The sequence below is a fragment of the Raphanus sativus genome, chromosome 6 (assembly GCF_000801105.2).
Source record: "Raphanus sativus cultivar WK10039 chromosome 6, ASM80110v3, whole genome shotgun sequence".
NCBI classification, from domain to species: Eukaryota; Viridiplantae; Streptophyta; class Magnoliopsida; order Brassicales; family Brassicaceae; genus Raphanus; species Raphanus sativus.
The window spans coordinates 27369424-27513602 of NC_079516.1; the positions used below are offsets into that span (position 1 = coordinate 27369424).

The following is a 144179-nucleotide window of genomic DNA, read 5'->3' on the forward strand; positions in this document are numbered from 1 at the left end:
GTTCCTAGCTCAATGAGTATATACAACCATAAATCATGGAATAAACTCTGTTTTTTTTTCATTTAGGCGCTAGGCTTAACTGTTAAACATAATTTTAACATGAACCGGCCCTAAGATCTTTAACATCTAAAATAATCATCTAATAGAATTATAAGAAAGGTTATAGGAATACCTCCATTCATTGTTGTGGAAATCTTTCTTGAATGGCTTTGATGTGGAAGATGCGTTCTTGTTTTCACAAGAAGAAGATAAGTTCTTGATTTCACAAGAACTTTGAAGGTTTTCTTATTAGAATTCTTTGTGCCTTCTCTCCCCTTGCCTAAACCCCTCTTTATGTGTTGTAGAGAATTTTCTTGATGTGTCTTTGTGATGGTCCAAAGACCACTATTTATAGGTGGGGAGAGGGACCAAAAGCTTGCTTACCAAGTCTTGATAACTTTATTGGCAAGTTTCTTCTTTAATCTCAATCATCCATCAAGGTTGAGTAATGACAAGTGTTTAGTCTTCTAGAACCACTCATATATACAATGAACTTGTTCTCCTTTGATGCATTGAACTTACTTCAAATGCTTTCCTACAATGACACATGTTTCATGAGTCATCTAATGAGAAAACTTCTAGAAGACATCACTTGTCCATTAGTTAATCATCATCATTAGAAGCTTAACTCCTCTTTTAAACCATTTTTATTGGTTACCAAGTTTCTTTAGAGTTTAACAATCCCAATAATAATATGTTAACCATAAGACCTCATAATGGTATAGAAATGTTTTTCTTCCTTATGAAAATATTTCTAACATTCTCCCACTTGGTCGTTGATATAACTTATTAACTTAAGTATTGAGAAACATAAGACCGGCATCATTTGTTAAACCTTCCTTTTATTTGGTCATCATTATTGTCTTAGTTAATCTAATAATCAATGAGAGTCATGGCGGGCACATATTATTTTGCAACACGATTCCTTCCATGCACTACTACACTGATTACTATCGAAGTTAGACCATAAGTAGGAGTTATCATAAGGGTCCCTTTTTATGTCTTATTGAAAGGCTTATTCTGTTATCATTACTCCAATAACGATAATGTGTACACTTTGGAAACATAATATAAGATGCAAACGACATTAAGAGCTCATATTGTCAAAATACTAGGTGAAACATAAGCAAACAACTTTAATTACTTATATCCTCTAGACCCATACTTTCAGTATTCTTCATGAATGTCTTTGGAATTGGAGGTAAAGCTTTCGTAAATATGTCTGCGACCATAAGTTCAGTGCCTATGTGTTCAATGACAATATCAGGTCTTGTACAGACTTGTGCATACATCAAACTTCCCACAAGAGAGGCATAAGGATACTTTTCCGTTCCTTTACGTTCCATTTCATTCTGCTGACATTGATTAAGATCAAGCTTATCACCTTTCTGCATAGGAACGATACTAGAAGAACATGATATCATGCCATATCTCTCAAGAACTTTGTCAATATATGCTTTCTGAGATAACCCTAAAATTCCAAGTGGTCTATTACGGAAAATTTCAATCCCAATCACATAAGTTGCCTCGTCCATATCTTTCATTGAAATTTTTTTAGAGAGATAATTCTTGGTCTCATTTAAAAGACCAAGATCACTGCTGGCCAATAAGACATCATCAGCATACAGAACCAAAAATATGAACTTACTCCCACTGATCTTGAGGTATATACATGGATCTACAATATTCTCTTTGAAACCGAATTTTCGTAATGGTTTCATCAAATTTGAGATACCATTGCTTCGAAGCTTGTTTCAGTCCATAAATTGATTTCTTTAGTTTGCAGACCATGTCTTCCTGACCTTCGATTATGAAGCCTTCAGGTTGCCGCATATAGACTTCTTCTTGTAAGTCTCCATTAAGAAGGGCAGTTTTCACATCCATTTGGTGCAACTCAAGATCATACTGAGCTACCAAAGCCATGATAATTCTGAGAGAGTCTTTTTTTGGACACAGGAGAAAAAGTCTCAGTATAATTGATGCCTTCCTTTTGATTAAAACCTTTGGCTACAAGTCGGGCTTTATGTCGTTCAATATTTCCATTACGATCGAGTTTGGTCTTAAAGATCCACTTACACCCAACTGGCTTATTTCCATACTTCATTTTCAGCCATCGATTTTATTTCATCCTTCATGACATCGATCCATTTATCAGAATTAACATCTTTTATGGCTTGTAAATAAGAAACCGGATCTTTAATATTTATTTCTTCAGATTCTACTTGATAAAGTACATAATCATTGGAAATAGCAGATTTCCTCTCACGAGTAGATCTTCTTAATGCTGGTTCCTCTTGTGCTTCATGTACTTGATCATTGTTGGCGATATTTTCATCATGGAGTATATGGTCATTCACTGGATTCTCCTCATTGTTTAACGGTTCAACAAAAGGAGAATTACCAACATTCGAAATTGAGGACAAAGGAATATTTACCCTAATTTCTTGAATGACCACTTCTTTTACTTTATGACTCCCACTAATTTCCGCCATTCTCATAGAATCTTACATTATTGGTTTCTACTATTCTCGTACTATGGTTTGGACAATAAATCATATATCCTTTAGATTTCTCAGGGTAACCAATAAATAAACCACTGATCGTTTTGAAATCTATTTTTTTTTCATGTGGATTATATATTCTTGCTTCAGCTGGACATCCCCAAACTTGGAGGTGTGTCAGACTAGGTTTCCAGCCTTTCCACAGTTCAAAAGGAGTCTTCGGAACTGCTTTGCTTGGAACCCTATTCAAGATATAGATTGTGGTATGTAATGCATCCATCCACAAGGATATAGGTAAGTTAGCATGACTCATCATTGATCTTACCATTTCCATATAAGTACGATTACGCCTTTCAGCTACACCATTCTGCCGTGGAGAACCAGGCGTTGTGTACTGGGCAACGATTCCTAAATTTTGGAGAAGTTTGGCAAAAGGCCCGGGATGTTGTCCCGTTTCATCATACCTGCCATAAAATTCACCACCTCTATCTGACCTAATGATTTTCACTTTTCTATCTAATTGCCTCTCTACTTCAGTTATGAATACTTGTATAGCATTCACAGATTGAGATTTTTCATGCAATAGATAGATATAACAATAACGTGAATAATCATCGATAAAGGTAATGAAATACTTTTCACCTCCAAAAGTTGGAATGTCAAAAGGTCCACAAATATCTGTATGTATGATTTCAAGAAGCTGTGTACTTCTTGTGGCTCCTTTCTTAGTGTGTTTAGTTTGCTTACCCTTGATGCAATCTATACACATTTTATTGTTGGTAAAATAAATATTTGGAATGATTCCGTCTTTTACCAACCTTTTCATTCTTTCATTGGAAATATGTCCCAACCTTTTATGCCACAAGAAATATAAATCACTTGTACATGTTTTATTCTTAAGTTTTCCTTCAGTATGCAGGGTGAGATGTGTTTTATTAGGTTGATCAGTCAATATTAACTTGTTAGACCATCACTAATATTGCTGAACCAATACGAGTAGAGTTCAGAAAGAAATTAAAACAACCATCTCCTTTAGTCGATTTAAAACCATCTAAACCAAGTTTACTTAATGAAACTAAATTACGGGAAATAGATGGAACATAAAGAGTTTGAAATAAATCCAAAAAAAAATCCACTATCCATAATAAGACGATAAGTGCCAATAGCTTCAACCGGCACCTTGTCTCGATTTCCCATAAGTAAGTAGTTTTCACTTGAGTTTATGTTCTGGATCATAAGGAATCCCTGCATGAAATTAGTTACATGTACATTAGCACCACTATCTATCCACCAAGTATTAGAAGAAACATTAGTAAAGTTTGATTCGAAAAAACTTACTGAACCTAAAAGGTTACCTTTCTTTTTGAACCATTCGTTTCTTTTAGGGAAATCTTTCTGAAAGTGTCCAATCTTTATGCAAAAATGGCATTTTTCATCTTTCTTTGCCTTTTTCTTCTCATTCACTTGATTGTCGTTCATTCTGGATGGTGCTCTTTTATGACTCATTTGATGCCTTTTCCCAGCTTTAGGTCCAGCTTCTTGAATATAATGGGCAACCTTAATACCTTCGCGACCAAGCCTAGCCTCCTCTTGGACCTATTTATTAGCCAATTCATTAGACGTCCATCTTTCATCTATGGCGTTATAATTAATTTGAAATAGTCCATACCGAGGAGGTAAAGAATTTAGGATAAATTGGACAAGAAATGAATCGTCCACACTCATTCCTAAATTCTTTAACTTTGCCGCAAGGTTGGTCATTTCAATGCAATGTTCATGCATAGACCTTGTGCCATCATACTTTATGGTTGTAAGATCTGCCATAAGTTTTCCTGCTAGGGATTTGTCTGCAGTGCTAACGATTTTAATAACTATCTTTGTAGCTCCAGAATGTTTCAGTTTATACTCCTTAAACCGTTCTTCTATAGCTGCCAGATAAGCTTTTGCTTTATCTGCAGGTGGAAGGGAAGATTTGATGTTGCTTGCTATTGTCATCTTTAAGAACATAATGCTCAGTCTGTTCGCTTTTTCCCAGTTCTTATAGAATTCTTTCTTTTCTTCGGTACTTTCCTCTGTTAGTGGATTTGGCTCGTCCTCTCTTAATGCCAAATCCAAGTCTAGTTCTCCTAATGTGAACTCAACCTTCTCTTTCCATTCTGAGAAGTTGGTTCCAGTAAGAATTGGAACAGACGAGACCATGGATAAAAAACTAGCAGGAAAAGAAGCTGCGGTGTTTGAGATACACAAGATTTAATTTAGACTTCAAAACATTAATCAACACATATATACAATTCATGAAAACATATGATAAGAAATCATGGAGCTCCTGTGGGTAGCAACCATATTTCATTAATAATCATAGAATTCGAAAACATTTATGAGTTATGTATCGAATTACTCATACTAAATTATCTGTGAATATATTTAGTCTACACAATAGAAATACTCTATAAGCTAGTTGATCATACATTGAGTACTTAGTCTACCTGTGGGTAACTAATTACTACTCAAAATATCAAATACTTATTTGAACAATAATTTCATTTCGCAAATAATTTTAGAGTAAAGTCACTGTGGTGATATATTTAACTCTAATTTTGCCCTTTATATGAAATATTGTTTTATAAAATTATGCATAAATTACTTAATTTAATTTTATTTCCATACGATTTATGTATAGAAAAATGCATGTATCAATTATTTCTCATTTCAGAGATCGAAATAGAATACATACATATAATGTATTCAAAATTTTCAAAAACTCTCATACAACCTTAAACATTAATTTAGATCAAAAATTTATTACCTAAGAATCGATCTACTTTCATTCTCTAAAACATAAATCTATTATACTTTCCGGATTAGTCTAGATGTTTATAACCATTAGCTCTGATACCACATGTTAAACATAATTTTAACATGAACCCTAAGATCTTTAACATCTAAAATAATCACCTAATAGAATTATAAGAAAGGTTATAGGAATACCTCCATTCATTGTTGTGGAAATCTTTCTTGAATGGCTTTGATGTGGAAGATGAGTTCTTGTTTTCACAAGAAGAAGATAAGTTCTTGATTTCACAAGAACTTTGAAGGTTTTCTTACTAGAATTCTTTGTGCCTTCTCTCCCCTTGCCTAAACCCTTCTTTATGTGTTGTAGAGAATTTTCTTGATGTGTCTTTGTAATGGTCCAAAGACCACTATTTATAGGTGGGGAGAGGGACCAAAAGCCTGCTTACCAAGTCTTGATAAATTTATTGGCAAGTTTCTTCTTTAATCTCAACCATCCATCAAGGTTGAGTAATGACAAGTGTTTAGTCTTCTAGAACCATTCATATATACAATAAACTTGTTCTCCTTTGATGCATTGAACTTACTTCAAATGCTTTCCTACAATGACACATGTTTCATGAGTCATCTAATGAGAAAACTTCTAGAAGAAATCACTTGTCCATTAGTTAATCATCATCATTAGAAGCTTAACTCTTCTTTTAAACCATTTTTATTGGTTACCAAGTTTCTTTAGAGTTTAACAATCTCAATAATAATATGTTAACCATAAGACCACATAATGGTATAGAAATATTTTCCTTCCTTATGAAAATATTTCTAACATTAACATGAGTGTACAAGCAACTCTTAGAAAGTTTCCAAAAAGGCTTAAAATAATGGTTGTAATTGTGTAAAGTGTAAACAATACAAAACATGATATGAAAAGAGATTCTAAATTATGATAAAAAATTTGTATTGAAAGTTATGTTACTTTTTAGTTTGAAATTTCCTTGATATTTTAATTATTATTTAAAAGTCTTAATAATGGATTGTTCTCAGTTGCAAGTTATGTGGAGAACATCAAGATTCTAAAGTGTAGTTTCAACTATTCAGAATTCATTCGTATATCTGTTTACGTGTCTAGAAAATTGTTTAGTATTTTAGTCGACCGCAAAATACAAGAATGGACAGTCTTGTATGAAGTTAGTGCCGGTTCAACACTTTCAATTTTTTTTTGATGTCCCAAGTTCATTTAAAAATTTATGTCCTTATTATTTATGTAAAAGTTTATAATGCCTTATATACAACTAAACCTATCATTGAAATTATGATGTCCTAAGCTGTTGCTTACCTTGGCTATGCTCCGGACAGGTCATGCACGTAGTGCCAGGAAACAATCATCTTTTGTCGTTTGTATGGATGCAGAATTACTAGTTTGCTTTATAAAGTCTTAGTTGATTTTGTTTATATTGATGGCGAAAAAGTCTTTATATTGTAAGTATTACCCAAGAACTTTTTCAGTTTATTGCATACATCACAAAAAAAATAAAAACATGAATAATGCCTAAACAAATATATGTTTAAATAGAATTACTGATTATAATCTATATGTTTAAATAAAGAAAAAATAATAGAAATATAAAAATTACATTTTAGGAGTTGATTGTTTCTAATTTTTGAAATAGCTTCTTGTTTTTATTTTTCCAAAACTATTTTCTACCCAATCAATATTTTTAGATTTTAGTTTTTTGTTTTTGTAAAACCATTCTCTTTGCCAATCAAGGGTCCGATTGGTAACAGCTGTAACTTCGAAATTATTGCTGTAGAAAATAATCTGTAGATTTTTTGCTGTAGCTTTATATTTTGTTGCTGTAGAATTTTATGAAAGCACTAAAAATTGCTTTGGATATTTGGCTCTACGGAGCACTTCTACAGCTGTAGGTTATTTCAAGAGCTATAGTTTTAAAAAATAAATTAAAGCATGATTGCTTTGATTTTGGTGCTTTAAAAATAAATGGGGCTGTGGAGAGCACTCACAGCCACTACCAATCACACCCCAAGATTTTTTAAGAAATAAATTTCCTAAAATTTAGGAAAATTAATAAATATTTTAATCTAAAAAAACAAAACCAAAATTTGTAGGATTTTAATAAAATGAATTTTCTTTTCATTTCGTAGAGTGCTAAATTTTAATTAACTAATAATTTTTTTTATGTAAAATCCTCATACAAGATTTTAAAGAATATTTTTTATAAATATAAAATCCTCATACAAGTTTTTTATGTAAAAGAACATTTTATCAATAACGTACAATGATTAACTTGTAATTCATATCTGTAAAATAAAATTAGATATTATATATAATATTAATTATTATAAACTATTAGTTACTGATTTTACAAATAAATTTATTTAATAATTTTAATTATTATTAGACATATTAAAAATAGGGAATTTGCAAAAATGACTGAACAATTGATATCAAATGCAAAACTAATCTCATTTTTTGTCAACACTATTTTGTCATAAATCAAATGCAAAACTAATTTCATTGTAAAAATAGTTTCTTTTTGCTCGTATCTGGGGTGTGGAAAAGGTTGGAAACAAACCTACACCAGAAAAAATATTACTATTTACATTGTTTTTGTCACTATTCAGATATTTGTCGCGATAGTACACAATTTTTTATGTCTACGGTTATATGTAGATTTAATATGCAGTCTACTTGTCAATGCACATGTTAGTTTTGCAACTGACCAAACTTATATTCTTGCAACGCATACTTCAATAGGAATCTATGTTTTCACCTTTGAAAACAAAAACAAATCGGTAAACTTACGAAGAAATCTACATAAAAATATTAGTTTTTCATTTGACTGATTTTTTGACATTTCATAACAGATTTCATCTGAATTTTGCATCAAGCAAACTACACTGGAAATCTACAAAAACTCACTTTTGCATTTGACCAAAATTTTGAATTTTTAGTAGATTCGTATGAACCCTACTATAAAATATATACTAAATTAAAGCTTTATTGACCAATATGACTATGAGCATTAGGTTACCGGTAGGACTGCGCATTTTATTCGTTAAATTTGATTCGATTCGTTATTCGTTTCTATTTGATTCGAAAATTCAGGATATCTGTAAGCTTTCGAAGCAAAGGAAATAATAAAATTCGATATCCGTTAAAATCAAAGCAAATCACAAATATTAAAATTTTGGAAAGCGAATATCCAATCCGATCCGTCAATATATAAATATATGTATTTTTTATTATATTTAAAGTTTCAAATGTATGAAACTATATAATTATTACTCTAACATATGATTTGAGAGATGATATTCACATTATTACTTTTATAAAAGTATTATATAAAAGGAAGAGAAAACATTAATGAAAATTATAGATTTTTTCTTAAGTTTTGTATTATTATAATTGTTAACTAAGTTTAAAAATTTACAAAATATGTAGATTCACTATTTATTTTAATTTTTATCTTTTATATCATGCAAAAAAACATTTTACAAAAAAATTTGGGTTGAATTTTTAAGATTATTTATATAAATCAAAAAATGAGATATCCGTAAGTATCCGCAAATATCCACAAATATCTATTTATTTTTCGGGTATCCGTTTTTCCGAATATCCATATTTTTCCGAAGCAAAACAAATAGGAAAATTAGATATCCATAACATTCGAAGCAAATCACAAATACCTAACCCGGATATCTGATCCGTGCCCAGAACTAGTAACCGGCGACCATCATGTTGCAACTTGCAATAGAAGGTTGCTTTGCCAAGTTTATATAAACAAGTCTTGCAACTAGTTACTTTAATTTACATTACAAATTTACAATGGCAAATACAATGTTAACACCTGTCTAAATATCTTTATGATGTTCGAGGTCAAGACTCAAAACCAAAGAATGTATATATTATATATATGCAAAGAAACTATATAAACATGTATAAGTTTGTGTTCTTCATCATTCTTAACAAAATATAAAATCAATCCACGCAAAATAACAGACGAAAATTCCCCTTTTCACAGAAAAAAATTAATAATATCATATATTCAAGTCAAACACAATTAAAATAGTAGTTTACAAAAAAATATTTTACAATGATAATTTATTACAAAATCTTTTTTGTAAGATTTTTCTAGAGTTTGTTTGTTTATTTATAATCGTGATGGTTCAAATGAAGTTGCTAATAAGATCTGCGAAAAGATAAAATAATTGTAATAAATATTTAAATTATAATAAGATATGAGATAAAAAGTCTAGAATCATATTTTAGTAGACTCTACATAAAATTTATGTTTTAGTTACTAGCCTTAACTTGTAACATATCCATTTAAAATCTATATATCCAAATCATACATTTTTAGAGGGAGAGATGAAAGCCATGGAATAGAGTATCTGTAAAATCATATTTTAGTTTTTAAACTTCATTTGAAGTTTATTAGCCTTTACTTTTAAAGGGATGAAGTCTACTATATCGGATAGTTTTCAGATTAAAATGTAAATCTACATTTTTGGGAGGAGGATTTGAAAACCATGGAAGTGAATACCTGAAAAATTAGGTAATATTATGAGTAAAACACACAAAAAAAATTCAAAAACATATTTAGTAGATTTATAATGAAGTCTGCTTATGGACCATCTTTTTTGGAGAGTTGTTCCGCAGATGGACGATCATCAGTATGCCTGGATCTTATGGTATATATGGAAAAGTAGGAATAATAAAGTGTTTAGTAATCTGGAGGTTGAACCCAAGGATATACTTAAATTCGCTGTTACAGAATCGACATTTTGGGCAGACGCATAAGTTGCAATCCCAACAAAGACGACTCCATATAATATAGAGACAGCCCCAGTACAAAATCAAGGACGGTGGTGTTTTACGGATGTCTCATGGAAAGATAAAGCTTTTTCTCAAGACAAGGTTGGTATAGTACCTTACAAGATTTTGATGCTCTAATGGGGGCAAGGAATGTTAGGGCCAGTGTTTCTCCTCTTCACGCAGAGGTGGAAGCACTAGTATGGACAATGGAATGTATGAAGAATTTACGTCAATCTCAGGTCACGTTTGCAACGGATTGTTCTCAATTGGTGAAGATGGCTTCGAAACTAGAAGAATGGCCAGCTTTTGCAAGTTATTTGGAAGATATCAAGACCCTGAAGGAGAGCTTCTTAAGCTCAGAGATCGTTGATGTACCCCGGACGAAGAACTTAAAGGCGGATAGTCTAGCACGTAGTGTGAGGAATCAACCGTCATTTGTCGTTCACATGGACGCAGATCTTTCTGTTTGGTTCACAGAGTCAGTTTGAGTCTGTTATTTCGATGATGACAAAAAAAAAATGAAGTCTGCTTAAAATTTATATGTAGTAAACTTCAAATAAAGTCTTTAACTTCTAAGCAGACTTCATTTTAAGCCTAATTTGTCAAATACTTTTCTAAATCTTACATTTTTAGAGGAGGAGATAAAATCATGAATGATGAAACCTGCAAAACAAGATAATATTGTGAGAAATACATGAGAATCAATAAATTAAACTAATGTTTTTCCTTCAAATTCAAAGAGGTTAGAGAGAAAAGAGAGAGTTTAGAATGAAATGAGATAGTCTTAGAGAGAAGAGAGAGAGTTTTAGAAAGAAGGGAGAGACTTTCAAAGAGAAGTGTGAGGATTTTAGAAATGTATGCAGTCATTTTAGAGAGAGAGAATGTGTGTAATTTTTTTTACATAAGGAGACAAAAGTTGTAACTAAGTTAAAACCTCCGACTCAATAGATTACTAAACTTAAAATTATAGAGTCGATATATTTTTTAAATTAAATTTTATATTAGTTAATCAAAGAATGAATGGACATTTACAATGAGAAAAATTAGTAGCTAGAGTGAAGAACTAACTGCACAAAGAATAAAAACTGGAGCTTATGCGCAAAACATGTCATCTCGAGAAAGTTTCAAACCACCTGCGAAGTAACCCTGCTAGTTTATGGCTTCCAGCTTACTTCAATGACACAATCCTATTACAGATGGATTTGTCAATATGCCTGACCAGTGTCTCCGTATTCAAACATGCTCCTTGATGCCTACGAGATTTGCGCTCCTTCCAAATGAGGTAGACTGAAGAGTGAAAAACCAAACGTAGCAGAAAAGCATCAAGCTTGTTCCGAGTTGGCTTTAGGAGAGAGGTAATCACAATAAACCAGTCTGGGTTTGCAAAGGATTCCAACAGATTGCTTGTGAGGGTAGTCCATATAGTATAGGTCACAGGACATGCAAAGAATAGATGGTCACTGCTTTCATCTCTTTGGCCACAAAACACACACCCCTGAGTAATTCCCCAGTTCCTCATACACACTCCAGTAGGTAGTCTATCTTGAATCGCCAGTCATACAATAAAAGCTTGACGAGGTTCGCCTTGAGTGTACCAAACTAAACGATACTAAGGCACCTCCTGACCCCTGATTCTTATCTGATCCCATGTTCTGGTATAAGAGAAATGATCTTCAAAATCACTCTCATTGTGACGCCACAAAACAACATCTCTGCCTATATTTGCATCCCGCCTCTGTGCACTCTCAATTTTGTCGTAAATATTGGTAAACACTCTTCTGCCTCGCCCTCTCATTCTCCATTCTCCATTCTCCATTCTCCATTCTCCATTCTCCATTCTCAATTTAATCGAGGACCTATATCTCCTGTTTCATCAATAAGTCTCCCTGTTCCTAGCCAATCATCGAACCAGAGGTAGCTAGATTCACCATTTCTGACATCTTGCCGCAGAAAAGTAGAAGCCAGTGGTCAGAGCTTTAGTAGTTTCCGCCACAGCCAAGAGCCTTTAGAAGACTCCTTTACATCCCAAAATAATCCTGACTTCATCAACTCAGTATGAGCCCAAACAACCCATAGAGAACCAGACATAGAAAAGACGCGCCACACCAGACCCAAAACAAACAACTTGGAGTCGATTTCATTGAAAGTCATGTCTTGAAGACTTTTTGGAAGTCTATCTTGTAGACTTTTTGGAAGTACTATTTTGTAAATTATTTTTGGAAGTCTACTACGATAGTTTCATTATTGTTAATTTTTTATTTATTTTAATAATGTTAATATATGATGTAACAATTTTCTTTCTTCATTGTTTTGGTAGTTTTAATATATGATTTTAATTTCTGTAATATTCAATATTAGTGGACTGAAAAGAAGTGTTCTATCCACTAAAATCAAGTCTACTAAACTCTAAACCACAAACCCCAAACTTTGAATGTCTACTTGATAACCAAAAACTCTTAATTAATCATTTATCAAAAATAAAATATAAGACCACAAACCCCAAACTCTGAATGTCTACTTGATAACCAAACATTCTTAATTAATCATGTATCAAAAATAAAAATATTGTAAAACATAAATTACTAGATATTTATGCATAAATTTAAGTTGATAAATAAGAAATCTGACCTAAAGATACATACATCTTTGAACATTTTGTTATTAAAATTTAATCTATATACCTCATATTTCTTCTTATATTGGTAATTTATAAAAAAACATTCACAAAAATTATTTTTATACATTGATAAAATAAAATTATTAGATCAAATTACTACGTATATTTCAAAATAAGTCTACTGTGTTTTCTTTTCTTTTGACACCAGTCTACTATGTAGACTTCGGATAATCTGCTATGTAGACTTCTTAGGAAACCCTACACCTTGTATACTTTTTTTGTTAAATGTAGACTTCCAAATGATAGAATCTTAAAATAACTTCAACGTTTTTGTTTGGTCATAAGTGATAAATATTAATTTGTCATCCCCTTAGTTTTTTTTTTAAGTTTTCATATTAGTTTTTTGGGGCTTTTTTGAAACAAGCAAGTGTATTAGGAAAGCTAAAAATAAAACTAAAAACAGAAAATAGAACTGAACAATTCGCTAGATCTGCTTAACTAAAACCGGGATTCAACCTAGAAAACCCTAAATCGCCATAGAGAGAGCAAAAGAGGTGTCGACCGCCACAAAACATATCCACCGGAAGCTTCCTCATTTTTATTGGTTGGTTCACTCTATGGCGTAAACCCAAAAAAAAATCATCATTAGCCTCATCGTTTGAACCTCTAATTATTATATTACCTTATATTTCCAAGTCTACTAACTAATCTCGTAATACAGTATTTAGATATGGGCTACATGAAGTGATGGGCTTCCTTAAGATGGGCCTGGGAGGGGATTTTTCTTCGAAGTTGAATAAACAAGTTATCACTAGACGTACTTCTAGTTTGTTTAGGTATTCTTAGGGGTTTTTTTTAATTGGAAATGTTGTTTAAAATCTGATTGATAATTGTGTAGTTGTGTAATTTTGTATATGTTCGACAACAAATGATCAAATATGGTAGGCAAATAATTCTGTAGTGTTTTGTGTAAACAGAACTCTATAATTGTCATAATTTCTTGTTATTTTTTTCCTTAGAATGGTGTGTGTGTGTCCTATGAATGTTCACAATTTCAGAGTGAATGGAAATATCCATCTCCAGATGATTCCCGGTCTAATAATTGAACATTCTTGATTGAACAAAATAGATGATTGGTGCTCTTAAACACATCGCTTTCATAAATTTACAAGGAAATGTAGGAACATGACAACTTCTATAGACATAGATAATACATGTTATAAATCTAGATATGCATACACATCATCACCAAATGGGAGATCTCAAAATAGTATATCGGAGTATCACCATGGAACAAAACGGTCCATGAGAAGACATACAGTGAGTTCAGACATGGTTGCAGCTTCATCTTTCTCGCTTGTCTTTTGTTTAAGTCCTCTTTCTTCTTCTCCTTGCTGTTGTTTAGACACAAAAGAAGATGTACTCTTCTTCTTTTGCATCAATGGGTTTCTAGGTTTATCTTCTCACCCATCTTTTTCATCTCTCCCACCCAGACCTCCATAGCTTTTGCCATTCTTTTTTTTTTTCTTGTTGATCCTAATTTGAAAATATGAATGAGAGAGAAAGGAGAGGGTTGTTTAGTCATTTTGACTTAGAAAACCATGGTAAGTTCGATGGGTTTTCATATGCTTGTGTCATTGATGGAGAAAGGAGAAAACGTGGACACCTTGGTGGTATGGAGACCAATCCAATAATACAAGTCAAGAAGAATTGTCTTTTTGAGATATGTATAAAGTTTTTCATCTAATTGCCGGTCAGATCATCAAAAAGAATCTTGCGCGTTGCGCCTTCTTGAATTTTACAAGTTATACAAATAAATGACACGCTTGACGACCAGAAAAGAAAAACAAAACCAACGGCTAATTTCAACTATGATTTACTACAAATACGTTACGGGTTAAAATTGTTCCAACAACCGACCTTAGCTCAGTTGGTAGAGCGGAAGACTGTAGTCTGTGACAGAAAATCTTTAGGTCGCTGGTTCGATTCCGGCAGGTCGGAATTTTAGTATTATTTTTTTCTTCGCAAGAGCAAATAGGATTGAGTCATGACGTGTCATATAGTTCAATGTAGGGGTGGGCGTTCGGGTATCCATTCGGGTTTCGGGTTTTCGGGGTCAAAGATTTTAGTCTCATTTGGGTATTTATAAATGTCGGTTCGAATCTTTGCGGGTTCGGCTCGGGTTCACATAACCTATTCAAATTATTTTAAAAATTTTAAAATTCATTATATACTTTAAATTTTCAAAATCTATAAAAAGATAATATATTACATATAAATTTTAATAACAAATATGTTAAAATACCTAAATTTAACATATATATTGGTTTTCTTTGAATATTTGGATAGAGAATCAATATATATTTAACTATTTTGGTGTTTTTAGTATACTTTAGCTATTTTAAACATTTACTTTTTACTATTTTTATATATTTTTCGAGTATTTTTGAAAACTTAAAGGTATCTTATATATTTTGATTGTTTTTAATATACATTATGTCTAAAAATAATTTATATATTTAAGTATATAAATCTATTTTGGATACATTCGGGTACCCGAAATACTTCGGTTCGGATCGGTTTCAGTTTCGATTTTTTAAATACCAAAATTTTGAACCCGTTCGGATATTTAATCAATTTTGGTTCGGATTCGGTGCTACTTTTTCGGATCGGATTCGGTTTGGTTTTTCGGGTTCGGATTTTTTGCCCAGCCCTAGTCCAATGGTCTGGCCCAATCCACACTTCTTCTTATCTCATTCCATTGTTAATTATTTTCAAACCCCAAATGGCACTGGTTTTGATGAATATCTTTGAATGATTGTAATCCGAATTAGATTGATATATCCATTTCGTAGCGATTCCTTTCGTGTCTTAGTTGTCGAAGTTATGCTTTTGTTTTCCAAAAGTAGTTTTGATAAGTTTTGAAACAGAAAATGCAAAATACTAGTTTCTGGTCTAACCATCATTGAGAGTGTTCATACGTTATTTTCTTAAATACACAAACTTATTTGAATAGTGTACACACCAGATGAGATTGGAGTCTTACAGCGTGCTGCTGCATCTGGAAGGTTAAAAGCAACAGTATATCTGAGCTCTGTCCAAAGAACTCCAAAAGTTTAAAACGCAGTCTCCTATGAGATGTCTTTCACCCTGTTCTGCTGATGATTCCAAGACCCTTTTCGCCGCATTTAGTGCGCTGAAAGTGGTAGCAACAGATGAAGATAAGTGAGAAATTCAAACCCCAAAATGGAACTGAAGTAAACTTTCTTTGTTACAAAATGGAATGGATCTGTCTCTCTTGAGTTTTCAAATAGCTTACCTCGATAACACAGCCACAACGTTCAAGCTTAACACCCATTTGTAGACATGCCCTGTTCCAATCACAAAGATAGATCCGCTTTCTAATACCAATGACCGGTTGAGTGCACCATCATGAGATACTAAATGCATCGGCAATAACAACATGATGTGGCATCTCTCGGAGACTTCGAGGCGACCCGTTGGTCAAACTTCTGTCTGATTCAAATCATTTTGTCTAAATCCAGGGAGTCCAACCTTCATACATGTTGCAGAGATTATCAACACTTGTGGCTTGCTTGATTAGATAATCCACCTGCTCTGGAATACTAACCTCCCTATGGAAATGGTTAACAACACTTGCTGATGTAAGTTCTTTTTTTTTTTAAGTTTACATCCTAAATAATAAGAGTTTATTGGCAGCAAGTTGGATATTTGAAATGTACCTGTTATCAGCAATATTTCGGCCATCTATCTTCATCTCCATGGACTTGAGAACTGACAGTGCATAAGCATTTTTACCTGCATTTATCATTGCAAGAAGCCGCCTTAGGTTCTCAATTTGCTTGGGGAATCATTGTAAGCACTTGGATTGATAGACTAACCTCTTGTGGTTCGAGTATGTGTCCGTGTTGGAGGAGAAGCAACATCACTTTGAACCTCAGATTGTTCACTTGCAATTTGTGCGAGCCTAGTTAACATTGGATATAGACCCTTCACCGAAGATGCAATAGATGGTACCAAAGGTCTAAGGTTCTGATAGATCTCTCCAATTTTTTCACCATAAGATTGATATATAGCTTGCCCATGAATGGACGAAACTTCAATGTCTGTCTCGCTTTCCTTGGCCAGTGCTTCAGCAATAAGAGCATTATCCTTTGACAAAGTTGAGTTTAGAGGAACAAGGATCGCATTTGCCTGTTTATATATTCAAGAACTAAAGTCATTGACTAGAAAGAAAAATCAAAACAACAAAACCATAAGCACCGACGTGCAAGACGTAAACACCTTTGAAAGATCATCCACAAGAGAATGGTGTAAAGTGGCTGCCTCCTTTCCCAAGCTATGAACATCATGCAGATCCCCTGTTGTTGCGAGAACCTACAATTAATCACACACAATATATCACATACCTAGCATTTATGTCAGCGTATTCTTGAGATCCAAATTTGTTAGACCATCATAGATTCTTGCAATCAATCAAAATTTCGACGCAAATCAAGACCTAACCAGTAACCATTAAATCCTCTAGTTCTAGAGGCTCACATATAGCATCAAAGATCTGATACCACATTTGGCTCAAAACCAAAAGAATTGCAGACTATATATAATCACACTGAATTTGAGTTTTCCAGAGATAGAATGTAAGAGTTCACTTCATAAGTAAGAGAACTTGGACAGATGGTTCTAATCTCCGACAAGTAGAACTAAGATTCAAGTAAAAACTATAGTATCCTAGCAACAATATAATAAGATAAACCAGGAAGTCAGAAAAACAAAAGCTAATAGGAATACCTCTTTGAGCAGTGCACCAGTTTCAGTGGTCAAAGCAGTGTGGCCTCTTGATGCCCGGAGAAAAGAAGCTAATGCAACACTAACTTCATGTGTGCAATCCATCACTGACAGAAGACCACTTTGCAGATCACCTATAACATTAAATATATAGATTTGGGATCATATTTGTTATATGCAGCAATATTTCCTAACAACGATCAACAAAATAACGAATATGGCAAGAAATTTTAGTAAACGAAATGCAATTTCTAGAAAGTGGGAATTCTAGGCTAAGAAGAGGATAAAAAATCTAACCTGACGCAGACTTAGCTTTCACAGAAGCAATCGAAAGATCATTTGTTGCAGAATATAGACCAGTAGAAGCAGCTTCCAAGGTGCTTTGAGCAAGTTTCCATTCTTGTTCAACATCTAAAATAGTACCAACCAAACAATACAATTATCGATTTCAAAATATGTACGGACATTTATTTTTCCTATCAAAATGATTCAGTCACTTACGTGTGAAGGATTGATAAGTAACCTCCAGTCGCGTAACTAAGTTCTTATAAGTTTTCTGCCATGCCCTGGAGTCCCCTCTGATTCTTGGATCACCCTCAAGAGCCTCACACGGATTTCGGAAAATTCCATCTCTTGATGCTTCAAACTCCAGAAGAGACATGCAGATTTTGGCAATGTTTGATGCTTTCTCTCTAGCATCCCAGAGCAACTGCCGGCGTCTCGACAAATGGTCATGAAACTCAGTAGGAATACCAGACATCTTGGCAGAAGAAGTTCCAGCTGCAGCAGAACTAGATCCACCACAAGCCCACCCAATCGCTCTCTCTAGTTGTCCTTCAGCTATGATTGAGTTTTTCTCGCAAGCTTGTAGTCTTTCTATCGACCTAGTGATTTGGGGAATAGCGGAACGTATAGTTTCTAGTAGCTTAGCTCTGTTGAGATCTAAGAAACTAGAATATAATTTATCATCACTGACAAATACTTGTTGCAATGAAGTCCTAATGTTCTGTGAAGGGGTCAATGTAGTGTCGTTCATCCATTCCATTTGGACAATATCAAGGCTTGTCCGACGAAGAGCATCAGTTATGTCCTTAACTTGTTTCTTCATACGAGACGCTGCTGATTTTGCTGCGATAGTAGTTTCATGAGCATTGCAAAATTCCTCGAGCATTGTATGGACTTGTTTCCGATGATGACTATATTCTGGCTTCACTTGATCTCCTCTAACACCTTTTTCCTCTGAGAAGTGTTTCAAACGCTCGTGTTCTTTATCCATCTGAGATAAAAACGCAGGAGCAACGCTTCCTGCTAGGTAACAATCTACTCGTTCTTGAAGTTGGAACTCAAACTTCTTCTTTATAAATAGAATTAGCTGCTCAAGTCCTAATGTCTGATCCACTGACAGGGTAGCATCATGTATGCATGAATCAAGGAATGAATATATGATGCCTACTTTCCAGATGAAGAAGGAATGATCATTAAGTACACTTCTGAACCGCCATACACTCTCAGATAGTGATTGCTCACAGCTCAGGAGACCCCCAAAAGCAGGGAGCAAATCTGACATAGAATCCGCTGAGCAACTTAAGGAGGATAACGTTTTATCTAGCTGTTCCATTTCACTGAAAGGCTTAACCAATTCAACCAATATCGTAGAACTTCTGAGATTATTAAGCTTCTTGCATTCATCTGCATTAGTGAGCAGCCGAAACTGTTTCTCAGCTGAGACAAGAGCATTTTTAACTTGCGCTTCTTTCTTTACGAGCAATGATAGCCTCTGGCCCCATGATTGATTAAGTTGGTCAAGCTGTGTCCGGCAAGCCTCTCCTTGAGAAGCAAATTCCTCAACCTCTTCCCATGATAGATGTTCCCTGCTTTTCAAAGCTGCTATTTCAAGAGCTCGTTGCCCCTCAGTAATATGGCCAATCTTTTTCAAGTAGTCTTGCTCAAGTTCAACCAAGGAATCTCTTTCCACCTTTATCTCTACGAGTTGCTCCAGTGCAGTATCTATGGTTCCACGGACCTGAGATATCAATCCAAAGGCATCCATGAGATCTGAATTACTTAACAAGTACGTTTTAAGAACATCAGGTACAACAACGTCTGTCATTTGTGCAATTAAAGTCTTCGATGAAAGCAAGCTTCTGTGGAAGATCGAAGCCCAGTTGTCTTCAACACGGTGAGCAGACCCAGTCAAACTTTCTCCCACATTAGAAATCTGCTGACCAGCGTAATGTTTTACCTCGTTAAGAAAGTCCACTACTATCATGCACATCTCTATCTGCGCCTCTAAATTAGTGCTCAGACTCCTAGATTCGAATGCAAGGCTTTCGTTTAAATCATTTCTTTCTGTCGAAGCATTCAAAATATAGTGTACTTTTTCCTTTGACCGATCATAGAGTGAACTGATGGATGTGTGCAACAAATCTAATGCCTTCGACGTTCTTTCTCCAGAATCTTCAAACGTTCTCTTTCCAGAGTCCTGAAGATTCACTCTTTTGGTAGCCACATATTTATCAGATAAACCAGTATTGGTGCTTTCCACAAGTCCTCGAGACTGCATATAATTAATCAAACCATAGAAAAGACGATCCTTAGCCTTCGATTCAGGTCCCATTCCAATTGCGGCTGCCAGTTCTGCATACTCTTCCTCCAACTTCTTTACATCATCTTCATACTTTTCAACTTTACGACACAGATCATCGTAGCAGCTCCTGACAGATTGAGAGTCATCCCCATGTATTTTTGCAAACTGTTCACCAGCCTGTCTTTTGGCAAGGGAGAAGATTTCCGTAGACAGAGCATGCGCAGCTAACTGCAAGATTTGAGACCAATCATATACCTGACTTGTTGTATGGTAGTTCAAAGGTAAAATTCTTTGCAAAGCCAAAGAATATGTTTGAAGTGCAGCCAAAGCAGAGGAGACGCCGTCATTGAGATCGTTAACTAGAAGAGAAATTTCTTTGTCAATATTGTTGCATTGTGCTTGTGTTGGCTCCGGAACTATAGTCAGTCGAACTCCAGCAACAAGAACAGCAGATGTCAAGGACAAAGAACCCAATATGTCCGTAAACACTGTGGGGGTAGTAATTTCAGGAATCATATCTCTTCGTAAGGCACCAAGGATCTTTCCACGCTGCTCCATCCAAACCGCTGTTTCTTGAGCTTTTTCAGAGGCCAAGGCTTTTGCTCGAGAAAATTCTTGAGCTTGAATCTCAAAAGAAGCACGAATGTTTTCTGAATTGCAAGCTGCTTCTGCAACTGTAGTCTTTGCAGACGTCTCGCGAAGAATAAGTTTTGACCTTTCTTGATCAGCTTGAAGAAAAACAGATGATGCGATCTCATAATGATTCAGCACCTTGGAAAACCGCTGAAACACAAAATTTTACCATCATTAAGCTATCAAACGGGTCCAATGTCAATTCAGAGACACAGAAAGAAACCATCTTACCTCCAGAGACAATCCAACAGCTGGTAATGCGGCGAGTAAGAGATCATGATGCTCCTGTAAGGAACAGGGAAAAACCAGTATAGTTAAGAGTATGCAAGTAAACCAAGCTTACTATGTCATAGTGTGTGGCACGTAATGCTAATTCTACCAGAATTTAATTTTCTAGGAGAAGGCATGTACTGTGAAATAAAAGACAAATGAACATAAACGAGAACGGAACAATTATGATGTATTATGTCTACTTTGGTGCAACGAATGCTTACCTGCAACCGAACACGGATTTCATGCACTCTTGATGAAAACAAACTCAAGCTAACGGCGACCTCCATATCTTTTCTTTCCTCACCACCAATGGCAGCATCATCATGGGAATTTCCTCGGGTCCACTCAACAAGTGGGTCCCAAACAAAAACCTCCATCAACATCAAGAGTGTGTCCTTGTTTTGCCTCAGAACACCAAGAACAGCTTCACAATTTGCTCTAAATGTGCCTTCAACACCTGTCAACCCCAACGCAGCTTCCATTGTCTGGGTTAGCCGAAATGGTACTATCTCAGGAACTTCAAGCCGTTGCCCTTTATCAAAACAGACATTGTAATCTATATGTACCACATCCCCGCTACAAAAGTCCATGAGGATGTTATCCAAATGTCTGTCCCCAAGGCCGAGCATGTGACCAACTATACTCATAGCTGCGACACTACCAGAGTACCTGTAAATCAGAAATTTCTCATCTTTATTTTCAAGTTCACAAAATAACCCAAGTAAATGTGTGATGATGTCTAATATCACAGCAGCATAAGAAATCATGGGACCAAAACAGCAGGTCTGATCTATTTATCCACTTTTAAAGCAATCAGATAACGTTCCCAAATCCCAATTAACAATCTCCCAAGGTTTCTCAAACCGATAATGCCTTATAAAAAATAGTGATCACTTCGTACTCCTCTAAGTGAATAGAAACCTTTTTATTTGTTATTCAATTTGTCAGGAAAGGGAATGCTGTTTTGTTCGCTAGAGCTTCCTAGGGGTATTGTTAAAACAGTTGAGTGTTATATATTATATTTGCTAAGTACCTTTTTAACTTTGTTTCGAAGGCTTTGAACCCTTCACTAGCACACCAAAGTTCCCGGTGCAGTAGTTGTTTTGGCACCTCCTTCATAAGATCCAATTGTACTTGACGCTTAACATCATGAGGCCAGTCTCTTCGTGAAATCACTCTTCTTATGCCTTTCTCCTTGAGGGCCGGGATCATTTTCCCATAAAACATATCACTCGGTCGAGGAACAGGTGGTAGATCTGGACTTTTTGCACTACCCGGAGCTGATGGCGGCATTTGGGAAAGCTTGGCACGTGTCTGCCAAGACCTGAAAATGCTATATACGCTTATAACATTGTCTACCCACTGGATTAGACCAGCTCTACCACTAATAGGAGTGACAGAATAATAGCGAATGCCAATAGTACCACCATCTGTTGCTCGAGAGGAGCAGAAGAAAGTGTTAATTGCCTGAAGCAATTGCATAATTCTAGCGTCAAGGCGCAAGTCTTCCCTGCCTTTTAAGAGATAAATATATTTCTTTCCATCTGAGCCAATCATAATAAGCTTTTTAGGTCGTGTCTTGGTTGGAAGGATCGTCACATGATCTGAGAGAGAAGAAACAGTGACTATTCCCTGGAGTGAAGTGTCAGATTCAGACAAGGTGGGCTGCTTCTCCAGGCCAGGCATTGGAATGTTACAGGAAGATAACAAAGACAAACTAGGAGCAACTTCCTTTAGAGATATTGATGACTTCTTTTGATGAGAAGCCAGAGACGTGGCAATACTATCAAAAGGACGCCAAACTTCCCCCAGAGCAGCCGGCGTGGGAGGAGCTTTAAATGTCAATATTGCTGAATTTAAACGTTCTATGTACTCCTCATAGAACCAAACCTCATGAGGTGTTACAGGCTTCCTAGAGGTTGAAGCCAAGCGACGTTCCAATGCAACAACAATAGGGGCCATCATTGCAGAATATCTTGCAGCATTTATATCATTCTTTTCACTCTGGCTCAGAGTAACATTTTCTGAAACACGAGCAGCCTCTTCTTTCAACAGGTTTATCCGCCTTATTACATCTGGAAAAAGAAGTGAAAATTAAATTTACTTTCCTCCGCTGATCCGAAAAAGTGATTGCGAAACAACATAGGCAACTGAATGAAACACAACATCTGACGTTCAAATAATCCAAGAAAAATCTCTAGCAAAATAACACCTTCAGAACTCTATATATTTACGTTCACCAAAAATTCTACACATTATGTTGCTTCCCTATTGCAACCCTGAAACTCTAACCGACTTACAGCAAGTTGATAAGCTGGCACTACAGTCACGATCAAGTTTATTCAACCTATTCTTTAGATATAATTGGCATATGTTGCACGTGAAGAAGTCAGTTTTGGTTGGATATCGAAGGTCACTTAAGTACGAGCTGGTTGAGAATTATAAGCTAGAAATTTAAGGTTACCCATGTGGAGATCTTGCAGTGTGCTGAGCCACAGTTCCTCCCAAAGGACAGTCACATTCCCAAGCTCATTAAGCATAAGCTGCACATCTTGGATCAATCTTGGATATAGTTCAGCCTGCAGAGGAACATCACAAAGCACATATCAGTTGGTGCAGCCCTACGAAACAACTCTCACAAAGAACGAAAAGTTAGACAGAGTTTATGCAGTCAGCTTAGAGGAAAATTATACAAACAAACATGTAGATATTAAAAATTTCCATGACATCAGCAAAGTGCTCAGGATTTGGGAGGTTGACATTCCTTTTTAGGGGAAGACATTAACCAGGTTTGATATGTGGGTGATCATGAAATTTGAATATTTGATGCATATATGGTCGCTTTAGCTTGGAATATATGCACCGTTCTGACAGAAAAGTAAGAACAAATTTAAATCAGATTGAAGTTTAAGGTATAAATAATACCAGACAGGCCTTTACGTGCAACAGCTCTTCAGACGGCTTCTCGTCACATGCATTCACGTCTACAAGTGTTGGATACACTATGGACCAAGGACACAACTTCGCCAGCATTATTAGCAAGCCTTCTATTTCTTTTCGCACCACCTCCTCGGGGTGAGAACTCAACCGAGCAAAAAGCTGAGGTGTTACTTCCTGTGAATATTGTTATCGGAGAGATTAGAAATTCGATTTTATCCCAGAGACATAGAAACAAGAGAGAGAGAGAGAGAGAGAGAGAGCTTCTCACCTGCCAAGGCTCCAAGGGAAGTATCGAAAGAGCATGTATCAGTGTATCTTTTAACTCCACTCCGTAGTTCAGAAGGATGTGCAAAATATACAGTGTTGATCTTAATGTATGGCTACCAGCTTTTTTGTTCAGTGGATCATAGTCTACCCCTGTAAACTCACTAGTGCGTAGATTTTTTGATGAATAACGAAGGTACTGTGCGAAGCCAAGTGCTGAATGCCCAAAGAGAGATACCCGTCTTTTCCTCAGCGACCACCAAACTTCAATCAGCCTTTTAACAATAGGTGCTATATCAGTATCTTCCCCATTTTCCTTTGCGCAGAGCAGTATATCAGTTAATTGGGAAGCTAGATGAGCAGAGAGACTATCCCAGTCACAATCTTCTCCACCAGGAGCTGCAGCTGCATTTTCTATCGTTTCAATGACTTGCTTCTGCAATGCTTTCATTCTTACTTCGGAGTGGTCTGCCGTACTTGTATGATGGTTTCCATCTTGCTCAATGTTTGTGAGATCCTTCGAATCATCGTTCTGAAGAAACTGCATAACAATAGACTCCACCGATTGAGTCTCATCCTCAGTCAAGCGAAACTTTCCAGGTTGGATCTCTTGAGCAAGAATTCTTGTAGAGAAGGATGTCTGGATGATGGACTCATTAGATTTGCTTAAAGACTCTGTTGCCTGACGAAAACACCAAGAAGCATATGAAATCCAAGATTTTCCCATCGCAGAACAAAGTTGGGTGGACACTTTTGTAACCGTGCCAATCATCTCCTCACTGATAGCCTTTATGCTTGGCTTTGAGCTCTCGTATAACAAAGGCTCGCTACTTACAGATGAAGGAATTTCAGTTCTGTTAAAATCTGCTGATATCTTAAAGACGACCTTTTCCAAATCCACAGAACTAGCATCCCCTTTGAGCCAAGTTGCAAGTTTTAAGCATGCTTTTGCCTTTAAGAAGGCCACACCAGTATCCAAACATACTGGATGTAACGCAGTTACCTCAGGCTGTACAAACGACCAAAGATCCACAACAGCATCTTGAACTTTGTTTTCCTTATACATCAGCAAGGCTCCCTGGTACTGCAGATCTGATATAAGAAAGTCCCGCAGCTTAACCTCATCACAACTGGATACATGATCATTCAAATAGACTTTAAGGTGATTTGCAAGCAAGAAATTTCCTTGTTTGCGAGCAAATCCAAACAAGTCCATGCAAAGCTTTAGGGTAACCCAGGCAGTCGGCGATATTGTCCTATAAGTTCGTAGAACTTTTAACCAAGGGCTGCAGTCACGATGAATTCTATTGATCATAGACTGCATTGACCAGACGCAGGAGCTTAACATCAAATTATTGTGTTTCTGCTTAGGTTCGCTGTCTCTCATCTGATGACTCTCTTCAAAAGCATAGAGGCAATGCAACTGTGTGGCATATGGCGCTGTCTCAGATAATCCATCAAATGAAAGAGCTATTGAGGTTTCATCCAGCATTGATCGGGCCTTCTGTAAAGTATGTGAAACCTTTTGAGTATTTCCTTCAGCTTGGAAAAGCATTGCCTGCAAAAGCATCTGTTCACTTCTTTGCAAGGCCAGCTTTGGGTTAAGTGACGGCTCAGCACTAGTTTTAGGCGTTAAATCAAGACACGCCCATGCCCCCTGAATATCTCCTTCATCAAAGCGTGCCAAGGCCCGTATTGCATTCATTTCATTTCCAGCTGCAGTCAAAGAACCTGAAAAGCTTTTGCCCGCATGCCTTGCACGAAGAGCCTGTAACTCTGAAAGCCAGGAATCTAGAGATTTCCAATCAGATAAAGCAGCATAACTCTCAATTATCCGTTCAATTACAAAATGGATGTCATCAGAACCCATAGAGCTGAGACAGTCTTCTTCCTCTAATAAGTGAGCAAAATATGCAGCCGCTTTCTCATATCGTCCATCTGACTGATAAATCAACCCTGTGATCCATGGAAACAACGCTAATTCACCACTGAGCTTCTGACTGTCACTTTCTTCTGCGACCAAAGGAGATAAATTCATTGATACCCATTTGCTAACGCCAAGCAGAGCATGTGTATCATGATTCTGACTCAAAGCCAATGACAATTTCCGCAAAATTCCTGAGATGTCCGAAGTTATCTGAGCTCCAGTATTGTGAAGATTGTCAGAAGCCTGTACTTTATACTTTTCTTTCTTCACTAATGTTGCACGACCTTTTAGCTCTTCAAGCCGCAATGTGCAATACTCAACCGTGGCATTGTGAGACTGGAGTGATACACCAGCGTTCATCATTGGTTCGGATATACGAGAAAACCATTCTTCGCAAACTTTCCGGTTGGCTCGGAAAAACAGGACACTTTGTTGAGGTGCTGAGGATAAAACAGCAGTCCCCTCATACGCATTGTACACGTTTTTTTTCAACGCCTCTACAAAATCCAACAGTAACCTCATGGGTAAGAGATGGGCACCAGAAGAGCCAACAACATTTTGCTCGCTATCAACCTGCAGCACAGTTGTGATGTCTAATAGCATTCGCTCTAGGACTGCAAAAGTTTGAGTAGGGCCACCAAAGTTAGTACGGAGACGTGTGCTAACACAAAACCTAGCAGCTTCATGCACAGCCCACCAAGCGCCTGCCAGGTTATTCGCCAAGCAGATTCTCTCAATCGAGCCTTTCTCAGCTTTTATCGCCAACCACCCACTCTTGATAAGGTTTTGATCAGTATGCCCATCATCCGTATCCTTTGTTCCCTGAAAAGTATTAATAAGCCCTTGGATCCAAGAAGAAAAAGAAACTTTCCATCTCTGGGAAACATAATTCAAGACAGAGACAAGTTGCTGCGACTGAAAATGATGGTCAAGTTGCTTAAGTGCAAAGACTTGCTTCCAATGCAAGTGACCGTTTCCTAGCACAAGAACTTCGGCCCTAAGAGCCATATGTTCGACCTCACTGTGCATGCCACAAACATACTGGGTAGCTGGCAAGAGATGAGATAACAACTTAATGAATGCATTATTTATACTCATATCTGGATCTCCAAGCTTTTCAAGGAGGATCTCAGCAACGGAGTAAAATGAAATTGGGTGTATCAGCTTTACCACTAGAAGCAGCTCTAAAACCTTTGCAGATAGACTCCTCACTTTCGGTTCACTATCAAATGCAGCATCTAAAACCGCCATTATTATATCTCTAACTGCACCAGCATACGGAAATGTTTCATAGAAGTAAGCATCCATATTCAGATTCTTCGATATTGCAATTAGGTTCTCACAGAATTTCTGAATCCATTCAAGCGCCACTAGCTTTACATCAAGAGGGGATGAAAAGCGAAGAGCTTTAACCATCGTTAAGCTGTATTTCCTTAGATGCTCAACTACCATGGTAAAAAATGTATACTTTACTGGCGTCTTCCCATGATTCGTTTCTTTAACAAGCTTGCTGCCCGGCTGAATTAGCACGGAGCAGTTGCTAAGGAGCTCAACTGCAGCTAAACACTCCAACATCCTCATAATGCTGACTTGCAACTCCGAACAAGCATCAACATCTGACTCAAAAGGATTCAGCTTTTCAAAAACAAAGGAAATTAACTTCTCTGACCTCTTATGATACAAGACAGCAAGTTTTGGTACGTCACTCAAACTTTTTCTCCCTCCAAGAGAAACACAGGAAAGGAGAACCTTCATATCAAAGTTAATCATCGCCATAAGTTCGTTTTTTGAGAAGGCTTCATAGGCTGTAACATCAAAAGTCTTGTTTTCGCTTCCTGATGAGTCCACAAGTACAGTCTTCAACAACTCAAGTTCATTCGTCAATAACTCCATCGCCTGTTGAATAATTTCTTCACTCTCATGTTGAAGCAAGAATATGTATGTGTCAGAAGAGCCTGCAGTAAGTAAACGATTTGGGTGCAATCGCAACCGAGATATTGGAGATTCGAAGCAGAGCAACTTCGTCACACATGAAGAGAGGAGGCCTTGCTTCTGTAGAGACAGTAACTGAAGATTAGTTTTTAAGGTCCCATGGATCTGAGAAGTTGACATCTTGCCATGAACAGCAGCATTCACATTATCATTCTGCTCTAAGCTCTTGAATAACATCTCAAGAGAAGGGAAATAGTATGTCGAATACTTGTCGCGCAATATTTCTGCCAGAAGAGTCAAACACTTCCATAGATCTTCAATCCATTTAGCCCATCCAAACCTCAGCCCCATAGTAGACAAGAAACCCAATAGCCGAGGAATCATTTCGCTCAGAGGTTGGTCCATCTTATGAAGCAGATTGTTCTCTAGTAACCCAGAAGCAGTGGACCGCAAGATGGCTAAGAAACAAGAAAGCAAAGCAAGGAGCCTGTAAAACTGTTCCGGGGTTCCTTCACTACCATCACTAAGCAACGCATCCATGTCACCGAGAAACTTCGATAACAACCCAACCGAGAAGTCTAAATTATCTACCCAATGTTTCTGAAACTGCAAGAAGCTATCGAGAACAATCTGCCTATCAGAGGCGGCTTGGTCTTGTAATAATGCCCAACCAAGCAACATATCAACAATATCAAGAAAGTGAGGATGGAACAAAACATAAAACTTGGAAGAGATCAAGAAAAGAACACCGAGAGCCTGAGTCAACAAAGGTATAGAAGTCCTCTCATCTTCAAGAAGAGATTTGCAGGCGTCAAGAATTGGCAAAGCGTACCTATCAATGACATGAACATCCCCAACAGAAAGAAACTCCCGGACACTTTCAAGGGCAAGAAGAGTGGTCCCATCTGGAACACTAACATCCCTAATCAAAGGAAGAGCCCAATCAATGAAGCTATCAACGAGCATCAAAAGGTTGTGTCTTCCAATGAATTCGAGAGGAATAGAGCAGAGAATAGCACAAAGAGCTCCATATGCAGAAACACTAGCTTGCCTCACATCATAAGACCTGCAGAGAAGAGATTCAAAAGATTCAGACTTTAACCGAAAGAGTGATTGGGTATATATATAATCAGATAGAGAAGGGAATGATTTTTACTTGTCAGAGAGAAGTTGCCAGAGACCAGAGCAAAGATAGGAAGCAGAATTGGCGATGAGGATGGAGTTGGGAGGGTAAGTAATAGCTCTGTGGAGAGACTTCAAGGCAGCGAGACGACCCGAATCGAGGTTCCTCTCCGATTTGACCAAAGGAGCTGAAGCAATCTTCTTTTTGGGCTTTTTAGGTTTCTTGGTGGTTTTGAAGGGAGAGGAAGCATTGCTACTACTAGCAGAAGAGGTTGTTGATACGGGTTCCGAAGAGGAAGAGGAAGAAGAAGAGGGATTATTATTAGTTGGTAAAGCTGCAGAGAGAAGAGAAATCAGCTGCTGTTGCTGTTGCTGCTGATGGTGGAAGCCTTGCATCATCTCAACTCAATTGAAGAAGGTGGCGATTGCTACGGCGAAGACGATGGCGCTGCTCCTTCCGATTTTGCATCTCTTTTTTTCTTCTCCTCTTTGAAAAATTATTGGGTTTTGTTTTTCTTTTTTTATTTCTCAAGTTTAAGGAGGAAGAAAAACACAAAACTATACGGACAAAAGTTATGTATATGTAAAGGTTAGGGTTAATATTTAGATTTAAAAGTTTATTAATGTTTAATGTTTTTTTTTTAACTCTGGATAATTATACTATTACAAACTATGAGAATGTTATAGACGATTTTACAGCCGACAATTCTACCCGTCACTGACTGCATCACCTCACCTGAACCACCCTATCGTATCCTCACCTGAATGTTTAATGTTTAATAAACGAAATTGGAAGAAGAAGGAGCGGATGCAGCCAGCTTGTCTAACGAAATTGAAACCCTAAAGTATTTGCCATTGTTCCTTATCCCTTGTATATTATTTTAGGAGCACTAAAAAAAAAAATTTTGTCTTCATGTGTGATTTACATGAGTGCCATTTACATTTGGCAACTCCACATGCACTCTCACCACTTAAATCTAAAGACCATTTATTAACTAGAATAATTACAGGATTTGCCATCACCCGTCACATTATAATATTAACTATATTATATGATTCGTTGAGATTTTCTAACCAAACAAAAAAAACGTTGATAGTCAATGCTATATGATTGTCGATATTTTAGTGATGGCAATGATATTTATATAATGCGTGCATACATATATAGTTTTATATAACACATGTGACCACCGCTAATGTTATATACTTTTATAGTTCCATTTACATTTTCGTCATACATTTACATTTACATATATATCATATATCATATTTTATAAAGATTTCTTAATATTAATAAAAAATATAATGCATTACTATGAAAATGATGAAACGATAATGCATTCTTTTTGTATGAATACATCTTTTTGATCTGTGATTATAATGTTATCTCGAAATCAAGATTAGGTTGATAATTCTATGATCTTTAAACTATGAAAGTATAAAAAAAATAATGCATTACAATGAACATGTTAAAAAAATATGAGTCCAACTTTTTGATCTGTAAATATAATATCGTCTCTATATCAGTTCAAAATATAGTTTTTTCCTTTTTACTATGAAAGTGTTAAAATATCCAATGGTTATAACAATTATAATGCATTCGTTTTGTATGAGTCTAACTTTTTAAAAAAAAGTTGATGTAATGTCGTCTCTATAAATAAATGTTATATACGTTCACACATCCATAGTTAATGTAGGCTTTAATTTCATTCGTATCTCAATCAAATCCCTTATTAAAGTTCTTTGTGTTAGTATTGGCATTAAAAACGTATCAATCAAGGTCATATGATATCGTGATTGATAAAACCTTAATGTTTACTGACTTTTATATATTTTATTAAACACGATTTTAGTAACCAAAGGCAATCAACATTAATTGCCTGATGATATGCGGTTTGAATATTTGAATTAATTTAGGCACATTTGTACACGATTTTAGTAACCAAAGACAATCAACATTAATTGCCTAATGATACTAATTTATGCACATTTTCAATAAGAAGATTATGGTTAGTAATCTTTATCAAATATTTTGATTGTTTTACGTAAGAAGTTTTGATTTCATAATCAATATTAACATATCATTTATTATCAATGCATAGTCCATTTACAAAATATAATTAAGAAAAAATTTAGGAAATTTCTATCAGAATACCGAGTTTAGGTAAGTCTTATGATACACAGGTTTATATGAACCCAATAATGTTCCAGAAGTCGACGCTCTCAGACTGAGGTAATACATTTTTCACATATTTTGTTAACTAATGTTTTAAATTTCGCAATGTGATATTTTATTTAATTCCTCATTATAGGATTGCGAACGAAGGCTTCAACTGGTGACACTATTAACGGCATTATTCACGTCCTTTTCTAAGAACTTGCTGATCAGCATGATCATTTCTTATATTTTTATGCATGGTTTTATTTTTCTATTTCATATGTTTCTTTTTAACTTATATTATGAAAACAAATTTGGACTTATATTATATTAACATCATAAGAAATTATATTAGTATTTGTTTATTTTTATTAATTCAATTATATGATATATGATCGAAATAAATAATTAAACGAAACCACAATGTACGTAAAAAAATACATGTAGTTTTAATTTTTTATGCATTTTAAATCATATTTCTTTTAATAAAATGTGATTATCTTTTAAAATAGTCTCACTCCGCGCAGGGCGCGGGTCATCACCTAGTCTATAAGTATTGGCATTGTTTTTTGACAAAAAAAAAGTATTGGCATTGTTCTGTTGAGAAAAAAAAGTATTGGCATTGTTCTGTTGAGAAAAAAATGTATACAAGGCTTTTGCTTATGAGAATTTGTGCTCCATATACATCATCTTTCGTCTATTTAGGAAAATAACTATATGTATTGTTTATTACTATTTATTCATAATTCGTATTACCACTTCGATCCCTAAGTCTATTACCTACTTTCTATCTGACAATTTGATTTATATAGATTTGATGTCGCTTGCATGCGTAAGCTAAAGTAAAACCTATGCTAACAATATATATTTTCGCGAATTTATTTTCCATGGGAGTAAAGAAATTTCTTAACTGAATTATTGTAACCGTTTTAGTGACCAATCGACGCCATTAATTGAAGCTTTTTGAAATATATTTGTAAATTTTCTGCAATTTCAATTTTCCATCTCTAAATTTTAGTTTTCCTTACTCAAGAATCATGGTTCGTGTTCGCCTGGTTGACTCACCCATTTCTTTCGAGTCAGAAGAAAATATGGAGATGATCGACCTTCCCTACTGCATGTTTGCCGATGGTGAAGAACCAGTCGGCGTACGAGTTCTTGCTTATCATCCTTCGAGTGGAATCCGGTCAATCCTAAAAAATTTATCCGATGGAGAAATCCAGATTATCAAAACTTCTACCTTTGGAAGATTTATCGAGCTCGCAGATAAACCAGCATTTTCGGAGAGATTTGCTCGATATATGCTTTCAAGACAACTAAAGGTAAACAAGAAGCATGAAATTTGGTTTCGTTTTGCTGGAAACCCAATTAGATTTTCTTTAAGAGAATTTGGTATTGTGAGTGGTTTACCATGTGGGAATTTCCCAAAAAATCCCGGAAGAATAAGAAAGAGTTGTTGGCATAAACTCCGTATTGGCCTACTCTGTTTAGGAGTTCTGATGTTGTTAGCGTTTCATTGGTGATTAGGATGTTACGAAAGAAAACGGTAATGGACCAGGAGATTTATATAGATTTGATGTCGCTTGCATGCGTAAGCTAAAGGAAAACTTATGCTAACAATATATATTTTCGCGAATTTATTTTCCATGGGAGTAAAGAAATTTCTTAACTGAATTATTGTAACCGTTTTAGTGACCAATCGACGCCATTAATTGCAGCTTTTTGAAATATATTTGTAAATTTTCTGCAATCTCAATTTTCCATCTCTAAATTTTAGTTTTCCTTACTCAAGAATCATGGTTCGTGTTCGCCTGGTTGACTCACCCATTTCTTCCGAGTCAGAAGAAAATGTGGAGATGATCGACCTTCCCTACCGCATGTTTGCCGATGGTGAAGAACCAGTCGGCGTACGAGTTCTTGCTTATCACCCTTCGAGTGGAATCCGGTCAATCCTAAAAAATTTATCCGATGGAGAAATCCAGATTATCAAAGCTTCTACCTTTGGAAGATTTATCGAGCTCGCATATAAACCAGCATTTTCGGGGAGATTTGCTCGATATATGCTTTCAAGACAACTAAAGGTAAACAAGAAGCATGAAATTGTTTCGTTTTGCTGGAAACCCAATTAGATTTTCTTTAAGAGAATTTGGTATTGTGAGTGGTTTACCATGTGGGAATTTCCCAAAAAATCATGGAAGAATAAGAAAGAGTTGTTGGCAGAAACTCCGTATTGGCCTACTCTGTTTAGGAGTTCTGATGTTGTTAGCGTTTCATTGGTGATTAGGATGTTACGAAAGAAAACAGTAATGGACCAGGAGATTAGAATTAAGTATGCTCTTCTTGCTCTGGTTTCGTCTGTTTTGATGCCGACAAATATGAAGACAAAAATTCCAAAAGAGTATGTAGAGATGATTAGAGATTTGAACGAATTATATTTGTTACCTTGGGGAAGGCTTACATTTGATATGCTAATGACCAGCATCGAGGAAAGAGATGAAGTAGCGGTTTGTCAGAACACATTTGCCCTTAAAGGTTTTGTGCATGTTATTCAGTTAGTAATGGTTGAGGCTGTACCGGCTCTAACGGAGGTTGTGCAAGAGGCTGGTTCTTCTTCCGAGACAGACTCAGGTGGGGAAGACGATGATCTTCATGAAAAGCCTAGTAAGCGATTGACATTGAGCCCAGGACATGCTAGGGATGTTGATCAGAAATGCGAGGTAAAAACAAATTCCAACCGGTTATATATAATTTTAACATTTTAGTAAGGTTTATTTTTTAAAAAAATGTATGTTTACTATGGTTATAGGTTCCTGTCAAATGTATCATCGAAGACAAGTCTTCTGATCCGGTGGATGATGAAGCTGAGTATTACTTCGATGAAGACACCGATCTAAAAGTGGAAAATGTTAGGCGTTTACACTCTGAAAAGCATTGTTTCAACAATTACATGTTCAAGAGGGGATTAACTATGACCGATGTGGAGCGTATGGGTGGTAAGGGGAAGGTTAAAAAGAGAGAAACAAAAGCTCGAAAGAAAGCAGTGGTTCCTGAGATTGACTCCGACTCGAAGTTTGCTACGCTTCTCTATGACAAAATGAAGCCATAAATTTCTAAATTCGTGAAATGACAAAAAATCTAAATGCCACAGTCAAGGATGCAAGCCAGGAATTCGCTTCAATTGAGTCTCGGGTAGGAACGCTTGTAGAGAATAAGATCAAGGTCATGATAGAGTCGGTCATGCTTCCAACGTTAGAGCAAAAACGGTTTCAGATGAAAGGAGATATCATCGAAGGTATTGAAGCCATACTTAAGAATCAACATCAGTAACCCGCAATCAATTCAAAGTCACAGCCATCGTTTGCGGAAGACCTGAACAACTCTTTTCCGACGTCCAACTATACCGAGAATGTGAGTTCTCTATAAATAATTTTTAAACCAAATTGATTAATGTTCATACATTGTGTTATATTGATATTTTCAGTTTCACGACTAGACTCTACAATTTTTTTTCAACTAAGTTATCAATAAGAATATAGTTGTTATCCGAAATGTCAATATATAACCCATAATAGTTGGTCGTTTTGGTTACTATATATGTTATCTAGATATTTTTAATTAATTCTGATTTTTGAGAACAAATTATGGTGTGAACTATAGGATCAATCGGGAGAGGAAACATATGTTCAGGATGAACGAGCACATTTTTTAGATGGTGATATACATGTAAGTATCCAATCTTTTTCGTATGTATAACTACATATTCCAAATATGATGTCAAAGTTTATATTAACTGAACATGATTGAGTAACAGGATTTTGAGCCCAGAGGTTTGTCGTCTGATATATCTGGTTTAACTCCTCCTCCCAATGTAACATCTATGGAAAATCAAATGGATGATCATCAAGCTTCAAACACGGATAAAGTGCCGGCTCCACTTAATGTTAGTAAATGTTACAATTCGGTTTTGGAATTCTAACTTTGGATATTAATATACTTGACTATTTTCAGGTATCTACTCAATGTAACCAACCCGGAAGAGAAGAGGTTAATTTCTTCCTTTCTTTGTTGTTAACTGTTCTTTGTTCTAAGCGATATGTTTTTTCTTGACATTAAGATATAATATTGTTTAGATGTCCCTGAAGGAACCGTTCCAATTTTTTGAGAGTCCATCGTTCTCGCTTGGTTTGACACAGGAAGAAAACAGGATTACATAAACGGTAGACCTGCTAAACAGCCAGAAACGGTAGCAAATGACAATCAGGTTAAGCTCCCACAGCGTCGAAAGAGTTTGCGACTAAACCCCTTACTTAATTCATATTTGCTTCCTTCTGCTTCATTAGAGAAGGTACAAAATGTAAATCCAATGTGTTTTTAAAGTTTTCTTATTTTGGCGGTTCCTAAAAGTTATAACATTAGGACTTATTGTTTTAGATGTTTGAGATGGAATTGTTCCCTGTTTCTGAGATTCCGTCGTTCTCCCTTGGTTTGTCTCAGGAAGATAACCATGATGACCTGGTTACCGGGTTCACTGCTGAACAAATCGCAGTAGTAAAAGATAGTGATTTAGATCTACAAGAATGCAAGAGAAGCAAAAGACCAAAAACAGTTACACATGGTCTCGTCGATGTTTTCCAGTGTAGTCCAGATATATTAAATAGAGCAAGGGATGCCCAAATGGTTGTCTATGGGAAAGCTGATTCTTGGGAATATACACAGAAGTATACTAAACTTGCACAGAAGCTTAAATCACAGTTGTAAGTTATCCGGCTATCTTGTGTATATCCAGATATATTGAGATTGATTTGTGTCTAGTGATATTTTTTTTCCTTTCTAGTGTTATCAATCTTGGAGGGTGTCAAGTTTCAAACAAAGACATAATGGACATTGTCGCAAGGGCCAGGCCGTACTCTTCAAAGGTAGTAGAAGTTTCTTCATTTATAATTAATCAGATTGCTCCACTGATTAATATACTTCTTTGTAGGTGATGGATGTACTCATGAAGCATCTTACCTTGTCCTATGGTAAACAGTCTCGTTCAGTACAAGGCAAAAGATCGGTATTTTTTTATACCAAGTTCGTTGCTTCAATGTCTAGTAACTACTCCAAATTCTCCAAAATACCATACAAGGAAACACATATGTTTAAGAAGGGTCTGGTAGAAGTTTTTGGTGAGATGACGGACCATCATCCAGATGAATATCGTTTCTACTTCCCGTTTAATCTGGAAGAAACACTCGGTGGGCTTGTGTGTGGATACTTCCTCTTGGATCATTACAGTTTTGGATTGCAACAGCTCGCTAAGGAGTGACGCTTCCATGAGTTCTGAACTCAAACCAATATCTGAGATGTTTCCTTACCTGATGAGGCAAGCTGGTCTGCGAATTTCAAATTCTCAACTGAAACCGATTGGTGTTGAAAGACCAAAAACCATTCCGCAGAACATCATTTTAGCAGATACTTCATTAATGTCGGTTCTGCTAATGCAAAGACATTCTCTTTCTGAGATCGATACATGCCGTTGTATAGCACCACACATCTTAGCTTCTGAAGCGCAAAGGGTCGTTGTTCTGCTCTACGAATATCACATGAAACTTTAGTTTATTGTTTATGATTTGGATTTGTCTAATTTGTTAAATTTGACTCTGTATTTTAAGAATGAATTCAGTTGAATGTGGTGTTTGAGAACCGGTTATATTTTGTTCGTAGAGTATAAATATTGATATTAGTATGTCATGTACGCATCCTTATTTATGATTTTGGAATAACTATATACGAAATTATAGGTATGAACCACTGAATCCGAATTTAAAAGAGAACAAGTTTGATTTTTAAGCTTCTAAGCTGGCGGTGATTCAAAATTTCCGATAAAACTGATATTAACCGGATATATTTTCATTATGAACAATATCTCATTAGAGGCAACATAATTGGTCATTCGTGTAATAAATATAGAGGTAATTACTGGTGGTGAAATATGAATTAGTAGATAAAGATTGTATTATAGAATCATAACACACAGCTTTGTTAATAAAATTTGATGTTTACTTGGCTATACGTAAGAGTTAGTTTAACCCAATTGTTTGTTTAATAGTTTTTGCTAATAGGCCAATATTTTGTGTTCATTTTTGTTAACCGAATGACACAAACTTCTCAATTATTCTTGTTGTTACACTAATAGGTTTACCATGTTAGTAACCGATATGAATAACTTTCTCAGAAATTCAATATAAATTTACTTTTTTCGCATCGACTAGTCCACCATTTAATAGATTATGTGATAAAGAGATTATCAAATATGCATCTTATTTAATCAAAAGGACTATCCAGCTATAACCAAGATAATCATATATCTTGAAGTAAATTTCCAAATCTTTACTCAGTGTAACTCTAAATGTTTATGTTTCTTTCTACCTCCTAACAATCGACTCCATGTGTTTCATAGCTACATGCTAGTTGATTAACCCTTACTTGCTTTCATAATAATAGAACAAGAACAAACGATTATATTACACAGGCAGTAGATAGTTTTTTGGACATTAAGGACATAGAGACACAAAACCATAAAAATACAACAAACATAAAACTAGATAAAACATAGATGATCCTTGGATTGAGGAAAACACTACCTTTGAACAGTAGTTCTTAAGATTTAAGCGACAACATGGACTCTTTTATTCTTGGGTACCTTGATGACCAACATAACCACCGAGTGTTTCATTCTTCCGCACCAGACGAAGCAGATCCAGCTCCTAAAAAATAGAACAAATACCGTATAAATTAGCATTAACACATTAAACATATTTCATCAAAAAAGTGTCTAAATTTCATTATTGTTCTTGCTAGACGAAACACCTGACACACCAGCCTTGTCATTGATGTCTTGTTTAGCTTTCTGAATTTCAAGATGTGCCCTGTAGATTCCAACCATTTCCTCCTCGTTGAATATCTCCTCGAGAATTTTCTTGCTTGCAACGAGTTCACCATCATTATAACCTAAGGAACAAGTGATTCAGTGAAATTATTATTTATCAAGAAGACTTAGATATATTATTTTGTTAATTAGAATTCTAACCATTGAAAACAAACGTAGCCCCTCCTATGGTGAAAGTTGTTTTGCTGAGGAATTGGAAATGGGCAACGTCTTCGTAACCTGATGAAATGCATAGCTTGAGTTCTGGAAACCAAGTTCGGAGATGCATCATTGCTTCTACTTCCGATTTCGTAGTAATTGCAATCGGTGGTCTTCGAGTCCCGTCTGGTTCCAGCATCCATTCTGGCGGGTGGTAAGCCATCGCCAAAGGTGTCTCGACCTTCAGGTTATAACGATCTCGGATGATAGTTTCCAAACCCTCGAAAGTCTCTGTTGGTTTGATTAAAACACTATACCCGAGATCTCTAGGCTTTCTCTGGAAAATCAAGTAGCCATCGTCGTTATGCTGCCATGCACCGTGAAACAAACGTACTCGTAGAGCTGTCGTCATCTGAAAACAAAATGATAACTTAGTCACTGGAGTAAAAAATAGAGATCATAAGATGTGGTATATATACCTTATTATTTGGTCGCCTTCATGTTCTTTGCCTTTTAAGATGTGAGAAAAATGATTGGATTATTGTGAAATATATAGGCAAGAAAAGTATCAATAATGTAGATAAGATCAAAAAATATCCATATCTGCAAATAAAATAAAAACTTTAGCAGCCTACTCTAGCGTAGATATGATGATGATATTCGATACCTGACACTTATGACACAAAATTTTCTACTACACGCCAAGAAAAAAGAAGACCATGCTAGTTGTTCTACACGCGCCTGACATTGATACAACTTACACTCGAGTAGTATGATTCAAAAGATGTATATAGTTGGTCATGCAAACTATACTAATTACGTCAATTGTTGCGAACAATAGTTAAGGATATCGGTTATGCAGAGTATGTATTCAATTGGTGATGCTGATTATTAATCTAAGATGATAAGGTCTAATATACTATTAATGGGAATTGATTAGGTCTAATCAATTATTAATTGCATGTATAGGATATTATTTTTTTAAATAGAAAATAATATAAAATGGGTATATACACAATTTTGATTACATATCTCTAACTTCAAACCGTTTTCAATTATAGCATTTCATTCGGTTTGATACTAGTTTAATCCATAATACAACACGAGATAACCGAAAATATCCACAATGAAGATTGAGAGGCCCAATTCAAAATATAGCCCTTTAAGGAAGATCGAGAAGTCCAACTCAAAATCCAGCCCATTAATCATTTTGTTATTGGTCTGAGCTGGATAAACGTTTATTTTCCCGGATATCGAACAATGTAATCAGAGTTTATATAGAAAGGGATTTCGTTTATTTATTTAACAACTGTGTTACAACTTATATCTCAGCTCTCACGCCCAATACTTAGAAAGATAATAATATTAAACAGATATTAGTTCATTTGTATCAACAAACGAAATTCATTATCCACCTTCTTTCCGTACATCTTCATCACCATGAATATCCCTTTCTTACTAAGTAAAACATCTTAAGCGATTGGAGTTTTGAATGTCGCACGATTGTGGCCACAACCTTTGCAACGACTACATACTGTGCGTCTTCTTGGTGTCTTCATCTATAGGAAAGATAATCAAAATGTTTTAGTTTTCCGGATTGGTTTAGCAAACCTAAATTAATATTACTCTAAGTGACTATAGTAAAATATGAAATTTACTTACACAAACTTCTCCGCGAGATAGAAACCGTTTCTTTCGTGGACGTCCAGGTGGACGCCTAGTGCACGGTGGAAACATATCCAAGTGTGAAAGTTGAGTAGTAAGTTCTATGATATTATCAGTATCGGTAACCGGAGCAACGCTACCCGAGTATGCAGAAACGATTGCATTCTTAGTGTACTCAAATGCCACCAATGAATCAACTTTAATTTTGTCCATGATTGCAGCTGCTATTGCATGTTGACAAGGAATTTCCAGGGTTTGAAACTCAAAACAACTACAAAATCTCTTGGAAATGTCAACATGAAAAGAGAACCCCTCCTTGTTACGTACTTCATACTCCAAATGTTTAATTTTCTTCACTTCGTAACCTGCCGAGGACTCAAAATTAGTAGCAAGAAGCTCCATCACTCTTGGTGTGAAGTTGTCTAAACTTGCTGATATTGCCGCGCCTCTAGCAGAAAACCATGGCTTGAGCTTTCCTCTTATATAGTCAACAAGGGCTAATATAGGGTATTCCCTAGCCTCACGGAGTACTGCATTCCATGATTTGGCAACATTGCTGGTCATAATGTTTTAACGGCACCCAGGGAAATGGGAACGTGCCCAATGCTCAAACCTAATTCCAATAAGATAATCTGCACAAGAGGCATTAACATGTTTTATCTCATTGAAAATATGGTAGAAGTCAGAAAACCTATATGATCTTCCAGCTTTGGCAACCAAATATCCCATATTCTTATTTTTCTAATAAGTCCTGATATTCCTTTTCAGATGCAGGATGCAAGCACAGTGCCTAGCTTCTGGATACACCTGAAAAAACAACCGCACAACTAGTTTAAATCCAGAAACAATCTTTGTTATCCGACATTTATATAAATAACCGGATAAACTGGCAATCTATAGATGAATATATATGTGATTGTTACCTTAGCCAAACCGCAGTATATTGATGAATGCCTATCAGACACAAACACTATGTCGTTTGTATTTGGGATGAATGTTTGAAGTTTTTTGAAGAACCATTCCCACAATTTATCATTTTCTCCATCGACGATGGCAACGCCTAAAGAGAAAACTTGGTAATTTCCGTCTTGGGCTGAAGCAGTCAAAAGGCATCCCTCATACTTTCCTCTTAGATGTGTTCCGTCTACAACTACAACCTTTCGCATGTACTTGAATCCCTCTATATAAGATCCCATAGCTAGAAACATATATTTAAATATGTTTCCTATGTTGTCGTTGTATTCGGTCTCAATCTCAGCTAGAGTACCAGGGTTTGCTTCAATTAGTTTGCGGAGGTAATCTGGAAGAAGATTATAAGAACAACGTGAGTTTCCTTTGGCATATTCCAAGGCTATTTCTCTTGAGCGCCAAGCCTTCCAATAAGATATACGAACATCGTGGTCGCCTTGCATCACTTGACGAATCTCTCCAGGCCTTGGACCACCACCGGTACCGTTGAAACGAGCTTTCATCATCTCCCCAACAACATGGTGTGTAGCTAGGCTTTGGTAACCAGAGCGATCGTCAACAGAACAAGTGTGTTCAGAATCAAGTTTTCTTATCTCGTAAATGTCTGAGTCTTTCAACTTTGTAGCATACACCCTCCAATGACAGCTAGGACTAAAGCGACGTAACACCATTCCGTTGGGTGCAGACCTGATGTTGCGGAAACGGAACTTCTTGGAAATAGCATATAATGCCATATGCATTTTAAATTCATTACGGTTTGTAAATGCCATTCCAATGAAGAGTTTGTTGTGTTGGTTTGTTGTATTTCCTACATTACATTGTCGAGTTGAGTTAATAAGGATGAAATCAAGCAACACTGAAATGTATATTATATGATATTTTTCATTGATAATTTTATAAAACATATCCGATAATATTTCACATCAACAAAAAGTATTAAACATATCATTTGGGGTTTACACATTACCATAGATCTATATATAAATCCCTTTTACAAAACAACAAAATCATACTGGTCACCAAAATAAGATTACTTAAGTCCAAACAACCGATTGACTCCTTCAAATAACTATTAAAGCTTAGAAGCATAGCATATGTAACCTAAAACCCACCAAAGTCCATGGATTCATCGAAAGAAGTGTCATCTAGATTGATCACGAGATTGTCACACGCAAACACAGTGTTTGTAATAATCCCAACCGTGGCTGAAACCGTTGACGAATTATTAGGAGCGGGTATGAGCTCAACACTTCCAGAACTCTGAGGCATTTTATCGGCTATGGAGATCAAAACGTCATCGGCAATGGTACTTATAACATAAACAATAAACCATGAATATAATACTATTAATTATTTCAATTTATTGCTATAACAATGACTCGGACCTTCTGAAAGGACGGGGTTTTCATACACGGGCGTACGATCTTCCGAAGCAACCACAGAAATTTTCCAATGTCATTGTTGACTTCATCAAGAATAGGAGTTGTGTCTGTGGAAGAAGCTGCATCGTGAACGCATGTGTTGGCAGTTAATTGTAGCTGGGAAAAAGTTTGAGACATTGTGATATCGAGATCGAGGTTCATTTCATCAGCCTTTTCTTCTGCCTTAACATCATTATCATCTTTAGCTCTTATCACCCCTTCCCAAAATTCAATACCATCATCCATTACAGGAGACATTTGCGGAACTGCGGCATAATTTTCTTCGTTTGTAAATTCGAAAGGCAATCCCACATAGTAGTCCTCTGGTGAATCTATTCCAAAGCAAAAACATATTGCCATTATTATCCGGTAATTATTATATAATCCGGCTAATCAAAATATATAGCCAAACTTACTGTTGGATATGTTGGGTTGAGGAAATTGTTCATATTCGAACGCCACACCTCCTACACATGTAAGTTAAAATATAATCAAACTTTGTCCGAAAATTTTATGTCTACGTAAGTAATTGGTGTATAATTTTAATAATATACATTACGTAAACCACCTACTGAATATTCTAATTTTATATACGAATGAAACTAAGGAAACGAATTAACTGTTTGTCTGGTCAAGAATATTGACTTCATTAGATGACAAACCAGTTTCTATATCTGATAATACACAAATATCATAAGTATGTTAGTTTAAAGTCTCTTTTATTTAAGTGATTGTTGAAAATAAATATATTAGTTTACTCTTACGTGGGTTGAAAACAGATATGGAGAGTTTGTTGGATCTGAAGGCTTCTATTCCATCACCATCTGAGTCAGAATCGTCGTGTATCATTATTATTTCTTTGTCGTGGACAAGTTCTTAAGTGCGTTGATTTTCTAAATCAAGTTTAGCTCTTTCCATTTCAAGATGAACCCTGTGAATAATCATCATTTCTTGATCGTTGAAATACGCTTCTAACACACCTTGGCTTGCGGTTACTGTCTCTCCCAAAAAGCCTATGAAAAATTGCAACAAATATAATATTTATTAATCCCGTTAATGTAACTAATTAGGCTCATTTTTTTTAAATTATAATCTGCTGATTTAGTAAACTATATTCTATTGCATACAAAACGTATATCCACACATGGTTTAAAAGAAACGAAATAGACAGCTAATAAATCGAGGATTACCTTCAAAAGAGGGATCTCCATTTTTGTCTCCGAATACATAAGCTGAGGAACCGATATTAAAGTCAGTTCGACAGTAGAACTGATAACGTGCAACATCTTCAGAACCGAAAGTAACACAAAGCGTCAACTCCGGGAACCAAGCTCTCACACCAATCATCACTTCTACATCAGGATTTGCAAGGATATTTATTGAGGGAGTTTTGTTGCCGTCGGGAATAAGCATCCATTCCGGAAGCCTATAAGTCATCGTAAGTGGTGTTTCGACGGTCAGGTTGTAGAGGCTTCGAACTATTTTCTCAAGGAATTCGAAGTTCTCAGACCATCGTATGATTGCTGGAAACCCAAGATCATTTGGCTTTCTTTCAAAGGACCATTCTCCGTTTTCATGAAGTTTCCAGACTCCGTGAATGACACGGAGAACATGTCTAGAGTTCATCTATAAATCAATTATAAGAATGAAGTTAGTTAACAAATAAGCCAAAACAGAAAAAAACATATTAATTATCAATGACATATGATCCATTTATAGATAAAGACAACAAGATCCTAACGATTTATAAGCAATCAGAAACGAAGAAGAAGACACATAAATGTGGTCCCACTTTTTGTGTCACCTTTTGTAGCCCTAATAGATCAAAAGCTATGGGAAAGGTTTATCTGTGATTTGTAGAACGAACCGGATAGAACTGATAGAACTCTTGCCTCATATGTCACGCCGGATGCATCTATATATAGCAGAATATCTTCTTTAGGAAATTAGATTTCTGTAAAAATGTATAAAACTGCAAAGAGTTGATGTCTCATTGCCATTAATGTTTAGCCGGATACTTCCTATAGTTTTAGATATCATGATGCATGACGTGAGCAGACAAGCCGAGCCTGCAGCTCTCTGCCCCGTAAAATTCCTGCATCTCTCTGACATATAACGCGCTTCTATTTTTTATTTTGTACACACGTGAAGGAGAAAACCGAGATTACACACACATGTCTCAACCATTCACCTAAATATGAATTAATTTAACCACTTACCTAATTACCTCATTCATCGTGTATATTGATCATAATTTCTCTTTGCTTATTGTGGTAAACACTGTAAATTGAACACGAATAAAACTAAATTACAAAAAAAAATCCATTGAGGCAAAACATATATATTTATGATTGTGTATAATAATTTACAAATTCTTATATTTGTATATATAATTTTCGATTTTTTTATTCTTTGTTTAGATAATTTTTCCAAAATAAAACTTAATAAATACACTGAAAATCAGATCACTATAAAATTGACATTTTTTACACAATATATGTTGCATAAAATACCTGATATTCTGTAAAGTATTGTCATAAAATCAAAAGTGAAGGTAAAACTATTACATTATTTGATGATTTGTTTTTATGGATATTATCATTTTCTCAATACAAAATATAGTGCTCAACAGCTGCATAAACAATCTCTGGACTATCAAAGAAAAACAATCACACTCTTTCTCAATCAAAAAGCTTCTCAGAGTAAGAGTGTTTGCTTACAATTGGATTAAGGTCTATTGGATACAGGCGCTCGACAAAATTTTGGTCAGACAACTGGAGTAGCTTTGAGAATATTAGAAACTTCCAGAGTCTTTCCTCCTCCTTTCCTCTAGGAATCCGACCCACCGCTATGCTCTCTGATATTAACTGCAATGGAGTTTGACTTATTCCTGCTCCTCGATCCGATTCTCAACTTGCCATTCATGCTTTCCTAACAACTATATCCCTCTCTTCAATTGACGATACCTTCTGGTGGTCTCTTAATGGAAAACCAGTCTCTGCTTTCTCTACAGGCGAGGTCTATACAAGCTGATTAAGTGTCATCAACCTAATGTCCCTTAGAGCAAGGTCGTCTAGAACCCTCAAAGAATACCTAAGCATATTTTTCTCACTTGGTTGGTGGTCCTCAATCATTGTCCTACTAAGATAGAATCTCTCAAGTGTCTCTGTTTGTCTTCTCTGCAACTCGGAGGATAAGTCTAGATATCACTTGTTCTTCGAATACTCCTTCTCCTCCTCAATTTGGGAAGCTCTGACTCGGAAATCTCACTGCTCTCCAATCAACATTTGGTCCCAACTTATTCACTACATGCAACATCGATCCTGTCAAAAACCTGAAAGACTTCTTGGAGTACTAGTTTGCAGTCAGCTATTTAATTCTCTTGGACTGAATGAAACAACAGACACCACATACAACATTACCGCTCCACAAGCTCGATCACGGCGTCTGCAACATCTCTGATTAAAAACAAAATCTCTAGTCTCCGAAACTCAAACCAGGGGCTCTGTTCTTCAAAATTCCAAATCTGGATTGGAAACTAGCAATCTCCACCATCAAAATCACCACCTTCATCCAACTATTTCGATCATCCCAATGTTTTTGCTGACTACGTCTATTTAGTATCACTAGTTTTCATTTCTAGGTTCAGTCTCATCTAAAAATGTACTGGGTTTCGCTCAAGTCACTGTCCTTTGGGCCGTTATCATATATATATATAAAGTTGTATTTTTTTTCTCTTTTCTTGTGTCAAAGTCAGCAAGGAAATAGGGGCAAATCATGCCATGTCAGCATATATTTTTAAAAGTTTTCAGCTGTGTGTTTTGTTATTATAACTCAAGAGTAGTGAATGGGTTTTGTGTAAATATTTAACGGCCCAAACAGAACTAACCTAATTTGATTCTCGACCACGTCAAATGCGCTGATTCCCTCCTTTCTGCAGAAGCTTCTCTGTTCCACTTCATCTTCCCATTGATGTCTCTATGCATTTATGCATTTCAATCCACGATGTCCAATACATGCTCATCAAAGTCTCTTTAATTTCTCTTCATGCTCTCTTATGGGTCCTATATAGACTGTACGTTCCGGTTAATATCATCTTTTCGTTTGCACAAGATCATTGAAACCCAAACATTCTCACATTTTACTCATGAAATGGCGAATCAGCAACTGTATTCATCTTCATTTCTGGGAAGCTCCGAATTTTAAGCAATGAGAAGAACTCACGGGTGTTGATATGGTTTTTGTCAATGGAAAGGTTTGTATATTATAATTTTTTTTTGTTGAAATACTTCTTCACCTGTGAAAACACCTTACTGTTTTATTCTTTTTTCACAGTTAATCATGATTCGAGGGTTTATCAATGTCCACCGACTTAATAATCTTTGGTTGCAGGTGTGTTCCATACCAGTTTCAAACCCTTTTACTCGAACATTTCAGGATCTCCGTTTGACTTCCTAAGCTATTAACGTTTTATAGATGTTGTTGGAAAAGTTATGGATATCACTACTGTTTAGAATGAAGAAACACAGAACAGTCAACGTATTATAGCAAACATACTCATTCACAGGTCTTACCCACTTATCATTTTAATGTTGGTGAACTCTTTAAGAAAATTTCTATTGCCGTTAAATGATATGAGTCACACAAAGCTGATGTATAGAGCCTAACAAAGTTTCATGTATTTGATTTTGTGGACATTAAAATATATGTATACCAACAATCACTTATTAACAGGTCTCCTTAAAGCTATCTTAGGATCTCATTTTTATTTTGAAAGTGAGAGTACTACTGCCGACAGTTACTTGAAAGGGTTAGGCTCTATACATCAGCTTTGTGTGAGTCATGTGTTCATAGATATTGTGGGGAAGACCATTATGCTTTCACATTAAAAATTCACATCAAAGCATCAGTTTTCACCATAGCTCGCATATTTGATCGTAAATCGTAACCAAGTTCCCCCTCTTAACTTTGTTGTCTAGGTTTGATGTCTCATTTTAAAAACTATCTTACTCATAGTTACATTTCTAATTGCTCTATTCACTGACACTTTCACATGGTGTTGATGACAATCTCTATGATGACTGGAGTTGTGAAAACATGTCTTGCAGCAGGTGGACAAATTGGTGTTCATGTTAATAGCCCAGAAGTAACAATGACGTTGTTGTACGCCATCATGGAGAGGTTCCACTAACTTAAAAACCGAAACGATATCCAAATTAAATAGACATAATATCTTTTTATTTTAAGAAATAATGAAATTAATAATCTCATTATGCGCTATGCAGGGGTTATTACCTAGTTAAGAGTAGTATACCAAAGACAACCTTATAATTTAACAAGTAACTAGATCTGGACCCGCACAACCGTGCGGGTATTTGATTTATATAATTACTATATATTTTAAGGTTGCTTATATATTTAAATGTGTATATCTTTTTTATATAATAATTTTACATTTTTTATACTGTAAATTAATTAATTATTTCAAATCATCACATATATATTGCTTTTAGAATTTATTTGTTCTACTGAATTTGCATTTGCTAATAAAACCAATTTTTTAATTTGTTTCTAAAAATATTTTACCAATATTTTTATGCATATACGTTTTAGATAATATATTATTATATATAAAAATTTCTAAGATATGTTAATGTTTAGATATGTATTATATAATTTTCCTAACATGATTATGATTTTAAATTAGATAAAAATATGATATAATTTTAATTTTTCATTTTATAAACAATAAATTAATATATTAATGTATAATATTATTTCAAATTTCGAAATTAATGAAAATATTTAGATATAATATAAAATTAATTAGTTACAGAATATTAATAGGAAATAAGTTAGCATTACCTAGATTCTAGGAATAATTTAAAATTTAATGGCAACTTATGTAATATACACATGAACAAAATTTATGATTAGGATATTGTAAAATAATAATAAAAATATATTTAATAAAAAAATTACACATGAAATGAGTTGTGATTTCTATTTTAATATATAAGATGGGGTTATTCGGTGATAATTCATAAAGTTCATGGACTAAATAAAACAATTATTAAAATATATATAACTCACGGTCTTCACAACTTCGAATATATCATCACATTTAACGTAGCGGCGGAGCTCACATCCACAGTGTGCCCTAAATTTCTACCGGCGAGGGTAAAGCGATGTCGTACGATGATGTAGAGATAGAGGATATGGAGTGGAACGAAGAGATTCAAGCGTACACGTACCCCTGCCCTTGTGGCGATTTGTTCCAGATCACGAAGGAGGATCTACGTCTCGGCGAGGAGATCGCCAATTGCCCAAGCTGCTCCCTCTATATCACCGTCATCTACAACATGGAGGACTTTCAGAACGATACCAAGAAGATTAACGAACCTAAAAGTCGTCAAGCCGTCGCCGTCGCCTGAGGTCAATCTCCCAAATTTGATTTCGGATTCAATACTTTCTGCCTAGACGGGAATGGGTTTTTGAAACTGTGTGTTAAAGTGCGAAGCTTTGATTGAATGAATGGTTGAGAGTTAGATTTTGATTGAGCTTAGTACTTGTTTTAGCCGTTTGTTGTTGTGTTTGAGTTGGAAGAAGATGAAGCTATTTTCTTTCTTTAGGTTTTAAATACTCAAATGACAAATCTGTGTGTCTATCCGAATCCTTCTCCAAGTGGAAACTTTTGAAATCTGAATGTTTGTTTCCTTTTCTGGAAAATTTGTTGCTTTGGATTTGATGAGGATCGAAACTGTTGTTAAGAGGCTACAACTTTTGCAGTTAGGTGGTGTGAAATAAGTAGACTTGTTGGATGTTAGCAAGTTCTCAGTCTTATCCAAAGTTTGGTCGAAAAGCAATATTGATGTCTCCTTTGGAGTTAGGAGCCAAAATTAGTGTTTGTGCGCTTTTAGTTTTCTTTGAAAGAGTAGATAATTTAAGTATTTTTTCACGTAACGAAACCAAACACCTTAAAACCTTATGCACAGGCTGCTCTTTTTTGGATTACTTACATGAGAATATGTTTGCTTTTCTGTGCAGATTGTAGAATGTCATGTATCATCGGTTGGGAGATTATTGGAGAACAGCAGGAGAGATTGTTCTCGTGCAAAAGTTTTGGAAACCATATTGGAAGTGTGTCACCATCCTTAGATTATGAGTATTATTATTACATTAACCTCATGTATAAACAAGTAAACAAAGTTGGTTGTGTTGCTGGTCATTGATGATTATTTTTGAAAGAGCAATTATTGTGCTTTTTGCATACGTTCTTTTTTTTGATAAACCCTATTGGCTGATCCGGTCGGCCCCGGGAAGAATTCACTTAGTGTTACAGAGTAGACTGGCTACCACATTGCCTAACCCGAGTTTGGAATACTTTCCGACTAATGCTAGGGAGAGAACCCATCATCTGTTACGATCCACCATGTAAACCATTTGGATGAAAGTCCAAGTCCAGACTGGTCAAGTGATGATAATTTAGTTTCTAGGGAAAATCGAACCTAGAACGGGTACACACCAAGAAAATGCAACTTAGCATCTCTTGGTGTGTATTATATGGCAACATTGCCTATCTTACCTGGGTGTTTATGAGCTTTGAAATTTTGATGAAGCAGACTAATAAGAAAATGCAACTTAGCATCTCTAATCTACATCAAAATCTATCTCTATATTTTTCCTAAATAGAAATATTATGATAGAAATGTGTTTTGTTCAAATATATGTTTTTCTTTTCTTTTAAAAGAAAACTACCTGCAATTTGAAAAATTTATATAATCATATTTTATTTTCTCTTTATTTAAAGTAGACATAACATAAAATTTGTAATCCGGAGGAATTCAGAATATTAGAAAATGTACCACCAATTCTCCTCGACCTCAGATTGGATAGACAAAAAAGCAATGTTACCAGTACACCACTTCGACTTTTACGTATTCTTTTATATTATAAATATATATAGCATTTTAGTATTATTTTTTTTATAAAATTAATATTTGAGAGAAACTTGAATTCGGATTGGATAGGCTAATGAGCGAGTATGTAATCACTGAACCACTTTGATTTACATGCAAACTATTTAATTTTGTATATATATGATTGACGTAATAGAACCGACCCGAAATCCAAACCAATATTTACTAAGTACCTATTACGTATAGAACTCATTTATTCGAATATCCAGATCCGAACAGATCCAACTTGAATCTAACCCGAATATCTAAATTCCCATGCCTATTTTAAGAATCTCCTTTGCTGTTCTCAAAAGTATCTAATTTTATTTTAAATAATATTATAAGACTTCCAAATATCTGTAAAATTAAATGCTTTCAAATTTAACACGTAATATAGTAGGTTTCTTCAGTTGTTTATAACTTTTAACAAAGAATTCTTTAAAATATAATAAAACATATATATATATATATATGCTTTCAAATTTAATACAAGCAATATAGTAGGTTTCTTCGGTTTTTTATAATTTTTAACAAAGAATTATATATATATATATATATTGCGAACCAAACTAGTAACTCTGAAATTTGTTGCTATTAATAATAATATTATGTATATACATAATATTATTATTAATAGCAACGGATATCAAATCGTCTAACTAAGTAGCTTTTTTATAGTTTTTGTTTTTAAAGTATTCTCCAAAAACTAAAGTAACAAAATAGGTTTTATTAAAAGGATAAATGAAATTTAATCTTCATTTATAATTTAATCATAAATTGTCTATTAAATAAATAAAATAAATAAATATGAAAAGTCTAAAATAATAAAATGGAAATCATTTGTTTCGATTTTTTTTCCTTCCAAATTTCTCTTGAAAATTTTATTTTTTGAATTTTGATTTTGAGTAAGTGGTTTTTCTTTTAAAAAGTTTAGTAATAACTTTCTGAACGTGTATGATATCTTCTTGAATTTGTAATGCTTTCTTAAATTTTTAATTGATTTTTAAATATAATCATCTTCTTGAATTTAATTTATATGCATATTTAAGAAAACATTACTCAATATAAAACATCTTTAGAAAAATTATGAAAATTCTTTTAAATATGTATGATATATTTATAAAATTTTGATATCTATTCATGAAAGTCTTTCAATAGATTTAAGAAAATTTTATTTATGTTTAAGAATATCTTACTAAATATACATATAATTCCAATTTATTAAGGTATTCATTAAATATATATTCATGAAGATCTTTTTAAATACGCATTTAGCAATGTATTTTTAAACCCATATTAATGAAAGTTTTCTTAAATTCAATGATTTCAAATTTTATAGTAGGTTTCTTTGGTTTTGAATTTTTAAAATTATTAAAAATTTAACAAGCAAATATCTATAAAATAATAAAGTTCAATGATTTCGAATATATATATATATATATTGGTCATCAACATAAAACATAGACTCATGACGACTCTACGAAACAAACTGGTAACTCTAAAATTCGTTGCTATTAATCATAATATTATGATTAACAGCAACAGATTTCAAATCTTCTAAATAAGTAGCCTTTTTATTTTTTTGTTTAAAAAATATTCTCTAAAAATTAAAGTAACAAAAATAGGTTTTATTAAAGGTTAAATGAACGTTTTGTCTTCATTTATAATTTAAAATTAAATATATAAAAATAAATAAATATGAAAGTCAAAAAAATAAAATCTAAAATTATCTGTTTCGATTTTGTTTTCCAAATTTCTTTTATAAAATTTATTTTTTGAATTTTTATTTTGGGTAAGTGGTTTTTCTATGAAAAAGTTTAGTCATAACTTTCTGAGCGTGTATAATATCTTCTTGAATTTGTAATGCTTTCATAAATTTGTAAATTGATTTTTAAATTTAATCATCTTCTTGAATCTAATTTATATGCATATTTAAGAAAACATTACTCAATATAAAACATCTTTCAGAAATTTATGAAAATTCCTTTGAATATGTATAATAAATTTATAAAATTTTGATATCAAAGCCTTTCAAGAGCTTTAAGAGAATTATATATATACACACATATTTAAGAATATTTTACTAAATATACATATAATTAAAATTTATTAAGGTGTTCATTAAATATATAGTCATGAAGATCTTCCTAAATACACATTTAACAATGTATTTTTTAACCCATATTAATTAAATTTTTCCTAAATTTTACAAATGTATTATATATATTTATTAATATTTTTCTAAACTTTAGGAAGATATTATTTTTTGCAGGAAAGTCTCCATAAACTCAAATTCAAGAAGATATCGTACACATTTAGAAAGTATCTATAATCTTTTTAAGAAAAAAATGTTTCCAATGATTGTTTTTAAGAGTTTAATTTTTTTTGAAAATTTCCTAACTTTTCTGAAAATGATTTATTTATTTTGTATATCTACTATATGGGCGTATAATTTTCATTTACCCGTTTAATGAAATACTCCCTCTGTTTTTTAAAGATGTATGTTTTAGGAATTTTTTTTGTTTCAAAAAGATGTATTTTTCATATTTTCAATGTAATTTTTGTCAACTAATTATGAATAATTGTGAATCTCAAAAACATTAATTGCATTTCTTGAAATTTTATTGGTTTAGAAATATAGGAAATATAAAATAACAAAAAACTATGCACTAATAAGTAAATTTTAATATGTTTTATTAAAAAGTGTGAAAATCTCAAAACATGTATTATTTAAAAACAGAGGGAGTATATTTTTATAATTTTGATTCATAGAGACTACTATGTGATAAAACCTTTTAAGGCTATTTTAGGTATTTTTTATTTAAGAGTCACTAAATTAATAACAAGGACAAAATATTTTAAAATCAATAATCTAATAACACATGGTCTTATTTGAAATTTTTGACTACTTAAAATCAGTAACGAATTCTTATTAATTTTGTAGGTCAAAATGTAATTTGAATAATGATAAGGAAAATCTGTTAAATACATCTTATTTAGTTTTTGATTTTCAGTATTCTTAAAGATCAAAGTGATCAAATTAAGTTTTATAAAAATGATAAATGGCAGTTATACATTAATTTATAAATCTTGTTTAGTCATTATTTAATATATATAGATAAATAAATATTTTTTTAAAAAAAATCATAAACAATAAAACCGAAAATATCTTCTTTTTCAAAAAAGTTTCTCAATTTTTTTTCCTAATTTGGTTTTGAATTTTTTTTTCCTAAAATAAGTTTAGAAATTAAATTCTTTCTAAATATATATGATATATTTCTGAATTTGTAATGTTTTGATTAAAGAATTGCCTTCATAAATGTGTACTTAGAATTTTAAAAGGCAATGTGTATATATATTTGTGAAGAGTTTCATAGATGTGTATAATATCTTTCTGAATTTGATTTATATGCATTTTAAATTTCTATAATAATTTTTATAAAATTTTAGTATGAAATTCATGAAGGTCTACTTAAAAATTTTAGAAATATGTCATACATATTCAAGAATATCTTACTTACTATACATATAATTCAAATTCAACAAGATATTCAGAAATATATATTCATGAATATCTTCTTATGAATGAGTTTCTAAATCATATTTATGAAACTTTTGTAAATTTTATGAAGATATCATACACATTTATAAATCTAATCCTAAAATTTAAGAAGATATTATAATTATTCAGTAATATATTTTTAAATATGCATGTAACTTAAATTCAGAAAGAATACATAATTAAGAATATCTCCTTTTAAAATAAAAATAAAAATAATTTTTTGTTCAAAAAAAATTGTTTTTGTTGAATAAATAATTCAGAAATTTTTTATTACTACTTCCGAGTAAAATGCAGACCTTTGTGGAAGCATCGTATCCTAATGGTTAAGGTCTAAGGACTTCTACACCCAGGTATGAGGTTCGACTCTCAGACTATGCAACTTATTGCAGATTAACTCAAATCCAGGTTTCAAGTCCTAGAGAAAGAGCGATTTATTAGGCAACTATGCAGATTATGGAAGGAATGATTACATGCAACTATGCAGATTATGGAAAGAACAAAGAATCTTCAACATGGTGCAAGTAGAGAAATACTTGGGTTCACCCCTAGAGTGAACCTTTAGGTTCACCCAGCCAATAGAATTTCGTTATTTTATATTCAGTATGTTTTTAAAAAAGGAAACAAAGTATTGTCAAGTTTTATTATGTTTTTAAAATAAAAAATAAATAGAAAATAATAGTAGTAGCAAAAAAAAAATTTATATTTAAAATACCGTCAACAAAACACTAAACCATAAATCATAAACCCTAAACCCATGGTAAACTTTTGGATAAATCCTAAATTTTTTGATTTTTTTAAAAAATATACTTTTAAGACAATCATCAAAACACTAAACCCTAAACCCTAAATACTAAATCCTAAACCCTAAATAATAAACCCTAAACCCTTGGGTAAACCCTAAACCCTTGGATAAATCCTAAACTCTATGATTTAGAATTTATCCAAGTGTTTTGGATTTACCAAGGGTTTAGGGTTTATCCAAGGGTTTAGGATTTAGGATTTAGGGTTTAGTGTTGGTTGACGGTATTAAAAATATATTTTTTAAACGTGTTTTTGTTTGCAATTATTATTATTATTATTTTTTTTTTTTTTTAAAAAATATAATAAAACTTGACAATATTATGTTCCTTTTTTAAAAGATACTGAATATGAAGTAACGAAATTCTATTGGCTGGGTGAACCTAAAGGTTCACTCTAAGGATGAACCCAAGAATTTCTCGTGCAAGTAAATCTGGTCAAGCGTGGATCTTCATAGAACGGTTCAGATGATGTACTTAGACGTAAATCTTCATAAGACATGTAGTATTGTCGGTTGTCGAATCGTCTATGTAATCTTCCTAATAATTTTAATATGCAGACCTTTGATTCTTGTCCGGATAAATCCAGGCTCCAAACCCGAATCAATTCTTGCCTCGAGATAAAATAAAAAAATTATACTAAAGGTGTTTCTTCAATATTTTAGGAGATAAAAAGATTTAAACCTATTTTCCGAATATGAACATTTATATAAGAGATACCCAAATCCTACGGCATATCGATTATTCAAGACTTTTGTAGAGTTAATCCAGCTACAACTAGAGTTTCTATTCCAAACTGTTGTAATCCTGATTTTAAAAATTAATACAACATTAATTTTGATCAGTGTTTCTGCTTAGTATTGCTTACTTCACGTTTTCATAGTACCAACAAAGAATTAATACAAATTTACTTTAAAAGATTTTAGAAAGAAAAAATTTCCAATTGTTTTTTAAAATTTTTATATTAGTTAAATATTTATTTATAGACTAGTTTGAGAATAAATTATGTTTTGTGGCTATTTGAAGTCCTTTATCAGATAATAAAAATGATAAAAATAATAATGATAAAACTGTAATAGTACAATAGGAGAAACACTATTATGCTTTTGTTAATGGATAACTATTTTGGGAGACAAAAGATCCATTTTACCAGCCTTTTTTTTTGTGCGACTCCATTTTCCAGCCTAGATAACCGTTTGCAGCGTTTCAACCCCCATCATTTCATTGGAGGATCCTAGTCCCAGAAAAATACACCCTGGAAACACATTCATTTTTCATTCTTGTTCTAGTCCATTCTTCATAACATCGATAGAAAATCTTTTTTAAATTTTTTTTATATATTATGGAATTGGAAGGTACATATTCAAAGCTAATCAATGTGTAAATCCTTTTATATACATTTTTTACTGGTTCTTGATATGTTCAAAGTATTTTCTTAGGGAAGAAGAAATCATAGGATGAGAGGAAAGAATGTTGAAATTAATAATCTGAAGAAAGATCACTACAACCATGATGATGATGATGATGGTGAATGTTTTTGTCTGGAGCATCAGACAGTAACGCGGTGTACAGTCCATGTACAGACACACAAATAAGAAAAGGAGATGGTTTCACCATTGTTGTCATCTCAAGTAGAGAAGCTTTCTTTCTTGACCAAGTCCAGCTTTCCCCTTGCGATTCTCGTCTTGGTTTAGCGGCCAAGATGGCTCACCTCTCGCTTTTTAGACCTAAGACGGATGAGATCTCTCTTCTCTCTATCGACACAAGTACGCTTAAGCCGGTAAGTGTCTCTCTCTGGCTATATGATGTAATCTCAACGAGACACAAGTCACAAAGATAAAAGTAGTAAAAAGCTATTTGGGATTTTGTTGCCTTGTGAAAAGAGTGAAGCAGGTACGCAGCAAGATCTTATCCTGTAAAGGTTGTAGATGGAAGCAGTCAAGCAACACCATCACAGAGTTTGTAATGCATAACCCTTAAACCTGTTCAGAACAAACATTCAAATAGAGAACTGAAACATTGTCTATGGTAAGTAATGTAACTTCAGAAGGGAGTACTACAGAATCTGTTCTGGAAGAGCATTGGATGCGATTCGTGCAAAGGAGCATCTTCCTCTGTGTCTGAACGGGACAGATTGTGCGGTTCCAAAAGAAAAGTGCAAAGCTAGGGACAGACAAGAACCTTGAGTCGTTGAACTCTTGGTACGAGGTAAACGATCTGAGGCAGTGCTCGCTTACTGTGCTCTATGCAAATGCTGTAAATTCTTGGAGTGGATGACTTTTCTAAGAGAGACACATTGTAATGCAGCAGCTGCTATGTAGCTGAGGTTCCTAAATAGGTTTTTAACTTTCATGTCTTAGCAATGATGAATAACTTGCACCTCCAAGTTTGCAGACAAAAAGAACATTTTCAATTAAGATAAATGCAAAAGAAAGAAACACACAAAAGGTTTATATACAGAACCCTTCTGTCATTGTTGTATACAAAACCCTCGCAAATTGATGTTTTATACACAAGGAAGAATATTTAAAAGAACCCCAAAAAGCACTAAAAGCAAAAAAAAAAAAAAAGAAAAGAATCGAAGTTTAATAAAGAGAAAGATAAAGCAACTGGTTCATGTCAATCTTAGGCTACCTCCCTCATTATAAACATGGTGCTATTACTCTGACCGACCGTTCGAGTTCTCCCTTATGTCTCTCAGAAGATCTTTCAGCTCCGGGAATACCGTTCGGAGTAGCAACTCCAGTATTGCAAATGTTAGTTGCTTTATGCATATGTTTGACTGCGGTTAATGATTCATGTGTCATGTATTGGTCAAACCAAAATGATGGATGAGTCACCCTAATTAAACCCTTTACGCAGTAAAAGAAGACTAACCTGAGTGAAATAGAAGATGTCTCTTGCGCATCTCCTGTACTGATTGTGCCCTACCAAGCCCACTAAGGCTGTTGGCGCCCCATCTGATCATACACCAAATATTGAGGCTACTTACAATGAGACTAAAAACTAAGTATGAGTAGAGCCTAAGATACTCACCGAAAAGGAATTTCTTGATTTCACTAGCCCTACGTGAAGCTTCGAATTGCTGCTCAAAGGTACTGGGTTTAACATCCTTCATGCCACCAAGTTGGCCTGCTATTTGGAAAGCATTATCACTAGGGTCGGTCCTATCCGATGCCTCTTGACCGTCACCCACTCTGGTAAAGAACACGCCATCTGGCCAAAGAAGCTGCAGAGAAAATTCAAAATACGATTATAAGCAACACAAATTGGATACTATCCTAACAGAGTTGTAATAGGTTTCAACGAATGACCAAACATGATATCAAATCTCATAGAGGACAAAAACAGGTGAAGATTCAGTTTACTACTAGAAAAGATAAGGGAAAACTTAAATTCTTACATCTTGAGCCCAACGTATTCCATGAGCTACTGTGTCTTCATTCCGCAGCCAACACACTTCCCTCAGGAGCCAGTCATCCACAGCATCTTCCATAACTAGCTGTAATATTTGCTTTGATATCCAGAAAACTTGCCTCCTATAGTTATACCATTTTAAGATTATTCAAAAAATAAAAAGCCATGTGAGACAGAGGCCTAGTCAAATAGAACAACATGATCTACAAACAGATAACATCAGAAAGAATAACTAGTTTGTCCTCACCTTAACCAGCCTCTTCTATTTAACTGAAACACCTTGTCGACTAGGTTCAAAATCGGCACACTGACATTGGGCGGATTCCACTAAAAATAAAAAGCAGAGGAATAAGTATTCCGAAGATTCAAAATCAGAAGATACTAAAAGAACTAGTACTTTAAATCTCTTTGGTAATAGGTCTCACTAAGCATAGTTAAATTCTAGGTGCATAGATCAGATTGGCTTATGTATGTGTCATCAAGAAAAGTTGTAGACGAGACACTAAAGGAGCATTTATGATGTACCTCAGGTACGCCAGTAGGACTAGGAGCCACACTTGTGGATGGATCGGCATGCTGCGAATCGCTGAACCCTCTTACTTCAGATTTTGCTTTATAATCATTTTCCTTATCCAAGGGCATTTTCTCAGGCTCTCCAAGACGTCTGACCACTCTTGGTTGGAAATACTTAGAGTCCAGTTCATTATCTGAGTGCCACCCATTAGCTTCTGAAACAAGACTACCTTCCCCTTGGGTGTTCTCTCCAAGTTTGTCAATGTCTTCATTATCGGAAATGCTGCTGTGCATCGATTCAGTTGCAGTTTCCTTAGCGAGGTGAGTGTTCATGTCATGTACACTCCAGGAGAGGTGGCGCGCGGGAGCTTGATCAGTTTCTTCAAGTGGAGATCCTACAACCTTGCGCATAAGGCCACCCGAGACCCCTTTAAACTGACGTACAATATCGTCCATGGCATCATCAACGTTAACTGCTCAATTCCAAAAAGAAGACTTAGTAAATTGGCAAAGTAGAGCAGCAATAATCACTTCTCTATTCATTATGATCATTTGTTTTGAAGCTACATGTTGACAAAATACCTGCAAGAGTTTTCATCACTGATGAAGACTTTCCAAATGAATAGTTCTACAAAACGAAAAAGGCAATTGTTAGAGCATCTATCCAAATGAAAACTGAAAGCAGTAAAAGGGATTGCACTTAGGTCTCACTTTTGAGGACTCCCTTAGAAAATCCCAAACTTCATATTGTTCAGCAACATTAGCTATAGACAAGAGATCCTGCAGACAAGCGAAAAATGGCTTAATAAGAAAATGTTGATGGTAATTATGGTTTTAAAAAATTGCTAAGGGACTAAATAATACTTGTAGATACTTGTCCAGCTGAATACAGCGGCGATGAACAAAAGCATCTTCGGTGCTTGATGAGAATATACGCTTGGGAGGCAACTGTAAATTGTAATTCGGGATTTCTTTGAGTTGGCGATGCAACCGCTCGAAATTACTGTATCTGAAGGAAACAAAACAGGCAACTAGAAAGTCAATATCAAAAGCTAGTGACATGGGTAACTAGTCCAATAATGTGCACAAGAAATGAGACAACAACCTTCTCTTAACAAACCAAGTTTTGTTTTCCGTATCTGTCACCGCAATAGAATATACTGCAAATGATTTTGATGACATCTTCTCAAAATAAGCTCCAAGAACCTGCAGCAACACAGACATAAGATATAATCTTCTGAGAGCTCTTTAAGACAAAAGAAATAGTGATCTTAAGTGAACATCAATGTAAATTGCAAAACAACATACACAAAACGGAAACGGTTGTTCAAGTGCATGTCTGTCGCACACAAACATAAAAACAAGAAAGTAATACAGAGCCAAGAGCTTACCCGACATTTCAGTTTTGAGCATTGCTGACTCTCTTTGTTAAGAACGATGTTTGGAGATTTACTATCACAAGTATGATTCTCATTGTGCTTGATGTAAGTACTGGTGTAGAAATCTGTGATAAGAGGACCCTCACCGACCCCTAATAGTGCCAGCCTCGTTTCAGGTTTTAAAAGATCCGACGTACTATTAGATCTCTTAAATCTGTTCTTATTTCCATCCGAAGGAGATTCCTGTCTAACACCAACCTCATACATATGGCGCCCTCCTTCACATGAAGCTGTTCTACTAATATCCTCTTCGATCTGCGTTAGTGAGTGCTTATCAACGCTAACTCTAGGGGGCAAATGTACCAATGCTTTTTCTTCTGCACCACTGGTAGTCCCCGGTATGGAACTATGGGTTTTCTGTTTGGCTTCTACTGGACTACTAACGGAAGAACCCGTTTTCAGAGATTTTTTGTACTCTTTCTTTTTGTAGTTTCTTCCTTTGGTCCACATGTTTTCGAGGTTTTCGGGAGTAAGAACCTCGGTTCTCCTTTGCGTTGCGACCTCTAGCATCCGAGCCCAATCACCAGAGTTCTGTTGAATGCGCAGTTCAGGATGTCTTTCATCGTCTACGGATGGTGTTTCCTGCTCATTAACTTTTGCCAAATTCATACTTTTTGCTTGGCTATCGGAGGCTGACAATGAGGCAGAGTAAACACTCTGTTCTTCCCCAGAAAACTGCTCAAAGTTTCCCTCTTTAATAATATTGATAATGATCTCAAGCACTTCGTTGATACGCCTGGGGAAAAATGGAAAATTAATTATCATCTCTAACTGAAGTATAGTTTCAATTGGATACATTTATCTGAAACTCTGAAAGCATAAGTTGTTCCCCGCTAGTTTGTATTATAACTTTCTGGAAGACAGATAGGTAGAGAACTTACTCGGGGGCTGCTAAATTCAAAAGAGGTTGAACTACCAAGCAAGTAACAATCTCTCTAGCTATCGTTCGAACAAGAGGGCACTGAGCTTCTCGCGGTCTGAGAACCACAGATAATATGCCAGCGACTATTCTCTGAAGAACCTGTCAGAAAAACAAAGAGCACGTTTTGGTAAAAGTGAAAACGCCACTGCGTATTTTACTTCAGAAAGCATCGCTCATACCTTGTACTCACTCTCAGGCGAAATGAGTGCAGGATAAAGCTCCCCAGAAGCCATAAGATGGTACTTCAATCTTTCATCTCTCTCTTCAGATGACAATGTCTTCATAACATCAGTACCTATAGCAGCGTGGTTTCTTCTAAAAATCTCCAAATGATCACCTATCAGATCAACTATATCCCTGCACAATCAGGCATTTGATTTCATCACCATCCAAATAAAAAATCGAGAACTTTTGATGAGGGAAGAGGAATGAAGAATGGGCACCTAGTTAGCAGGTCGACGATATTGATCTCTTTTACCCTGACTGAAATTTCACCAAGAGCATCCATGATAACTCCACGGATGAGTTCAGGGGCCTCTTTATCCGGGGTGATCAAAGAGTACCACAAATTTATAACGAAATCATTGAGGATCTTGTCGATAAAGTCATTGATGGCAGCTTCCACAACAGGAGAGTCGATATTCTTCTTCCACCTAGGAGGTGGTGGGGTAGTGGAAAGACGAGGATCATTCAAGGACAGCTGCTTCTTGGCGGGATAAGAGAGCCTGCTCTGTCTTGGATCAGGCATAACTTTCCATCTGAACTCAATCTGATTAAGAAGAATCCGAAGAGCGCCAAGAATGAGGATTGCCATTGGCAAATTCATCCACATAGACTTGCTTGTATCTGCATGAGAGCACCGCATCAAAAAGGGATCAAAAACAAGAAAAAGACATCTATAATGATCAAAACTTGGACTCCAGAAAATGGAAACAAGAACATAGTAAACACCATATCATCTATCAGACCAGGTTTCTTCCAAGTGAAGTGGTTCTGTGTTCCAAACTGATCTTAAATCATCCACAGAACAAGACAGATATAGAATTGACAATACTTCATCTATTAGACCAGGTTTCTCACAAGTAAAGTGATTTTTTTCTGTTTTGTGATGTTTAAAAGTCATAAAAAAATCAAGAGGGTAAACGCAATTTTGCAGCTTTTAGGACATATCAAATTGTAAATTTTAACCTCATAACGAGACAGCTAACAGAAGAATCTCATGTGAAAGAGAGGAAAGGTAGGGAATAGACATACGGGTCAACAAGTATGTGACGGAGAAGATGCACAAAGCCCACCAGACGGTCCGTATTTTAGCTTCTTCGATCAGATCTTGTATAGTCTCCATCGCCTTCATCGTCTCCTAACAAACAAAATTTACCAATCCAATCTTCAGAGAAAAGAGAGGATTTCTTGAACCCTAGCTGCTTACTGCAACCCGGCGAAAAAGGGTTAGAAGGTCGTCGAGATTTGGGATCAATTAGTGATGATCGAACATGGTGGATTCTTCTTCCTATCTGCCTTTCTTTTATTTTTTTTTTCTTTGCTCGATCTTTTTCCTCTTTTTTTTTTGGTATTGTTCGTCTTTTTTATTAGGACTGCGGAGACGAGACAATTTCTCCGGACACATCCACAAAAGGTAATGCGGTGTCGTTTGCTCGCGGATGCAAGTGCCATAGTTTATTACATTACATATTTAACGGAAAAATCGCATAAAAAACCCTCAAAGTGTCACTTACTCACACTTTAAACCTTGAAATTTTTTCACTAACACTTTTAACCTCAGAAGTGACATTTGTGTCATAAAAAACCCCAAAACTAAAAAGTTGACCTGTTTAACAGATAAAAAGGTGATTTGTCAAATTTTTTTTCAAATTTTTTTTTATTTAATTCATAAAATAAATAAAAATTAAAGAAAAATATAAAATTAAATAAAAATTCATAAAATTAAATAAAAATTCAGAAAATTAAATAAAAATTCAAAAAATGAAATAAAAATTCAGAAAATTAAATAATAATTCAAAAAATAAATAAAAATTCAGAAAATTAAATTAAAATTTCAAACAATTAAATTAAAATTCAGAAAATTAAATAAAAATTCATAAAATTAAAACTTAGATTGCTAGACTATCCACCTAGGGTCTAAGTTCCCTTAATTTTACGGCAGTTTTCAAGACATTTTCATTCATTTCCTACGAAAAATTAAAACCTTGACAAAATTTTCTAAGTCGAACGTATCTTAGTCTCGTTAATGATCCGAGATTGTCTCTTCTTCCTTTTTCTTCTCCTCTTGTCTTCTGACCTGAGTTTCAAATTTCGTAACATTAGTTTTTACGAGAAGTAGTGTGTATTTCGTCGAAGGCTTTTTGCGAGTATGAATTAGTAATTTATCGAAAGTTTATTACGCGTTTAGGAATGGCCACTTTCGATTCAATGTCAAAGGACTTCAAAAAGTCAGATACTGAATTTCATATGAATTGGTTTTCGAGAAAATTCGAACGAAAATATCAGAATTAGTTATTTATTTATTTGAAACTTATTTAACTTCTGATATTTATTTAGTTTTATGATTATTTTTAATTTTCTGATTTTATTTTATTTTTATATTTCTTACTATTTTTTTGAATTTTATTTTATTTTTATGATTTTTTACTATTTTTTTGAATTTCTATTTAATTTTATGAATTTTATTTAATTTTCGGAATTTTTATTTGATTTTCTGAATTTTTATTTGATTTTTTGAATTTTTTTGAATTTTTATTTAATTTTATGAATTTAAATTTAATTTTATGAATTTTTATTTATTTTTCTGATTTTTTTACTAATATTTATTTATTTTATAAATTAAATAAATATTTTTTGGAAAAAAAACCGACACATCACCATTTTTACCTGTTAAACAGATCACTTTTTAAGTTTGGAGGTTTTTTATGACAGAAATGTCACTTCCGAGGTTTAAAGTGTTAGTGAAAAAATTTCAAGGTTTAAAGTGTGACTAAGTGACACTTTCAGGGTTTTTATGCGATTTTCCCCATATTTAACCCTTTGCAAAAAGAAAAAAAATGTCATTTAAATCGTCGAAACTTTTAAAGTTAGTGCTTTAAATCATCAAAACTTTTAGATTTGATTGAAATAAAGCATCCACTTTTTGATAAACAAAAAGAAAACACTGTATGGTGGATGCCAAACATCCGCCCCAACCTCATCAATGAAGACGCTCTTTTGACACTGTCGAGGGATAAGGAACGACCTCACAGTTCGACGCCTCAAGGAGATGTGTTAGAAGCATCGCCCAGAAATTTTGTTCTTTTCTGAGATTAAGAAGGAAACTGCTGTTGCAAAACATTCAGGCTGATTTATGATTTAATAAATTGTTTACCGTTGAGTCTCTTAGCCAACATAGTAGTTTAGCTTTGTTTTTATGGATGAATTTTAAATTGTTATTTTGCTTTCGAATAATCGAATGATTGATGTAAAACCTGTTATTAATGGAATAAATGTCTATATGACATTCAGTTATAGGAACTCTGTGTTAGAAAAAATAGATCAAGTTTGGGAATGCGTTGCGCGTTTTGCCACTACTAGAGATGGTCATTGGTTTAAGATTGGTGATTTTAATGAAATAAAAGGACACCATGAAAAAGAAGGAGGAAAACAAAGAATATACATATTTTCTTTCCTTCAATCAAATGATCATGGATTGTGGAATGTTGGAGTTTCCTTTCTCTAGCAACCAACTATCATGGGCTGGAAAACGATCCAATGGTAATGTACGTTGTCGCTTAGATCGTGCTCTTGGAAATGAGGATTGGCATGCAAAATTTTCACACTCTAAAGTACAATATCTTCGTATGTGGGGATCGGATCATCGTCCAGTACTCGCTGATATTCTCATAAAACCAACAAGGAAAAATAAATCATTTTAAGTTTGATAAGTGATTGTTGGATTGTGAAGAAGTAGGTCAAGTGATCTCAGATGGTTGGAATTCTCCTGACCTCCCTCCAAATGCGACTATCATGGATCATATATCTAGTTGCAGGACAATAGAAAAGATAAAAAATATTTAAATGTGGCAAAGCAAATTGAAGAACTTAAGGTGAAGGTGGATAATCTCTAATCGGATGATGGAGCAACAACAGAATATATAGGAGCAGCACTCAAGGAACTAACTGAAACTCTTAAGGCCGAAGAACGATTCTGGAAACAAACTAGTAGGGCCTTCTGGCTGAGAGAGGAAGATTTGAACACAATGTTCTTTCATGCTATTACAAGACAGCGAAGAGCCATAAATAAGATTACAGGTCTTTTGGATTCTGCTGGGAATCTGGTTGAGGATGAAGAAAAATTGGTAGCCATTGCTACTGATTATTTTAGAGAACTGTTCGCAACTTTAAACACAGGCTGATTGATGAAGCCCTAGCTAATGTCACGACGAGAATCTCTGACCAAATAAATATGGATCTGACGGCTCCCATCTCCAAATGGGAGGTGAAGTTGTTCCTATTTGCAATGCATTGGAGAAGGCTCCAGGACCCGATGGTATGACAACCCTATTTTATCAAAAATTCTGGGACACTGTAAAAGAAGATCTAACCGTATGGTTAATGAATTTCTCTTGGACGGCACCATGGCAAATGGTCTCAATGACGCAAATATTTGTCTAATCCCTAAGAAAGATAAACCAAATGAAATGTCTCAGTTTCGGCCCATCAGTCTTTACAGTGTCAGCTACAAGATTATATCAAAAGTGTTATGTCAGCGATTAAAGAAAATACTTCTGGATCGGATATCAGAAACACAAACAACCTTTGTTGCTGGAAGACAAATATCGGATAATGTATTGATAGCACAGGAAATGTTCATGCTTTACGTACAGATCCTGGAGGAAGAAATACGGGAATGGCAATAAAGACGTACATGATTAAAACCTATGATCGACTAGAATGGGACTTCATGAGTAAAATGGGATTTTCAGATATGTGGATAGGATGGATAATGCGATGCGTAACATCTGTGAAATACCATGTCATGTTCAATTGTCAACCCAGAGAAAATATTACCCCACACAGGGGATTGTGACAAGGAGATCCTTTGTCTCTTTTCATCTTTATCTTATGCAAGGAAGCACTCGTTAACCTTCTTAATCACGCAGAGAATCAAGGGAAGATAACGGAGATGCGCGTCTCTCGCACTAGCCCTCCAGTATCTCACCTTCTCTTTACTGATGATAAGCCTATTCTTCTGCAAGGCGGAGCACCGTGAATGTGATGAAGTCATGAAAGTTCTTAAGACATATGAGAAAGACTAAAGACTCTGGCCAGCATACTAACTTTGAAAAATCTTCCTTATTCTCTGGGAAGAGGATACCTGGAACTAGGCCTGAGCATTTTAACATGGACCCTAAGACCCGACCCGGAACCGATCCGAAAATATTCGAATCTGAACCGACCTTAACGTTTCGAAGTACCTGTTGGGTCCAAAAATTTCCTACCCGAATAGATCCGGACCCGAAAAGAACCGATCCGAATAGACCCGGACCCAAGAAGAACCGATCCGAATAGACCCGACCCGACAAGAACCGATTTATACCCGACTTAAAAACATGAATATCCAAAACTATGTTTTGTTATATTCTATTTTCTATATTTTATTTTATGATTTGGTTGGAAAATATTTTTGTTAACAATCTTTGTTATTATTTTATAAAATTTTCAAGTAATATGAAGTTTTAAATGTAAAATTCAAATTTTTTTCTTTTAATTTTTAATAATTTATTTTAAGTTATTTTGTAAGATTTTAGAAATATATGACATATTATGACTAAATTTGATGAAATTTGTGTATTTTTGTGTGTTTTAGATCTTAAATATCCGAACACGACCCGACCTGATATGAACCCAAAAAATTATGGGTATTTTACAAGTATTTTAATTATAGACCCGAACCGACCGGACCGAAAATTTAGAAGTACATGTTGGGTCCAAATGTTTAGGACCTGAAAGAATTTGGACCCGAAAAGAACCGATCCGAACCCGACCCGAAGACCCGAACGCCCAGGCCTACCTGGAACTAGGCCTGGGCATTTTAACCTGGACCCGAAGATCCGACCCAGAATCGCCCCAAAAATATTCGAACCTGAACCGACCCGAACGTTTAGAACTACAAGTTGGGTCCAAAATTTCCTACCCGAATAGACACGGACCCAAAAAGAATCGATCCGAATAGATTCGGTTCCAAAAAGAACCGACCCGAATAGACCCGACCCGACAAGAACCGATTTATACCCGACTTAAAAACATGAATATCCAAAACTATGTTTTGTTATGTTCTATTTTCTATATTTTATTTTATGATTTAGTTGAAATATATTTTTGTTAACAATCTTTGTTATTATTTTATAACATTTTCATGTAATATGAAGTTTTAAATGTAAAATTCAATTTTTTCTTTTAATTTTTAATAGTTTATTTTAAGTTATTTTGTAAGATTTTAGATATGCATGACATATTATGACTAAATTTGATGAAATTTGTGTGTTTTAGATCTTAAATACCCAAACACGATCCGGACCCGATATGAACCCGAAAAATTATGGGTATTTTACAAGTATTTTAATTATAGAACCGACCCGGACCGAGAAGAACCGACCCGAACCGGACCGAAAATTTAGAAGTACATGTTGGGTCCAAATGTTTAGGACCCGAAAGACATGGACCCGAAAAGAACCGACCCGAACCCGACCCGAACCCGACCCGAACGCCCAGGCCTACCTGGAACAGTGAAAGATAATATCAAATGTTCAACTGGAATTACAAATGAGGGAGGGATGGGGAATTATCTTAATATTCCTGAGGACATTAGTGGCTCCAAAACAAGGTTGTTTGCATTTTTGAAGGATCGACTGCGAAACCGAGTAAATGGCTGGACAGGACGGTGGTTAACAAAGGGAGGAAAGGAAGTACTCATAAATCCTACTAGCTCTACCTACTTATGTAATGTCGACTTTCCTATTACCATTAGAGACATGTGAGAGTCTAACTAGTGTCATTGCACAGTTCTGGTGGAGCTCGAACCTTCCTAAGAGGGGCATACACTGGGAAAATGGGAAAATATCTGCAAACCAAGAGAGGAGGGCGGAATTGGATTTAGGATGATCCATGAATTCAATCTGGCCTTATTGCGTAAACAGTTGTGGCGCTTGGTACAATACCCAGATTCCCTTGTAGCCAGCGTACTAAAGGGAAATTACTTAAGAGTAGCACGCCTTTGCAGCTAAACACTGTAGATAGACCCTCATATGGATGGACAAGTATAATGGCAACGAAACCACCAATGATATTGGGTATCAGACAAAATGTACACTCTCGAAATGAAATTAGAGTTTGGGAAGATCATTGGTTACCGACAATTCCAGCAAGACCAGCTAGATTAATAGCATCAGTGGTCCATCCGATGATGTCAGTTCGCGAGTTTATGACAGGGGATCCAAAATCACGGGACTTACAGATGCTTGAAAATTATGTAAACTCTAAAGATATCCCTCTGTTTCAATCTTTGGCCATAAGTCAAAGATATCAGCGGGATAAATATTGCTGGAACTACACGAAGAATGGGATGTATACAGTAAAATCAGGGTATTGGGTCGTCACAAACATCCTCAACAGAGAAATTACAAGCCTTTGCTTGGGAGATAAAAGTTCCACCAAAGCTGAAACACTTTATCTGGCAAGAAATTTCTAGTCTGGACAATTTGCAGTAACAAGCAATCTTGTACATCGCCATATGCGATGTGATAACCATTGCCCTAGATGTGGAGCAAATGATGAAACTATAAATCATGCCATCTTTGAGTGCCTTCGGCAATTCAGACATGGGCACATTCAGCAACTCCAACACTATCATCAGCCTTCCCAGCGCGAGTCACTACTCGAACATTGATTAACTTTTTTGGAGGAAAAACGACATAGAAGACCCTAAGATGGATTCAGACCCATATCCCTGGATTTTGTGGTATATTTGGAAAGCGAGAAATGATAAGCTGTTCAAAGGAATAGACATGGACCCTTTGGAAACTGTCAGACATGCTGAATCAGAATGCCATGCTTGGTTCGAAGCAAACAAGAAACACGAACTTACAGCTAGTGTAACCCCTGAGCTAATAACAAGTTCCGAGAGATGCTACATAGATGGTTCACGGACTCAGGATGCACTGTATAGTGGACATGGATGGACATGGAAAACCTGAAGAGAAACAACTCAACTATTGGGAGTAAGAAACCAGTTACGAAGAATTTCACCTCTTCATTCAGAGTTTGAGGCTCTCCTATGGGCAATGGAATGTATGCTTCAACTATCGCCGTGTCAGAACTTTAGCACTGAGTGTAAAGACTTAATCTCGATGATCCAAGATCCCAAAGCATGGCCTAACTTCTCCACTGAGTTAGATGAGCTGCAGAGATTAAAGAGTCGACTTCCGAATTTCTCAATTGATTTTATCCTTCGTTCTGAAAATGTATCATTTGATTATTTAGTAAGATAGTTCGATACTTTCATAGGTACATGTATTACATTGGTTATTCTATTCTGGTCTGGTTTTCCAGACCACCTCAAGTTTGAGTAATAGATCAGTCGTTTGATGTAAAAAACACTGAATTTTTGTTAAAAAACCATTTTAATCATAAACTTTTGTTTATCATATCATTTTAGTCACATCATTAGTCAACAGTTATATTTGATTAACAACATGTCTAAAATGGCTTTTAAAGCTAATGATTTTTTGACACAAATATATCAACATTTTTGAAAAAAAATTGATATTAACTTTTTGAATAAATTATTTAGTAACAATAACATTTTATAAACAGAAATACTGAATAAATTAAAATATTTTTTTTCTATTTACTTCAAAATGAAATTTTAAAAGTTTTCATATATATTCTAAAATAGTTAATTAACATATCATTAGTTTAATAATTATTTATTAAACAATTATAGAGAAATTTAATAATTATTTACGGTTATTATGTCACTTTTGTGGTTATTCATATAGTCCTAATTGGATTAAGTTTCATAATTTTACTGTCAAAATTTTAAATTTTGTTTATAAAATATTAATATATTTTTTATTCTCAGAAGAAAAAAATAAGTGTTCCATAGATTCTTCATAATTCTAATGATGTAGCAAAATTGTGGATCTTAATAGTCTTTGGTGAAACTTTTTTTTCACTAAAATACAGAGGAAATCATGTAACTCATTTATAGAAATATATAAATTTTATTTAGAAAATATTTATCATAAACATAAATAATCATGAACAATCCATCAATCGATAACTCTTTTCGTATGATAATAAAAATTTAAATTAACATAAAAGTTCTTCATAATCATTTTATAACTAAATACTCAATTAATGGATATGTTAGCTAATTATTTTAGAATATAAATGAAAATAGTATCTTTTTTTTTACTTTGAGAAAATGAAAAACTTATATAATTTGGTTTGAGTTATTTCTTATCTAAAGTTTTATGATTAGTGTTATATTTATTAAAAATACATTTTTTCAATAATTTGTAGAAATGTTGATTTATATTTGTGCCAAAAAAAGACATCAACTTTAAAAGTCACTAGATTTTAATCCGCCCTTAAAAAGGGCGGGTATATTTTTGTTGGAAAATGATTTTACGTAAAAAAAAATTATGATTTTTGATAAATTATATATTTTAACTTTTTGAAATTTATCTTGAATTTACTTATATGACTTATTTTGTTATTTTCAATATGACTAAATTTTAGAAGAATTTAAATAATTCTAACCCATAATATGATTTTATTTATTTAAACCCAAGTTAAACTTATTTTACAATGATTTTTTAATTTAAATAAAATATTTTATATCTTCAACACTCTTGTATTGAAAAATTAATTTGTGCATTTCAAAACATTTTCTATAATTTTATTAAATTTAGTTTATGTGATTTAGTTTTTATTTTAAATGAAACTATTTTTAAGGAGTTAGAGATAATTCAAACCCGTATTATGATTTGTTGATTTAATCATTTGTTATTTCAACTTGATTTTATTTTGAGGTTTCATTTAATAAATGCTTTCAAATAATTAATAATGTGAAATATTTTTTGGAAAGATATGGTGCAAACATTTAGGAAACAAAATTTTCAAAAATGTTAAGAATTTAATTATATTAAATACTCTTTAATGTAATTGCAAAATAATGATTTTTGATTGGTTGTAAATAATGCCGGGAAAAAAGTACAGACAATTTTTATAGTTACTTAGAAATTTGAGGGGCAAATTCATAAACTGTCATCTACTTTAATAGTATAGATTAGATTTTGATCCGCACATATTTTTTTTTCTTTTTATAAATATATAACTTTACATTTTAAATATAAGATTTACATTTAACTTTATAATTTGACATTATTAATATATAATGATTTGTTGTATACATTAAACTTTGTTATTAATAATTATTATATACTAATATATTTTCGATTTTGGTACAATAATTTCATAATTTGAAATCATCAAATATAAAATCACATAAAAATATGTTTTTTTCAATTTGGACAGTTATCATACAATAGATTTTTAAAAAGTTATTTAATTTTTTTGCCAACAATTTAACAGAAACACCTATTGCTCAACCCTCCTCTAGCTTAGCCAATCCGGTGGTAAAGAATCGACATATACTATAGAAATGATACTTGTTTAGAATAATCTATGTTTAGAATACTTGTTTATCATACAATAGATTTTTAAAAAATTATTTAATTATACTAAGAAATGATACTTGTTTAGAATAATCTATGTTTTCATATTGTATTTTAAAAATATACTTTAGCATTTATCATTATAGTATATTGCATTATTTTATAAGTAAATACATTATTATGTTTAGTAGTTAAATCCTAATATTTTAGTGAATTTTACACATAGCAGCATCTACAAAATTATTATAGTAAATTTTATTGAAATCGGATTTTTTTTGATGTTATGGTAATAATTTTTCTGATTTTTTGTTATTAATTTCAAATTATTATACTATTTAATATTTTACAAAATATTTTGTTTTTTGTGTTGCATTTCAAAAATTTTACTTTAGGACCTATTATTTTATCTTGTGTAAAATTTGGAATACTATCATTATGAGTTTGGAATATTTATTTTCAAAGTTGTGTATTTAGTGAAGAGAAATTTGGAAAATCACATAATTATATTTTGACTTTGGAGATTATATGATTTTTTAATCTTTTTGTATCTAAATCTTTTTTATTTTATAAAAATGTATTTGAATTTTTGGTACTGTTTTCATCTTTTTAACAAATGTTTTTACAACTGTAAATAAACAATAAATTTATTGTTAAAATTGATTTGCTGTTAATATACTGAATTTTACAATTTCAAAGTTTTCTAATAGCAACTTTTTTAAATAACATATGAATTAAAGGTTAGTTATATAATTTATACTTTGTATATAATTACTTTTAGATAATATATTGGGAGATTAAAATAAATAAATAAAATAATTATATGTAATTATTTTTAGATAATATATTGTTGTGAGTTACAAAAATATATGCTAGAAATTTTTGGTATAAAAATATTACATGATTTACAAATTATAACTCATTTTAACAGTAAGTAATATTTATTTATTTAAATAAAAGCAATTTAAAAAATGTTACCTTTCAATTTATTAGCACTTATATATATATAGCGTATACCATTTATATTTTAATATAATATAGAATATAATTATAAAATTTATAAAAATATATCATATGATTTTATTTTCAATTAATATTAATTTATAATAATATTTTATTTCTAATCACGAAATTAATTAATATATCATTTTATAAAAATATTTAAATTTTGGTAAGATTTTGTTATATTTTTTCCAATAGATTTTCTTATAACTGAAAAATTGGTTCTTTATTTCAACCGAATTTAAAAGTTGATGATTTAAATTACATTTTTCCCTTTGAAAAATGTCTTTTTTCTTTTCTTTTGTTTTTGGAAAATTAACTATTTTAAATGAATGTTAAATTAGTTCAAAAAACAATTTTTGAATTTTAACTAAAGGTCTAACTTATAACCATCATTAAGAACAAATAGGAAAAGAATATATGAAAATAAAATTATGGGAACAATAAGGATGATTATTCCATATAAAATTTTAAATTTCTTTTTCTTTTTTATTATAACTACTTTATGAATTGTCTTTACAACAATAATAATTTTATATAATTTAGTTTACTTGTTAACCATATTAATTCCACTTGTTTGAATGAAATTGCTCTCTATTCATGGTAAAAATTAAATCGGTTAGCAAATAAATTTTTATTTGTTTATATAATCAGCTATACATGAGGATACATATACATGTTCGGATATGGGTCGGTTCTTTCGGGTATTACATTTTTAGATTTTGAAATTAGAGAATATCCGTATATTATAATTTTCGGAGAAATTCAAGTCAGGACTTCTCAAATTTGGGTGGTTTCAGTTTTGATGTGTAAAAACCTAATCAACACACTAAAAGCATAAGGCTCTCTCCATATACATTTACTGATTGTTAGATTAACTTGTCTAGAGAGGCTGGGGCGTGGAGAACTTAGTGATTTTTTTCTGAATTGATCACTGATACTGCTTGCACTCTTCTTGATTATGACAATGGGGACTTAAAGCTGATCATGAAGGTGTTTACTTTTCTTCTTTTTGTTGTGACATAAGGTTATAACTATGACCAGAAAGTCATAGATGGTTTCTACGTTATGTATGGGATTACACCTAATTCTCTTTGCCACTTCTCGTGGATTTTCAAGTGATTGGTTCATCATGAACTGCAAGAACTAAAGAGGAGAAAGTTTTGGTCTTCCACGTCACAGGGCTTTGCTTTTGAAGGTTATAACAAGCGATTAAAAGTATGTTTTTTTTTTCAGATTTGAAAAAACTGATGTGATCTCTGGATTGGTTATAACATGTGTGTTTTGTGTGCGTAGACGCCATCACTAAGCTTGAAGAGGCGTTGTTGCTTGAGCCAAAGAAACATGCTGGGATTTGGTGCCTCGGTAATGCATACACCACAGTTGCGTTTTTCACTCCTGAAGAGAATGAAGCTAAATAAAATTTTGACTTAGCTGCTCACTTCTTACAATTGCCTGTGAATGAGATCATAAGCTTTACCATTTAAAATCAGTGGTTAATAATACTGTTTCTTTTGGTATTTTGGTTTTGAGTAACTTGTTGCACCTTTTCAGCAACCGAAAATGAAATCTACCAGAAATCACTTGAAATGACAGCAAAGGTATTGTAGATTAGAACAATTAACCAACATAGTTCATGTTTTGGGCCAGTTTAAGTCTGGTAACACTAACTTCAGGAGTAGAATGTTATGCTTGGTTTCTATTGTAATGTGTTCTAATGAAGATTCAGCTTAAACAAGAAAGTGTTTCCTAATATCTGAGTAAGTGTTACAAGACTTGTCTGAATGTTTTTTCTTCTTTCATTGTGATGGTTCGGTCACCTTATGTGTATCACGTATCACGTGTTTCTTATAGTCAAGTACAGCTACATTCAGTCATGATTAGCTTTTCTAATCTGATGATTACCTATGAAAATGACCGTGAAGTTCCTAATGATTATCAACAGTTGAGATAATTCGAGACTTGGAACGGAAGGCATTAAACTTTTGGGATATCTAAAATTGCGGTTTCATCATTAGATCGGAGAGAACTTTGCACCTAACAAAGGGAGGTGAAGGAATAGACCTGTTCACTGTGCCAGAGGAGACAACATGGTAAGTCTCAAATAACTTCTGAGTAATTATCTGTTGAAGATGTATTAGCTTTCAGACACAAATATGGCTCCACAAACCATCACGCAACCGCCGGAAAAGGGAAAACTCATGTAATTCTCTCCGGCTACAACTATTTATAGATGATTTTTCTAAATACCATGAATACAGAGATAAACATCATTTGGATCTTTGTTGATAATGCAGGTGGTTTAAAAGCTAACTGCTTCATATGGTCCAATAGTGGACGCAATGGACAACCAAGGAAAAGTTTTCAGCCTAAAAGCTTAACTCGGGATATTTGTTTAAATTAACCAGCTAAACGTATTGAACAAGAATCATCATTTGTATACCATACAAAATCACAAAAGGAAGCTTTTAGGATTTTTGTAACATTTTTTTTCTGTTCAAGTTTTTTTTTTGTAACATTTTAATTCTGAATTTTGGTTGCCTATGTTAAAATCTCCACATTCAAACAGTATGAAAAACTCTCTACACAAATTCACTACACAATATGCAAAATTATAATCAAGAGAAGAGACCATTATCTTTCAAAAACAGTTTTGTGCTAATAGAGAAAAAAATAGTAAGGGGGTGATTGGCAAGTGCTTTAGAAGTTATGTAGGATCTTTCTATAGCCCAAATTATTTCTACAGCCCAAATTTTTACCAATCATGCTTTGTAAAATTTTTTTAAAGCTACAGATTTTTCTTTCCTTTTTATTTATTTTTAGCTGTAGAAAGCAATAAATCCAGAGCACTTATTTTTTGCTTTAGAAAATTTATAAGGAAGTCACTAAATATTTTTAAACCTACAGCTAAAATCTTACAGCAAAATTATTTACAGCCACATCAAAAAAATCTACAGTTTTATTTCTAAAGCAAAAAATACAAAACTACAGCTTCTTCCAATCATCCCCTAAGTGTTCTTTTTTATCGATCTTTGAGTTTATACTGTTATAAAATATTTATATATAACTTTAATATAAAAATAAAGAACAACATCAAAATATAAGAATTGACATTATATAACAAATATGGAACAAATTTAGCTTCAGTACCAAATTATTTCAAGTTTGTCTATTCTATCTAAAATAGTTGTATAAAATATCAAGTTACAACTCCTAGAAGTGAAAAATTCATTATCTATCTAGACAATGATTTCCCTATAAAAACATATAATAAATACAATTTAGATCAGTAAATTTTTTTTAAAAATATATAAAACAATCTTGCGGCGTAGCGCGGATAGTTACCTAGTAATATCCAAATAGTCTAAGTAATATTAAATTATGGAAACTCTAAAGTGCTACTACTAATCATGCTCTTACAATCTTATCTGGAATCATATGAGTATACACGCAATTAAAACCAAGTAACGCTTGACCAAAAGAAAAGAACCAAGTAACAATTTCGCTCATTTAGACCAAGAATGGTCTAGAAGTTACAGAGCAATCAGATTCAGAGAAAGGGATGAAACTACATATTCATATTCCTGATGGTTTACCAAAATCTCTTTTTTTTTTTTAAAGAATTTTAAATTTATTCAAGCAAAAAAACGTGTTTACATTTGCTGTTGCCTTGTATCTAACTTTGTTTTGAATAAAAAAACCAAGACCTATGTCTTCAACTTTAAAATTCTTTAAAAAAAAAAAAAGAGATTTTGGTAAACCATCCGAAGAAGAGATGGAAGAAGATAACTCAAGAATGCCAGATTCTGCTTTCACAAGATTGCTTAGAACAAAAGGAACTATCCCTGCTTGGTTCGTTCTCTCACGCTCCTGACCACGAAACAGACTAAAAAATCCTTCTCACACCTTATGATACTTTAGAAAGTTGTTTCCCTACACAGTTTTACTTTTATGTATATATAGCAATAGGTGGTTTCTTGATTTTGCTTAGAACATATAAATCACTGTGATATCTCACTGTTAAAATATTGCTGTCATTGTGTGATGTTCTTGAATGGTCGATAACAAGGTTGTTACGAAGCCGTGTGCTTATTTTAGTACCTGGTTTTGGTTACAAAGAGATTTTTCTATTCTTGTTATTGTTTTGCTTCCGGAAGTGAAGCAAAATCCTTCAAAAACAAAACAAGAGTCTTCTAAATAAAGGGAAAGAATGTTTGGTGACACAGAAATGAGAATCATTTGGTGTTATTAATAATAACCTTTTGGTGTCGTCATACTTTCATGCCCATATGTATAAGCAGCCTTGGTTCTTTTCCAAGGTTTTGATCAAAGCCATGACTAAACCTCCTCCATTTTCTCTCCTGGCCTTTAGCTGCTTCCTTTTATTCTTCTTCTTCTCCTCCTTCTCCTCCGTTGTTTTAGCACTCACGGATGCAGAAGCCTCATTCATTGCACAACGACAGCTCTTGACATTACCCGAGGGTGGTGATCTTCCAGAAGATATTGAGTATGAGGTCGATCTCAAGTTGACATTTGCGAATCAGAGGCTTAAGAGAGCTTATATTGCTCTACAAGCATGGAAAAAGGCGGTCTATTCAGACCCATTTAACACCACAGGAAACTGGGACGGCCCGCACGTGTGTGACTATACAGGCGTGTTCTGCGCACCAGCACTTGATGATCCTAACATCGCAGTTGTGGCAGGGGTAGATCTTAACGGTGCAGATATTGCAGGACATTTACCAGCTGAGCTTGGTTTGTTGACAGATGTGGCCATGTTCCATTTGAATTCGAACCGATTCTGTGGTATCATACCCAAAAGTGTCAATAGGTTGAAGCTAATGCATGAGTTCGATGTCAGCAACAATCGGTTTGTTGGACCTTTCCCTTCTGTCGTTGTCTCGTGGCCAGCTGTTAAGTTCATCGACCTAAGATTCAATGATTTTGAAGGTCAAGTTCCTCAAGAGCTTTTCAAGAAGGATCTTGATGCAATTTTCTTGAACAACAACAGGTTCACTTCCACCATTCCTGAGTCACTCGGAGAATCCTCAGCCTCCGTTGTGACCTTCGCTCACAACAAATTCAACGGTTGTATCCCTAAAAGTATTGGAAACATGAAGAATCTTAACGAAATCCTCTTTAAGGATAACAATCTCGGAGGTTGTTTTCCGTCAGAGATTGGAAAGCTAGCTAATATGAATGTTTTTGATGCTAGCATGAACTCATTCACCGGTGTTTTACCACAGAGTTTTGTTGGGCTTACCGGAGTCGAAGAGATTGATATCTCTGGAAATAAACTCACCGGGTTTGTACCGGAGAATGTATGCAAATTGCCTAAGTTAAGTAACTTGACCTACGCATACAATTACTTCAATGGACAAGGTTATATGTGTGTACCAGGTAGTCAGACGGATATTTCATTTGATGATACACGTAACTGCTTGCCAGATAGGCCTAAACAACGGTCGGCAAAGGAATGTGCAGTTGTTATTAGTCGTCCTGTTGATTGTAGTAAGGACAAGTGCGCTGGTGGTGGTTCTAGTCCTACTACACCGTCGAAGGGGAAGCCACCATCACGGGTGCCAACTAGGCCTGTACACAAACCACAACCACCAAAAGAATCACCAAAACCAAATGCCCCACATAATCAGTCTCCTGTGAAGTTTAGACGTAGCCCACCTCCACCACCGGTTCTGTCTCCTCCTCCCTCACCGCCGATGCATTCTCCACCACCACCAGTCCATTCACCACCACCCCCACCGGTCCATTCTCCACCACCACCACCAACACCGGTCCATTCTCCTCCACCACCACTCAATTCTCCACCACCACCAGTCCATTCTCCACCACCACCCGTCCATTCTCCACCACCACCGGTGCATTCACCACCACCACCACCGGTCCATTCTCCTCCACCACCAGTCCATTCTCCACCACCACCCGTCCATTCTCCACCACCACCGGTGCATTCACCACCACCACCGGTGCATTCTCCTCCACCACCGGTGCATTCACCACCACCACCGGTTCATTCTCCTCCACCACCGGTGCATTCTCCTCCACCACCGGTGCATTCACCACCACCACCGGTCCATTCTCCTCCACCACCACCGGTCACTTCTCCTCCACCACCGGTCCATTCTCCACCACCACCTGTGCATTCACCACCACCACCACCAGTCCATTCTCCTCCACCACCGGTGCATTCACCACCACCACCGGTCCATTCTCCTCCACCACCACCGGTCACTTCTCCTCCACCACCGGTCCATTCTCCACCACCACCTGTGCATTCACCACCACCACCACCAGTCCATTCTCCTCCACCACCGGTGCATTCTCCACCACCACCGGTCCATTCTCCACCTCCACCGGTATCTTCTCCACCACCACCACCACCACCACATGTCCATTCACCACCACCACGGTTCCAGTCTCCACCACCACCGCTGGCCCATTCACCTCCACCACTGGACCATAACCCGCAACCACCAATAAAGTCACCACAACCAAATGACCCTTTTGATCAGTCTCCAGTGAAGTTCAGGCGTAGCCCGCCTCCACCACAACAATCACACCCAGTGGTTTCTCCTCCGTCTCCTGTTAACTCTCCACCACCGATATATTCTCCACCGCCAACACCGGTTCAACCTCCACCAGAAACACCTGCCAACTCTCCTCCCCCACGAGCACCAACACGGACAGTAGAAGCATCACCTCCAAGTGAAGAATTCATCATGCCAACAATCATTGGCCACCAATATGCATCGCCACCACCTCCAATGTTTCCGGGCTACTAATATTAGAGAGATAATACAAGTTGATGTTATGAATCATGTCGTGAGAAGAAAAAAGAAAACCGGGAAAAAATTGAGGAAGACAGAAGAAGAACAAGCAAGGAGGGCAATGTATCGTAGTGGCATTAACTCCTTACAAATAATTTTATAATGTTTGTGTAGTAATAACAGTTAACATATTTTTTAGTCCGTGAAAATTTTTTACACTTTCAAAAGAAAGAAGGTAATTCTTATGCTTCTTCTCTCGTGTTGTTTAAGGCCCTTTTACGATGATGGTATCTTAGAATCTACATATCTGAGATCTCTTAGGTGAACTAAAAATTAATGTAATCGATAAAAATAAGTTCTTCAACTCGAGTAGGTTACCTATCAACTATCAGTGTGGAACTTTATAAGATACACTAGATTTTGACCAGCGCTTTTAAACCGCAGATTATCCTCCTTTCCAAATTTCCGATTAGTGTGTATATTCGACTTGTGTTTTGGTGTTTATATATACTGTCATTTCGTGTTTATATATATCTATCATTCTCATTAGGGGTGGGCACTTTACCCGATATCCGAAACCATACTCGAACCCGACCCGAAAAACCCGAACCGAAATCCGAACCGAAGTAGCAAAATACCCGAATGGATATTAAGTTAAGAGAGATTGGATATCCGAACCCGAACGGGTAATATCCGAACCCGAAGGGATATCCGAAAATAACCGAACATATCTATAATTATCCTTATATTTCTAATTTACATCTCTCATTTTATTTAAAAATATTTATATTGATACTACACATACTTCAAAATCATATAATATACATATAATTACGGAGAAAATGATTTAACATTCACTTAAAATACATGTTAAGCATATTTTTTCCATGTATTAACAAAATTTACATCCGAAATTTAAAAATAATAATAAAACTAATGTTTATTTATTTTTGAAACGTTATCTCTAAATCTAATAATCATTTAATCTATTAAAAATTAAAAAAATAAGTTAAGTAAAATCTATATTTTAAATATAATAAACTTTAAAAAATGAAAAATTAAATTTTTTCTTTCAAAATCTAAATATCCGAACCCGATCCAAAATAACCGAACCCGAACTAAAAATACCCGAACCCGACCTGAAATTCAGAAATACCCGAACAGATATTATAGCCCTATACCGAAATATCCGAAAATCCGAAATATCCGATCCGAACCCGAACGGGTACCCGAACGCCCACCTCTAATTCTCATCCACAGTTTAAAACTTCAGGTCGAATCTATTCCAATTTTTGATTTTATATATAAAGTATATTTCAAATATCTATCAAGTTATAAATCTTCATCGTCAGACCACGATCACTATATAGAATCCCTTTTATTTCAAACCCGTCCCTTAAGGCCCAAGCATGATCGTTTGAAGCCTCATATTTTATATGACTAGGGGTTAACCCGGGTTACGCCCGGAGCAATTTTAGTTTTTCAAATATTTTGTATACAATTACTTCGTTGGATGTTATATTCTGAACTATATATTTTTGTGAATTGATGAATACTTTATATTTATAGTATACATGATAAAAGTTTGAATATTTTTTGAGTTTGAAATTATTTTATTTTATATTGATGTAAACATTTTTTGTGATAGTTGAATTTTGTTGTTTGTATTTTTTGTGATAGTTTAATCTTTGAAAGTTTTGTATATATTTGAACTCTTATTTCTAATTTTTTATCGGATCTAATAAATATTTTCCAATGGAACTTTATATTATATCAGAACATTTGATATTATATATATTTTTTCTTTTGACTAAAAATATTTGTTTTCCTATCATTTTGTTTTTGTTTCTGAAATTGTCTTCCAAATTAACCAAATCAAATGTTAATTAAGAACCTAAAACATAAACCGGATCTCAATCTCATATCCACATTAACCTAACCAAATCAAGTGTCAATAACCAAAAACATAAACAGGATCCTAATTTCATCTCCACGTTGACGGAAACGAATCGTGCCCATAAATTAATTTTATATTTGTATCACGTCAAATTTTTCTATTATTTTAAAAATCAAATTACAAATCAAAAATAGAACCATGTTTTGAAAGCTTGTTCTAATTTAGTTTCTAACATTATGTCATTTAGATTATTTTTAACAAATAAACATTTAACTAATAATTGTATTCCTTAATATAAATCTAATTTTGTTTTTCAAATTTGTTTTCATTTTTATACACAGTCACACACAAAAAGGTAAAATAATATTATCATAAACTAAGCTTGCCATCATTTGCCTTTGTCATGGAAAACTAACCTCTGTCGATTGAATATACATAATGTTTTTGTGTATATATATATAAATATATTTGTTTATGATTTGCGGACCTTGCTACTAGGGATGCTATTGAAGATTTCTTTGTAGACAATATTGTTTACTCCAGCTGCTGAATCTTTTTCTTCTTGTAAAATACTTAAACCTTCACGTGATGTTACTCTCGAGAGAACAATATATAGCTGACCATGACTGAAAACTTGTTTAGGCAAATATAAAGTAACTAATTTAAGCTTTGTCCTTGACTTTTGTCATTCTATAGCATATTCTTAGGAGTGTCAAAATGGGTAAATCAACCCAAACCAACCCATACCCAAATGGATTGAACAGGTTATGGATCATGAGTTAAACCAAACCATTAACTAAATGGACTGGACTAAACCATAATCCATGCAAATTAATGAGTTAGTGGTTTTATTGGGTTGACCCACTAACAATGCTATTAATAAACATAATTTTTAAAAAATTATCATATCACAGTAAAATTATTATTGACAAAGTACTAATTTTTAATAACAAAAAATGCTAATCAGAAATTAACAAATTATATAATTTAACTCATCAAAATATTTAACACAACATATTTAATACAATAATTCAAACTCCAAAATTCAAAACACTTATTAATAGTACCACTGTTTAGAAGATCTTCTTCATTATTCATCATCTTCGCTGATGCTACGAGTGTTCCACAAACACGCAAATGCTGGTGATACCTGTCAACATAAAGAACGTCCATTAGCACTATGAAGAGACAAAGTCAAAGAATATTCTTCCAACCACAAATACAATAAAGATGACAACAATTCTCAAACCAGTAATAAAGCATTTTCCAATAAGAAAATATCAAACCAGAAACTATACATGTTGACTAGAAATGATGAGCTATGTTTCCAGACACATATCAGTCGAACCAAGCAATTATGAGCTAAGTTTCCAGTCTACGTGAGAAAATTAACTACCTGAATAGCTTCAATCATCACTCAAGGTACAGCAATACAAACAAATACACCAAACCCAGAAAAATTATAAACTGATTTTGAAACCCAGAAATCGCAAGAGAGAAAAACAGAGTTGCTGTGTTTGATGATGAAGGGGTAATCGATGTCAAGTCGTGATTGATGATGAAGGTTGTGATCGATAAGTCGTGATTGATGATGAAGGTCTCGAGGTTGTGATTGATGATTGATGATTGATGATGAAGGTCTCGGGAGATCGGGAAAAAAATCAAGTTTGGTGAGAGAAAGAAAAAGAGAGAAAGAGGAAGAGAAGAGATTACGTGAAAAAATGGATTGGATTGGATAACCCATAAACCCACTTTGATCCAAACCAATATTAATCCAACTCATTAAACTGACTAACTCATAAAAACCATTTATCCATTGGTATCCAAATTATTAACCCATTAGGACTATGGATTTGTTTGGTTTGGGTCAATCCATTGGTTTCAACCCATTTTGACACCTCTACATACTCTTATGGAAAATTGTTTTTTCTTAAGTATAAATGGATGGTCTAAGACTATTAGAGATAAAATGATTCTTCAGAGTGAGACTCTTTTACCAAATATATGTACTTCTGACTATTTCACCTTCGATAGCTTTTTCTGTCATATGAGTAAGAGCGATATTTATAACGATGTGATTGAGAGCGAGATAAGCGGTCTCTTCATATAAAAATATTTGGAAATAATCAAAATTTAAAAACTATACATTTTTCAGATATTTTTTTAATGTAGTATTTCCATTTTCTATATTGTATAATTACTTAAAATGTAAAACTATATATTTTCAGATAGATGTTTAATATAGCATTTCAATTTCTTATATTGTATATTTACTTTTTTTTTGAGTGTGTCCATCGGCTCCACATCTAAATTACTAAATACCTTACTATTCCTAGCTTTCCAAATGTACCATAATATCCATGCAAACTGGTGATCATCCATAGCCGGTGTAACCCGCCAGAACAGGTGATCCATATTTGTACTTACTTATTATTTATTTATTCTTATATTGTATATTTAGTTATTATTTATTTATTCTTATATTGTATATTAATTTATTCTAATTTTTTTGCTTTTATATCAAATGGTTATATTGCGATAGATGTTTAATATAATATTCCTATTTCTTATATTGTATATTCACTTATTGTTTATTTTACTATATATTTTCAGATAGATGTTTAATGTAATTTTCCTATTCTTATATTGTATATATACTTATTATTTTTCTCTTTCTTGTATTGTGTATTTACTTACCTAATATTATGATTGATGTTTAATGTAATATTTGTATTTCTTATATTATATATTTACTTATTATTTATTTTACTATACATTTTCATATAGATGTTTAATTTAGTTTTTCCATTTCTTATATTGTATATTTACTTATTGTTTATTTTTCTTACTTCGTATATTTACTTATTCTGATTTTTTTCTTTTATATCAAATAATAATATTACAATAGATCTTTAATGTAATATTTCTTATATATTATATTTACTTATTATTTATTTGTTCTTATATTGTATATTTATTTATTCTAATATTACGATAGATAATATTTTTATTTTTTATATTGTATATTTACTTATTTTTTTCTATATTGTATATTTACTTATAAATATTTAAAATAATAAAAATGTAAAAGTATACATTTTCAGATAGATGCTCAATGTAGTTTTTCATTTCTTATATTGAATATATACTAATTATTTATTTTATTATAAATTTTTCAGTTCAATGTTCAATGTAATATTTCTATTTTTATATTGTATATTTACTTATTATTTATTTTATTATAAAATTTTCAGATAAATGTTTGATGTAATTTTTCTATTTTTCTATTGTATATTTACTTATTATATATTTTTCCTTATATCTTATTTTTATTTTTTATTTATTTTTCATTTCAATAATAATGCAACGTGGCATCTTTCCATGTAAGTTTTTTACTTATTAATATTATTTTTACATATTATTTATTATATACATATTATTTATTATTTCGAAATTATATATATGGTAATCTTGCATATGTTTAATGTAGCATTTCCATTTCTAATGTTGTATATTTACATATTATTTATTATATCAAAATTAAACATATCATGGTAATCTTACATATGTTTAATGTAGTATTTCCATTTATAATTTTGTATATTTACATATTATTTATTATTTTCGATATTATATATATATGGACTAATTATTTATTTTATTATAAATTTTTCAGTTCAATGTTCAATGTAATATTTATATTTTTATATTGTATATTTACTTATTATTTATTTTATTATAAATTTTTCAGATAGATGTTTAATGTAATTTTTCTATTTTTCTATTGTATATTTACTTATTATTATTTTTCCTTATATCTTATATTTACTTTTATTTATTTTTCATTTTCAATAATAATGCAACGTGGCATCTTTCCAGAGAAGTTTTTACTTATTAATATTATTTTTACATATTATTTATTATATACATATTATTTATTATTTTCGAAATTATATATATGGTAATCTTGCATATGTTTAATGTAGTATTTCCATTTCTAATGTTGTATATTTACATATTATTTATTATTTCAAAATTATATATATCATGGTAATCTTACATATGTTTAATGTAGTATTTTCATTTATAATTTTGTATATTTACATATTATTTATTATTTTCGATATTATATATATGGTAATCTTACATATGTTTAATTTTTCATTTCTAATGTTGTATATTTACATATTATTTTATTTTTCAAAATTACATATCATGGTAATCTCACATATGTTTAATTTAGTATTTCCATTTATAATTTTGTGTATTTACATATTATTTATTATTTTTGAAATTCTATTTATCAGTAATATTAAAATGTAAAACTATACATTATATCAATATTTCGAAAAATGTAAAACTAAACATAATAAGGCAATAATATTAGTTATGCCACTTGGCTTCTTTTCGAAGAGGGTCTCTAAAACGATATGGACGCTCTCTGGAACTTCAAAATGTACATTTTATTAATAGGAATTCTAAAAATATAAGTTTGGTAAGATTTGCCATTCTTAGTAGGTTATGAATATATGAAAGTAAATAGAATCTATATATATATATACATATACATATATTTCCAAATAATTATAAGATATTTAGGAATAATAGCTTCATATTAATATATTAGGAAATCTAAATAATTTAGTTTGTCAAAAAAAAAGGAAACACTGATATTGGACTTAATGAATCCGTTATATATATATATATATATATATATATATATATATATATACATATATTTCCAAATAATTATAAGATATTTAGGAATAATAGCTTCATATTAATATATTAGGAAATCTAAATAATTTAGTTTGTCAAAAAAAAAGGAAACACTGATATTGGACTTAATGAATCCGTTTTCAAGGAGAGAAATTTGAATATTGTAGTGCAGCTTAAGAATTCCATAAATTATAATAACAGTTTATAAAAAATAATTCCTGTAAATAATCTCTGATACAAAAACGGTCAAATTTGTGCAGGCTTTAAAATGATTGTGTTGTTCACGAATATCTATAACAAATAGATATATTAATAGTAAATTAGTTTACGAATTATGTAAGTGAATGTCAATTTCTTACTTGGTGTAATTTGTTAACTTTTAGAATAAATAACTTAACCGTTTAAATGATGTTTGCAAAGATCTATCGATATTAGTATATTTCTACATATTATAGGCATATATAGTAGTATTTACTATTAGAGGGCCTTGATAATCTATTATATAATGAGGGAGTATCACTCCTCTTTATGGGACACGTGTCCTTTTTCTTTTAATGGGCTGTGTTTTGTCTGGGCTTAAGTATGTGATTTATGTTCTGATTTTATGGATTTTGGCCCACAACATATCTGTTCTTTAGACTCGATCCCTCTTCGTCTTCGTCTTCCTCTTCCTCTTCCGTTCTTCCTTAAGTACTCAATCAAAAACATTTGTAGCTTGAAGGTAGAGAGATCAAGCGACTGAGAGAGAGAGAGAGAGAGTGGTGTGGAAACGAAAGCATGATCTAAGTTTTTCCTCTCAGATATTCCGACAACAGTATTCTCCGATCGGAGCTTTGAGACATTCCGACAGAAGCATAAAAAGATCGTTCCTTTCGTGTGTCTGTGTGTGTGAGGGGGTTTGTCGGAAAAATGTAGCGGTACGGTCGCGCCGGTGAAGAAGAGCCGCGATCGGATCCGTCGATTGAATAGACCTCTCATGGAGTCCAAACCAGAGTCGAAGGTAACGTAAATGCAGCGTCTTTGATTCATCTTAGGGGGATTATATTATTTTTAAAATGCGTGTTTTTTGTAGCTTCGATGTGGCGGTTAGGGTTAAGCGGCGGCGGAGCTGGAGGAGGAGGAGGAGGAGGAGAAGCGTACCCGGAGCGATCAAATGAGCCTGATCGTGGAGCGGCGTTTGCGGGTACGGTTCAAGATGTCGGTTTAATCACCCGCGAGATCGTGGAGCGGTAAATAAAGTTTCCCACTTTTGAATCAGATCGTTGAATTGGGTTTTTGAAAGCTCTTGGTTTGGTGTTTAAGTTGTTGGAGGTGTGAGAGGAGGAGTTGGAGGAGATGGAGCTTTACCGGAGAGAATGGGACAACCGGTTTGTCAGGTTTTGTAATACTCTATCTCTGTCTTTAAAGCAATGCAGTTTCAGTTTGTCTTCTTTGGTTTCATATAAAAGCTGTGAATTTTAGATTGTTTTGTTCTGTTTTTGGTTTTGATCAGCATTTTATGCGAACGGGAACGTGTAAGTACGGTGCTTCTTGCAAATATCATCATCCCAGACAAGGAGGAGGAGGTTCCGTTGCTCCTGTGGCAGGGGTGTTCAAGGAGTTTGGTTTTTGATTGAACCGTAAGTAACCAAAACCGTTCTTTAGTTACGCTTTCTTACAAATGTTGTTTGCATGGTAGTAACTTATTTCCATACGCATAACAGGAGGGTGGTCGTGTACCTCTCTTTGTGGGATGATGTTGCATCAATGTTTAAGGGTCTCATCAACTCAGGTGATAGGACACAATCTGTCATGGTGGTCACTATATATGAATCCCAAAATATTTGGAGGTTTGTAAACTGTCACATTTGTCATCGTAATTATCATGGTTTGTCATTTATTTACTTATGGGGCGTCTAATGTTGGCCCACCTAATGCTGTTCGAAACAATATTGCTTCTGCAGGTAACCTATACCTAAACTCAACGCCAGCAACAAAATTTTATTTCAACCCAACCCTTCAAGCTATCTCAGAGTTCACAGCCAGGTATCAACTCATTATGTGTAGGTTTGACTAATATTAAGTCTTATAGTAACGTTACATATTATGTTCTCTGGTTTCAGCTTAGAAGGCACAGTGGGATAAGCCTTTTTCCTGCATCGACACCAAAGACGGCATTAAAAAAAAAAAGTTGTCTCCATAGGAGAGGAGAGGCTCAACAAGTTCATTACCAACTCTAATGAACAAGTAAAATTCCAGGTTCCAGATGAAATTAAGTTGTGTTTGGATTGTAGACAAGAATTTGTGAATAATTAATCTACTGCCTTTGGTGAAGACACATGAAGCTGATTTCATTTGCAAGGGTCGGGTTGTAGAAGTCCACTTTCTCATGTCTGTTTTTTAAATTACCATGCGTTTACTCTTTTAAGACTTTCTAATATTTCCACTTTCTCATGTCTTATTTTAAAAAGACAACTCTATCTCCAATGTAAGTCATCGGAGGATGAGATTTTCTTAATTTTAAGTTTCAAAAGATTTCACGTTATATTTACTAGCCTCGATCACATTTAAAACCTGTCATTTACATGACACACAATACCACTACTAAACATGCAATGTCTAGCTATACGTCTGTTGAGTTTAACCATTTTTCAATTGCATTCCCAGTTAAAAAAAATTCAAACATTACATGCATAGAGTTATACTCCCTCCGTTCAAATTAACCTATATTTTATAATTTTCACACTTATTATTTAGTTATTAATGCATGGTTTTTGTAATTTTATATTTTCTATATTTTTAAACCAATAAAATCTCAAAAATGTAATTAATATATAAAAAATGTAATTAATATTAAACTAAGTAATTTATGACTCAATACGGGCTAATAATAATAAAAAAACACTTTCAAAATTCAAATTCGGAATTCATTTTCTCATTATTTACAATTCCACAAATAATAATAATACAAAATCCCGTAACTATTCAACAACCTATTCAAATAACAAAATCACGTATACAAAAATATCTGATGTATTGATAATGTTCCCGTTCCCGCGCCTGCGCGGGGGCTATGAAACTAGTATTCATAACTGAGATGATTTCGTGTACAAATGGTTTACAGGTAGTAAAACATATATAAATTAATATTTACAATTTCAAAAAGCGAATGTGTATTTTTTTTTTTTTGAAACTAGCGCGAATGTGTATTGCAAAGAAAGAATCGTCTTTCTTTTTTATTCCTTTAAAAACTACCATATATCAGAGTCACAAACTAAGCCAAAAAAATTATCTTGTTCCAATCAGAATTTTCAATGGCAGATTCAAGTTTTCTCTCCCTACCAGATGAAATTCAAGAAAAGGTGATATAGAAGATGGCTGAAGGATCCATCAGAGATCTTGCGACGGTCAAGATGACATGCAAGCGGTTCAAAGAGGTCTCAGAACGACCTTCAATTTATAGAGCCTTTGATATTTACAACTTGCCTTTGAATTTGTTAGAACGAATGCCTCGAGATTTTTTTTTTTTTTTGACAACAAATGAAAACTAAAAACTAAGATGTATGCGCACCGGGCTCAGAGAACCAAGCCGGAGGCATAGAGTCGACATAGAACATAGCTGAAGGGGAACGTCTAGCACCTCGTGCCAGCTTGTCCGCTACTTGATTTTGCGCCCTCGGAATATGTCGAATTATGAAGTTAGGGAAGAAAATCTTACTGCGTTGAAATTCCTCTAAGTGTGTAGTAAAAGCTGGCCATTCTTCAGGTGATGACACCATCTTCACCAATTGAGAACAGTCTGTTGCGAAGACTACGTCTGATTAGTTGAGGGCCTTCATGCACTCCATAGCCCATATCAAGGCTTCACATTCAGCATGTAAAGCAAATAAGCTTCGGCGGAGACTCATAGCGTCCATCATCTTCTCGGTTCCTCCATTGTTCCTGCAGAACCAGCCTTGGCCGGTAAATTGGTCTTCTAGACTCCATGCACCATCAATTAAGCAAACTCTAGAGGTCTCTGCGGATAGCCAGTCGGACGACAGGTTATCCCTTGGACCAGAGTTTGGTATCATCTTTTGAGCATCTGCCCAAGTCTCCGCTTCCACTTCCGCTCTTCTAAGGATTTCCTGCGGATCGCCCGCTTTATTTGTATAGATCTTGCTATTCCTATTTTTCCAAATATACCATAATATCCAAGAGAAGGAGTCGAAATTATAATCCTTTGGAAGTCTCCAAAATAAGTAATCGAAATTTGTGAACAAAGATACACTGGGAAAGAGACCCGGTGCCGAAGGTATTTTTGATAATGCCCATATTTGTAATGCCGGTGGACATTCAAAAAGAATATGATTAATGGATTCTTCCTCTGCTCCACATAGACTGCATCGTAAATCACACGTAATTCCGCGCGACCGTAAATTTTTTGCAACCGGTAGGATTCCTTTAATAGCTTGCCAAATAAAATGCTTCAGCTTAGGCGAACAATTCAATTTCCAAGTAAAACTTAATAACTCAGTTGTGTCTGGCCCATAAGGGATTACCTGAGTACCTTTATCTGGGAATTTTGATTCTATTTTATATCCCGACTTAACTGTGTATTGACCAGTATCTGTGAATGCCCATCCACAAGAATCTGATCTGCCAAAAGGACTAATTGCCAAACCTTGAATGAGGATTACATCCTCTGGTTGGATATATGCATTAAGCAAATCCACCTTCCAAGAACAATTGACCGGATCGATAAAAAATCCACCTTAATATCAGGTAGGTCCAGAAGTGTTATTGTCACGACAACCCGGATGTAATCACTATAAAGTTTATGTTTCTCGCCCATCTAATTATGTAATTCCGACTTTATGATAATAAATTTTTCTTAACTAGATTTTGATCCGCGCTTTTAAAGCGCGAGATTTTTTATTTTTACGTACTTATTGTTATAACATATGTGTTTTTACATGAAGTTTATATCATGTGTTTTTATTTTTTTTATGATTTTGTTTAGTAGTTTTTTAATAAGTATGGATGATCAATATCTATACAAAATGTTACTCTGAAATTTCTTAAAAATATTTTGTTGTTGCAAACTTCAGCAATCAATTGAATTAAAAATTATTTGCAATAAGATTTAATTTTAGAAGGACAATATAATTTAAGTTAAAAGTAACATGCAATATAATTTAAATTAAAAATAACTTGCAATATGATGCAAAACCATTGTAAATTTATGTTTACGTTTTATAGCTGTATACTTAATTTTTTAAATATAATTACAATGTTTAATAGTTTTGATGATTTCATTTTACTATTGAAACAATTAATTGAAAGCCAATATACTTAAAAGATCATATTGGAAATCAAATACTTAAAAGATCATATTGGAACATTAGATCTTATGATATGTGTAGGTACCCTTAAAAATATTTTAAAAGGACGGTATTGTTTATATTTAAATATTTTATTTTATAAGTTAAAATGTTTACTTCATTTTTATAATGTGATTTTAACATTATTTAATAAGTAATTAAAAAAAAATTTAATAATTGACTTTTATATTTTGGATTACCAATATCTATCTTAAACATGTTTATTTTGAGAAAATATAAATATTTTTTTTGCAAAAGTATAAATCGGACTTAGAGTCGAACTCAAATATTTATTTAATATTTTCGTAAACTTGACCCACTAAAGTCGAGTATTTGGTATTAAAGACCATTTTCATTAGGGATGAACGTTCGGATACTCGATTGAGTTCGATCCGGGTATTTCAGATTTTCGGGTATTTCAGATTTTCGGGTATTTCAGTATAAGAGTATAGAACCCGTTCTAGTATTTCTGTACTTCGGGTCGGGTTCGGGTATTTCTAGTTCGGACTCGGTTATTTCGGATTGGGTTCGGATATTTAGATTTTGAAAGAACAAAAATTAAATTTTTCATTTTTTAGGTTTCTTGTATTTAAAAATTTAGTTTTCGATTAACTGATTTTTTTTAATAGATTGAATGATTAAAAGATTTGGAGGTAACATTTCAAAAATAAATAGACATTAATTTGGATATTGTTTTTAGAATTTAAATGTAACTTTTGTTAATAAATAAAACAAAAAGATTGATATTCATTTTAAGTGAGTATCAAATCATTTTCACCGTAATTATATATATATATATATATTTTTTATGATCTTCAAGCATGTGTAGTATCAATATAAATATTTTAAATAAAATGAAAGATGTAAATTAGAAATATAAGGATAAATATACATATGTTCAGTTATCTTCGGATATCTATTCGGGTTTTGATATCCAATATCTTCTAAATCAATATCCATTCGGATATTTTGATATTTTGGTTTGGATTTCGGTTTGGGATTTTCGGATCGAGTTTGGATACGGATTCGAATATTTGAATGCTGAAAAGAAAAACAAAACAGGAAAAAAAATAATAAATAATAAAGAAGATGATCGACCATGGCATCAGTTTTTCAGGTGGGTATCATTTTGTGTCAATCAGTTACGCTATAAATCTGACGTTCTGGTCAGTTACTCTGCCAATCCATAACACGCAAAATAGAAACCATCTGAAAAGGAGTTCGAAACGCAAAACAAAAGTCAATGTAAATGACTATTTGATACCTTATCCTACCATGGAATGGTCTTAGGAAGACGTTACGTACGTTCTGCCTCCGAATCATATTTTAAAATCATGAAGCGTTCAAAGCGTTCCTCAAGAAACAATGCATAAGTATGTACCCAAGCTGAACAATCCCTAACTGTGTGAGAGAAACAAATATACTTTATAAGACCCTCTTTTGATGCAAACAACTATACTGCACTGAATTGACGATTAAATCTGCAGTAAGGTTTGAATCATACTTGAATTTAGAGAACTGCAGAATCTGAAGTCTGAACTCTCTTAAAAAATTAAGAAGCTCCTCTAGGAAATGTGGGGTATCCTTCCCTTAGAAGCCAGTAAATCACATTGGTGTTTTCAGTACAACCTACCTTGCAACAAAAATTGAGAATACACATATAACAATCTTGTTTATGAACTTTAATTTCGAAAACAATCAACATGCTTATACTCAAAACCCTAGGATGAAAGGAGAGAATCAATACCGTCCAATTTCTGGTTTTATGCTAGCGGCTAGAGAAGTCAATGCAATAAGCAACATCTGCTCGAGCACAAGTCACTGCTATTGCTGCAAAGAAAAAAAAAATCATTTCAGAGATTTACGGATTCTTGAAAAAATAATTGATAACACAAAGAAAATAAAAATCACTCACTTATGAGATGACGATCTTTAGGAGAACGCTCGACATGATTGGTAGCTTTGACTATGGCTGAGATTGTTGTAGACAAAGAGACTCATAATAATTGTTAGGACTCCATAAGCTTTATGCCACAACTGCAGAGTTTCCATCGAATAAGAAGACTGAAGAAAAGGGACGCAATATTAGGTCATATAGTTGGAGTTGAGCCATTTTTGTGTCATAAATAATGTAAATAAATGATTAGACATAAATGCTGCATTTTGATTGGTTTAATATATTGGGCGAATTTAATAAAAATATACTAAAAATAAGTAATGGCATGTCATTGTAAATATCTAAGAAAACTAAGGGCAGAATCCTATTAGGGATTCTGCTTTAATAGTATAGATTAAAGTATTCATTACTTTGATCATTCTTTATGTTAATTTCTACATTTTTGCAGTGAAAGTAACTAATTACACTCAAAAAGGCTCATAAGTCATTCTTAGATCAGATTTAAGAATAGGAAGGTCTTATTAACAAGAAAACTAATAGAATTTATTAAGAGTAATGGTTGAATTAAATTCCTTACTGAATAAAAAAGTTACAAAGGTAAAAAAATGATCAATAGATTAATCCAATAAATCCAATTAAACTGATAACATTCAGCCATAACAATTGTTACGAACACCAACAACTAGTCCTAGCTTACAATGTAAATTTCACAAATTTAGCTGATTCACTCTCTAGCGGCTTCAAACTACCCATTAAATGGTAGTTTTCTCCCTGAATCTGAAACATCACGTCCAAGGGATGTAAATGAAAAAACGGTTGTGCGTAAAAGTGATTTGTTCTGAGGAAATTTTTCCATAGTGATTTGTTGTGTGTAGAAACGGTTGTGAGTATAAATGTATGGAACTTCATATATTTATAAGAAATGCTTAATATAATTAAATCGTATGCCAAAAAAATAAAATTAAATCGTACGAATTAATTGTTAGAGAATATCTTGCCGTATTTTAGGAAATTGCAATATTTTAAAGAATTTTTAAAACATTCTTGCAAAAGGCGGGATTTCGTATCTTTGAAAATATTATATAAATTGGTCTACATTAAATTTGGTATGACAACAATATATAAGGATTCACATTAATGGTAAGACAATAATACTATTGAAAGGAATTTATTATACAATCATACAACATAAATTCGGCTGCGCAAATCTCAAAATTCACAATAATAACGAAAATCTAGCAACATACAACTTGCCAAATAGGATTTCTAACCATAAACAATTTATTTAATATGGATATATCTAACACATGTGCAATTGACACGAATATATTTCAATCTATCTTATTAAAACAGAAACATTACAACTTCTTCTAGGTGGATTTTTAAGTTGGACCTTATGTAATTAATGTTATATTAATCTATATTATTAAAGTTGAAGTACACATTAGAGATGTTTGGAAACAAAGATAGTAGAATAAATGAAATATGTTTGGCAACATGGATAGTAGAGATGTGTACTTTCTTTTATTTACACATTTAGCCATTGTATTTTCACTAAATTAATAACAAATGAGAATTGCTTAGAAACATAAATAACATATTTAATACTTCTTTTTATTTAAACATTTAGCCATTGTTTTTATAATAAATTAAACAACTTTCTTTCTATATTTTTTTTTTACAATTCTGTCACTATATTTACAATTCTTTTTATTTACAATTCTTTATAGTGAAAATAAAAACACAAACTGAAATATAAATAGTATATTATATAAAACAATTTAAAAACAGTATTATTACCTTATTTAGTTTAGTCAAATAGAAAAATTCCAAGAGTTCAATTTTTTTTTAAAAAATCATAAAATTAATAATAATTCAAAGAAAACTAATGCAAAAAATGAAAACTTTGAGACACGGATAAAATTACGTCAAGAATAAAAAAATAATGGCTTATGTTATTAATAAAAATTGGAAATTCACTATATTAGTTTTAAAATATACAAAATGGACTAATCTAACTACCTAAAAAGATTGTTTTGTCTAAATAATCATAAAATAAAATTTAAATTTTATATACATATTTCAAATCAAAATAATAATTTAAAATTTATTTATATCAAAAATTAATTTTAAATATGCATATATTCAAAAATTTATTTTTACTAAAATATTTTCCAATAACCATTATTTATAAGATGGTATATACAAAATACTATTACTTATATGATTATTTATATGATGGACCATTTTTTTTTGACGTCGAAAGGGTATTCTATTATTTATATGATGGCCAATACAATTAATTATATGATGACATATATATGATACATGTTTGAGTTTCGGATTTGTTTGAGTTTCGGATTTTCAGGATCAAAGATTTCAGCTCCATTCATATATTTCTAAATTTCAGTTCGAATTATGACTAGGGCTGGGCGTTCAGGTATCCATTCGGGTTCGTTTCAGTTCTGCTTGGGTTTTGGGTTTCTGAGGTCAAAGATTTCAGCCCCATTTAGATATTTCTAAATTTCAGTTCGAATTATATTCAGATATATTATTTTTAAAATTCATTATATATTTTGAATTTCTTAAAATCTATAAATAAAATAATATATTGTATATAAATTTGAATAAAATATGTCAGAATACCTAAACTTAACATATAAATTGGTTTGGTTTAAATTTTGGATCAAAAATCAATAATTATTTTAAATATTTTTGGTGTTTTGAGTGTACTTCAACTATGTTAGATATTTATACTTGACTATTTTATATATTTCAAAATTTAAACCAACCTAAAAGTATCATATATATTTTGGATGTTTTTATATACATCAAAACTAAAAATATTGTTTAAACAAAACATCAATGTAAAAGTATTGTACAGTTGCGTTCTAAAATTATTTATTTTAACAACAAGTCAAATAAATATGTTGATTGGATAGAGAATAAAAAAAAACCAGAGAAACACATAGTTTATCAGAGACACTTTATGTGTCGAATTTATTATAAAGAAAGTTTCACTAAAATAAATACATTCAATAACTACAAACATATAATATATTTCATAAAAGTGGAAATTGTATCCGCGCTTTCGAAGCGCGGGTCAAAATCTAGTAAATTGTAAGCCAGAAGAATAGATTCTAGTTTGGTAATGTAATTATAGATTCAAACTACTCATACCCATAGCCTGTCCAATTGCTATACTAATGCTATACTCAAGCTAACGAAAGTCAATTTCAAGTCCAATTGCTATACTAATGCTTTATCTCCTTAAACTAATTATTCTTGTCAAAGCAGATGTAAAACTAAACTAACTTAAAACATTATTAGTAAACTCCTACTCACCGAATATACTCTACACATTATAAACAACTAAGCTAATCAATCATAAATAAATATGAAAAATAAATATGAAGACATAAGAACTTAATTAAACGATTAAGTTTATGATAATACTAGGATCGGCCCGCCCTACGGGCGGGATGTGAATTCTTAAACAATTTTTGCAGTTTCAGTATATGTATAATAAAAATTATTTGTTTATTTTTTTATATTTTTCATGTGTTCTTATGAGGTATGTATACTATTATGATTTATCGCTTAAAAATAATTGACTGTTTTTATGTTTTATACTTTTTACTTTTGTTTTACTGAGGCGTATATATGAGAGTTTCATATATCGTTTGCGTTATTTTTTCTATCAATTTATTTTTAGTTCTATCAATATATTTTATTACTGAGGTGTATATATGGGAGCTACACCCGGGATTTTTCTATTAAATTTATTTTTAGTTCTATCATTTTACTTTATTTTATTATATATTTACATTTATTATTAAAATATAAATTACTACTTTTAAAGAAAATGGACTTTTAGTTTGTTAATTTTTGGTCAAGCAGATTTATGTATATTGTTTTTAATATAACTTTGAAATTTCATTTTTAATGAAAAAGATCTTTTAACCAAATCATTTATTTTAAAATTTTGTGAATCTTATATAATAAAGTTGGCTTTTTTTTTCTCCTTGGGGGTTTTAATGCCATGTGGCACACTCCTTTTAATAATTGTTTTTCTTAATTTATATTTAATATGTTTTAATGTTAGTTATGAAAGACATTGAATTTTAAAAAATTTCTTCATAAAAACCCAAGCATTTATAACAATGTTTTGAACCCGAACCATAGCCACTGTTGAATCGGTAAACTCTCCAACCCAATATAAATTGGATTTAAGTTTTGTGAAAAAGCCAAAATTTAAAACTCCAATTAAAACCTCCAAAAACTCACTGAAACCCAAAACCCGATACTGGTTGCACCACTGGTTGAACCAATAGATAATTTTTTTTTAGTTTTTGTTATTTTTTAAATTATGTTTTATATTCTAAATTTCCAATTATCTTATATAATAAAGTTGAGTTTTTTTCCTCTCTAGGAGGAAACCCAATGTCATTTGGAACACTCTTTTTAATAATTAAAATATTTTCTTAAATTATATTTAATAGGTTTTAATGTTAATTATGAAAGATATTGGGTTTTTAAACTTTTCCTCATAAAAGCCCAAGCGTTTATAACAATGTTTTGAACCCGAACCGGAACCACTATTGAACCGGTAAACTCCGCGACCCAATATAAATCTTGTTTGAGTTTTGTAAAAAAAACCCAAAATTTAAAACCCCAATTTAAAACCTCAAAAAACTCACTAAAACCCGAAATCCAATACCGGTTACACCACTTGTTGAATCAATAGATAATTTTCTTTAAAAAAGTTTTTAGTTATGTTTTATATTATAAATTTACAATTGTAAAGTTAGATTTTTTTCAGTTTTATTACCGTCTTCCTATTCTTCTACACTACAATTTACGTTTACAAGGAAGGTGAGTAAGCGTGATCGTGCTCGACCCACACATCCGTAAAACAATCTCAAGGACGATCAAGCTTATTATTCCTGTACATTACAATTTACGTTTGCAAGAAAAGTGAGTAAGTTATTTCTTATTTAACTTATAACAAGTCATTACATTTTTAATTTACAGATCAAAAAGAATAAGATCGTATGATCATGTGGATTACAAAACATGTTTTGAATTGTTGAAGAACAAGAACATGGCGAATTGTTGGTAAGTTTTAAAATTTAGAGAAAATTAAAATTAGTTGATGTGATTTGGTGTTAATTTATTTTTGTTATTGACAATTTACTGATATGATGTTTTAATTTTGGTTTATTTTGCATTGGAAGTTTAATTTATTATTCACATTCGACATAAATATTTGTGAATTGTATGTCTTGATTTTTTTAGATGTCATAACTCTTATGTTACAAATTTTTTAAATAGTCTAAACTATTTCCTAATATTTTGTATGTCAAATGAAGATAAAAATATAGAAACCAAGGTTAAGTATTTTCTAAATGTTTTAAGCATAAAATAGATAAATATCAAAACTATTATATAAAATTTTCATAGCTAATATATTATTATATAATAAAATTAATTCATTTATTAACATACGGTTCATCAGCGGTTGGTCCAATAACTCATTGATCCGATCAATTCAGTGATCCGATCAATCGTCAGATTCAGTGTCTGGATAGAGTTTCAGAATCACGGTTTATAGGTTTTCTTTATATTTGATGTTGACTATGGAGAATAGAACTTCTATGATTCTCCATAGTCAACAATCTATATCACTTTCATAAATTCGACCCACATGATCCGTATGACCAAAAATCTTAAACCCGCATCCGCCCGCCAAAACCCGTGGGTAAACCGTCTTATCCGCGAGTAATAATAATTATATTAAAAACTAATTATTTTAATTATATATTAATATTTTAATTATATATTAATTATTTTCATTATATATTAATTATTTTCATTATATATTAATTATTAAAAATAATATTAAAATAATAAATTACAACTAAAATTATAAAAATATTTAATATGTTAATATATTTTTACGAAATATAAAAGAAATAAAAACTTTTTTTTTGAATTTTGCGGGTCGACGGATACCCACGACTCATATTCGGCTGACCCGCACCCGCCCCGCTTAAACTAATCTTAACCCACACCCGCACTCGCAGTTCGAAAATTTTAAACCGATCTACCCACATCCGCTCCGCGGCGGGTCAAACGGAGCGGAGCCCCCGGGATTTGAATTAAATTCCCAACTCTACTAACCACTATCAAAAAGATTAGAAAATATCATTTTATACATATTTTCATTTCATATTTTTAGAATATTTTATTTACTAAGATCATATAATAAATTATAAATTCATGTAACAATACAACATATGAACCCGGCGCGTAGCGCCGGAATATCACTAGTTAAGAAAATGAAGTAAAACTAAATCGACTCATCATTGACATCGAAACACACATGCAAGCATTTGCCACTGCTATTATAAGCAAATCAAGAAGTTCGTAAGTTTTATTTGAACCAAGATAATAACCATGAAAGTCATCCAAAGTCCAAACCATTGCAGCCATTGGGGTAGTTATTTTCGATAACATATTTATTGCATCATCTTAAATTTCTTTTTCCATTTAAGCAATTAATGCAATCATTTATCATAAAGCCTATTTTAAAAAAGTTAATCTTGGAGTTGTATTGAGCCGAATTATAATTTAATTTGGTTAAGAACCGAAGAATTTTTTAGATTAGGTTTAATAATTTAATTGTCTTCTTCATGTCTACTACTCATCTCTTTTCGGCAACAGAACGAACACACAGCCACTGACCAAGAAAACTAAAACACTTCGCACGTCTCTCTAATCTCCAGCGATGGAGAGCTTTGCACTTCTCTCTCTCCACCACTACTTCATTCTCCCACCGCCATCCCTCACGCCGGTCTCTCCTCCGCGGCATCCCATCGAGATCTCCGCCACCAACCATCTCTCTCCCTTCTCTTCCAACTATCCGATCTCACTCCGTTCAACCTCTCGACTTCCCTCTTCTCAAACCAATCCCTTGCTTCTCCACAACACGGATCGCTGCCGTACCACGCGACGACGCCCTTCCTCCTCCACCACCTTCTGAATCACGTCCTCTCAACCGCCGCAGGAGCGAAACTACTCTCCTAATTAATCAGTATGAAATATAGGAAGAGCAGATGGATTCAAGGGGATGAATCTCACCTTTATTTATACTGATCTTGGTACCGTCTCCAAGATCGAAAGGAAGACACTTCGTGGTGGAGCCAATAAATGAGATTTATAAAGAAGCCATTAATCACACTGTTTCAGGTAGTGAGAGGAAGCGCAAAGGTCACCGGATCGCCGCCGCCTGAACAGGAGAGCCGAACTGTTTGTAAGTCGTATTAGGGTTAGAGACTGCAACTGAAGGGGCCGTGAAGGCGACACAATCTCGGAAGCCCAAACAAACCAAATAAACAATTCAAGCCCAAATATAAGATTGAATTAATGAAACGCTGCATCAAAGACACATGACACATGTCGACTCCATGTTCAATGAATTTTTGACCTGTCGTCTGACGTGTCAGCAGGAAAGAAACAACTCTTTTTTATAATAATAGATCCCAAAAAACCGGTTCCAGAAGACCGAAAAAAACACATAAATTTTAACAAACGTTTTGAGAGTTTAAAGCAAAGGGTTTAATCAGCGAACATGGTTGGTACACCAAGCTTTTACCAATCAATGGTAGGAACCTTCACATCAGCCATCCTCGCTTCTGCAAGCCTCAGCTCCGATTCAAGGGTTTCCTTGTCAAGTTTCACTTCATACTCCGGGATGAACTTGTCAAGTAAGTCCAGTTGAGCGGTGATAGCCCTCACTTCACCCTCTGCTTCAGCCTTCTCTACCAAAGCTTCCATTTGCTTCTTCTGCATACAGAGCATAGCCCTATAATGCTCTTGGGTTTCCAGTTTCGCCTTCTTGAAAGCCTCCTTAGGAGTTTCACAATACTCATCATCTTCAAGAGGACGTTTAAGCTTCAAATCCTTGTTTACTGCCATTTTTACCTGCTAATTCTCAAAATACAAAACAATAATCAATCTTAAACATACGAATGCTAATCTTGGAAACGATTATATCCAATCCAAAATATTTAAATTTCAGTAATAACTAACTTCTCACACATCTAATTTCGGTTAAAAGTTATCTATACAAATAAAAAGGTAAACTTACTCCGGTTTTTCCAACAATATAAAAACGTCTCAAATAAAGGTTAATTCTTTGTTTTGATCTTATCTTTCTCAAAATAGAGAAAGGAAATTTGCCAATATGGAACAACTTAGCTATAGCATTGTCCCCTTAGAACAAAATCAACTTTTGTCACATTTAGACATTGACTACCCTTTTTTATATAAAAATTCACATAAAATTTTTACAAAGCAAAAAAATATGGAAAATAGTAAAGTTGATGTAGACAAGCATGTGCATATAAGATTTTTTTTTTTTGATTCAAAAGATGTTTGAATAATAATTTCAAAAATAGGGTAAATGTGTTAGTAAATCAAATCTACCATCTACGGCGGTTTAGAATATGTAATCTAAAACACACACAATTTTCTAAAGCCGGTATGAGGCACATTATACGGAATACATATACAACTACTACCGTAGAATATGAAATGCACCCTTCCTTCTATTATCTGCCCTAACGGTAGATTAAAATGTGTAAACATTTCCTTATTATCCACTACGCTAGAAAATACTCTCTAAAATAAGTCTTTTTATCTACGGAAGTATCTTACGTATCTTACGTTTTATTCTATTTTCTAAATTGGTAGAATGTATGTTCTAGACGGTTTGTAAACATAATCCGAGAATCTTGCTAAAAACGGTTATTAAATATTCTCTAAATCTTTTAAATCTTCTATTTTCCTTTTTAATTGTTATTTCCTAAAATTTAGTCTTCTTCCTAACTAAAACACGATTTGGAAAAATTGTGTGAGTTCTTCTCCTAGTTCTTCTCCTTTCTTTTCCTAATTTTTTACAAAGCTTTGTCTCTCTAAAATATGAAGATTCACATATACGCTTGATGTGGTTTGTGGAAATCATCCATAAAGAATGGATGGGGATTTCTTGTTGATGACGAAAAAGGATGCAGGTTACTTACTTTGGACACAAGTTCCACCTTTGATGACCTAAAGGTTATGGTGTGTGAATACTTTGGACTTGATATAAACGTGGTCAAAATGGAGCTGAGTTACTTACCTTCTGATTTGATAAATAGTATCGACTCACCACCTGTTATCATCACCAATGATCGGCAAGTTAGGAATTTTCTTACATATGTGAAGAATAAAGTCTCAACGCGATTTTCTGTGACTATTCAATCTAAGCTCGAGAAAAGCAATACCAGAGACGATTTTGAGTTGAGTGAAGAAGCTACTGAGTCGCCTAACAGAGAGGAAGATCCAATGGAGTGTGACGACTCAGATGATATGGATTCAGAAGAAGATGTCGAGGTACATGACAATGATGATGACAAATAGTGTGCCAAAGAGAAGAGCAATGGAAATGGTGTTCGACTATAAGCTTGTAAAATCGGATAAAAATGTGGTACATTCGTTGCGCAGATGATGATTGCAGCTGGAGTGTTCGTGCAGAGGGTTTAACTGGTTCATCTTATTATATCATCAAAAAGCATGTACCTGATCATTCATGTGCTCCATCTAGAAGGAACGGTTCTATTCGGACAGCTTCAGCAGAAACAATTGGTACTCTGCTTATGCATATGTATGAAACTGCTAAAGAAGGGCCGAGATCTAATGATATAATGCGATATATGCGTTCAGAACATGGAGTTGAGATATCCTATTCTTTGGCTTGGGACACACGTGAGTATGCAATCAACGCAGTGCAAGGTATTCCAGAGAAAGACTATAAAAAATTCCAAAATACTTGCACATGATGAGGGAAGCTAATCCAGGGACACACACGTCTTACGAAGCATATTCTAAAGGGAGATTCAGATTCCTCTTCATCTCATTTGGTCAGAGTCTTCGCGGTTTCCATGCTACAATTCGAAAAGTTATTGTTGTGGACGGGACGTTCTTGAAGAGAAAATACAAAAGAATTATTACTGGTTGCTACTGCATTAGATGAAAACTCGAATTTATATCCTATTGCATTTGGAGTTGTCAACTCAGAGAATGACCTCTCGTGGAACTGGTTTATGAGACAACCTAATCTGGTCATTGCTGCGAGCATAGTTTGGCTTTTGTGTCTGATAGGAATTCCTCAATTGCTAAAGCTATTACGAAAGTGTACCCGCAAGCTCATCATGGAATATGCATTCACCACTTGCTGAATAATGTTGTAACATATTTCAGTGGGAAATGTATAGCTGGTTTGGTTGCAAAGGCTTCTAAAGCTTATCGAACTGCTGATTTTCGTAAGCTGTTCACTGCTATTTACTCTATTAGTCCTGAAATTGGAAATTATCTCATAGAAGCTGATGTGAGGAAGTGGGCTCGTTGTCAATTCTCGGGTTACATGTATGATATCAGGACTACAAATTCTGCGGAGTCGATAAATTCCGCTTTGCGTAGGCCTAGAGAGTTTCCAATAATACCTTTGTTGGACATCATTAGGGAAATGATGACTCGATGGTTTTTCGAATGTAGAACTTTATGTTATAAGTACTCAAAGCCACTGACCATTGTTGTCGAGTAGAAAATTGACAGAAGGATTGAGAAGGGTAAAAAGTTTAAGGTCTTCCCAGTTAGCGATGACATGTTTTTGGTTAAAGGTGACACTTTTGACTGTATGGTTGACTTGGTCAGACGCACGTGTTCTTGTGGGAAGTTTGATCTGATGAAAATCCCATGCAGGCACGCCATAAAAGCATGCTTCGGTGTTGGAATGAAAGCACACACGCTCACAGACGACATATACTCTACTGCCTCATGGTACTCTACTTATGAAGAAAGCATAAATCCTATTGGTGTACCTGAAGATGCATGGACTGTTCCATCTCATGTGGAGCAGTCGAAAGTCCTTCCTTCAGAGAGTAGAGGAGCTGCAGGTAGAAGAAAGAAACGCAGATACGAGACAGACGAAGATAAGATCTGTTCGTCACAAAGAAATCAAGGCTCTTTAGGTCGCAAATGCAGCCGATGTAGGATTCGAGGGCACGATAGGAGAACATGTGATCGAGCAATATTGGATACTCTGTTCGTTTCATGCAAGCTTTGTTCATCTCGTTTATGCAAATTGTGTTTCAGTTTTTTTTCTTGTCGAATTCAGATTTTCGAAGTTATGTTACTGATTATTTTTTGTCGAATTAAGATTTTGAAAGTTATGTTTCATTTTTGTTCTTGTCGAATTCAGATTGGTTATGATAATCTGTTCGAGGCTTGGCAAAAAACTGGAAATCAGATTGGTTCAATCTTCGAAGATGTAACTTGAATCAGAAAACCATTACAATATCAATTATTTTTGGACCAGAGACATAATAAACCGAAAAGGGTTTCTACGCATCCTACATCAAGCGCAGTCTTATGGTTCATAACTTCTTCCCACACTGTCTTCTTCATTGAAATTCTCAGATCTTCAATTTCCTTGTTAACTCTCGCCTGATGCTCATCCATCCTTTCAATCTCATCAAGCAGAGCCTCGTCGACCCACTTAAAAACATGATTTTCTTTCTTTCTTTGTTTCAAAACACACAACAATTGAATTGCCATATAGTAGAATGAGAAGTAATGAAATATTAGATTGAAACATAAGTGACAATCCATATACCTGCAAACCAATCTCACATCTGAAGAATCGTCTGTATGGGTTCTCCTCCGTTTTTAAAACATAAGTAACAATCCCCTTTCCACACCAGCATCTCGAAGGGATCCCTTCATTGATGTTCCTGTTCATCATTCTTTTTTGAGAAGGGGAGATTTTTTAAGAACAAGTCGGAGAAAAAAGACTACGCAATATGTAGAGTTTGTGGCCGTTTGATGGTCTTATATAAACCATATAATTAGGGCAAATCAATACTTCTAATCGGGTTGGATTTTAGGTCAAGTTGTTTGTTTTTCCATTATAAAGATTTGAATTGATTATTAAGATTTATTTTGATTATTCTGATTTATTCAGAATGACATCGAATGCATGTACTTTAGTATCATTTAGGGTATAAATAAGGGTTGACATCGTTTGCTTACTTTACTGACATTTAGGGTATAGATAGGGATTGACAACATTAGCTTACTTTACTGACATTTAGGGTATAGATAGGGGTTGACAACATTTGCTTACTTTACTGACATTTAGGGTATAGATAGGGGTTGACAACGTTTGCCTACTTTACTGCCATTTATTGTCTATGCTTTGATAAGGATTAGGTGATCGCATATCAGTCATTTAGGGTATAGATAGGGGTTGATATTGTCAACTAAAAGAGTAAAGAGAGAGCAACTTAAAGAGTCAAATAAAATAGTAAAACAAGGTAGTAACTAAAGGAGTAAAAAGAGTAACTAAAAGAGTCAAATAAAATAGACAAATGACAATTACTTCCTACACAAGTCATAACTGAAAGCGCATCATTCAAGTTCCACAAGTGGATTTGAAATTGTCTTCGAAGGATTGAATTTGGCCATTCTCGAAATAAGGATATGATCGTTAGCAGCTACCCATAGGTCATAAGCAATCTTGTGCCGTGCTTCACGAATGTTGTCGTCATTCACTACGGAAAAGTCCAAGCCTAGAAGATGGCATTCAATGTGCTTCAAGGAATATACTCCACAATCACTGCTACTCTTTTTCAGAAAGTTCATTGAGGCGTACGTGATAGTATACTTCCTGACATTATGATGCCGACTGTTAGAAAACTGAACAGCTTTGACAATTCTAGAGATGAGAACTGCAAATGGCTCCACTGCGCTGTTGTGTTTCAGTCCCTCACAGTCAAATACCTCTATCGACCGAGTAACAAAGTTGACGCACATAGAGATCCAGTGGTTACCGACATTCAGAGGCACACACATGCGGTCAACGTCAAGATCCCACATTAGTCATGGGGATCACACGGCTGAGTTGGCGGAAAAACCATGTCCGTGATTCATCATTCTCTGTGTCAACCACAGCAAACGCAATTGGAAATATTTGAAAATTACCATCCTGTGAGGTTGAAATCAGAGTGTTCCTTTGTATTTCCCTTGCAAAAACGTCCCATCAACCACCACAACCTTCCTCATATATGGAAAGCCAGCAATGCTAGCGCCGAATGCAAGAAATAAGTATTTAAATCTGTTGCTTGTATCAACTTCCAGTTGAGTTAAAGTCCCTGGATTCGACACTATGCCAGATCCTTTTTTGTCTCATTAAGAGTACCTGAACACTTCTTATACTCTTCTTTCTGTGATAGTGCCACGTCACTAAATGGAGTTTTCTTGGCGCGACACCTGTCCCTTCTTCTTTAAACTCTGCGTTTCATTAAAGAAAATTCTAAATCGTTTTCTTCGATGAGCTTTTCATCTTCTCTCATAACGAGCTTCTCCGTTGAAGTCTCAGGGGTTTTGTTTGAGGTGAGTTTGGTCAACAGAAAGTAAAAGAACTCAAGAGTGGGATGAACAGAGACGTTTTATTAGAGTCGGAATAACGAGGGTACAAGAGTAGGAAAGCCGGCTAGTCGATGCTCGGAAAGCTCCTAGCCGGAAGTACAAGAGAAAACGGCGAGATACAAAGAGAGTAATGGAAACCCTAATCTAGCCGCAAGTCTGTGTGTCTAAGTGGTGATGCCCTTCCTTCCTGTCCTCAACTCCTTATATAGTCTCTTAGGTCGGTTAGTTTTGACCTAATTCGTCCTCTTTGTTATGGGCCTTTTGTTTTACAGGCCCAGTTGGGACAACTGTTCGGCCCGAGCCGCTTGGTCGCTGTCTTCGGCTGCTCGTCCTCTATCCAAAGCGGTCACGAGCCGAGTCACGACTCGTCGGGAGCCGGCTTTGAGCCGATCATCCTTTGAATGATAGTAATGGGCCTCATGTTCGCTGGGCCTTGTGGGTGGTGACAATCCATCCCCAACAGTAAGTCCCCCCTAGTTCGTTGTCGAGTTGAGCAATCGATCGCAGCGAATTAATTAGTTAGGGCTCGAAGAATAGGAGGTTAAATCTTTTGATTCCCTGATTCCGTCGAGAAGCCATTGGCGGAGAGATTTTCCCGGTCTTTTTGGTCGAACAACCGATCCGTCATATACTCGGTATCCCAGGCGAATTCTTGTAAACCGACAAATTGATTGTGTTTGGTTCGTGATGTGACATCGAGCTGCCATCGGTTTTCGATCGGGAAGCCGAAACGTCGCTAGGGTTTTCGTTGAGAATCCGAAAGGTCGCGTTTGAGGGCGACGCGCGAGCCCGCCGACAGGCCCAATTAGGCCCGCTTAGGGCTAATGATGGCACCTCGTGGGAAGCGCCTCCCCTCTCTCTATAAATAAGAGACCTCTCTCGAGATTTCTTTCATTCTTCTTTCAGTTATCAGGTACTTTCTCTCTCTATCCTTTATCTCTCTAACTTCTGCTCTCTATTTTAGTTCCTCTACTCGGTATGTCGACGAGCCAAAGGCTTTCTCGAGAACAGAAAGGGAAGATGACCGCGGGTACTGTCGGTTCCGACAGTGACCTGGAGAGGGTCCGCGGATCCAGCGATAGCGCGGAGGCGGCTCATCGTGAAGCGATGACGGATACCGAGAACATGACCCGAGAACAGCGTATGCTCGTCTCGGAGGCGATGGTTCGGTCTCGCGAGGATGACGACGGGGCGATGGATTCTCTGATGATGGGATGATTCCTTTCTGCTATTACCCGGGAAATATTTTCGAGGAGCAGCGCATGCTTGATCCGACACGAGCTCGTGCCTCGGTGGTCGAGGGGCAGGACTGGTCGAACGTTTTACCGACGCGATCTACATTCGAATCGGTAACGAAACTGCTGAAGAAAAGCAAGGCGACTGGGGTTACGTTCATAATCCCGACGAAGGACCAAAGGCCGTGGTCTCCTCCAAAGGGATATCAGTGCGTATATGAGTCGTACTTCGAAGTCGACACGAAGTTATGGTTTCCGATACCTCGACTCGTCACCGCTTACACGATGCGCCGAGGAGTTGCTATGAGCCAATTCTTGAATGGCGCTTGGCGTCTGGCAGTTGCGCTGATGGTCATCGGGGCGGAAGCCGGTGTTGCTCTTAGTGTCCGAGCATTCGAGGAGCTGGTCTCGGTGAAGATTAATCAGGGCCTGTTATCGTTGAAGATACGTCCCAACTACAATGTAGTAACAGGCTATCCGTCCAAGACGAATGACTGGCAGTGATCGTATTTCTATGTTAAGTTCGGTCGTTCGGCATTCGAGGAGCCGCTGAAGACCGGTTATCGTGTTCTCTGGAACATTGAATTTGGTATAGAATGCCTCCTAGTCTTTTATTGTTTCATGCTCTTGACCATCGTTTTCTTTGTTTTGGCAGTTCCCCACTCGAATACCGCGGAGTACGAAGAAGATTTTTTGGAGAGTGCTCGGGTCGTCGCATCTCAGAGGCAAGATCTTTGGGAGAACTTCTCGTATAGGAGGATCCGTAGGTCGGTTGATCGGACTAGACAACGTAAGTCTCTCTTCCTTTCCTTTTGCTCGGTTTCCTCAGGGATCCTAAGTCGCTTTCTTTGGTCTTTGCAGAGGTTTGGCGCTTAGACACTGTTCCCATTATCACCAAGAAGTCGAAGAGAATCAACCTGTTCAACAAGGCCGAGCAGAGGGAAATTAACCGAGCAAGAGTTATGAGGGAGTTGCCAGATTTGAGCTTGGTCGTTGGGAAGCAGCTCGGGTTCGTGGAGCCGGACCAAACTTCCAACGCAAACTCTCCCGATCCCGGGGAGCCGAACGTGACTGGATCAGATGTGGAGACTCAGCTCGTGAGAAAAAAAGAGCAGTAAGAGAAAGGAGAGGGATGAGGCCGCAGCTTCCGAGGAGAAGCAACCTGAGGAGACTTCCGCCGGTGGGGGTGCCGAGTCGGAGAAGAAACGGGCGCGAAAGGATCCCGTCGAGGTTCGACCCTCCTCCGTGGAAGAAGGGGAGCTCCAAGCCTTGGAGCCTAGTAATGGCTCTCGAGATGACGCTCTCCCGAATCCATCCCTCGACGGCGGTCGAGCGGATGATCATCAGGAGACTTCTTCTAAAGTGAAGAAGAAGTCGAAAAAGAACAGGAAGAAGGGCGCCGGCGAACCCTCGGGCAAGATGTGGCGCTTAATGCGGAGCAAGGAACCGTGGAGGCTCCGACTGCTGCTGTTCCTTCTCAAAAGGCGGCAGTTCGCGAAGATGCAGGGGGATCAAGCAGGTCTTCTCTGAAGGCACCTCAGGAGAAGGGGGCCGTGCCGAAGAACCTTCAGGGGTTCTGCCTGGACAAAGTCGACTTCATGTACAAGCGGGATACTCCTCTCGTTTGTAATAACAGGGACTGCGCTCGTTTCGTTTGCCAAGTCCGAGGAAGCTCCGAAAGACTTCCGTTCGTGAAGGACCTTGTCTTTCAGGACGACTACATCGTTGCAGCCGGCTCTTCGGTTCGGGTAAGGACGGGTTTTACGTTGTCCGTTCCTCGTCTTCTTCTAACTTGGTTGTCTCACTCCATCTCTTTCTTTGATGTATCGCAGAGCCAAGGGGACTGGAACGAAGTCGTCCGTAAGTACAACAAGGAGTTGAAGAGGACCTATGGTGTGATTGACAGGCAGAGACACAACACCAAGGAAGCGACACGCGCCTTAGAGGACATGCTGCGCAAGAAAGATGAAGCGGTCATCCGGGAAGAGGCCATGAGGGACGAGCTCTTCCAGAAAGAGGCGGCTATGAACAAGGAGCTGAAGCGAGCCCGGGAGTTGGCCAAGACACTCGAGAAGGAGAAAGCCAAGTTGGCAAATGAGAAGGAGACTCTCGAGAAGGAGAAGATCGCTGCTGCCTTAGAGAATTCTAAGGAGATGGATCGCCTCCGGGAGTCGCGGCGCTACGAGGTTACTCACGAACGGATCCGAGTGATGGCCGCGATGCATGGAAAGGCGGCTGTTCGTTTCCAGAGAATTCGGGGCCGAGAGGCTCGCCGTGACAGCTTCGAGGACGCGAGGTGCATGCCCGGTCAAGCGCGCGGAATGCGACGCTGTCTCGAGGGGATGAAAACGACGGGAAAGGACATCCCTCAAGAATCCATTGATACCTACGCCGTGCAGGAGGAGCACTATGATGGCGAGGTAAAGCGTCTGGACGTTGGGGTCCTTCCGGAGGATGATCTCTCTCTCTCTCCCCTCGTGCTGGAGTCGAGATTCGTTATCCAGGAGATCCTGGATAAGGTCGACAAGTTCGGATCGAACATGGATTTGATCGATTCTGAAGCTGCTAGAGCTCTCCGAACTCCGCGTTGCGAGCCGGGAGACCGATCCGACGAGCCATCGAAGGATCTTCTCGACACCGTTCAACCGCCGGCTCGCTCCGATGCTCTCCTCTCGGACCACGAAGCCGCTCCGAAGGATCCTTCTGCAGTTGTTGAAGAGACTACCAAACCAGCTCCCGATGAGCCGACCTCCAACACGCCGATCAAAACGGTTGACATTAATGACTCGCCGTCACTCGAGGAGACGGACTCTGGCGCGAGCGGAGGGCGTTCTCAGGAGGATCCCCTTGTCTCGGGATGATTTTCAATGTCTGTTGTAACTCTGTTTTGGCCTTGTGGCCTTGTTTGTTTAAAACTATTTCTTTTTCTCGGCTAAGGCCTTTTGCTGTATGAATTATTGCCCTTTGTTTCTATCTTAGGCTCGAATGTTTGTTTATATATTTCAGTAAGCCGTTCCAACTTAGAAATATATAAACCACTTTTCGTAGATTTGTCTTTAACCGAGAAACGGATTAACTCCGGCGGTTACTCGCGTTTGCCAGCGAGTTCCCCCCTTTTCAGATAGAACAGGGGATTAAAGGCGGTTGCTCGTTTGCATTTTGCTTTATCCAACAAAACTTTTACAAGCAGTCGTTTAAACAAATTCAAAGAAAACTCTAATCGTTCTATTGAATAACCGAGGAAAAGGTTTCGAGACGCAGTGCAGTAACCGAGAGAACTGTTGGTCGGCCAAACCGTCGTTCTTCGGTTAGACTCGGTCTAAAATTTCCATCAGGTAGCCGGTCAATGCGTAACACATAGGTGACGCGAGGCTGTTATTCCCTTCGACTGATGTCTGATCAAGACTCAGTCGACTAACTTGGGCGAGTGCTCGTGCTCCGCTTGAAAAAGGGGCTGGCATCGTTTACTCGGAGAAAGGTGACTGTTCGTCATTCCTGGGTAAAAAAGTTTGCACTTTGTTTTGGTTGGGGCTGGACCCTGTGAAGGGATGCCTACGTACCTCGGATGAGGATCAAGCCTTTCGTAGTTCGTTTGACCGAGTGAAAGTGGCTATGGTAGCGCATTCACTCGGACGAGTAGAAGTGACTGTTAGGTGCATCTACTCGTTTTTTTTTTTTTTTTTTTTTTGTGGTGAACCGTGACCTGTTGGTCATTCACTCGAAGAGATGGGAGAGGTGTTTCTATTGGTAGAAGCGGCGAAGATGCATCGAGTTCCAAGCTCGTGGGACTGCCTCTCCGCGGGAAGTCTCGTGTCGGTAGACGCCGGGTTTGACGACTCGAGTGATCTTGTAATGTCCCTCCCAGTTGGTCCCTAGCTTTCCAGCGTTTAGTTCCTTAGTGTTTTTAAAAACTTTCCGAAGGACGAGGTCACCGAGTTCGAGAGGGCGCGCTTTGACCTTCTTGTTATACTAACTCTCGATCTGGTTTTGGTAATTCTGGATCCGAAGAAGCGCCTGATCGCGTTTCTCTTCGAGTTCGTCGAGGGCGTCGAGGAGCATGTCTTGGTTGAGTTCGACGAACTGAGGCATCTTGGCGCGGCGAAGACTCGTCACATTGACTTCTGCAGGGGCCATCGCTTCCATCCCGTAAGCAAGGGAGAAAGGGGTGGATTTGGTCGCGCCACGAGGAGTCGTTCGATGCGACCAGAGGACACCGTCCAGTTCGTTGGCCCAATGGCCTTTCTTGAGGTCAAGCCGCTTCTTGATCCCATCGATGATAATCTTGTTGGAGGATTCCGCCTGTCCGTTTCCTTGCGGGTAGCGGGGAGTCGAAGGGCTTAGGCGGATGTTCCACTTGCTGCAGAACTCCTTGAAGTTTCCAGACATAAACTGAGAGCCATTGTCCGTTACGATCTCGTATGGTAAACCATGACGGCAGATGATGTTCTTCCAGACAAAGGTGCGGACTTCCTTGTCCGTCACCTGAGAGAAGGCCTCGGCTTCAATCCACTTAGTGAAATAGTCGGTGAGGGCCTGGATAAAACGATGTTGGCGTGAGTTCGGCATCGGTCCGATGATATCCATCCCCCATCGCATGAACGGATAAGGAGCTGCAGATGTCCGCAACAGCTCGGTAGGACTGTGGATGCTCGGGGCGTGACGTTGGCATTTGTCGCACCGACGGGCGTATGCTTCGCAGTCAGTGTTCATGGATGGCCAAAAGAATCCCGAACTCCGAACCTTGAGGGCGAGAGCTCGGCCCCCCGAATGGTTTCCTCCTGCTCCGTCGTGAGTTTCAGCCATCACTCGTCGCACTTCATCGCCCTGGATGCACTTTAAGAGTACCTTGTTCGCGGTTACTCGGTGGGATCGTCAGCGGATCGTCGGGTTGCTGCGAAGATTGGCGCGGTGGGAGGACTTTCGTCAGAAGGGGGTCGATGCTCGGTCTATCGATCCGATGTATGGGTATCGTCCTTTTGACTTGGTCATGGAGTTTGCTTCCGAGTGCAGCTAACGCGTCGGCGCAAACGTCCCGGAGATACGCGTCCATTCGGTCATTGCGGGCATCGTAGTCGCCACTGAACTGGCTGGCTACGAGCTGCGAGTCGCAATAAGCACTCAAGCGTTTGGCTTTGACGGCTCGGGCGAGACGGAGACCTGCGATCAGTGACTCGTACTCTGCTTCGTTGTTAGAGGCCGAGAAACCGAAACTGAAAGACTGTCGAATGAGTTCTCCTGTTGGTGACTGGAGCTGGACTCCCGCACCTGACCCTTTGCTCGTTGACGATCCGTCGACATGGAGAATCCAGTTGGGACTTGGAATGTCGAGGTCTTGTGCAAGATCCGGTGTGAGCTCGACAAGGAAGTCGGCGAGGACTTGTGATTTAGCGGCTGTTCCGCATTTGTACGTGATGTCAAGCTCGCTCAGTTTGATCGCCCACTTAGTTAACCAGCCAGCTCTGTTGGGATTTTGCAGGACGGTGTGGAGCGGTTGGTCGGTTAACACTTCGATGGAGTGCGATTGGAAGTAGGGTCGCAACTTTCTCGCAGAATCAACGACGGCCAGAGCCAGCTTCTCGAGGGTTGGGTATCTGGTTTCCGGACCAGTCATCCGTCTGCTCGTGTAAAAAATCGGACGCTGCTTACCGCGATCCTCTTTGATTAGGACGCTACTGACAGCTGCTGAGGAGACCGCGATATAGAGAGATAGGACGTCTCTAACATCCGGCTTGGCTAGGACGGGAGGAGTCGTCAGGTGTTGCTTAAGTTGAGTGAACGCGTCCTCGCATTTGTCATCCCAAACGAACTTCTTGTTCCCTCGGAGGAGATCGTAGAAGGGGAGATACTTGTCGGTAGATCGGGAGATAAAGCGATTAAGTGCGGCGATGCACCATGTTAGTCTCTGCACTTCACGGCAGTTTCTCGGACTGGGGAGATTCAGGACCGCTGAGATCTGTTTCGGGTTAGCTTCTATTCCTCGTTGCGTGACAATGTAACCGAGGAATTCGCCCGAGGAGACGCCAAAGGTGCACTTGGCGGGATTCAACTTCATCCCGTACTTGTTTAGGGTGGCGAAGCATTCCTTTAAGTGCGTTAGGTGGTCGTCGGCTCGGAGGGATTTGACGAGCATGTCGTTGATATAGACTTCCATCGTCTTCCCCAGCTGGTCGGCAAACATCCGATTGACAAGCCTCTGGTAGGTTGCGCCAGCGTTTTTCAACCCGAATGGCATCACCTTATAACAGTAGGTTCCTCGATCGGTGATGAATGCGGTTTTCTCCCGGTCATCCGGGTGCATCAGGATCTGGTTGTAGCCCGAGAAGGCATCCATAAACGTCAGCAACTCGTTACCGGCTGTCGATTCGACTAGGCGATCGATGCTAGGCAACGGGTAGCTGTCCTTAGGACATGCTTTGTTGAGATCGGTGAAATCGACGCAGACGCGCCATTTACCGTTCTTCTTCTTAACGAACACCGGGTTGGCTAGCCATTCCGGATAACGAACTTCGGTGATTGAGCCGGCGCCGCCGAGTAGGCGCTCGACTTCTTCTGCGACTGCTTTGGATCGCTCCGGTCCCAACTTTCTTCTCTTCTGGCGGATGGGTTTGAAGTTGGGGTCGACGTTGAGTTCGTGAATTGTGATGGCTGGGTCGATTCCTTTCATATCAGACATTGTCCAGGCGAATGAGGACAGGTTTTGCTTGTGAAACTCGAGGATCTTCTGTTGCATTTCGTCGGGTAGAAATGCGCCTACTCGGACTGATTTGCGCGGGTCCGAGTCGTCAACTGGTACTTCCAGAACCTCTTCCTTTTGCGGACAGATTTTGCTCGCGGGGGGAGAGATTGAGTTGACGAGTGACTGGGAGCGCTGAATTTTAACCGTGGCGATTAGAAGATCTCGCGCAGCCTGCTGATCCCCTTTCAGAGTTTTGATCGATCTGTCGGATCCTGGGAACTTAACACACTGATGGTACGTCGATGCGATTGCTCGCATTAAATGTAACCATGGGGTGCCAAGTATAACATGGTAAGGAGCTTTGGAGCCGACCACAGAAAACTTGACCGTTCGCGTGACTCCGCATGCGTGAACCGAGAGGCGGATCGTGCCGGCGATTACCTCTGACGACCCGTTGAATCCTGTCAGGGTTCGAGTAGAAGGCTTGACATCGTTGAGATCAATTCCCATTTTCACGAGGGTTTCGCGAAAGATGATATCGACCGAGCTACCGGTGTCGATGAGCACTTTTGTGACATCGTACTTGTCGATGCCAAGCACGACGAGCAAATGATCGTTGTGAGGGAGGTGCACGCCGAGTGTGTCATCAAATGAAAAGGTAATCGGCTGATCGTCTGCTTGCTTCTGGGGCCATCGTTGGGAAGTGGTGGCTTGCCTGCGATAGTCTTTGACTGCTCGAACCGAGTCGCCGCAAGGAGGCGACCCGCCCATAATGACGTTTATCCGGGGACGAGTTTGTGCACGCTTTGCGCGGAACACGTCGCGAAGGTCGTTACTCGCCTCGGCGGTATCCCTTTTCTTGCGGTTTAGGATTGTTCGCAGATCACCGGTCTTCGCGTTGAGTTTGTCTCGCAAATCACAGTTTAGCTTTTCTTGCGCTGAGGATTTCGCGGCCCGGTTCGAGTCGATCCGTAGGCGGAGATCGGTAGAGACTGGCATTTCCTCCTTAGTAGATTGGAGCTTTTGATCGAGGAGGGTCCGAAGGTCCGTGGTGTTTTGGAAGGTTTTCATGTCGTCGTCCTCGTCGGACGAGGATCCCGGTTCGTTCTCTCCTTGCGGTTGGACGCGGATCACTTCGATGCGCTGGCGATTGGCCGGCTGATCATCATCTGCCGAGTCGTCGTCATCGTCGGTCTCTCGGGCAGCTTTTTCTGCGTCCTTTGGCTGTTTGTCACTTCTTCGATTTTTGCCCTGCGATTTTCGCTGAGCTTTCTTGTCTTTGTTCCTGCTCCAGCTGTTCTCCCCCTTCGGTTTGGGTTTCGGCGGCTGGATCTTGTAATCTCCGCTTTCGATCGAGGAGAGGAACTGGGCGTAGAGAGATTTGCACTCAGTCGTATCGTGTCCCTTGACGTCGTGATACTTGCAATGCTTCGTAAGATCGATGGACGTTCTGGTTGGTCCCGTCGCCGAATCGACCTTAGCTACGGTTCCAGCACTCGGGGTACTGGGTGACGCACCGGGAGAGTCGGTTTCTCTCTGATAGACATTCCATTTTTTGTCGTGCATGACCATGGTCGAAACGGGAGCGTTGTTCTCATCTACGACGTAGAGGAGACCCCCTTTTTGCTGCTGGTATCACTTGGTGCGTGCTGGCGCGGCTCTGTCCGAGCACCCTCACTCTTGGCTGCTGCAGGCTTAGCCGCGTTCTGCTTTCAGATTATCGCCTTGGTGTCTTCTTCCATTCGGATGAAATTGTGAGATCTGGCGATAGCGTCAGGAAGCGAAGTTGTAGGGTTGGAATACAAATCCTTGCGAAACTTCGAGTTGACGAGGAGAGTGTTCATCAAGGCGTCGATAGCGATGTGATCTGGAACATCGACTCGGGAAACGATCGTCTTGAACTTTTCCATGTAGTCTATAAGGCTTTGGTCCTTTGTTTGCGCCATGTTCCATAGGCTGGAAGCGGTCGCTGCTCGCTTGGTGAACATGATGTAAGTCTTGAGAAATACAGCCGAGAGGTCGCGGAAGCTTCGTATCGAGTTCTCGCTGAGTTGTGAGAACCAGGTCAGCGCTTGCTCGTTAAGCGTTTCGACGAAGAGCTGACAGTATCCTGCGTCCTTCTCTTCGTCGGAAACACGAGCTCTTGCCATCGCTATATTGAAGGCTGTTAGATGTTCGACTGGGTCGCCGTCGGGTTTGTACTCGGGGAGACGGAGCTTCTCTATTTTGCGGAGCTGGACTTTGGTTAACTCGCTAGCGAAAGGTGAGCGCGAAGTGGAGGCGATGACGCTGTCGATCTGAGGGGCTGCGCTCGTCGCTTGATGGATCTGCGAGCTCATCTGCTGAAGGCTGAGTTTGAGCTCGGCGATCTCGCGAATCGTCGTCGGGTCTGCTGTCGCCGGAGTAGGGTAGACGGCAGGAGGCCCGTTAGGGTCAGATTCGTCGACGGCGTGGTCTTCCGCCGGCGTTGGAGGGAAAAGATGGCGGCAGACAGGCTGGGAACGGCTTGTCGGTCCAGCGGGAGCGGTGAGAGCAGCTACAAGGGCTGCGAGCTGCTCGTTCGTTGTCTTCTGGACTTCTTCTTGATGCGCGAGGCGAGCCATCACGGAGCTCATAAAGTCCGACGAGAGGAAAGGAGGAGGAGGCGGAGGCGTAAGCTCGGGCACTTCGCCCGGAAGTGCTGGGGTTCGAGTCACCAATCGTCATATCGGTCTAAGAAACGTTACTCTGATCGGCCCCACGGTGGGCGCCAATTGTTTGAGGTGAGTTTGGTCAACAGAAAGTAAAAGAACTCAAGAGTGGGATGAACAGAGACGTTTTATTAGAGTCGGAATAACGAGGGTACAAGAGTAGGAAAGCCGGCTAGTCGATGCTCGGAAAGCTCCTAGCCGGAAGTACAAGAGAAAACGGCGAGATACAAAGAGAGTAATGGAAACCCTAATCTAGCCGCAAGTCTGTGTGTCTAAGTGGGGATGCCCTTCCTTCCTGTCCTCAACTCCTTATATAGTTTCTTAGATCGGTTAGTTTTGACCTAATTCGTCCTCTTTGTTATGGGCCTTTTGTTTTACAGGCCCAGTTGGGACAACTGTTCGGCCCGAGCCGCTTGGTCGCTGTCTTCGGCTGCTCGTCCTCTATCCAAAGCGGTCACGAGCCGAGACACGACTCGTCGGGAGCCGGCTTTGAGCCGATCATCCTTTGAATGATAGTAATGGGCTTCCTGTTCGCTGGGCCTTGTGGGTGGTGACAATTCATCCCCAACAGGTTTCTCCATCTTTAGTTATGCTTCTCACGCTGTCTGACCTCTCTCGATGCCACTGCGTCTCTGACTCCGCCACTGCGCCGCCGACTCCGCCACTGCGCCGCCGACTCCGCCACTGCACCTCCGCTACTCTGCGTTGCACCCTCGCGAGATCTCTGCTCATGTCTCTCTATCTCCACTGCCGTCTCTATCAATTGTAACGAATCTCCTCCTCCTTTTTAGATCTACAAATTATTTACTTTCTTATCATCTCTATACTGTGTGGCTTTGATTTGGGTGCAGTTTGAATAATCAAAGGGTGAAGACCAACCAGAAAAGCGATGCGGTGTGGAGGAGCAGAGAGGAGTGCGGAGGAAGAGAGAAGAGGTTGTACAGAGGATTACCACCGCTGAGTAGACTAATCTGGGCTTTGTTTGAGTTTTACTAGATTTTGCTCTTATTTGAAAGTACCATTTTTGCAGGTTTGTGATTTGAGGATGATGGGTTATATATAGTTTATATAGGCTGGAAAAAGACGATGGTAAGGATTTGCCTTAAATTCTGATTCTGATTTTGTCTCTGTTTTTGATACAGGAAGTTGATGGAAAGGATTTGCCATGAAAGTTGAATCTTATTCTGTTTACTTAATAGTTTTCTTTCGGAGACAAACTTCACTTTAGATTGTAAAATTTCCTGTTTTATCTAATGTTTCTGACTTAGGCTGTGTAGAGAAGCAGTGATCTTTCCATGTGTTTTAAATTTCAGCTTTTTAATGTTTTTCAGGTTGAGTGATATTTTTTGTGGTTCATGGCAAGAGACAGAGTGATATACAGAAAAAGGAAAATGGAAAGTGTAGCCATACCAGAGCATTCGATCAAACTCCTCCCTGTTGCACAGCCTGGAGTTTTTGATCTGGTGGGTTATGTCATCTCCGCCGGGGAAGGGAAACCATACCAGAGCGTCTTCTACAACGGAACCATTGAGGTAGTTAAGCAAGGCAAATTGTGGAGAGGCATGGACGTCTTGATTTTCAACGGTTGGCATTGGTGGACCCATATCGATCACATCCAGACGTACATTTTCTTTGGCTTTTTGTTTTCTTCGTTTTTAAGTTTTGACTCATTTGATGACGTCTACATGTGTTTGTGTGGCCCAGATACATGGAAGATGGGACAGATTGTACAAAGACATGAACAGACTGGTCGCTTATTACAAAGGGATGACCACTTGGCTCGATGGGTTAATGCATTTGTCAATCCATCTAAGACCAAGGTTTTTTTCAATGGCGTTTCTCCTGTTCACCGAGTAAGTAGACAAACAAAGAAATCTGTTTCAATGGGTAGTTGCTGTTACTGGTTAAGCATTTTCTAGGCATATCATAGCCATTAGGGAATCATAAACATTTAAATTTTAATCTTTATACAAGAAATTGATAATTTAAAGACCATTTGATCTATGTATAATAGCTCTTTAAAGTTTATGCTCTGAGACGAATATTTTATCCTGATGTGCTCAAAACCTGCCATGACTATTATTTTGATACTGTACGTTATTGTCTAGGTGATTATGGTTATCTCATTCTCTAACATTATCTAGACGATCTTTTGTTGGCAGTGGAAGGGATTGGGGAGAGCCAATGAAGTCATGTAAGAGTCACACACAACCATTCTACGGGAGGAAATATTCAAGAGGGTCACCTGTTGCTTGGGTGATTTTAAACAAAGTGATGAGGAGATTGAAGAAACCGGTCTATCTCAGCGCCGTAAAGATGCTCATCCTTGTGTGCTTACATTGGAACCATCCTGGTTATGATTGTAGCCACTGGTATCTTCCTAGCCTACCTGATTCCTGGAATGTACTCTTTTACTCTGCTCTTTTCTCTTGAAGTCTCTTTTGTCCTATCATCACAAAAGATTTGAGTTCGAATGGGATCTGGAATTTTGTTACGCGCGACTATTGAAGTTATCTCTATACTGGAATTGTATAAGTTACTGAATAACAGTCTATTTCTGTAGTTACCTTTGAATTGTTGTCGCTTTATTCTTGATTGAAATAACGTTTTAAATACCAATGTGACTCTAAACATAAGGAAAACATCTCAAGAATACAATATACACAACCGTGAAAGGATTCAGTAATCAGGTATGGATAAGTTTCTATACGTTTGTTTTTATGTATAAATTGAGATGTACTCCAAATAAATACCTAATCAGAATTTATATGTTATAAAACATTAAAATTGGTTTGAAAATAGTAGACGCTAAAGATCAACAAAAGTATAGCCTTTGTGGTTTAGTTTATGCATTAACAAACAATCGATGCAATAGCAAACCCAAAGCACTTCCTCTACTCTCAGGATCACTTGCAAAACACGTTTCTAGAAAATCCCTTACATCTGACGGCACACACTCTGGAATCTCAGGCGCTTCTCCACTCAACAAAACAGACACAAGATCACGTGACTCAACCTCTTACCATGGCTCACCCGCATACATCTCCAAAACTACGCACATATAAAAAATGAAAAACGAACCAGAAAAAAAGAACATATACAAAATGAAAAAAACCAACCAGAAAAAGAACTAAAGCATTAAAAAAGGTTTGGAAGCAAAGACATGAAAGATACGAGTAGATGGCTAATGTCAGCATATTTTTCAATGAATCCGATAGACTAATATAACACACGAGAATCACGTGTGGATGGCTAATTGTCTGCATTGTTTTTCTCCTTTTTATTAAATAATTATTTGGTCCTCATCCCATAATATTTTCCATAATATTTTGCATTAGTTTGTTTCAAGATTATTATTTCTACATTATATTTTGCATTAGTTTGTTTCAAGATTATTATTTTCTACATTTCATGTAATTTTGTGGCAGTTATTTTAATTTCAAGAGATGTTGTAAATACCAAAATAGCTCAATGCGTTTGCGCTGGTGAACAGTTCTTTGGTCTCTGATTTCCCCCATGCCCTTGCCTCCTTCCTGCCTCCTCTTTTCTCTGACCATACCCCTTGTATCCTTGACCTGGCCTTTAATCTCCCTACAGCAGGAATAAAACCTTTTAAGTTCCAAAACTACCTTGTTAAGCACCCGGGGTTCACTAAGCTGCTACAAGACGCGTGGATTCAAGCTGGAAACAAGTGCCAAACATTGATGCAACTGTGCTGGAAGCTAAAGCTTATCAAAAGCGATCTAAAACTCCTAAACAAATAAAATTATTCCCAAATTCAAGAGAGGGTTAAAGATGCTAACCGTTTGTTACAAAATGCGCAGGTACTTGCCTTGCAGGATCCTTCATCATCAACCTTCCAAACTGAACGAGAGCTGCATCAAAAATGGAACTTCATGCGTGAGATTGAGGAGATGTATTTTAGGCAAAAGTCGCGCATTAACTGGCTTAAAGAGGGAGACTTAAACACAGCTTACTTCCACCGCATCTGTCAAACCAGGGCGTGCTACAATGCTATCAGAGCCTTTCTTGCGATGAATGGTGTCTGGATCACTGACCCACAGGAGATGAGTGATCATGCCGTCAATCATTTCCAATCAGTTTTGGGTCCTCAGAATTACCAACCACTGCAGCTCCTCTCTCATCCATACTGGTTTGCAGAGCTAACGGGTTTTGTCTTTCCATCTCACCTTCGTCAGGCGATGCTAACCATTCCCTCTGATGTTGAAATCAAGAATGTCATCTTCAGATTAAATCAGAACAAGGCCCCCGGACCGGATGGACTGATCTCAGCGTTCTTCAAAGCTACTTGGGAGTTCATTGGTGAGGAAGTGACAACTTCTATCAAAAAATTCTTTGCCATGAACTTCTTGCCTGCAACAGCAAATTCAACAATACTATTTTTAGTCCCCAAGTTCCCGGGTGCAACAAAGATTAGTGACTTTCGGCCTATCTCCTGTCTAAACACCATTTACAAAGTCATTTCTAGGATCGTAGTCAAACGATTAAAGCCTGTCCTGTCTGCACTAATTCTGCCAAGCCAGACAGCATTTGTACAAGGAAGGCTTCTGGTGGAGAACACTACTCTAGCAGGGGAACTTATTAATGGATACCACAAAAATAAAGGAGAGAAGAGGATTGCCATAAAGGTTGATATTGCAAAGGCTTTCGAAACGCTGTCATTGGGAGTTTCTGTTTTCTTGTCTGGAGGGGCTCGGGTTTCCTGAAAGATACATTAGACAGTTAAAGGCATGTGTGTGTACTACAAGCTTTATGGTTGGCTACAATGGAAATGTGCACGTGTACTTTAAAGGGAAAAGAGGGCTAAGGCAGGGAGACCCTTTATCACCCTATCTGTTTGTGATCGCTATGAACTGTTTGTCGCATATGTTAAACAGAGCAGCAATGGAGAGAAGGTTTGCTTACCACACTAGGTGCGCCTCAACTAAGTTGACTCATCTATCCTTTGCAGATGACCTGCTGATCTTCATCGACGGCTCGGTGGAATCGGTGCAGCAAGTCCTACAAGTGCTTAAAGAGTTTGAGCATAGGTCAGGTTTAACAGTCAGTATGCAGAAGACCAGTTTCTACTCATCGGGTTTGACTCAAGCTGAAACTGACCTCATTCAAGTGTCTACTGGTATGTCACTTGGAAGCCTTCCTATCCGCTACTTGGGAGTCCCAATGAACTCGAAAAAGCTCTCTCTAACAAGTTGTGAACCCCTGATCCATCAGATAAAAACAAAATTTTCTTCCTGGTCAGTAAAGTCTCTATCTTTTGCTGGAAGATTATTACTTATAAAAACGGTGATTGCGGGAATAAATACCTTTTGGTGCTCTGCATTTATTCTCCCAAAGGCTTGTATTGCACGAATAAACTCTTTGTGTGGTCAGTTTCTATGGAAGGGAAGCTTAGAAGGTAGCCACACAGCTCGTGTTTCCTGGGAAACAGTGGTACTTACAAAAAGGCAGGGAGGTTTGGGAGTCAAGGATTTGAGAACATGGAACAGAGCTTGCGCGATTCGACTGATCTGGTTACTCTTCTTCAGACCATATTCAGTGTGGGTACAGTGGTTCAAGGAAGTGATCCTCAAAGGCTCTGTTCATAACTACTGGTCAACAACACCAAAGCAATCCTACTCTTGGTTAGTCAACAAGCTCTTGAAAATGAAGACTGTGGTGTTTCCCCTCATGAAGCTCAGGCCTGAAAATGGTGAGACAGCACAGTTTTGGACAGACAACTGGACTCCCTTTGGTGACCTGATCACTCATCTATCCAGCAGTAACTCGAGACTCAGAATTCCCCGAAATGCAACGGTCTCCTCGCTATGCCCCAACGGCTCCTGGATCCTCCCACCATGTCGTACTGAAGCGCAAGCTGAGCTCTACTCTTTCCTGACAATGGTGCAATTAACTCAAAATCAGGACTACTATGAATGGGAAATAAATGGACAGGTACACAAAACTTTCCAAACAGGGAAGCTCTATGATTACCTTATGGAGCCTCATCCTGATGTCTATTGGTCTAATGCTGTCTGGTTCTCTCGCGCTATCCCGCGTCATAGCTTCCACATGTGGTTAGTTGTGCAAAACAGGATTCTAACAAGAGATAGGCTCCTTCACTGGGGAATTCAAGTAGATGACCGCTGTCTGCTATGTAATCAGTACCCAGAGAGTAGAGATCACCTGTTCTTTTCCTGTGCGTATAGTTATGACTTGTGGCGATTGGTAACCGCTCGTTTGCAGATTCTGCTGCAGAGAACTTGGGGAGACATTATAGCGCAGATGACATCACTCTCCTCACCGATTGATCAAAGACTCCTCACGCTCCTCGCTTGGGAAGCAACGGTGCATTGGATTTCGAATGAGAGAAATACAAGATTGCATGCCTCTGCCTTTCGCACTACTGATCAGATCTTCAAGTTGATGGATCGCCAACTACGAAACAAGCTACAGAGCTTCAGAGAAAGCAACCCTGTTCGATCATCCTCCATGATGCAGCGATGGATCCTTCTAGGATGATCTCACATATCGGCCTCTCCACCGCTTCCTCTCCCTTTCTATCTTCACTATCGGCTTCTCGCCTCTCACCATGGGCTCCGGTCAAATTAAACCATTTGGCTTCTTAGGCTTTGGGCTAAAAGATAACTGGGCTTTACTAAATTTGATTCTATGGTTTGTTAGAAAACTAAAGCTGGACTTTTATAAAACATTTTGAATCTTTTATTTTAATTAAAGTATGCAGTTTACAAAAAAAAAATTTTTATATAATTTCATAACCTATAACTATTTTAAGCTTTTTAAAATGTTAAGATACAAATTTTATTTTTTTTTTCTTTTTTCTCTCTTAAAAACTTCATCACAATTGAAAACAATTATCAATTATCTGATCATTTTAATTTTATTGAAATATTTTTCTCGCTTTTGATTGAATCCGATTGATTTATGTGCGTTTTAAAACTAAAAACATTATAAAAGTTTACAATTTAGGATTAAAACAGCCAATATATTTAGAATCCAATCACTTTTAGTTATATAATTGAAATTTGGTGTAAACAACATATTCAAATTTATCCCCAATTTAACATACAAGAAAATTTACAAAAAAATATATCTTTTACAAACATCGATCCATTAAATCCCGCCGCGGGTCCATCCTAGTTACTCAATAAAAATAGTCGAAAAAACAATAAAATAAGACAGAAAGGGCAACGTATAGAGAGGGATGGTTATGCTGCACGACCAAGTGATCTTCCAAGTCTGAACTTCATTCATCCAACAGAAATACAGTTTGTTACCATTTCATTTCCCCTCTCGATCTTTCTGAGAAAACCCTAATTAGTAGATTTTGGGGAAACACTAATTGGATCTCGATGGAGGAAGACAAACAAACGCACGAAGGGAAGCGATCATCCTCGGTCGCAGAAGAAGAACCGATTCGGAGAGAGGATCCCGAAACTGAGAAACCGACGGAAGCATCGCCGGAGAACACTGGTGGATGGGGCTGGGGCTTCTCTGTGCTCTCAGATCTTCAAAAAGCTGCGGAAGATTTATCTCGTAATGTAATGTTCCCACTCCCATTTGATCAACCTCTTATGTATTCTCGAAATGCCGTAGAGATATCGGATCCGAGTGTTACGGTGACAAATGATATCGATTTTAGTGTATTGTCATTCACTGGAACTCTACATTGTGTATAAATGTGCCCCAAGATGATGGCGATTTTGAGTTCTGCAACCGCTTTTTTTGCAACGCTGATGGGATTATAATTAGAAGTGATTATGTTTCCCTTTTGCATTATGCATCAGAATTGTTAACTAATTCGGAGTTTTTGGGAATGATGATGATCATCTTCTCGTGTAGGCTGCAGCAGTTGCAGAGAAAGCAGCGAAAAGCATTGCGGAACTGCAAGAAGCGGATGAAGACTCAGAATCTTCTGCCAAGGAAGAAGAGAGAACTGAAGGACCTGATACAGAGCAGGAGGATAGTGATGATGAGAGTCACAAGTTGAAGAAGTTAGCTTTAGGCAAATTGGAGGATGCAAGTGAAGAGTCACTTCTTAGCCAGGCAAGTCTTTTTCCCTTCCTTCTTATAGAGGAATGATAATACTGGAATTGCAATATTGCTCTTTTTCTGCCATAAGTTTTTCCGTTGGCAAAAAGTCATTAATCATTATTCCTTATATACTTATAGGTTGAAATTTACGTAGTTTCTATATGTTACCTTTTCCAGGGTTTGAAGGTTTTCGATGATTCAGTTGAGAGTTTCACTTCTGGAGCTTGGCTGGCGCTAGGAAGTGCGTTAAAAGGAGGCACAAGTTTTGTGCAAAAGTATGTTAATTTTATTTTCTTTTTGTATGTCACTGAAAGCTTTCAATATTGAGGGTGTACAAACATTGTAAAGGCCACTAACTTTATACCCTGGAAAAAATGGAACTAAGCTTTAGTTGGACTGCAGTAATTTACAGGATTTATCAGTGCTCCGTGAGTATATAAAAATGTATTCTTATACTTAACAACACCAGGAACATGCTCAGATTATATAATCTAATAGATTCTTCTTCTGGTAAATTTGCATGCTCCCTTTAGTTCTCCATTACCAATAAAACGTTGGGTAGGCTACAGGTGTCATTTGCTAAAGATAAGAATACATTTTTCCTGGCAACTGGTTAGACTGTTGTAGCTTAACGAGTACAGAGGTCTTGTGTTTTCTAATACGGACTGCTTTTCCTATGAGAAGACAAAGTTCAAGTTGTTATGTTGATGCTCCATTATTTCTCTTGTAGGCTTGAAAACAGTGTCCAGCAAGGTTCTTCGCCTAGGGAAGCTGGATCTGGTGCACCTTCTCTATTGGAGGTTTGTGTCTTCTTCTGTCGTTCTTTAGCTTCGCATTTGGTTTAGCCCTCTCTTCTGTTTTTCTTCTGATATGCAGACGGGAAAAGCATTAACTGCCAAAGGAATGCAAGTTCTCGAGTTCGTTGGCAAGGAGACTATGGATTTATTGATTACAGAGACTGGTCTCGGAAATGAGAAGAATAGGGATCAAATGGTTGAAGAAGTGACGTTTGATCGATGCTTTTACATTTATGGTGGTCCTGAGCAGCTCGAGGTGAGATACCTATCTATGAAAATCACCTGTTTGTCAAATTTCTATCAAATATAATTCTCTTAAGACTTTATTTTCCCTAAATTTCTTGTTGTCTGATGACTCAGGAATTAGAGGCATTGTCAAGCCACTATACTCTGTTGTTTAACAGGAGAAAGGGAAAACTGTCACAAGATGAGAAACTGTTGTATGATGGGAAGCTCAAACAGATCCAGCAACTATTCAGCTTCGCTGATGAAATGAGTGGAAGTAAAGCAGAATCTGACAAGGGGAAGAAAATAGATATAAACACCGAAGGCAATGATGATGACATGAAGAATCTGTACAAGTCCAGCGTCAGCAAAGCTGCTGATATGGCTGCTGGGTAATCATGACTATTAGTCTTTAATTTTTCTCCCTTGCTCTTTCTATGTTTCATTTCTCATCAAAATCACCATATTACGTGTTGCTTCAGTACCCAGCAATGTCATATGGATGTGTCCGTCCGGAATCAATAACCAAATACAGATTAGAAACTTGAAATCTACACAATAGTTTACTTTATGGTTTGTCTTGCGTCAGGAAAGTTCCCATGTAAAGATGAAGGGATAAGTGTGTATGTAGTATTTTTCTTTGATCTAATTATATGTGCTTGTCACTTGTGATGATTTAAGGTTCACAAACGCTTTAGCGGGTCTAAACATAAACGACATGATCCAGCGGACCGGTGGCAGGCTTGATTCTCTTCACTCGGAAGGAATTCATGTGCGAAGAGTGTTCCCTTGTCTCTCTTATAATATAAAGATAATTATTTCTAATACCACCAGTAACTTCCTTTTTTGGGGAGGCTGAATTGATACCTATCAACTAATATGAAATTTTGTTCTGCAGGGACTTTCTGAGATGTGCTGTTTTGCAGTCACTCATCTGCTTATTCTCGGTAAATCAATGATATCTCATGCCAACAATGTTCAGAATGAAGACGCTGAGACATTAAAAATCGAGTGGCCAGAGGATCCTACTGAAAAAGCTAAACTGATTAGAGGCAAGGCAGAATTGATGGCTGGATATGTTGAAGCAGTTTCCAACAGTTTTATAACAGGTTGGTCCACAATCAGTCAACTTACTTCGGGTTATAACTGTTCTCACATGTCTCATAGAGTTTACTCGGTTGCCAGAATCATCTTATGTAGGGGTAGTATCTCATTTCGTATAGTAGACTGTAGAAGCAACAGTTCTTCTACTGTGAAGGAATATTCTTAGAAACAACCCGTTTTTCAATCCTAAGCCAGAAAACAATGGGCGTAAGAACAACTAGAGTGTGTTGGGGTACCTAGCAATAGCATCAATGCACGTAGATATTGGCTTGATCCCATTTCAATACCTTGACAAAGCTCACCTTAATAATTTCATTTCAGTTTAGTATGGGGATTGATTTTGTTTTCATTTTATACTGGCTTTTAGTTTTGTATGTATAGTTAGTGTGTGGGATTAAGATAAGAAATAGGGTATGCTGCGAAACGAGATAAAACTAAGAAGGTGAAACTGTTCGAATACCCTTTTCCTAATTGCAGGTATATCAGATGTATCTGAAACATTCGCAGCTGCTATCAAAGGAGCTGCCGCTGATGATTCCAAAGATGAACTTCTGAAAACATCAACCATGGAGGAAAAGGCAAGCACTTTCAACAATAGTCTACGCTCTGACCAAACCACAGCTATCACAAAGATCCAGGAAGGACTTCAGTACCTGTCCTTTGTCGTGATAACTACCTCGATGCTCTCTGCTTGATATTAATAAGAGAGTCCGATTGGTCTTGTTTGTGGCTTTTCCTTCCTAATACATGACTCAGGATCCAGTTTAGTTTCCTTTGTAGATATTATCTCTTTCGCCAGCTGCTCGTATGGCAAGTCATTTCCACTTTAGCACTACTTCTCTGTTGTTTGAATCTTGAAAACTTTGATTACATCTGAAAACCAAATATTAAAAGAAGGGAAGAGGGATTAGGTTTCTTTTTCCAACAAATAAACTGATATATTAATGGAGTTATAAAAAAACAAAAAAAAAACTGATATTAATATTCAACATAACTAGGGATGTTAAAATGGATTTTCGAACCCTGCTTGATAAATATAAACCTAGTTCTATTTTAACCCTAACAGTTTACATATCAATGGACTGAGCCAAGATTACCCCATTTCGTAAAATAAGAAACGACATTATTTTATGGTTTATATAAATACTAGTATTTTGGCCCATGCTATGCATGTGCATAGTTGTAATATTTAATATTTTCCAATCTTTGTTTTAACACAGCATATTTTTCCAATCTAAAATTTTAGTTAAACACACATATTTTATGATCTGAATCAAATAATTTAATATTATTAGTTATAAACAAAACATTGATATAATAAATGTTTATGAATGAAACTGTTAGAATAATAAATTACAGTGTGTTACCGTACAACTTGCAACAGACCACGCAAAACATGTTTATTAAGTATAACAAATGCATGAAAAGTATCATGTTAAACAACAAAAAATATAACAAATCCATAGATAATGACAAACAGTTTATAAAGAAAATGTGGATATATATTTTTAAAATTTTATATGATTATATTTGTTATTAAAAAAAGAGATCAGAGCGTGACAGAACCAATTACAATCATATGCATTTGTTCAATTTTATTTTCAGATGAAATGAAACGTAAATCCACTCGACTCAAAACAACAAACAACAATTTTTATTTCCTTCTCCTACCGACGTGTTGACCTCCTTCTTTTAAAAGAAATGAAGCTACAAAAACATGCTTGCGATGGATGAAATATCAAAGAGATAAAGCAACTGTAAATAACCTGGCTCGAAAACAAAGTTGAGACTCCAGCAACCATTGATAGCGCCTCCACGGTGTTCATCATAATCCTCACTGATCTCTGCAAATTCTGAAATAAAATGAATCAATATAAACTTGTAATCAGAATTCAATATAAAAGAGCTGTAAATAATGCATGCATCTAAATGTTTGATGAACCGAAATATTTATAGAATAGAAGAAATGATCTATCAGACAATCCCCAAAAGTTTTATAGACATTCTGGGCATTGCGAATAGTAAAAACGTGTGGGGTTATATATAGTTTTATCGTGGAAAACTGAAAAAAATTACAAAGATGGTGGAAGATAGAAACAGTAGTGGAGATAGTGGAAATAAAACAGTTTTATTCAGTTGTTTTAAAATATGTTTGTGAAAGCAATTTTTTTAAAAAGAACTGTTTAATTTTTGAAAAGAAAACACGTGTCAATCACACAATTGCTAATTAACTTCTGTTTTATAGTATAAAAGATGATATTTTTATTAAAATATTCATAATACAAAGAAATAATATTTTTAAAAATACTTTAAAATCTAGTTTTGTTGAACTTGTCATTCCATAGAACATTCTGAAATCCACTGTTATTGAACAAAATTTAAGTTAAAGATTTTAGAGTGTTTTTAGTGTTTTTATAGTGTTTTTAAAATTTTCTTAGTTATAAATATTAAATTCCAAATTTCATAGTCTTAGATGAGATTGTAGAGTTGTTTAACAAAAATCACACAAAAATCTCATATTCTCCAGCAATCACCTAGTGCTAACAAAAATCACCATCCTTTGTGATTTTAAGGGAAAACATGATTTTCGCTGGAAAATTATTACGGTTTCGCGATAAAATTAAAAATTCTATGGTTTTGACGAAAACTAATCTTTTTTTAGGTTTTGGTGAAAACCCCAATTTTGAGGTTTCAATGGAAAAAAATATTTTTTTTTGTTTTAGTGGGAAAACTTAATTTTGGGGTTTTCTTGGGAAAACTTAAGTCCACGATTTTGGCAGGAAATTCAGTTTTACGATTTTGGTGAAAAACTTGATTTTTCGTTTGGGCGGAAAATTCAATTTTGTGGTTTTGGCAAGAAAACTCGTTTTCGATTTTGGAGGGAAACTCGATTTTCAGTTTTAGCGGAGAAACTTAATTTTGGTTTTGGTAGGAGAAATCAATTTTGCGGTTTTGGCAACAATTAGATTTTTCAGTTTTGACGGAAAAAATGATTTTTTGGTTTTAGCAGGATAACTTATTTTTGAGGGTTCAATGCGAAACTCATTTTTGCAGTTTTGGCAATAAAAATTGATTTTGCAATTTTGGAGGAAAACTTGATTTTGCGGACTCAGTGAAAAGACTCAATTTTTCATTTTTGGCAGAAAGCTCAATTTTTGGTTTTCGTGGGAAACCCCAATTTTGTTTTTTATTCTAACGGGAAAATTTGATTTTGTAATTTTAGCGGAAAACTTGACTTTCGACTTTGTCAAGAAAAATTGATTTTACGGTTTTGATAGGTACTAAACTTTTCGATTTTGATAGGTACTAAACTTTTCGGTTTTGAAGGAAAAACTTAATGTTTGTTTTTAGCAGTAAAAATTGTTTTTCAGGTTTTGGTAAAACAAAAAAATTGTGGTTTCTAAAAGAAAAACTCAATTTTGCATAATCGAACAAATTTAAAATTTCAATAGTATATTTATATATTGTATAGTACTTTATTTGAATCAAAATATATTGGCTAAAATTTAAGTCCTATAAAATTTAGATTTATTTCTTTTTAAACCATGTTACAAAAGTAAGTGTCATGATTAATCATGTTAGGTTGAACCCATATTAACATCTCTAACCATAACAGCTTAGCTAATCAAGCTAGGAGAGCATGAACCATATGAATAGTTGTTAATGGGAGACTCCGACCTTTGCATAATACATTGTCCATCTTTGATTTTTTTACATGTAGGTGGAACAAGTGTAATAGTAAAGTTGTTGAAAAATATCTTATGCATGTGAATTTTAATAAGTGTGTGAGAACACTAACTACTCATCTGATGTGTAGACACCATCTTCATAAAATCTAAGCAGTCCATTGTGAATGCTATGTTCTTCGATGAATTCTTTTTTCATAGATACCATAACCCAACACTCCTTTCTATATGAAATTATCTATGACTCCAGACCTAATTCGATATTTGTATGTCTTATCAACCTAACATCACCAGGTTTTATGAGCCCACATATATAACTTGGTGAATATATATTTTTTTGGTGGGGGGGAAGGGGCGGCTGGGGCAAAAGTGAATATATATATTTTTGATTCCTCTCTCTCTCTCTCTCTCTCTCTCTCTCTCTCTCTCTCTCTCTCTCTCTCTCTCTCTCTCTCAAGTTTTGAGTTTTTCATCATAGTATTTCTTACTTTTTCTGTCATTGAGGATATTATGAAAATGTTTATGTATTTGAAAACCTATTTTCCTTTTTTTTTTGCTAAATTAAATTGATTTTTTGGTTTTAGCAGGATAACTTATTTTTGATGGTTCAATGCGAAACTCATTTTTGCAGTTTTGGCAATAAAAATTGATTTTGCAATTTTGAAGGAAAACTTGATTTTGCGGGCTCGGTGAAAAGACTCAATTTTTCATTTTTGGCAGAAAGCTCAATTTTTCCTAATTTTTCTTGTGTACCAAATCATCTATTAAAATATTTTATATATATATATATATATGTAAGTTTTCTAAGAAACATAATCATGTTTGAAAAAAATAATGTGCTATCTTAGATAGATTCTATGTTTGGAGCGAAAAAAGTTCAATGATAACATGATTTATTAATTCCTTGTATACCTTAAATTGAGTTTCATAGTACATTGTGTATCATAACTTATCCTACCCTTTTACGATAATCTGGCCAATCTCTAATTTTGGAGGATGTTTATTTTTTCATTCATATTCACAAGTTTTTACATCATTTCCAAGCAAATTTTATTTCCTGACATTTATTCTGATGTAATTTTTAGTGTTGTATCCTGATACAATGGTATTGTGCCCAGTGGCGGACCCAATAATTCTTTTTAGAGTGTCACAAATTAAATTAATTATTAGTTTTAGTTTTTTTAATAATTTAAATGTAAAATATTATTAATATTATGTATAATATTTGATTTGTAATATTTCTTGTTTTAAAATAAACTACTAGAATTTTTTTTGTCAATAGTGTTAATTGTCAAATTGTTAACTAGAAGTTGACACAATATTTAATTTGATTTTAGAAACCCAAATAAATAAAAAGACAGGCAAAGACATATCATAAAAAGGTCAAAGACATTTGTCCAGCCCATAAGAAGAATTTTGATCCAAGCAAAGCAAAGAAAAAGTAAACGTATATGGTAAAATGACCTTTTAATTCCTCAAGTGATTGAAATTAATTCTTCAAATCTTAGTTGACTTGTTAAACAATAAACAAAAAACGTTAATCTATCTCTTGTAATCATCTCAAGCTCGGAAATGTTTTATATTTTCCCAGACCAAACAAGACATACCCTAAAATTGATTTTGAAGAGGATTAGAGAGGATATTTCCAGCGAATCTCAACGAGGAGACAAATTCCAACATAGACCGCTCAGCTTTGATTTACTTTGGATAATACCTTGAGATTCCATAGCTTAAAAATATATATAGTGGTCTGTGACAACATGTTACATGATTAAGAAAAACTTTAATTACGAGAATAGCTGCATATGTTGTACTCCCTGGAACAAAAGAAAGTCCAGCAAATCTTCTTCTGCCGTACTCCATAAATTCATTATAGGGTCGCTGCAAGTTGTTATTGTTAGAACTGATTTCAATAGGTTCAGCTTCTTGTCACATAAGTTGAAATGGATTTTCTCTGAACTAAACTAAAATCAAAACTAATAAATGGTTTATAAGAACATAGTGAGTCACAATAAACGCCAAAAGCATTGACCAAATATATAAATCTCACCATCTCTTAAGATCTAAAAACAAACCAAACCTCAAATCAAAATGATTAACAACGAAAAATCCATATGTTCGCAATAGACGGATCCAAGGAAAATAAGAAAATTCACGAATTTCATGAACACGTAATTCACAACCACCATGTACAGCTGCTTTCTGCCATAATACTTCTTATTTATTAACCAAACTAGTATCACTTTCTTTTTTTTTGGTACCTTTTTGTTTGTAATGAGGTACTTCATGAACAGATAGTTCAGATTGTTTCGTAGAAGACTTATTCTTGGGTTCACCCCTAGAGTAAACCTAGAGGTTCATCCAACCAATAGGAATCACTCATTTCATAATTGATATCTTTTAAAAAAGAAAACAAAATATTATCAAGTTATATTATGTTTTTAAAATAAAAAATGTTATAAATAAATAAAAATAGTAATATATGCAAAAAAAGTTTAATTTTTTTAACTCCGTCATCAAAACACTAAACTCTAAACTCGAAACTAAAAATATTAAACACTAAATCTTAAAAATACCAAATCCTTAATCCTAAAAAGAGTTTAGGGGTTAAGATTAAGAGTCTAGTATTTTTAAGATTTATTGTTTTAGTGTTTTGTATTTTTGATTTAAAATTTAGGATTACCTAAGGGTTTATGATTTACCCAAGGGTTTAGGGTTTAGAGTTTAGGATTTAGGATTTAATATTTCGATAAGAAATATCTAATTTTTTTTGCATATACTAGAGTTTAGGGTTTAGAGTTTAAGATTATCCAATGGTTAAGCGTATACCCAATGGTTTATAGGGTATACTCAAGGATTTAGGGTTTATGATTTTGGGTTTAGGGTTTTTTTTTATGATGTTAAAAATATTTTTTTATAAATCATTTTTTGTAACTACTATTATTTTTATTTTTTTTTTGTTTTATTTATTTTAAAAACATAATATAACTTGACAATATTTTATTTCCTTTTTTAAAAAATATTAATTGTAAAATGAGTGATTCCTATTGGTTGGGTGAACCTGTAGGTTCACTCTAGGGGTGAACCCAATAATAACTCTTCGTAGAATGATTCGCTGTAATTGACCGCTTCAATCTTCGTCAGAAGAAATAGAAGCAGAAGGTGACTAAAAAAGAACCAAAACTTAGTTCACCTTATACAGTGAACCTTTAAATTCATCCATCAATAAGATTTACTTATTTGAGATTTGATATCTCTTAAGAGAGGAAACTAAATAATAAAAATTTAATGAAATAAAATTATGTTTTTAGATAAATAAAAAATAGTAGCAATTATCAAAAAATATTTTTTAATATTGATAAATCGGTCGGCAAATGCTAAACCCTAAATTTTAAATACTAAACCCTAAACCCTTGGGGAAAGACTGAACCCTTGGGAAAATTCTATACCCTAAACCGTTGATCCTAAACCCTTAATCATAAACCATAATATTAAACCCTAAATTCTAAACATGAACCCTAAACCCTAAACTCTTGGACAAATATTAAATCCTAAACCCTTAATCCTAAACCATAAACCATTTTGAAGTTTAGGATTTAGGATTTGGTATTAGGGGTCATGATTTAGGGTTTAGGGCTTAGAATTTTGTTTATGATTTAGAGTTTGGCTTAAATTTAAGAGTTTATGGTATATGATTTGCCCAAGAGTTCAGACTTTTCCCAAAGATTTAGAGTTTAGTATTTAGGATTTAGTATTTTCCGACAGATTTATCAATATTAAAAAAAATATATATTTTTTATAATTAATACTATTTTTTTTATCTAAAACATAATTTTGTTTCAATAAATTTTTATTATTTAGTTTTTTTAAAAGATATCAAATCTTAAATAACTAAATCCTATTGGTGGGTGAATTTAGGAGGTGAACCTAAGTTTTTTTAAGAGATATCAAAACTTAGGGGGTGAACCTAAGTTTTGTTCGCTAAAAAATTAACGTCTCTGTTCACTGTTTAACATGGAATTTTTATGAGTTCAATTTTATTAAGTCAACTAAGATTTGAGGAATTAATTTGCTTACACAATATTTGGGGAATAAAACTGACAATTTCAATTACTTGAGGAATTAAATGGTCATTTTCCCAAACATATATTGAGCTTTTGGCCCGTAATAAAATAAATAGAAAGAAGGAATCGAACACGATTCTAGGATTTAAGCAGTGTCAGATTGAGAGATTGTAACCGGTAGAGCTAGGCTATTACGTTTAACTTAGCTTACAAAACAAAACTATAATATTTAAGAGGTATCAGCTGACACCCCTACTCTCCATGTAGGTCCGCCTCTGATCGTGCCAACAATTGATATCTACTTTCCAAACCCAACTAATCTGCAAATTCTGATTATGGCCACATCTTCAAGAATAGTAATATCTTCTTAGCATCATTACATTCCAGTTATGTGTATGATAGCCAATGAAATTATTGCAATAAGATAAGGGTCAAAAAAATATTTACTTTGCAAGTTGTTGATCTCAGGAGAATATATATGAGCTAATTGCAAAGTAAATCTGTCATATATATAAAGAGAAATTGCACTAGATAACAAAGTTTCGACACTATATTAGCTAGGTGGTAAAGCTCATGTAGCTTTTGTGGTAATACCAAAACTATCCTTCATTTGGTAAGGAAATCGTAGCACATGCGCCTGTCAATTAACTGACGTCACAACAGGTCGGTGACAGGTCGAGACGGTTGAAAAAGCAAAATGATAATTATGCAAAGAACACAAAATGTTCAATATCCCTTTTGTTTTAAAGTGCAAAAACCCCAAGATTTTTTCTTTTAACTTTGGATCTCCAATGTATGTGTTTTTGAAACAAAATCTCAGGTCTTATTAATCTCTACAAAATCTGTTTTCTCCAGTTATCGTTCTTATACGTTTCTGCAAAATCTATTTTCTCTTACAACCGTCGGTTGACCACAAAAACTGGCAGTAATACCCTACAAAACCGGTTATTTTGAATCTCATACAAAACAATTTATTTTTTTGCACCTCCTTCACAGATCTTGATTCGAAAACTTTAGCTTATAATCATGGAGATGAAGAAAGACGATACGGTGGTTGAATAACGCGCCGAGTCAGATACCGACGATGCTCCAGCGCCAAGCTCCGCCAATCCTTCGCAAGCTCACCATGACTCCTCACCATCTCCTCCATCCTTTTTTTCACCACCATTTCCAGCGACTCGGATCACTACCATCACCACCATCTCCTCCATCCCTTTTTTTCCACCACCATCACCACCATCACCACCACCATCTCCTCACCATCTCCTCCATCTCTCCTCCTCCGTCGCCGTTTTGGATTTTGATCAGATACCGACGACACTCCGACGCCAAGCTCCGCCGCTAAGCTCCAGCAATCCTTCGCAAGCTCGCCGTAGCTCCTCACCATCTCCTTCATCTCTTTTTTTTTTCACCACCATCTGCAACAAAATCTTCTCAACTCCTTTTTAAAAATATCTTATCCCACCCGAAAATATCTTCTCCTCTTCTAAAATATTTTATCCTCATCAAAATATCTTCTTCTCTTCTTTTCACTTGACATCTCGAAAATAACCGGATATGAAAGATTGTTTACTCTCATCAATGGCGAAATAAAACCTGATAAAATGTCAGGTTTTTAACTAACAATTCTATTTATAATTAATGACATTGATTGTTCGGCTAATTGTTCTTATTGGTCGGATTGTAAATATAATACAGGAAAAATTATCTTCGGGGAATAGGGAGTGTATGAGATAAGGATTTAGTTTGTTACATTGTGTTTTGGGTTGATTGTTTTAGGAAGGGTTTAGTGTTGAACACGGGGTTTGGGTTGATTATTTGACAATGGGTTTAGGGTTTAGTGTTGACCACGGAGTTTGGGTTGATTGTTTGAGGAAGAGTTTAGGGTATAGTGTTGAACACGGGGTTTGGGTTGATTAATTTACAATGGATTTAGGGTTTAGGGTTTAGGGTTTAGAGAATATATATGAGCTAATTGCAAAGTAAATCTGTCATAAATCTGTAGGAAAATAAATCTGTCATATATATTCAACTTGCAAAGTAAATCTGTCATATATATTCAACGTGTTTCAATTCTTTTAGTTCATTTTTTTAGTCAAAGATCTACCAGAGATAATACTTCTACATCCATATAAGAATATATATGAGCTAATTGGATCAAGAGGATTCGAATTCCAGAAATAAGGACAATTGCAAACTTTTGAAAACAAAATCCAGTGAATTAGTTAAGCGCCAAAATTGTTTCTCCAGTAAACACATATTAAAATCATCGATCATTTGAAAATGTTATTCGTTATTTTCTCTATTCTCGCATTATTTCTTTCATGCATGCATTATTCAGTATTTTTATTCCACTCCACCAAAAATGCAATATCACACTAGAAGTTTTATGGAAAGTTTTTTCGAAGACTTCCCAAAAGACTTCTCGGAAAACTTTTAAGAAGATTTTTCGGAAGATTTCCCATCGGAAGACTTTCTAGAAGAATTTTCGGAAGATTTCCTAAAAGACTTTCTAAAAGACTTCTCGAAAGATTTAAATTTCAGGAGGAAAATTTAAAACGGAAAATTACAATATAAGCGGGAAATTTAGGTGGAAATTAAATTTTAAACGGGAAACTCAAATTATAAGTGAAAATTTAAACTTTAAATTTCATGAAAGTAGTGTTTCAAAAAAAAAGTTTATGAAAGTTAAAAAGTATATCTTATGATCTAAGAAAACACATTAAACAATAACGCTTGATATTCTTAAAGTTACTTAACACTGTTGAAAGTTCAAAATATATATCTTGAAGTTGAAAATATAAGTTTTACAAAAACGAACGTAGAAGAAGTCTTCTCACATTATCTAAAAACATTAATAAATATGAATGTTGATAACTTTATAATTATCAAAAGTTAATTATGAATTTCATTCAGGAGCCCCAATATCGACTAATATACATGAATTAACAAGAAAAATTAAAATTATTTTTAATTTTAGAGAAAATGAAAGTTTATTATACATTAATTCCACATAAGTCTTCCATATAGGTCATTTTTACAATTGAAAATTTACAAAAGAAGACTTTAGAGAAGTTTACTCTAAAACAAGTATACCTTTGTAAATATTGGCTTACTTTTGTTTTTGAAAAAAAACTCAAAAATACAAGAGAAGGCTTAATAGTAATCTGTAAGTCTTCTAAGACAAACATATTAGTTTTGCAATTGACCAAATTGTGTCTGAAATTTGACTTTTTCTAGAAGACATACATGAAAGTCTTCCACAAGAAAAATAAAAATTAAATATTACATTTAAATAGACGACTTCCATATAAGCGTTTCAGATTACTATTACAATTGAAAAATAAAACTTAAATATTTAATTTTAATTTCACGACTTACATATAAGTTTTCCGGCAAACGACTTACACAAAAGAATTCTGTGCTAACCAAGGTCTGACCAGAATCTCAAAATAAAATTATTGAAGACTTCCATGTACGTAATCTTCCGGAAGACTTATTGAAATCGTCTGATTAAAATTAAATATTTATGTTTTATTTTTCAATTTAAAAAGTAACCCAATACGATTTTCACCGACAATGAGAAGACTTCCATCTAAAGTTCGGAAGACTTACATGGAATTCTTATGGCAGAAGACTTCCGTGTAAGTCATCTAGAGAAAGCAAATTTCTAACACAATCCGGTCAATTGCAAAACTTACATATTTATCCTAGACGACTTACCGGGAAGTCTTCTCTGGTATCTTGGAAACTTTTTTGTTAACAAAGTAAAGTTGGAAGACTTTCAGAGAAGTCGTCTCTAAAAACGCACATTAAATAAATTACAAAAGTAACATTTACATTGACCAGAAGACTTTCGTATAAGTCTTCTACGACCAGAAGACTTCCGTGTAAGACTTACACGGAAGTCTTCTGATGAACATATCTGAAAAAATTAATTTCATACTTTCAACTAGTGAGGTAACTTGATTAGTTTCTACTGACACATAGAACTTCATGACGAAAAAGACTCACTTGTTAATGACCAAGAATCATGAGTTTAAATCTTCCAAAGTTTAGAATCAAAATCTTGGATTTTAGATGAATATAGAAAGAAAGCGAAAGAGATGTAGTTTTTGAAAAATCAAAAATCTTGGATTTTTCAAACCTCAGTTCTTCTAATAAAAAATAACATAGGAGGATTGAAAATCAATTTTAGGTGCATTAAGAATTTCAAATTGGTTGTTCATTGTTGTTGGTGTATTGATGGCAATGAAAATATTGTAAATATTTTATGAGGATGATAATGAGAGAATGAAATACTTATTTTCAAAAAAAATAATGGTATTTCCGTGAATTATCCAAACTTTTAGGAAGAATAAAACAAATGAAAATTCCAAAAAAAATTATAGATTAGTTTTGTGTTTGACTCTAAGTTTTAAATCATATTTGCAAAAAACCCTCAAATCTTTAAACTTATATATTCTATAATACTCATACTTATTGATCTGTTTTTTATTAAACAACTTGATCTTATTATTTTACGCATCAGGTAAATATCTATTCAGTTTAAACTTTAACGGAAACTAGATCATGACCCGCCCGACTGGGCGGGTATATATTTTTATAATATATATAACTATTTCTAAACTTGCAATCTAATGATTTGAATTTTAATTATATAGATGTATACTGTTTAATATTTTGTGGAAACTATCACGCAAAGAATATTCATAAGATTTACAATCTAGGCGAATTTAGGTAAATTAGTTATGATACTTGAGAATATTCTATATATAATATGCATAAAATTTACATTTTAAGAAAAAAAGGTAAATTAGTGATCTCATCTTCGATTTTTCTTTTTTTTAGTAACAAATTTTTAAAACTATTAATATACTTTATTTGAAAAGGAATGTGAAAATATAATATTGAACAAAGTAAGTAAGATTTGCTAAATTTAAGTGAGTTATTAAGATGGAGATATTTGTGGGAGATGCATGAGTAGATTTTGTAAAGTAGTTAATTAATATATTTGGTATCATTAATTCAAACTTGGGGACCAATTCACGTGATATAGAAGTTCATAACGTAATATGAATCCGGTTTAATAGATCTCGGTATTCTGTTTACGGTTTGATCATCAATAATATACTAAGAAAACTATATTAAGAATTTATTCAAAAAAAAGGTTGACATGCCATCTACAGTATAACCTCTATAAATTAATAATTTATAAATTAATATCTTTATAAATTAATATAATTTCATAGTTCCATATTATTTTTTTAGTTTAATTAGTATCTCGATAAATTAATAATTTTTATAAATTAATAAAAAATTATAGATTTGGTGTAGTCCCAACATTATTAATTTATAGAGGTTTTACTGTATATATTTACAGTTGGACTGCAATGATAGATAAAATAATTTGATCTAAGACGATATGTATAAAAAGTAAACTTGAATTGATATGAAGTTTTTAAGATATGTCGTTTTCTACTTGATATGTTGACATGCAATCTCAGTTTTCTACGGCAGCTTTTATGATCAAATTGATATGAAGCTCTGTTATGAACCTCTTTTGTTTTTAGGGACGACGATATAAGGGATTTAGAAATCAAAGATTTTGTTTTAGGGAAAACGATCGCATATGTTTAGAAATAAATGTGTGATGTTTATTTATTAAAATGAGTAATAATAATAATTAGAGATGCTATCCATGTATCCAATCAAATGTATTTTTTTTTCTTATCCATGTTGTCAAACATTTGATTTTCGTACTTCAGTTTTAATAGTATAGATGACCAATCCACAAGAGATTAATTAGTTATTTTTTTTGTTACTAGTGGTGTGTCCGCGAGTAGACATCGTTGCTAATTATTTGTTATGTTTGGTTTTCAGATTTAATGTTTTAGTTGAAATATATGTGAGGAATTTAACTTCTTTTTGTTAGTACCTGTATTTTAAGAGTTTGGTGAGTTTGGTGTGTTTGTTATTATGGACGTGTAAATGTTTTTGTTGATTAATATATGCTTTGTTTTTTGTTTTTTCTTGAGTTTGTTACTTAATGTCCATGTAATAATTTCTTAATATGACTCCAATACTGACTGTCGAACTTATGGTCTTGCTTCCAACCAATTTTATTAATGTAGGCTTCATCAACATCTTTCTCACCCATGCAAAGCATTGTTAGACCGTATAGATAAACTGCATCTTTGTACAAACCGTCTGCTGATGTTTGTAGATGATGGAGGCCGGCTTGGGGTTGTCTTTTTAAAAATATTCTTGAATGCCTTTATCATAATGAGCTTCTATGTTTTCAGCTGCAATTTGTTTTGACATGAGATCGTTATACCTTGTGAAAAAAGCAACTGGATGGATGGATAATAGTTTGATTGTCATGTTTTTGAAAATACGGTTGTCTTTAGCTGCTTTGGCCAGTAATGGACGTGATTGCATGACATGAGCATGGTAGTTCTTAATGACCGACTCTTGAGATGATATCTTCTTGGATGTCTTGAGGGAGTTCTTCGAATTTTGATAGCGGGTGCGCTCAGGGGTGGCTCAATGTTGTTAGGTGCCCTGGGGCAAAAAAAACATTTAAGTTATAGAACTATTAATTTTTTTTAAACATATTGTTAGATATATTTTTTTCAAAATATCAGAAGTGTTTTCTTAAAATAAATGTGTGATAAAATAAAGATATTCATATAAAAAATTGGACTCTTTTACTTATTTTTAACTTAGAATATAAGTTTTTTTTTTTAAAAACAAACCCTTATTTATTAAACAATAGGGGGACGACAACTTGACCCGGGGCGGTCGCGCCTGCACTGGGTGAGCTTCATTCATCTTGAAATTTTGTATTGACAATGTCTGAGTTTTTATTCTAGCTGGAGGGTCTGATTCATATTATGAAATTTGCAATTGTATTACACGTTTCAACTTATGCATGATAGTGTTCTTGTCAATAATTATTGATTGCAGTTTGCAAAAAAAATAACAATTATTGACTGAGTTGATTCTCTGTAATTGCTTGTAGCGTGTATGTGTTTTTAAGTGTTTTGGTTATTAACTTAAACCATTAGATAAGTGAAACAGGTTAGAATTTAATGGTGTTAGTGAATTTTACGTGTTGTTATTTTAGATCAAACAATTAAAGTATGTACTCTGTTTTATATTATTTTATTTAATCAAGTAGTAGTATATATGTTTCAATTTTCCACAATTATATTCTCGTTTTTGGAAGTTATTTGGTATTTTTTTTTGCTAAAAGTTTTGTGCAAGTTACGTTTTCAGTTTTGAAATAAACACGCTTTACATTTAAGTTTTTTTTTGTATAAAGTAATTTTCATGTGGACCTTTGTAAATTATCATCCATTCACCCTACCGGGTGGGGTTAGAACGACCAGTGATGTTGTTAGGTTTAAATTTTGTTATCTGTTTCATGTTTTGACTGTTTTTTAATTTCCAAAGAATTGTAGTTATTATAATCCAAACTGCGTAATTAGTTGCAGTAAGATCTCTCCTGTCACCTCCTAAGATCTCTCTTGTCGTAGCTGGCTTTGAAATCGTCAAATGAGTGGGATCATGAACATCTTTCGTAAGTGTAGTAAAAAAATATGCGGATTGACATTTACACAGGATGGTTAATATTTTAATCATTCTAGTGATGCTCTCCATATATATAGCTTTTTAAGTGGCTGTCATATTCAAGTAGCGCTATGTGAAAACATTCAAGAAGCTTTTCGAGATTCTTGCAAAATCAATAATCATATCCAAATATTTTAAATCGACAAAAAAGTGTAGAAAATCAAAGAGTTGTTTTGCAAAACTTAGATCTAATGAAATGCCTAAGGCAATAACTTTTCTAATCTGTTTTTTTCTTTCAGTCCCTCAGCCTCTCTTCTATTAACAAAGCTTCATGGCAGCACGTATATGGAAAAAATCTCAAACATTGCGCTGACTCTGGAACCTCATAAACTGGAGGGTGGGTCACGAACCATTGACTCCAAAACACTGCAGTTCAGGCTGTGCAGGTACCTATGGATCGATACACATCTTGGCATCCTGAAAAATCTGATTACATCTTCAACCGGGAATCTAGTAGTCAGCGCAACATCAATAACCAGATTCATCTGGACCAGATGAGTAAACTTTTCTCTTCTCCATGATGGCATGGTCTGCAACCACAAAACATCAGAGAACCAAACTTATATAATACTTGCAGAACACAAAATGTATAATAAGCTAAGCCCTAGAGCAGGCTTCACAAATTCAGAGAGTATACCTCGCACCTCTTTTCAGATAGCAAAATCCACAAATCAAGTTTATGTTTTTTGATTTCAGCTTCCATCGATTTACATTTATTTGCATCTCCAGAGCTGCAACTTTTCTTCTTCACAGAAAAAAACACTCTTTACCATCTCTTACATCAATAAGATAAGAAAAAAAAATTTATAAACTTTCACATACATTTGATTCAATGGGAAAACAGAGAAATACGAAAAAGCCTTTGAAATCATTGACAGAAGGTGGGAGTGTCAGCTTCATCATCCTTTGCATGCTGCTGGGTATTTTCTAAACCCTTCAATCCATTACAAAT

The 144179-nt window shown here is 35.2% G+C and overlaps 9 protein-coding genes, 3 long non-coding RNA genes, 1 other non-coding gene and 1 pseudogene across 15 annotated transcripts; 6 read left to right on the forward strand and 8 right to left on the reverse strand.

The window, feature by feature from the left end:
• Positions 1-13911: 13911 nt before the first annotated feature.
• LOC108810174 (uncharacterized) lies at positions 13912-14467 on the reverse strand (annotated as a pseudogene).
• A 229-nt stretch (positions 14468-14696) lies between these two features.
• Positions 14697-14782, forward strand: TRNAY-GUA (transfer RNA tyrosine (anticodon GUA)). The gene is given in 2 exon segments: positions 14697-14733; positions 14747-14782. It is a non-coding gene; the product is annotated as a tRNA-Tyr (tRNA).
• Positions 14783-15715: 933 nt separating this feature from the next.
• LOC108810737 (uncharacterized) lies at positions 15716-29799 on the reverse strand. Its single transcript, XM_018582822.2, has 15 exons — positions 29303-29799; positions 24292-29212; positions 24009-24197; positions 23548-23662; positions 22117-23158; positions 21305-21752; positions 21042-21095; positions 18092-20960; positions 17888-18001; positions 17594-17724; positions 17087-17179; positions 16684-16996; positions 16525-16600; positions 16101-16416; positions 15716-15977 (listed from the first exon to the last, which is right to left on the reverse strand). The coding sequence occupies exons 1-14, from the start codon at positions 29665-29667 to the stop codon at positions 16317-16319; spliced, it is 10830 nt and encodes a 3609-aa protein (XP_018438324.1). The 5' UTR covers positions 29668-29799; the 3' UTR covers positions 15716-15977; positions 16101-16316.
• An 8263-nt stretch (positions 29800-38062) lies between these two features.
• LOC130496743 (uncharacterized) lies at positions 38063-38688 on the reverse strand. The gene is made up of 3 exons (XM_056989122.1): positions 38499-38688; positions 38279-38419; positions 38063-38175 (listed from the first exon to the last, which is right to left on the reverse strand). The coding sequence occupies exons 1-3, from the start codon at positions 38626-38628 to the stop codon at positions 38141-38143; spliced, it is 306 nt and encodes a 101-aa protein (XP_056845102.1). The 5' UTR covers positions 38629-38688; the 3' UTR covers positions 38063-38140.
• A 1279-nt stretch (positions 38689-39967) lies between these two features.
• Positions 39968-41863, reverse strand: LOC130495689 (uncharacterized). Its single transcript, XM_056987155.1, has 5 exons — positions 41084-41863; positions 40946-40967; positions 40736-40792; positions 40158-40690; positions 39968-40054 (listed from the first exon to the last, which is right to left on the reverse strand). Exons 1-5 carry the CDS (start codon positions 41861-41863, stop codon positions 39968-39970), a joined length of 1479 nt encoding a protein of 492 aa, XP_056843135.1.
• A 6791-nt stretch (positions 41864-48654) lies between these two features.
• Positions 48655-49814, forward strand: LOC108812517 (diphthamide biosynthesis protein 3). Its single transcript, XM_018584798.2, has 2 exons — positions 48655-48985; positions 49598-49814. Exon 1 carries the CDS (start codon positions 48739-48741, stop codon positions 48982-48984), a length of 246 nt encoding a protein of 81 aa, XP_018440300.1. The 5' UTR covers positions 48655-48738; the 3' UTR covers position 48985; positions 49598-49814.
• A 6331-nt stretch (positions 49815-56145) lies between these two features.
• Positions 56146-57445, forward strand: LOC108813029 (uncharacterized). The gene is made up of 2 exons (XR_001943521.2): positions 56146-56647; positions 56751-57445. It is a non-coding gene; the product is annotated as an uncharacterized LOC108813029 (long non-coding RNA).
• Positions 57302-62788, reverse strand: LOC108813028 (uncharacterized). The gene is made up of 15 exons (XM_018585454.2): positions 62413-62788; positions 61602-62004; positions 61338-61515; positions 61118-61257; positions 60189-60972; positions 59903-60003; positions 59662-59806; positions 59509-59577; positions 59380-59425; positions 58810-59270; positions 58532-58611; positions 58271-58406; positions 57904-58096; positions 57745-57827; positions 57302-57649 (listed from the first exon to the last, which is right to left on the reverse strand). Exons 1-15 carry the CDS (start codon positions 62510-62512, stop codon positions 57527-57529), a joined length of 3042 nt encoding a protein of 1013 aa, XP_018440956.1. The 5' UTR covers positions 62513-62788; the 3' UTR covers positions 57302-57526.
• Positions 62789-76991: 14203 nt separating this feature from the next.
• Positions 76992-79974, forward strand: LOC108810535 (pollen-specific leucine-rich repeat extensin-like protein 3). Its single transcript, XM_018582641.2, has one exon. It carries the CDS (start codon positions 77177-77179, stop codon positions 79685-79687), a length of 2511 nt encoding a protein of 836 aa, XP_018438143.2. The 5' UTR covers positions 76992-77176; the 3' UTR covers positions 79688-79974.
• Positions 79975-82529: 2555 nt separating this feature from the next.
• LOC130497076 (uncharacterized) lies at positions 82530-83342 on the reverse strand. The gene is made up of 2 exons (XR_008936109.1): positions 82966-83342; positions 82530-82719 (listed from the first exon to the last, which is right to left on the reverse strand). It is a non-coding gene; the product is annotated as an uncharacterized LOC130497076 (long non-coding RNA).
• Positions 83343-86910: 3568 nt separating this feature from the next.
• On the forward strand, positions 86911-88812 carry LOC108838965 (zinc finger CCCH domain-containing protein 34-like). 3 transcript variants are annotated; one of them, XR_008935092.1, is made up of 7 exons: positions 86923-87293; positions 87361-87517; positions 87591-87664; positions 87781-87907; positions 87992-88117; positions 88232-88313; positions 88391-88812. XR_008935092.1 is itself a non-coding variant. In XM_056987809.1 (5 exons), exons 2-4 carry the CDS (start codon positions 87366-87368, stop codon positions 87898-87900), a joined length of 351 nt encoding a protein of 116 aa, XP_056843789.1. In that variant the 5' UTR covers positions 86911-87288; positions 87361-87365; the 3' UTR covers positions 87901-87907; positions 87992-88119. The 3 variants fall into 3 exon arrangements, 1 of the variants encoding a protein (XP_056843789.1); XR_008935091.1 differs by having other exon boundaries at positions 86924-87288; XM_056987809.1 differs by lacking the exons at positions 88232-88313; positions 88391-88812 and having other exon boundaries at positions 86911-87288; positions 87591-87669; positions 87992-88119.
• A 3989-nt stretch (positions 88813-92801) lies between these two features.
• LOC130496608 (uncharacterized) lies at positions 92802-93744 on the reverse strand. Its single transcript, XR_008935767.1, has 4 exons — positions 93546-93744; positions 93378-93460; positions 93135-93259; positions 92802-93031 (listed from the first exon to the last, which is right to left on the reverse strand). It is a non-coding gene; the product is annotated as an uncharacterized LOC130496608 (long non-coding RNA).
• A 6723-nt stretch (positions 93745-100467) lies between these two features.
• On the reverse strand, positions 100468-119265 carry LOC108813205 (uncharacterized). The gene is made up of 4 exons (XM_018585694.2): positions 119072-119265; positions 105247-105364; positions 101185-101513; positions 100468-100612 (listed from the first exon to the last, which is right to left on the reverse strand). Exons 1-4 carry the CDS (start codon positions 119263-119265, stop codon positions 100468-100470), a joined length of 786 nt encoding a protein of 261 aa, XP_018441196.2.
• A 5564-nt stretch (positions 119266-124829) lies between these two features.
• LOC108812347 (uncharacterized) lies at positions 124830-128738 on the forward strand. The gene is made up of 9 exons (XM_018584591.2): positions 124830-125223; positions 125525-125728; positions 125894-125991; positions 126447-126516; positions 126593-126769; positions 126874-127130; positions 127420-127510; positions 127637-127847; positions 128320-128738. The coding sequence occupies exons 1-9, from the start codon at positions 125035-125037 to the stop codon at positions 128535-128537; spliced, it is 1515 nt and encodes a 504-aa protein (XP_018440093.1). The 5' UTR covers positions 124830-125034; the 3' UTR covers positions 128538-128738.
• The last annotated feature ends 15441 nt before the right edge of the window (positions 128739-144179 follow it).

Coding starts and splice junctions, on each gene's coding strand:
- LOC108810737 (XM_018582822.2), bottom strand. CDS start 29,667: ATGATGCAAGGCTTCCACCATCAGCAGCAACAGCAACAGCAGCTGATT. Junction 20,961..21,041: donor CTGTTGGATTGTCTCTGGAG/GTAAGATGGTTT, acceptor TTTGTGTTTCAG/CGGTTTTCCAAGGTGCTGAA. Junction 18,002..18,091: donor TACTTATCAATCCTTCACAC/GTAAGTGACTGA, acceptor GTACTATTTTAG/ATGTTGAACAAGAATGGAAA.
- LOC130496743 (XM_056989122.1), bottom strand. CDS start 38,628: ATGATGCATCTCCGAACTTGGTTTCCAGAACTCAAGCTATGCATTTCA. Junction 38,420..38,498: donor GGCTACGTTTGTTTTCAATG/GTTAGAATTCTA, acceptor CTTGTTCCTTAG/GTTATAATGATGGTGAACTC. Junction 38,176..38,278: donor TGACAAGGCTGGTGTGTCAG/GTGTTTCGTCTA, acceptor TCTATTTTTTAG/GAGCTGGATCTGCTTCGTCT.
- LOC130495689 (XM_056987155.1), bottom strand. CDS start 41,863: ATGGCATTATATGCTATTTCCAAGAAGTTCCGTTTCCGCAACATCAGG. Junction 40,691..40,735: donor TTCCCATTTCCCTGGGTGCC/GTTAAAACATTA, acceptor CATGGAATGCAG/TACTCCGTGAGGCTAGGGAA. Junction 40,055..40,157: donor TATCTCGCGGAGAAGTTTGT/GTAAGTAAATTT, acceptor TCTTTCCTATAG/ATGAAGACACCAAGAAGACG.
- LOC108812517 (XM_018584798.2), top strand. CDS start 48,739: ATGTCGTACGATGATGTAGAGATAGAGGATATGGAGTGGAACGAAGAG.
- LOC108813028 (XM_018585454.2), bottom strand. CDS start 62,512: ATGAAGGCGATGGAGACTATACAAGATCTGATCGAAGAAGCTAAAATA. Junction 61,258..61,337: donor CGCCTGAGAGTGAGTACAAG/GTATGAGCGATG, acceptor TTTTTCTGACAG/GTTCTTCAGAGAATAGTCGC. Junction 59,271..59,379: donor AGTGATGAAAACTCTTGCAG/GTATTTTGTCAA, acceptor GGAATTGAGCAG/TTAACGTTGATGATGCCATG.
- LOC108810535 (XM_018582641.2), top strand. CDS start 77,177: ATGTATAAGCAGCCTTGGTTCTTTTCCAAGGTTTTGATCAAAGCCATG.
- LOC108838965 (XM_056987809.1), top strand. CDS start 87,366: ATGTGGCGGTTAGGGTTAAGCGGCGGCGGAGCTGGAGGAGGAGGAGGA. Junction 87,518..87,590: donor ACCCGCGAGATCGTGGAGCG/GTAAATAAAGTT, acceptor TTGGTGTTTAAG/TTGTTGGAGGTGTGAGAGGA. Junction 87,670..87,780: donor CAACCGGTTTGTCAGGTTTT/GTAATACTCTAT, acceptor GGTTTTGATCAG/CATTTTATGCGAACGGGAAC.
- LOC108813205 (XM_018585694.2), bottom strand. CDS start 119,265: ATGGGTCCACCAATGCCAACCGTTGAAAATCAAGACGTCCATGCCTCT. Junction 105,365..119,071: donor GAGTTTGATCGAATGCTCTG/GTATGGCTACAC, acceptor AATGATGAACAG/GAACATCAATGAAGGGATCC. Junction 100,613..101,184: donor AAGGTTCCTACCATTGATTG/GTAAAAGCTTGG, acceptor CTGATTAATTAG/GAGAGTAGTTTCGCTCCTGC.
- LOC108812347 (XM_018584591.2), top strand. CDS start 125,035: ATGGAGGAAGACAAACAAACGCACGAAGGGAAGCGATCATCCTCGGTC. Junction 125,224..125,524: donor CGGAAGATTTATCTCGTAAT/GTAATGTTCCCA, acceptor CTTCTCGTGTAG/GCTGCAGCAGTTGCAGAGAA. Junction 127,511..127,636: donor TTCACTCGGAAGGAATTCAT/GTGCGAAGAGTG, acceptor TTTGTTCTGCAG/GGACTTTCTGAGATGTGCTG.